The 139,874-nt window shown below is 41.9% G+C and overlaps 2 protein-coding genes across 2 annotated transcripts; both read right to left on the minus strand.

The window, feature by feature from the left end:
- Window positions 1–675: 675 nt before the first annotated feature.
- LOC139173851 (fatty acid-binding protein, liver) lies at window positions 676–11,959 on the minus strand. The gene is made up of 4 exons (XM_070763697.1): window positions 11,831–11,959; window positions 9,128–9,300; window positions 7,736–7,825; window positions 676–1,970 (listed from the first exon to the last, which is right to left on the minus strand). Exons 1-4 carry the CDS (start codon window positions 11,895–11,897, stop codon window positions 1,920–1,922), a joined length of 381 nt encoding a protein of 126 aa, XP_070619798.1. The 5' UTR covers window positions 11,898–11,959; the 3' UTR covers window positions 676–1,919.
- Window positions 11,960–22,904: 10,945 nt separating this feature from the next.
- MYOM3 (myomesin 3) lies at window positions 22,905–90,827 on the minus strand. The gene is made up of 30 exons (XM_070763698.1): window positions 90,789–90,827; window positions 87,947–88,087; window positions 84,660–84,821; window positions 82,933–83,074; window positions 81,880–82,079; window positions 81,485–81,541; window positions 79,809–79,936; window positions 77,639–77,822; window positions 74,830–75,004; window positions 73,721–73,842; window positions 70,342–70,529; window positions 68,779–68,905; window positions 67,522–67,700; window positions 63,100–63,214; window positions 61,421–61,577; window positions 58,577–58,686; window positions 56,419–56,463; window positions 54,818–54,954; window positions 53,002–53,146; window positions 48,734–48,793; window positions 42,336–42,403; window positions 38,404–38,514; window positions 35,640–35,727; window positions 35,105–35,143; window positions 34,699–34,804; window positions 32,915–33,078; window positions 28,942–28,978; window positions 28,124–28,146; window positions 27,370–27,425; window positions 22,905–25,593 (listed from the first exon to the last, which is right to left on the minus strand). Exons 1-30 carry the CDS (start codon window positions 90,820–90,822, stop codon window positions 25,318–25,320), a joined length of 3,576 nt encoding a protein of 1,191 aa, XP_070619799.1. The 5' UTR covers window positions 90,823–90,827; the 3' UTR covers window positions 22,905–25,317.
- Between the last annotated feature and the right edge of the window lie 49,047 nt (window positions 90,828–139,874).

The following is a 139,874-nucleotide window of genomic DNA, read 5'->3' on the forward strand; positions in this document are numbered from 1 at the left end:
TTATTATTATTATTATTATTATTATTATTATATACAGTGATAAATGTATTAATAATTGTTCAACAACCAGTAATGCTTGTTGAAATTGTTATTGAAAAAAAAAAGACTTGAAATCCTAGGCTTAGAAAGCTTAGAACTATGTCGCCTTAAACACCACCAAAAAATCATCTGCTACAACGTCCTTCCTGTCAACGGATACTTCAGCTTCAACCACAACAGATACAAACTCAAAGTAAACCGCTCCAAACTTGACTGTAGAAAATATGACTTCAGCAACTGAGTTGTTAATGCCTAGAACTCTGTGGTATCATCATCAAACCCCCAAAACTTTACCCTTAGACTATCCACCCGATTCCTAAGAGGTCAATAAGGGGCGTGCATAAGTGCACCAGTGTGCCTACCGTCCCTGTCCTAAGTTTTTCTCTTATTAGAACCAATATCGTATATATAAACAGTGTTATTTCTTTGTATGCTACCAATACGTGCTTGACATAAATAAATAATAATGCTGCACCATTCAACAACCAGTAATGCTGCTCTGAGATACCTTAAACCTATTAAAGAAACACTCTGAATCTTATAAATCAACCAGGAAATAAAATGCTCGAAGCAACCTCTGGAGGGCTGTTGGAGAAAGGGTGAACATCACCAAAGATAAAAAAGGGACCATATTCAGGCCAACATTGATTGATGACTTATTTGTCCATTGCTACAGATTGGCATGAAATTATGCAGGTGGTCATCAGCCCTGCCACAGCTTGAACTCCTAAGTAGAAACGATCCTTGGCTTCATTTGTTGGGATAGCTATAGTTTTATTAGAACAGCGCTGGCTGGGGCATTCTGGGAGTTGAAGTCCAAATATCTTCAAGTTGCCAAGGTTGGGAAACACTATGTATTAGAAGACATGTGTGACTCAGGAATCATAGCCAGAATTGAGAATCCCTAAATTCCCTCACTTAGTTGCCCCCAACCATCAAGTTCAAGATGTTTTGAGCAGAGGTGGTTTCCTCTTGGTTTGGACCAGTTCTATTAGTAACTTGGTGGCCTGGGTCACTAGAACCGACAGTGACCCAGGCTGCCACAACCCCAAACTGGCTGTCTTGAGGAATACTTTGCTTCGGACACTGTTTTAATGTTTGATGCTATTTGGAACCCTGACAGTGTCAGGCTAAAGCCATTGTTGGTTGAAGACTTTGGACTGCCACATTTTATGCTTTAGAATGTATTCTTGCTGTGGGAACTTGGAAGGAGCTAGCGCATGAGTAGAGATGTCGCCATAACAAATTCCTTCTAGGTTCTCAAGGTCATCCTTTGTTCAGCACCTGCCCGGAAGCTGTTGGGACTGACAGACATGTTGGCAGAAGAAGACTAGTGAATGTGATAAACTTGTGGGCTTGGGAACAAGGGAATGAACTTTAAAACAGGTGGAGAAACCCTTGTAGCTTTAGCATATGTGCCAACATGGATTTGGCAATAAATTGGAACTTTGAGGAATGCTGTGGCTCAGACTCTGATTGAGTTTCAGATGCTATTTGGAACCCTGACAAGTTCTGGAGAACCAATAGCAGAAATTTTGAGTAGGATAATTTTGCTGGTATAATAATATGCAAAATTAAATATTGCCTAGGATAAATAAACATGCCTAGGATAAACATATATCCATCCTAAGATAAAATATAGGAAATAGCATAAGGGCAGGTCTTGTTCTGCCGTCAATCTTCTTTTTCTATGTGTATCCAAATGAATAAAAGGACATGGTTGGTCATTCTAAAACCTGTTGCTTTCGAAGAATAGGAAACACGAACTGATATGGACGAAACATGAACTGATATGGACGCTGGTTTTTTTTTTTCCGTTTTAATGTCTCATGTACAAAAGTACCTACAAAAATAATAATAAAGTCCTCTCCTTTTTTTGTTCAAATCTTCTTGCTCCTTCGGGTGAATGAGGCCGAGCCACAGGAAATAGTCTGTAGGAGAAAAGTGAAGATAGGAGCCTTAGAAAAAAGAAAGCCTTAAGAAATTAAAATGACTTAATTATCCAATGTAAAGCTTCTGTAAGCATGACAAAATATATTTCACCACAACTATAGCTCTTTAAAATTGCAGCAGACACGAACTAGGAAGGAAATGGCTATATCTTTGAATCAATGATATTTTAAAAGGTGAGGAACTGCCCTGGTTGATAAAACACAGGCATTTTATTTATTAAGAATTTAATTTACTTCTTATTTCTGTTTCTTAATTTCAGTAACAAGGTTTCTCCAGGGCCCTTCTTTTTACATCAATTATTATTATTATTATTATTATTATTATTATTATTATTATTATTATTATTTAGATTTGTATGCCGCCCTTCTCCGAAAACTCGGGGTGGCTCAGAAAATGCAAAAATAAGTGTAGATGCTAAAAATCTTTGCTTTTGTTTCTCTCTCTCTTTTTAGATTAGATTAGATTTATTGGATTTATATGCCGCCCCTCTCCGCAGACTATAGATATAACAGAATAACAGAGTTGGAGGGGACCTTAGAGGTCTTCTAGTCCAACCCAGAGGTGGTTTGCTCCTGGTTCGTACTCGTTCTATAGAACTGGTAGCAGAAATTTCACCCTGCCCGTCGAACTGGGAGCGTGAATCGTCTCTCTCTTGTTTTTGGCTTCTGTGCAGGAACAGAAGCTGTTTTTTAAAATTCCTGTGCATGCGCAGAAGCCGAGTTTTCAGCACTGCACATGTGTGTGTGCATGTGCACCCACACAATGCAGGAAGAAGCAAACCAGCAGTGACCTAAGCAAGAACCCACCAGCGATGGACTGATACTGGAACCGTTACGGTAGCGAGTTCCGGAATGCATGTGCAGTTGCTCGCACCCAAGGCATACATGTGCGCCCTCGCTTCTGCGCATGGGCAGCAAGCAAACTCTTGGGTGAAGACGCTCGTGTGAGTAAGATTTTGGCGATTTTTGCCAATATTTGTTTATGCGCAGGCGCAGAAGCAAAAATATTGGTGAAAATTGCCAAAATTATTATTATTATTTATTAGACTTATATGCCGCCCCTCTCCGAAGACTCGGGGCGGCTCACAGGACACAATACAGAAACAATATGTGTACAAATCTAATAATTAAAAACTATAAACTAAAATCCCATTACATTAAAAAGCAGTCAATAGCTCAATCACATCCACACATAACATTTAATGGTCAGAAAGGGGGGGGCATACTCTAACTGCCCCATGCCTGGCGACATAAACCCATCTTGAGGCTCTTGCGGAAGGCAAGGAGGGTGGGGGCAGTTCGAATCTCTGGAGGGAGCTGATTCCAGAGGGCCGGGGCTGCCACAGAGAAGGCTCTTCCCCTAGGTCCCGCCAGACGACATTGTCTGGTCGACAGGACCTGGGGAAGGCCAACTCTGTGGGACCTAATCGGCCGCTGCACAAGCATCTTCACACAAGATTTCACTTGCTGCGCATGCGCAGAAGTGAAATCTCACGCCGACGGGTGCCCACAACAGCCACAGAGGGCGCACTGGTAGCGCCAAAGATGGCAGGTCTTCCCTGAGTCCAACCCTGTTTAAATTATTACCCATTGCTTGGGTAACAATTCTTTCAGATTTCCAGTGAAGTCAACTTCCTTATTTTCTATGCTTAGGTTGAGTGTAGACAGCCATCAGACATATGGCTGTCCAACCTCTTTTTCAAAGCCTCCAGCGATAGTGCTCCCAACACTTCTGTTCCACTGATTAATAGTTAGGAAATTTCTTCTTATTTCTAGATTGCTTCTTTCCACTATTTTTTTTTTAATAGGTGGAAGTTACAATTTACAAGTACAGTGGTACCTCTACTTAAGAACTTAATTTGTTCCGTGACCAGGTTCTTGAGTAGAAGCAATTTTTCCCATAGGAATCAATGTAAAAGCAAATAATGCATGCAAACCCATTAGGAAAGAAATAAAAGCTCGGAATTTGGGTGGGAGAAGGAGGAGGAAGAAGAGGAGGAGGACAGTCGCTGCGGAAGGAAGGGGAATTTAAAAAATCCAAAACTTTAAGGCTTAAAAAAAAGGGGGGACTGTGAGCAGTGTTCCCTCTAATTTTTTGGGGGGGTGGGCAGAAAAGTATAGTGTCTGAGCAGCAGTCCCTTCGGGACTGGGCGGCACAGAAATAATAAATAAGTAAGTAAGTAAGTGAGTAAGTGAGTAAGTAAGTAAGTAAGTAAGTAAACAAACAAACAAACAAACAAACAAACAAATAAATAAAACCCCACCCTGTTTTGCCTCAGAGAATTTCAAAATAAAATACTGTACTCTGTGTCTATAACAGTGAGCTCATAATAGGGCAACTCTATCAATATCAAAATGCCACTTAAATAGTTGAGCTAGTTTCAAACTAGATTTTGATTTTCTTTCTCTCTTCCTTACTCCCATTCTTTTTCTTTCTCTTTTCCTGCCTCTCTTTTTTCTATCTGTTTCTCTCTCTTCCTCTCTTCCTCTCTCTCTCCTTCCCTCTCACTCTTTCCCTCTTGGCTTCTGGGCAGGTTTGGAAAACTCTGAGTTGATGATGATTTTTAAGTGAGCGATTGCTCACTGCTCAGCTTAGAGGGAACTATGACTGTGAGGCAGCACCCAGAGAAAGGAAAACGCTCTGTTCGCTCTCGACTGCCAAAGCCTCCTTAAGCGCCACCGAAAGGCTCCTCTGGCAGCCTAGAAAAGCCTGAGATGGCCGGGATTAAAGGGGGAAGGGCAGGAAACTGGTTGGGCCTTTGTGCCGCTCTCAAATTTCCTGGGAAATTTTTCCGGGCTCGGGTTCTTAAGTAGAAAATATTTCTTAAGAAGAGGCAAAAAAATCTTGAACACCTGGTTCTTATCTAGAAAAGTTCTTAAGTAGAGACGTTCTTAAGTAGAGGTACCACTGTATTGTAATGGTAGTTGTTTTATAGCTATGGTAGTGAACCCCTTTAAGTGAACCCCAATTCCTGATGTAGATGTGAATACACCGTGCAGCTTTCTTGGAGGCTTTGAGTGTAGTGAATAAGGAAGTTGACTTCGCTGGAAATCTGCAAAACTCATTACCTAAGCAAAAGCGAGGGGAACATTTCTAAATGCATAACAATGAGATGATGCCTGAAAGTGATTCTGGCAGATACTTCCCTGTTTCATTAAAATGAAAGAAGGCAGAGATAGAATGGACTTGTAAGGCCTCTGGGCGTTGGGGGAAGCTGTTTTTGCCCTTCCCAGGCATTGAATTATGGGTGTGGGCACTCACGCATGTGCGATAGTGCGCGCTCACGCTCTTTTGGGACCCGAGGAAAAAAAAGTTCACCATCACTGCCAGTGTTCCCTCTAATTTTTTTGGGGGGTGGGCGGAAAAGTATAGTGTCTGAGCGGCAGTCCCTTTGGGACTGGGTGGCACAGAAATAATAAATTAATGAATGAATAAATGAATAAACAAACAAACAAACAAACAAACAAACAAACAAACAAAAAAATAGAGAATTTCAAAATAAAATACTGTACTGTGTGTCTATCACAGTGAGCTCATAATAGGGCAACTCTATCAATATCAAAATGCCACTTAAATAGTTGAGCTAGTTTCAAACTAGATTTTGATTTTCTTTCTCTCTTCCTTACTCCCATTCTTTTTCTTTCTCTTTTCCTTCCTGTCTTTTTTCTGTCTGTTTCTCTCTCTTCCTCTCTTCCTCTCTCTCTCCTTCCCTCTCACTCTTTCCCTCTCGGCTTCTGGGCAGGTTTGGAAAACTCTGAGTTGATGATGATTTTTAAGCGAGCGATTGCTCACTGCTCAGCTTAGAGGGAACTATGATCACTGCTCTAAACCATTTGTGACAGATGGCAGTTCAGTCACTTCTTGAAAGCTTCCAATAATCAAGCTCTCACAACATCTGAAGGCAAGAAATGTCATTGGTTGATTGCTCTCACTGTCACTAAATTTCTCCTTATTCCCAGGTTGAGTCTCTCCTTGGTCAATTCCCATCCATTATACCTTGTCTGGTCTTCTGGTGCCTTGGAAAACTGACTCCCTCCTCTCTGTAGCAGCCCCTCAAATATTGGAACAATGCTATTGTGTCTCCCCTGGTCCTTCTTTCAGTCATGCCCAGTTCCTGTAACCATTCTCCATATGTTTTATTATTATTATTTTTATTATTTATTGGATTTGTATGCCGCCCCTCTCCGCAGACTCGGGGCGGCTAACAACCGTGGTAAAACAACATGAACAATCCAATTAATAAAAACAACTAAAAAACCCTTATTATAAAAAACCAAACATACACACAAACATACCATGCATAACTTGTAATGGCCTAGGGGGAAAGAGTAACTTAACTCCCCCATGCCTGGCAACAAAGGTGGGTCTTAAGTAGTTTGCGAAAGACAAGGAGGGTAGGGGCCCTTCTAATCTCTGGGGGGAGTTGGTTCCAGAGGGCCGGGGCCGCCACAGAGAAGGCTCTTCTCCTGGGGCCCGCCAAACGACATTGTTTGGTCGACGGGGCCTGGAGAAGGCCAACTCTGTGGGACCTTATCGGGCGCTGGGATTCGTGCGGTAGCAGGCGGTTCCGGATGTATTCTGTCCCAATGCCATGTAGGGCTTTAAAGGTCATTACCCACAGTCCCCAAATCATCTTTGTTGCTCTTCTCTGCACTCTTTCTAGAGCAGTGGTTCTCAACTTGGGGATCAGGACCCCTTTGGGGGTAAAACAACCATTTCACTGGAGTCGTCTAAGACCACGGGAAAAGACATAGCGTTAAGAACTAAAGATTCTATTCTGGAGCCTTGGAACATATTTTTACAATCCAACCAATCAGGCATTTACAGTGGGGGTGTTCCTCTGACCTTCCTGCCAATCAGCTTAAAGCTCTGTTGGGAGAATTGGCACTAGACTTATGGTTGGTGGTCACCACAGCATGAGGAACTGTATAAAGGGGTCGCGGCATTAGAAAGGGTGAGCACCACTGTTAGAGGCTCAATATCTTTTTTATAGTGTAGTAACCAAAACTAGATGATCATGATCACTAATGATTCTTTGACTTGTATTATGTATCTGTAACATCTAAGCCAGAGTTTCCAACCATTAAACCTAGTTTCATTAAGCCAAGTTTAATGAAAAGAAGGACCAGGGGAGACATAATAGCAATGGTCCAGGGTTGCCACAAAGAAGAGGGAGTCAAGCTATTCTACAAAGCACCTAAAGGTAGAACAAGAAGCAATGGGTGGAAACTAAACAAGGAGTGAAGTAACTTAGAACTAAGGAGAAATTTCCAGACAGTTAATACAATAAATCACTAGAACAGCTTGTTGTGAATACTCTAACACTGGAAGTTTTTAAGAAGATGTTGGATAATCATTTGTCTGAAATAGTAGGTCAGTTCCAACTCTGTTGTTGTTGTTGTTGTTATTATTATTATTATTATTATTATTATTATTATTATTATTATTATTATGCTTGATAAATATGGATCATGAAGTAGCAATCCCTGTATATTTTAATAATAACAACAACAGCAGCAATAACAATAATGGCAAATCTTAAGACCTGTGGTCTTCAACTCCCATAATTCTTAAGCCAGCATTTTCCCCAACTCCCAGTGGGCCCAAAAGGCTTGAAAATCAGCTGGCTGGTGCGTGCATGTGCCCCAGACCTGAGCTCGTGTGCCCATCGATATGTCTCTGCGTGTCACTTGTGGCACACGTGCCATAGGTTCGCCATCACGGAACTATAACCTTGACTTACCTCTACCATTTCATCGCCTTCAATTTGTTGCTCGTGGATAAATTTGTCTGCCTTGGCTATTAATTTTCCATCTGTGATATTTACTGTGCACTGTAAAACGATGAAACCATTACTGAACATGGATCAAACAGCGAGAAATACAGTAAGTAGATAGCTAACAACAACTAGGGCTAAAGCAACCAGAAACTGTAAAGATACTGATAGAAAAAGATCAATGTTTGGGGGATGGGGGGAAAGAAAATTAGTGCTGCAGTTGCAACCTTGAGTTAATAATAAATAAAAAAAATAAATAATAAAAAGGAAAAAAGCAAGGGAGTCTAAGTATTTTTAGGAAAAAGCCTTTGGGCCAACTATGACCTGGATGATTGAGAATCTCCATAGACGTTTCCTATAATCTGTGCAGAAAATTATAGAAAAATCTAAGATGGGCAGTTCCAGGATTGGAACTGCTTAACTAGCTTTAAGATTTTCAAGTCGAGGAGACCATTCATTCCTTCCTTCATTCCTTCATTCAATCCTTCATTCATTCCTTCATTCATTCATTCATTCATTCATTCATTCATTCATTCATTCATTCATTCATTCATTCATTCATTTATTTATTTATTAGAAACATAGAAACATAGAAGTCTGTCGGCAGAAAAAGACCTCATGGTCCATCTAGTCTGCCCTTATACTATTTTCTGTATTTTATCTTAGGATGGATATATGTTTATCCCAGGCATGTTTAAATTCAGTTACTGTGGATTTATCTACCACGTCTGCTGGAAGTTTGTTCCAAGAAACATAGAAACATAGAAGTCTGACGGCAGAAAAAGACCCCATGGTCCATCTAGTCTGCCCTTATACTATTTTCTGTATTTTATCTTAGGATGGATATATGTTTATCCCAGGCATGTTTAAATTCAGTTACTGTGGATTTATCTACCACGTCTGCTGGAAGTTTGTTCCAAGGATCTACTACTCTTTCAGTAAAATAATATTTTCTCATGTTGCTTTTGATCTTTCCCCCAACTAACCTCAGATTGTGTCCCCTTGTTCTTGTGTTCACTTTCCTATTAAAAACACTTCCCTCCTGGACCTTATTTAACCCTTTAATATATTTAAATGTTTCGATCATGTCCCCCCTTTTCCTTCTGTCCTCCAGACTATACAGATTGAGTTCTTTCCTTCTTCCTTCCTTCCCTCCCTCCCACCTTTTTATTCCTACCTTCCTTCCCTCCTTCCCTCCCTCCCTCCCATCTTTCTTTCTTTCTTTCTTTCTTTCTTTCTTTCTTTCTTTCTTTCTTTCTTTCTTTCATTGAACTTTTCATATTTTTGAACTGCCCATCTTTCTTAGGGACTCTTGGCAATGGTGCAATAAAATGTCAAATAGTTGGGTATATGACTCACCTTGACTTTTTTCCCATCCATGGTGGTCATTTCTGCTTCTTTTCCCAACGTGAAGGTGTTTGTAACAGATTTGTTGGGGGTTTTCGAGGTGACCACAAAAGTATTCCCGGTCTGATGGATTTCAGTGATGGGCTTGATGTCTTTGGCAGTTTTAATGATGTCATCTGATAGGGCTGAGGAAGAGGGGAGAGATGATAGAATCCAGAATTCCCCAGCCAGCTAAGTCTATACATCTTAAAATCGCCAAGGTTGAGAAACACTAGCTACAGGTAAGGATTGTTCCTTCTTCCTTGAGTTTGAGTAACTGCTCTGGAGGACTATTCTAAATAACTGTTTGCTCTTCATTGTAGGTTGCTTAGCTTTCCAGTTGTCCTCTTACCAGAGGTGGGCTGCTAAGGTGGAACGGTGACGTGTGCTTGTTCCCATGACTCTGAGTGCTAGCGGAGTCCAGCGCAATTATGCTACTGCACCTGGGCAGGTAGTGAAATCGCACCCAGACACCTGCCCAGGTGCAGTAGCATAATTGCACTGGACTCCGCTAGCACTCAGAGCAGTGGTGGACCCTAGCCTAAATGGTGGAGAATGCAATTCCGGTGGCGCCCATGTAGCGCATAGCCACCGATGCTTCCTCAGACCTACGCTTGCCCTGCCCTGCCGTGAGCGCAGCCTTCCCCAGCCATTCGCCCCTTGCTTGCCTCTCACCGGGTTTCACCACCGACCGTGCTGCCGCCGTTTAGCCCAAGAGTGAGAGGCGAGGTGGGGCAAACGGCGGCGAGCAGTGGCGAGCGGGCACTTACTTGTTTGTCCATTTCCAGGTTTTTTTCGCTTCTGCGCATGCAGAAATTGTGCACGTGAGATGGGGGGAGCAGGGGTGCGCTTCCAGCCCGTTCCGGTAGGGCCGGGAATGGTAGCCCGCTCCTGACTCAGAGCCACGGGGGAGGAGCACACGTCACCGTTCCACCTTAGCAGCCCACCTCTGTCTCTTACCCAGAGAACACTATGCTCAAGATGGAATAGCATGTCCAGTCAAAACTTCAGATTCTGCTTTAGAGATCCTATTCCTTTGATGGTGAACCTTTTTGGACCAGGAGTCATTGCTCACAATCGCTCATGCCCTCATCACCTCGAGGTTCGACTACTGCAATGCTCTCTACATGGGGCTACCTTTGAAAAGTGTTCGGAAACTTCAGATCGTGCAGAATGCGGCCGCGAGAGCCATTATGGGGCTTCCCAGATTCACCCATGTCTCTCCAACACTCTGTGGCCTCCATTGGCTGCCGATCAGTTTCCAGTCACAATTCAAAGTGTTGGTTATGACCTATAAAGCACTATATGGCATCGGACCAGAATACCTTTGAGACCGCCTTCTGCCACATGAATCCCAGCGTCTGATTAGGTCCCACAGAGTTGGCCTTCTCTGGGTCCCGTCGTCTAAACAATGTCATCTGGCGGGCTCCAGGGAAGAGCCTTCTCTGTGGTGGCCCCAGCCCTCTGGAATCAACTCCCCCCCAGATATTAGAACTGCCCTCACCCTCCCTGCCTTTCATAAATTGCTTAAGACCCGCCTATGTCGCCAGGTGTGGGGGAATTGAGATATCCCCACTCTGGGCTTATATAATTTATGTGAGGTAAGCTTGTGTTATATGGTTTTAATGATGGGTTTTAGATGTTTTTAAATACAGTGATACCTCATCTTACAAACGCCTCATCATACAAACTTTTCGAGATACAAACCCGGGGTTTAAGATTTTTTTGCCTCTTCTTACAAACTATTTTCACCTTACAAACCCACCACCGCCACTGGGATGCCCCGCCTCCGGACTTCCGTTGCCAGTGAAGCGCCCGTTTTTGTGCTGCTGGGATTGCCCTGAGGCTCCCCTCCATGGGAAACCCCACCTCCAGACTTCCGTTGCCTGCGAAGCGCTTGTTTTTGCGATGCTGGGATTCCCCTGCTGGGATTCCCCTGCAGCATCGCAAAAACACAGAAGTCCAGAGGTGGGGTTTCCCATGGAGGGGAACCTCAGGGGAATCCCAGCAGCGCAAAAACGGGCGCTTCGGCTAGCAAAAGGGGTGAGTTTTGGGCTTGCACGCATTAATTGCTTTTCCATTGATTCCTATGGGAAACATTGTTTCGTCTTACAGACTTTTCACCTTACAAACCTCGTCCCGGAACCAATTAAGTTTGTAAGACAAGGTATCACTGTATTAAATATATAATATATAAATATATTGTTATTATTGTTGCTGTGAGCCACCCTGAGTCTGCGGAGAGGGGCGGCATACAAACCTAATAAATCAAATTAAATCAAATTAATTCTTTCCTCAGGTACCAAACCATGTGTACATATGGTATCGTGCATGCCCAAGTGCCCGCACCCATAATTCAATGCCTGGGGATGGTGAAAATGGCTCCCCGCCTCTCCTGGAGGCACTCTGGAGGCGAGAAACAGCCCGTTTCCCACATTCTGGTGGGCCCAGTAGGCCCTTCCCCATCCACCCAGAGACTCTCCAGAAGCTGAAAATGCCCTCCCAGAGCCTCCAGGAAAGCTGAAAAACAGCTGGTTGGCACACACATGCACTGAGCTAGGGTAACGGCTCGTGTGCCAGCAGATATGGCTCCCCGTGCCACTTGTGGTACCCGTGCCATAGGTTCGCCATCACTGTCCTATTCGTTTTGGTCCAAAAAAAATGCCTGTAGCTTACCAATTGCTTTCAGGAAGTCTTCATATTTCTCTTGGCTGTAAACTTGCCAGGTACCATTAAACGCCATGTTGGGAATGCCACTGGATGCTTCCAATTGGGAAAGGCCAGTGGGGAATCTCCTGGCAATTGGCTTCCCTTTATACTGGAGGGAACCTTTTACCCTGCCCAAATCTGAGCTGTGTACTTTCGAGCCATCAATCATTAATCTTCCATTTGTACTTTGTGAGAATAACCTCTCGTTCATCATGCCTCAGCTGACTCCCTAGAACAATGTTTCCCAACCTTGGCAACTTGAAGATATTTGGACTTCAACTCCCAGAATACCCCAGCCAGCATTCGCTGGCTGGGGAATTCTGGGAGTTGAAGTCCAAATATCTTCAAGTTGCCAAGGTTGGGAAACACTGCCCTAGAAGAATATCATTTGCTAAATTCCATGTCCGGTTTCAGGGAATCATTGTAAGAACAAAACCCTCTTATTTCTGCTTCTACAATTTTATATCTGAAAACCATATCAGTCTACTTTTATATCTGACTGAGGCTTACCCATAGTTGTCTTCTGAAAAAGCAGCTCTTTGGCTTGTTTATTTTTTGAATTAATTAATTAATGGTTAGTCACACTGGCTAAATCCCATAGAATCACATTTATAAGGATTTTTTATTTTTTATTTTTTTTAATTGAATTTTCAAAAGGACAAACAAGGACATACAAGAGTAAACATTTAAGGAGCTACCATTGCTCCTCTTGTCGTAGAAGTCTAACTAATACAAAAATATAAAAAATCCTAACTATGATCAGATCAAAGCACAAATGTCATATGTGTAAGTTACATTCTTGTTAATTTTAACTATATTTTAGATATTAAACTTATTAATTAAACTTTTTTACGTTTTAAAATATTCTATGCTTATACAAACAGAAAAAAAGAGAAAAAAGTTATTAGTAATACTATTTAATATTTCATTCTATATTATAGTTAATTATTAATACCATTTTTAAAATTCCACCAATCATATACTCTATCCCATATTTTATAATATTCTGTTTCAGTTTGATTATTTAAACGGTTAGTCATCATATCTAGTTCTGCACATTATATAATTTTTTAAAATACTTCAGTATCTTTTGGTATTGTATTTTCTTTCCATTTCTGTGCGAATACTATTCGTGCCGCAACCAATATATGTATTATTAGATAATAAATTCCTTTTTTATACTTTCTATTTGAAATACCCAATAAAAACAATTCAGGAGATTTTTTAATCTTCTCCTTTGTTATTTCATTTATCCAATTCTCTACTTTGTTCCAAAATATTTTTGTCTCAGGACATGTCCACCACGCATGATAATATGTACCAATTTCTTTTTTACATTTCCAACAAATAGGCGATACAGACGGAAACATTTTAGAAATTCTATATGATGGAAGGTGCCATCTATAAAACATCTTAATTTGATTTTCTTTAAAGGAAATCGATTTTGTTATTTTCCAATTATACATCCATACTTTTTCCCATGTATCTAAATCTATCTCTTTGCCTAAATTTTTGCACCAACTAATCATATTGTCTTTCAATATCCAACCTATCGTTCTATAATTTAATAGGTATTTATACACATTTCCAATTGGTTTTGAATAATTTTGAAATAATAATTTACTCAGTACGTTATTTTCTTTTTTAAAAATATAAATCTTTACATCTGTTTGATATCTCGAACTAATCTGTATATATTGCCACCAGTCCAAGTCAATACCTAAGTCATATAATTCTTGTTTTGTTCTTAATTTAAATTTATCATCTAACAAATCCCTATATTTCCAACTCTTACCTTTTTCTTTAAGATTCGGGTGTGTAATAGCTTCAATGGGTGATACCCATTCTGGCATTACTAAAAAATGATTTTTCTTTATTTCATTCCATACTTCTATCAATGCTTTCCTAATAATATTATTTTTAAAATATGAATGTGTTTTAATTTATCATACCATATAAATGCATGCCAACCGACGATATAAGGATTTTTTTAAAATATCAAGAGTTATTTATTTATTATTTATTTATTTATTAATCAGATTTGTATGCCGCCCCTCTCCGCAGACTCGGGGCGGCTCACAGCAATCGCCATACAATGTAAACAAATCCAATATTTAAATTAATTTTAAAACACCACAAGTTAAAACCAATCATACACACTACCATACCATACATAAATTTTATAAGCCTAGGGGGGAAGGAACATGTCAATTCCCCCATGCCTGACGACAGAGGTGGGTTTTAAGGAGCTTACGAAAGGCTAGGAGGGTGGGGGCAACTCTGATATCTGGGGGGAGTTGATTCCAAAGGGTCGGGGCCGCCACAGAGAAGGCTCTTCCCCTGGGTCCCGCCAAACGACATTGTTTAGTTGACGGGACCCGGAGAAGGCCAACTCTGTGGGACCTAACTGGTCGCTGGGATTCGTGCGGCAGAAGGCGGTCCCGGAGATATTCTGGTCCGGTGCCATGAAGGGCTTTATAGGTCATAACCAACACTTTGAATTGTGACCGGAAACTGATCGGCAACCAATGCAGACTGCGGAGTGTTGGTGTGACATGGGCATATTTAGGAAAGCCCATGATTGCTCTCGCAGCTGCATTCTGCACGATCTGAAGTTTCCGAACACTTTTCAAAGGTAGCCCCATGTAGAGAGCGTTACAGTAGTCGAGCCTCGAGGTGATGAGGGCATGAGTGACTGTGAGCAGTGACTCCCGGTCCAAATATGGCCGCAACTGGTGCACCAGGCGAACCTGGGAAACAGCTGAAAGATGTTTCTCTAATGTGAGCTGTGGATCGAGGAGGACGCCCAAGTTGCGAACCCTCTCTGAGGGGGTTAGTGACTCCCCCCCCAGGGTGATGGACGGACAGATGGAATTGTCCTTGGGAGGCAAAACCCACAGCCACTCCGTCTTATCCGGGTTGAGTTTGAGTCTGTTGACACCCATCCAGATCCCAACAGCCTCCAGGCACCGGCACATCACTTCCACTGCTTCGCCGACTGGACACGGGGTGGAGATGTAAAGCTGGGTATCATCTGCATACTGATGATACCTCACCCCATGCCCTTGGATGATCTCACCCAGTGGTTTCATGTAGATATTAAATAGTAGGGGGGAGAGGACCGACCCCTGAGGCACCCCACAAGGGAGTAACCTAGAGGTCGACCTCTGACCCCCCACTAACACCGACTGCGACTGACCAGAGAGGTAGGAAGAGAACCACTGAAGGACAGTGCCTCCCACTCCCAACCCCTCCAGCCGGTGCAGAAGGATACCATGGTCGATGGTATCGAAAGCCGCTGAGAGGTCAAGAAGCACCAGGACAGAGGATAAACCCCTGTCCCGGGCCCGCCAGAGATCATCCATCAGCGAGACCAAAGCAGTTTCTGTGCTGTAGCCGGGCCTGAATCCTGACTGCTGAGGACCTAGATAATCGGCTTCTTCCAAGGACCGCTGGAGTTGGAGCGCCACCACCTTCTCAACAACCTTCCCCATAAAGGGAAGGTTGGAGACTGGTCGATAGTTGTTGAGAATGGCTGGGTCCAGGGAAGGCTTCTTGAGGAGGGGGCGCACAAGTGCCTCCTTGTAGGGATCCGGGAAGGACCCCCTCCCCAAAGAAGAGTTGACAATCTCCTGGACCCAGCTCCGTGTTACCTCCCTGCTGGCCGAAACCAGCCAGGAGGGACACGGATCCAGTAAACAGGTGGCGGAACTCACAGCTCCAATGGCCTTGTCCGCTTCATCAGGTGTCACCAGATCAAACTCTTCCCAGACAGGTGGACAAGTACGTGCCCCAGTCACCTCAACTGACTCGTTGTCAGTCGACTCTGTATTCCAATTGGAGTCGAGGTCCGCTCGGATCCGAGCGATTTTATCAGCGAAAAACGTGTTAAAATCCTCGGCACTGCTCTGCAAGGGCTCCCCAACTCCCCCCTGATTAAGAAGGGAGCGGGTCACCCTAAACAGAGCGGCCAGGTGGGATTCCTCTGATGCAATCAAGGCGGAATGATACGCGCATCTTGCCGCCTTGAGCGCCACTTTGTAAGTCTTAACATGTGCTCTTACAAGTGTTCGATCGGATTCGGACTTACTCTTCCTCCATCGCTTCTCTAGACGTCTCTTCTGGCGTTTCAACTCCCGGAGCTCCTCGTTGAACCATGGAGCTCTACGGGGTCTAGTGCCGCGGAGAGGTCGCAACGGCGCAATTCGGTCAAGAGCCTCCGCTGCAGCCTTGTTCCAAGCCTCAGCCAGAGACTCTGCCGAACTGTGTACGAGTGTATCTGGAATAACCCCAAGCGCCTTCTGAAAGTTCTCTGGATCCATCAGGCGTCTGGGGCGGAACAGCTTAATCGGTTCTGCCTCCCTGCGGGGAAGGATTGGAGCCAGGAAGTCAAGCCGCAGTAGAAAATCGACTTCAGAGTATAAACAGTCATGGGCTGCTGCCCACATGGGGTGGAACACAGTGGAGGTAGCAAAAATGGAGCTTACATATGTTGTGATTCAGCCTGAGGCTGCTCAGGGACCAGCTGTGTCTCTGCTGGCTCCATGCCCGGAGGAGGATGACAGCACAGAGGAGGGGGCTGAACAGTCGGATGGGGGAGAGGAAAATCAGGAATGGGATGAAGGAGAACAGCATGAGAGCCCCGGGGGGGGGGGGGCTCTCCCCAGCCAGTAGCTTGGAGTCATTAGGTGATGACGCACAAGCTGTCATTGACATGAGACAGTGACGTTCAGAGCAACGAAAGGAGCAGTTAAAGAGATATTTTCACCATTGAAGTAGAAACAGCTGGGTTTGGGTGTGGTCCTTATCAGCAGGGTTTAAAAGGCAGGCAAGCCCTTGAAGCCATGTGGAGTGTTATCAGTTTGGAGTTGCGTTATCCTGTCTTGTTTCTCGGCGTCTCTGTTCCTGGCTTGTGGCCCAGCAGCTTTGGAAGATCCGTGGGAGGTGTAGGTCTGCTATCTACAGCCTTGGCTTGGCAGCAAGAATTCTGTATTGCTGCATGGACTTTTGGCCTTCGTGAATATATCTGAAGATACAGCATTTTCCTGTTTGTAAGGACATTTTCTGTTACCTGTGTTTTTCTTGAATTTTATAAAACTGCCTTTGCCTTTTACCAGTGTGTCTGGCTTCTCTTTTTGGGTTGGTATTGGCTTCTGGAGTGACCCAGACAGAACAACATATAGTATATAATGTATATTTTTGAGTGCTTGTGTATAATATGCATGTACACATATGACATACAGTGTATATATATAGGATTAAAAAGTATATTTTGGATGTTCAGTAATAGTAAATTTCTTGTATCTCTTTGAGGAGAAGCCAGGCACCCTAACCCAAACCCTTGATGTGAGTGACATCAAGCTGGCCACCTTCAAGCCAGTCACATGGCCTTTAAGCCACCCCCAGTCACATGCCTATCAAGACACTCCCACCCGGTCACATGACCAGCAAGCCACACCCACAAAATAAGCCATGCCCACAATGTGGTAGTAAAAATTTTTGTGGCCCTTCACTGAGTATGAAGCGTATCAACTGGTGGAATCTGGATAAGATGTCAAGGTCAGGTTGAATTAAATGGACCATCAGGACTTTGAGGAACAAATGGGGACTAAATGTCTGACTGGGTCCATTTATAACGCTGAGCTTGCCAATAATCTAAACTTAAGCATTCATAGTGCTTATGTTTGGCTTATTGGATAAACCCCAGTTCACAGAGTTCATGAAAACTCCTCCCCTCCCCACCTGGGCTCTTTAAGCCCCCTATACTTTACCCTTAGATTATCCACGGTTGACCTATCCAGATTCCTAAGAGGTCAGTAAGGGACGAGTACAAGTGCACTAGAGTGCCTTCCGTCCCTTGTACTATTGCTCTCCTATATCTACTATACCTTTCTTCTATTCTTATATCTCTTCTTCTATTCTTTCATTGATATGTTTTATTCCTATATCTTCTCTTCTCTTCTTTCTTAGATATATTTTACTATGAGTATATCCTCTATAACTTTCATTACATATTTTACTATGTGTATACCCACTAAAACCCTCATTATGTATTGGACAAAATCAATCTATAAATAAATTAAATAAATAAATACAGAAAGCAATTGATGGAGCTAAGCAGCCACCATGAGAAAGAGCTGGCAAAACAGCTCAGTTCAAATTGGATCTGGTTAAGAAGGAGGCTCAACAGAAGCACCTCTCTGAGGACTAAGAACATAGCATTGGACCAGATTACCTCCAGAACCGCCTGCTACCGCACGAATCCCAGCGACCGATAAGGTCCCACAGAGTTAGCCTTCTCCGGGTCCCATCGACTAAACAATGTCGTTTGGCGGGCCCCAGGGGAAGAGCCTTCTCTGTGGCGGCCCTGGCCCTCTGGAACCAACTCCCCCCAGAGATTAGAATTGCCCCCACCCTCCCTGTCTTTCGTAAACTACTCAAGACTCATTTATACCGCCAGGCATGGGGGAGTTGAGATATTCCTTCCCCCTAGGCCATTACAAGTTATGCATGGTATGTTTGTGTGTATGTTTGGTTTTTTAATTAGGGTTTTTAGTTGTTTTATTATTGGATTGTCACATGCTGTTTTTATCATTGTTGTTAGCTGCCCCGAGTCTACGGAGAGGGGCGGCATACAAATCCAATCAAAAATAAATAAATAAATAAATAAATAAAGCAGAGGGAAGACCTGTGGGAGTGTAAGGCCAGGTATTGGCGCCTGGAGGCTCATAGGGCTAAGATGGTCAGTCAATTCCAGGCCATGATCCCACTTGCAAAAGGCTCTCTGGTCCTTTGCCACCAGCAACACTTCCCTCCAGCCTTCGCCCAAAGCCCTGCACCAGGAGACCGAAGCAGTCTGAATTTCTGCCCCCCTCTGATCTCCACAGCAAAACTAACGTTCGTTGTATGTATCTGACCCAGGGCTAGGAGTTTGAGGACCTGTGATTTAGTGCAATATAAAAAATGCAAATAATTTTTCTGCAGACCACCCAAATTTTCTTGGGTGACTGCTGGTCTAGGATATGAGTCCCCAACCCCCGTGAAACCACAACCCCTCTGGTCTGCAGAAAAACCTCTCCATGATGGAACCTATCTCTGGTTTAGGACCCAGAGCTTTATCTTCTAACAGAAGAACAAATTAGACGGAAGATCTCCTTCATCCATCAGGTCCAAAGAGCATTTTACCCTTGTTCAGTTGTACCTTTGTGGGAACTCTACCAAACTGGTATAGTATTTGTTGTGATTCCGTCTGAGGCCCCTCAGGGAACGGCTGATCCTCTGCCGGCTTCCTGCTCAGAGGGGGAGGATGAGGAACAGGAGGTTCAGGCAGACGGGGAGGAGGAATCTCAGGCTGAGGGAGAGGGAGGACAGCCAGAGTCCCCCTCGGGGGAGCTCTCCCCAGCAAGCAGCCTGGATTCCTTAGATGAAAATGCACAAGCAATCATAGATCTCCGGCAGAGAAGAGCAACACAACGAAGGGGACAATTAGCCAGGTACTTTCAGCACTAAAGAGGCAACAGCTGGGTTTGGGTGTGGTGCTCTCTGGAAAGGCTGAAAAGGCAGACCCACCCTTCCTGGCTTGTGGAGTATTATCTTTGGGAGTCCTGGGACCTGGCTGTGATCTTTGGCGACTTGGAATTCTGGTTTGTGACTTTGAATACTGAAACCTTGGGGGAAAAAGGTGTGGGTCTTATTCTCTACAGTGGTGGGTGTGCCAGCAAGAAGTCTGCTGTATTGTCTGGCCATCAGGACTCTGCTGTGAAGTCTCATAGCCTGCCTGTTGGGAAGAACAGGTTTTTCTCTGTGTTTATTTTTCAAACTATAAAGTGCTTTTGCTTTTACCAGCGTGTCTGGCTGCTGTTTCCAGTTGGTGTTGAAGTCTGGGGGCACCCAGACAGAACAAGTATTATTCTGGTACTTGAAGAGTACTGCGTTTTTCAGAGTACAGTGATACCTCGTCTTACAAACCCCTCGTCATACAAACTTTTCGAGATACAAACCCAGGGTTTAAGATTTTTTTGCCTCTTCTTCCAAACTATTTTCACCTTACAAACCCAAGCTGCCACCACTGGGATGCCCCACCTCCGGACTTCTGTTGCCAGTGAAGCACCCGTTTTTGCGCTGCTGGGATTACCCTGAGGCTCCCCTCCATAGGAAACACCACCTCCGGACTTCCGTGTTTTTGCGATGCTGCAGGGGAATCCCAGCAGCGCAAAAACGGGCGCTTCACTGGCAATGGAAGTCCGGAGATGGAGTTTCCCAGCGAGGGGAGCCTCCGCGAAATTGCAGCATCACAAAAACACGGAAGTCCTCGAAACCTCACCTCCGGACGTCCGTGTTTTTGTGATGCTGCGATTTCGCTGAGGCTCCCCTCGCTGGGAAACCCCACCTCCGGACTTCCGTTTATTTTATTTTGCTGTCAAATTATTGCAATTATTGGTAGATTTGTGCAAGGTGGAAAGAGAAAAAGCACCGGAGACCTGGCAGTAGGTGCTTAGGAATTCTGGCTTAGAGGCAAATCATAACGATGACTCATCAGCTAGACACAAATGTTGGTTAACCTTATCAGGATCAATACTCAGCAACCTTACTTGACAGTACTTTACTCAATCTGTACTTGGTCAGAGCTGAGCCACTTCAATCACCTTTCTAGATGTCCGTCATACTATTTCAAAATCAACCAATGTTCTTCCGATTTTCCATTTCTGTTCCAGGGGAATATTTAGAAAACAGTGAACAATGAAGACCCAACTTTTCTTAGGCTTTACCAATTTCTTTATAAAATCATCCTTTTGTAGGAACTGTTGTCTAAACCAGTGTTTCCCAACCTTGGCAACTTGAAGATATCTGGACTTCAACTCCCAGAATTCCCCAGCCACCATTCATTTCTGCGTGCATCAGAAACTGGAAGGACAGTTGTGCTTTGCTGGTCTTCGTGCAGCTTCAACCACAACAACCCCCCTGACTGATTTGTTTAACCAATCCCTGTTAACAGGAGATGTTCCTGAGGATTGGAGAATGGCCAGTGTTGTGCCTATCCACAAGAAGGACAGTAGAGAAGAAGCTGCTAACTACAGGCCAGTTAGCTTGACATCAGTTGTAGTTAAAATGATGGAGACTCTACTCAAAAAGAGGATAAATCAGCACCTAAAAAACAATAACTTATTGGACCCAAATCAGCATGGCTTTACTGAAGGCAAATCATGTCAGACTAATCTCATTGATTTCTTTGACTATGTCACAAAGGTGTTGGATGAAGGTGGTGCCGTGGATGTTGCCTCTCTGGACTTCAGCAAAGCCTTTGATACTGTTCCACATAAAGAGCTGATAGATAAATTAGTAAAGATTGGACTTAATCCCTGGATAGTTCAATGGATTTGCAGCTGGCTGAAGCGTAGACATCAGAGAGTTATTGTTAACGGCGAGTATTCTGAGCAGAGTCAGGTTACAAGCGGTGTGCCACAAGGGTCTGTTCTGGGTCCTATTCTTTTCAATATGTTTGTGAGTGACGTAGGGGAAGGTTTGGTAGGGAAGTTTTGCCTATTTGCCGATGACTCTAAAGTGTGCAATAGGGTTGATATTCCTGGAGGCGTCTGTAATATGGTAAATAATTTAGCTTTACTAGATAAATGGTCAAAGCAATGGAAACTGCAGTTTAATGTTTCCAAATGTAAAATAACGCACTTGGGGAAAAGGAATCCTCAATCTGAGTATTGAATTGGCAGTTCTGTATTAGCAAATACTTCAGAAGAAAAGGATTTAGGGGTAGTGATTTCTGACAGTCTCAAAATGGGTGAACAGTGCAGTCAGGCGGTAGGGAAAGCAAGTAGGATGCTTGGCTGCATAGCTAGAGGTATAACAAGCAGGAAGAGGGAGATTATGATCCCGCTATATAGAATGCTGGTGAGACCACATTTGGAATACTGTGTTCAGTTCTGGAGACCTCCTACAAAAAGATATTGACAAAATTGAACGGGTCCAAAGACAGGCTACAAGAATGGTGGAAGGTCTTAAGCATAAAACGTATCAGGAAAGACTTAATGAACTCAATCTGTATAGTCTGGAGGACAGAAGGAAAAGGGGGGACATGATTGAAATATTTAAATATGTTAACGGGTTAAATAAGGTTCAGGAGGAAAGTGTTTTTAATAGGAAAGTGAACACAAGAACAAGGGGATACAATCTGAAGTTAGTTGGGGGAAAGATCAAAAGCAACATGAGAAAATATTATTTTACTGAAAGAGTAGTAGATCCTTGGAACAAACTTCCAGCAGACGTGGTAGATAAATCCACAGTAACTGAATTTAAACATGCCTGGGATAAACTTATATCCATTGTAAGATAAAATACAGGAAATAGTATAAGGGCAGACTAGATGGACCATGAGGTCTTTTTCTGCCGTCAGACTTCTATGTTTCTATGCTTCTATGTTTAACAACACATGAGCACACAACAGATACAAGCTTAATATTAACCACAGGTGCAGCAGCAAAATTGCGCTGGTCCCGGAAGACCTTATGAGCCGCTGGGCGGAGCGCAATTCAGCATTTAATAAATAAATAAATAAAACCTGAGTGCAGACAGAATTGTAGTGTATAAACCCAGTTTTGTGACATGTCATGGGGGATCCTTTCTGGATGTTCCTTCCGTGATAGCAAATACTTTGGCTTGAGCTGCAATGGGGCGCATTGAATGGAAATGCCAAATAGTTCAGTGACTCCCAGCACCTTTTGCTCAATACCACCGTGTCTTCCTGTCCTGACCTTGGGAAGCTAAAATTTAAGCTAATCTCTTCAAAGACCTGCTGCATGCACAGAACAGGGGAAGAGAGGGCAAAAAAAAAAATGTTCTTGCAAAAAAATCAGGGTCTTGGGAGCCTCCCTACATCCAGCGGTCACTATTTGGATTGTCTCATAGAAAAATGCAAAAGTGCCACTGCAAAACGCCATCCTTATTTATTTCTGCTTTTTTGTAAGCTGCCCAGTGGCACAGTGTCGGATCTGAGCATGTTTCTTAAATAAATACAATCGTAATCACACTGTCCAAATCCAATATTTATTTAGCAAACAGTAGAGCAAGTCAGCAAAGATATAGTAGCTCCAGGAGATCCTTGAATCTAAGTCTGAAAAAATATCTGTGAATATTTGCAGTCTAGGCCTGAGTTGATTCCATTCACATTCGTCATTCTAAGCCTGTGTTGGCGAACCTATGGCATGTGTGTCGGAAGTGGCACACAGAACCATCTCTCCGGGCACGCCAGCCTTTGCCCATTGCTCTTCCGGGTTCCAGTCCACCGGCTAGCTGGTCTTTCTGTGCACATTTGCACCAGAAAAAGAAGACCAGGTGACCAGCACACATGCATACACCTAAAGTTATACTGACTAGACTTTCTTTCATAGACTTTCTGAACTTTTTCCCATAAAGATACAGTGGAACCTCGATTATTGAACGCCTGGGTTAGTAAACAATTCAGTTAGTGACCAAAATTTTTGCTAAAAATTTGCACCACCGAGTGAACAGTTGACGTCACCTTCACGCATCCCTGTATCTCAAACCAAGCATCATTCACGCTCAAGACAGAGTTATGTTTGGTCGGTTGTTATCTTTATCATGCTGCTTCCTTCTTTTTTAGTGATTTTAGTGCTTTATTTTAATAATATAGCCCTCAATCAGAATCTGGCTTCCCCCCACTGATTTCTCTTCTCAAAAGCCAGTGGGGAAAGCGGCAAATATCAATCACATGAGCCCGGGATGCTATAACTGTGATAAACATAGTATCTCAGTCTGCGACTGACTACGGTTCATTTAGTGACCATTCAAAGTTACAACGACACTGGAAAAAAGGACTTACGCAGTGATGGGCTGCTGTCCCCAAGGGGGTGGGGAGAGACGCAGTGATGGTACTAAGCTTATGCACTATTTCAGTGATGAAGCCACCCCGGTCACATGATTGTCAAGCCACTCCTACCAGTCACATGACCATCAAGCCATACCCACACAGTAAGCCACGCCCACAGCATGGTAGTAAATTTTTTTGCAGCCCTTCATTGGACTTATGGCCATTTTTCACATTTACAAGCCCCCCCTCATGGTCACGTGATCAAAATTTAGATGATTGGCAATTGATTCATATTTATGATGACTGCAACGAGTTACTTAAACAACTCTGGCAAAAAAAGTGGTAAAATGGGGCAAGCTCGCTTAACAAATGTTTCAGGTAGCAACATTAAATTTTGGGCTCAACTACGGTCGTAACTCAAGGACTACCTGTATCAGGTACTTAGGGCCTGAAATTTGATCAGGTGACAGGTGGGGATGCTGCCCTGGTTACACAGTCTCTGTTTTTCAGTGCCATTGTTACTTCAAACAGTTGCTAAATAAATGGCAGCTTGCTGACCCCTGGCTTAAGTGCTATTGCTATAGGGATATATAGTATATACCGCTCAAAAAAATAAAGGTAACACTTAAACCACACAACATAACTCCAAGTAAATCAAACGTCTGTGAAATCAAACTGTCCACTTAGGAAGCGACACTGATTGACAAAAAATTCACATGCTGTTGTGCACATTCAACTTTGTACAGAACAAACTATTCAGTGAGAATATTTCATTCTTTCAGATCTAGGATGTGTTCTTTGAGTGCTCCCTTTATTTTTTTTTGAGCAGTGAAAATCACCGAGGAGTGGCTAAGAGCCCCTGATGCTAATCCTCTTACGGGACTGGAGGTTAACTTTTATAAATACAGTGGTACCTCTACTTAAGAACTTAATTCGTTCCGTGACCAGGTTCTTAAATAGAAAAGTTTGTAAGTAAAAGCAATTTTTCCCATAGGAATCAATGTAAAAGCCAATAATGTGTGCAAACCCATTAGGAAAGAAATAAAAGCTTGGAATTTTGGTGGGAGGAGGAGGAGGAAGAAGAGGAGGAGGACAGTCGCTGCCCAGAGCGAAGGGAGCATTTCTTTTCTCTGGGCACTGACTTAGGTTTATTCCCTCTCCAAGTGCCCAGAGAAAGGAAAATGCTTCGTTCACTCTGGACTGCCAAAGCCTCCTTAAGCGCCACTGAAAGGCTCCTCTGGCAGCCCAGAAAAGCCCGAGATGGCCAGGATTAAAGGGGGTATGGCAGGAAACTGGCCGGGCCTTCGTGCTGCTCTCAAATTTCCTGGGAAATGTTTCCGAGCTCGGGTTCTTAAGTAGAAAATGGTTCTTAAGAAGAGGCAAAAAAATCTTGAACACCCGGTTCTTATCTAGAAATGTTCTTAAGTAGAGGCGTTCTTAGGTAGAGGTACCACTGTATCTACAAATATCATGAGCCTACGGGTCTACTCAGAAAGCAGCAAGGGTAGGGTAGGAGACGGGGAGGTGGGTCTTTCCTTGCAATGAAGAAGGACCATCCTCTTCTATAGGGCGATGCTCTCTGGACCAGACGCAGCCCTCCGAACTGACCCTGGGCTCAGGCAGAGGGGCTTCCCTCTTTCAGCTCCTTCGGTTCGTCCCCCTGCTTGTAGACGCTGACCGTCACCTTCCCAGTTTCGGAGCCCCACTTGTTCTTCACAAAGATGCTGAACCTGCCCGTGTCCTCACTGTTGACGTTCTCGATGGTTATCGTGATGACCGTCCCCTTCACTTCCATCTTGTACCGATCTTTGAAAGTAATGACCTTCTCGTTCTTGTACCAGGTGATTTCTGGGTAAGGGTCTCCAGAGATGATACAGGTCAAGCACAAAGTCTGTTTTGGAAATAAAGAAGGGATTCATTGTAGGGCTTCAGATGGGACAGTGAAAGGCAATGCAATGTCGGCCTTCTCCAGGTCCTGTCAACCAGGCAATGCCGTCTGGCGGGGCCTAGGGGAAGAGCCTTCTCTGTGGTGGCCCCGGCCCTTTGGAATCAACTCCTCCCGGAGATTCGTACTGCCTCCACCCTCCCAGTCTTTCGTAAGGCCTTAAAAATTTTAAGTCATTAAAATTTTAACATCCCTTTTTAACATTAACAATTTTAACATTAGCCCTTCATGGCATTGGACCAAAATACCTACGGGACCTCCTTCTGCCACACGAATCCCAGTGGCCGATTAGGTCCCACAGAGTTGGCCTTCTCTGGGTCCCGTCGACTAAGCAATGCCATCTGGCGGGACCCAGGGGAAGAGCCTTCTCTGTGGCGGCCCCGGCCCTCTGGAATCAACTCTCCCCGGAGATTTGAACTTCCCCCACCCTCCTCGCCTTCCGCAAGATGTTGAAGACTCATTTATGTCACCAGGCATGGGGGGACTAATCCTCCCCCTACTGACTTGTAGCATTTGAGTGTGTTCTGATTGTGTAGCATTTATTGTTTTTAGTAATAATGGGTTTTAACTTGTCATTTTTAACATTAGATTTGTATTATATTGTATTGTTATTATTGTTGTGAGCCGCCCCGAGTCTTTGGAGAGGGGCAGCGTACAAATCTAATAAATTATTATTATTATTATCTACCCCGGCCTCTCACTGAATGATAGGATGAATGTGGGTGATTGTTTTCTAAAAATATTGGGGTTTTAGGATTCAAGTTATGTTTTTAGTATTGAAGTTTTTAGTGTGTTTTAACATTAGATTTCTTACATGTTTCGTATTTACTTGTTGTGAGCCGCCCTGAGTCTCAGGAGAAGGGCGGCATAGAAATTTAATATAGGGAAAAAAACCGTGAAGTATTTTTTAATTAATATTTTTGAAAAACCGTGGTATAGACATTTGGCGAAGTTCGAACCCGCGAAAATCGAGGGAACACTGTACAATTTTATTGGCCAAGTGTGATTGGACACACAAGGAATTTTCCTTTGGTGCAGATGCTCTCAGTGTACATAAAAGAAAAAGAGACATTTGTCAAGAATCATGTCGTACAACACTTAATGATTGTCATAGGGGTCAAATAAGCAATGAAGAATCAATCAATATTAATAAAAAATCTTAAGGATACAAGCAACAAGTTACAGTCATAAGTGGGATAAGATGGGTGATAGGAATGATGAGGGGAAAAAAACCCCAGTAGTAATAACAGTGCAGAATTATGGCGTTCGGGAAAAACCTGCTCTTGTGTCTCATTGTCTTGGTGTGCAGTGCTCTGTAGTGATGTTTTGAGGGTAGGAGTTGAAACAGTTTGTTTCCAGGATGTGAGAGGTCAGTAAATATTTCTTTTTAGAAAGTTTACAATGCTACGAGATTGCCATGTTAGCATTCTTGCACGGGTTTTCATGGGTCTCACACCGGATCTTGTGGGAACCAGGGGGTGATTTTTAGAAACATTGAAGATCTTATACTTTGGGCAGAAAGAGGAGGGAAATTGGGAGTTGGGCAATGAATCTGGGGCCTGGAAGGATTGCACAAAATTACACACAAATGGAATGTCACAACCCCTGCCTTATCAGTTGCTAATATAAATGGTAATGCAAGAATCCTTTATATAATTCAGGGTCCCCACAGCAGTTATTCCCCACTTGCACATCTGGATACCGTCCAAGACAATTCATTACCTTACTTTCCATGATGGTTGCGACATCTGGAAGACCACGAACTACTTTGGCACGGACTGCACAGGGAGAGTAGACATCATGATTCAGTTTTTAATCCCACTTTTTCGCAAGTCCCTCCCTCCCTTCCTTCCTTCCTTCCTTCCTTCCTTCCTTCCTTCCTTCCTTCCTTCCTTCCTCCCTCCCTCCCTCCCTCCCTTCCCTCCCTCCCTCCTTCCTTCCTTCCTCATACATTTTCCTTCCTTCCTCCCTCCTTCCTTCCTTCCCTCCCTCCCTCCCTCCCTCCTTCCTTCCTTCCTCATACATTTTCCTTCCTTCCTCCCTCCTTCCTTCCTTCCCTCCCTCCCTCCTTCCTTCCTTCCTCATACATTTTCCTTCCTTCCTTCCTTCCTCCCTCCTTCCCTCCCTCCCTCCTTTCCCTTTCTCTCCCTCTCTTTTCTCTCTTTTCTTACCTTTATTATTTTCACATAAAGTTTACCCGATTGTTATGAAGTTGTTTTAAAATAAATAAGTCTTACCTGTCACTTATATATGTTAGCTATTTTAATATGTGTGGACCTTAGAGGTTCCCTATTTTATATTACGATGTTTTATTTTTTTAATAGATACGGCACTAGAAGAAGAATTTGTGTTTTTACAGTTGCTTAAAGTAGCTAAGAACGAGTCGGCAGCTATATACATTTTCTAAACAAACAAACAAATCTCCCAAGAATGCAGCAGACCAAACCCAGCAAAAGGCACATCTTTTTATACTCACGTTCCTCCACAATAGCTGCTTGCCTACAATGAAAACAAAACAAAAAGCATTTTTTATGTCTCATACAGTGTTTATCTAAATTTTACTGAAGAAACCACAGGGTTAAATGCAAGACCCTTCTCCCGACCCAGGAGTTAGGCCATTTAGGCCACACAACAATCCCAAGTACTGCATGTTTCAGCTTTCTTAGCCAAAGCTTCGATCCATCAGATCTTACATTAGAGGTCCCTAACACCTGAGCACCAGCCCCAGGAATGGGTTGCAGCTGCTACCACTGAGATCGGGGCTCCAGTGTCAGAAATTGAGATGTGCACACATCTCCGTGCTCTGATGCGTGCATGCTCAGATTTGGCTCTTGCGCGTGAGATTTCGCTGATGTTTGGTGGGTTTTTTTTGCTTTTGTGCATGCGGAAAATTGTGTGTGGAAAATAGACAAAATCTCACACACAAGAGCATCCTTATATGAGATTTCGCTTGCTGTGCACACGTAGAAGCCAAATTTTGCGCTGAAGAGCCTGTGCCCATCCACCGGTCACACATGCACACCAACAATCCCAGAGGGCCTACCGCGTACCAGTAGTGGCCGGTAAGTGGAACACCCACCTGCACAGCCCAGAACCAGTACCCAGTGGCCCATTCAGAACTGCTTGCTTAAGTGGAACCCGCCCTGCCATCGCCAACACTGGTCCACAAAGCCGGAAATACCGGCGACTGTTGTCTTAAACAACTGATTCTCCAAATGTGGCTTCCTTCCTTGTTCTGAATGGAATGTTTGTTCCGTTCAGAACAAACAATAACTACGGCCCCACCCTACTTACTTCAGCCTTTGATGTTCGGCGAGCGCATCGTCGAAAACTAGAGAAAGGAAGCAAGAAAGAGAAGGGTTGGCTCGAATAAAAGGGTAACTATGCAGGGTGGAAGGAGAGCCAATAAAATGTGCAGTTTTAAAAGGTCTTTGGTTCTTCTTTCACCCAGACGCTTCCATTTAAAAATCTATTCTTCTACATGAATGCGGTTGTAGGAATTGCCTTTACAACCTAGAATTATGCCTGAAAAATAAAATATAATGGACATATATGTATTTGCAGCGCAGCAGAGGTAGAAGAAGACTTGGCTGACTTGCTGTCTGATTGTTGTCTGTATAAAAGGGTGAGAGACAGGACAGCAGTGGTGGGATTCAAATAACATTGGTCAACACACAAAAATCACCAGCAAAGGTAACTGTCTCTTTAGCCCCCGAGTCTTTGGAGAAAGGGGCAGCATACAAATCTAATAAATAATAAATAATAAATAATAAATAATAAATAATAAATAATAAATAATAAATAATAAATAATAAATAATAAATAATAAATAATAAATAATAAATAATAAATAATAAATAATAAATAATAAATAATAAATTAAATAATAAATAATAAATAATAAATAATAAATAATAAATAATAAATAATAAATAATAAATAATAAATAATAAATAATAAATAATAAATAATAAATAATAAATAATAAATAATAAATAATAAATAATAAAGAATAAAGAATAAAGAATAAAGAATAAAGAATAAAGAATAAAGAATAAAGAATAAAGAATAAAGAATAAAGAATAAAGAATAAAGAATAAAGAATAATGAATAATGAATAATGAATAATAAAGAATAAAGAATAAAGAATAAAGAATAAAGAATAAAGAATAAAGAATAAAGAATAATGAATAATAAATAATAAATAATAAATAATAAATAATAAATAATAAATAATAAATAATAAATAATAAATAATAAATAATAAATAATAAATAATAAATAATAAATAATAAATAATAAATAATTATTATTATTTATGGAGTTTAATGTGCTGATTCCAAAAATATGCTTACCGTATTTTTCGGAGTATAAGATGCACCTTTTTCCTCCCTAAAAGAGGTTAATAATTTGGGTGTGTTTTATATTCTGAATGTAGCTCCCCCCCCAGCCCTAAAGAGCTGCTAATGACCTTCCCAGCTCTTACCTTGCAGGCTCTTTCATTGTTTCTCTCTGCAAAGAATGTTTTCCGAGCCCTAAGTCTTTGCAGGGTCTTTTCCATTGCTCCCACTTGCTCTGAGTAAGTTTCTTTCCAGCCCTAACCAGGTGCTAACAATATTCCCAGCTCTTACCGGCTTGCAAGCTCTTTCATTGTTACTCTCTGCAAAGAAGAATGTTTTCTATGCTCTAAGTCTTTGCAGGGTTTTTTGCATTGCTCTACTTGCTCCGAATGTTTCTTTCCAGGTGCTAATGATGTTCCTAGCTCTTACTCGCTTGCAAGCTCTTTCATTGTTACTCTCTCTGAATAAAGTTTTTTTAAAGCCCCAACCAGGGGTTAAAATAATATGCTGGCTAAGGACGCTAGCCAGATGAATACCTGGGAAGCAGATTCTTTTCCCTATTTTCCTCCCCAAAAACTAAGCTGTGTCTTACACTCTGAAAAATATGGTAGTTTTACTCTATCACATAACGTGTCTGATATAGAAGCATTTTTATTATTACGTTATTTCTGATATACAGATTACCGCTTTCTTAATGTCGCCAGTATATTTCTTATACCTTATAATAATAATGATGCTGCTCCATGGAAACTACGCCTGCTACCGAAAAACTATATACATTTTTGGAATCAGAACAAAAAAGTGATTCAGAAAAGTACAAGGTCAACTGCGATGATTACAACATTATTTTTTGTAGACCTGTGTAATTTAACAACTGGTTCGCACAGGGTCAGGTCGGCTGTTGTGGGAGATGTGGTCCATCCCCACCCTCCAGCTTTGCTGCACATGAGGGACAAGCCTCCCCGATGGCCAACCTGATCCTGGACGAACTGGTTGTTAAATCCCCCCCCCCCCCCCCATTATCAAAGTGGATACTGGGTGCTGTGCTGCAGTGGAGAAATGGGCAATGGAGCAGCCGACATAAGGGAAGGAGGAGGGTGGAACAGGGAGAAGAAAGAGGGAGAGCGGCCTTCTCTATCCCTTGTGTTGGCTACTGCCCGTCTCTCCACTGGAGCACGGCACTCAGGATCCACTTTGATAGCAGCGCTGGGCGGGTGTAATTTTACAACTGGTTTAACTGAACCAGTGTGAACCTGCTGAATCCCACCGCTAGGTTTCTTGGTTCATATACTCAATGAGTGACTCATTTGGAATCTCATGTTAAAACAACATGCCTTCTGTGTGGCCAGAATTTGAAACAATAGAATAGAATAGGATAGAATAGAGTATAGTATAGTATAGTATAGTATAGTATAGTATAGTATAGTATGGTATGGTATGGTATGGTATGGTATGGTATGGTATGGTAGGGTAGGGTAGGGTAGGGCAGGGCAGGGCAGGGTAGAATAGAGTAGTGTAGTGTAGTGTAGTTTAGTGTTGTGTAGGGTAGAACAGAACAAAATAGAACAGGGTAGGGTAGGACAGAATAGGAATAGAATAGAACAGAATAGAACAGAACAGAGTAGAGTAGGGTAGGGTAGGGTAGAATAGAACAGGGTAGAATAGAATAGAATAGAATAGAATAGAGTAGAGTAGAGTGGGGTAGGGTAGGGTAGAACAGAACAGGGTAGGGTAGAATAGGATAGAATAGAATAGAATAGAGTAGAGTAGGGTAGAGTAGAGTAGAGTAGGGTAGGGTAGGGTAGGGCCGGGCCGGGCCGGGCCGGGCCGGGCAGGGTAGGATAGAGTAGTGTAGTGTAGTGTAGTGTAGTGTAGTGTTGTGTTGTGTAGGGTAGAACAGAACAGAACAGAACAGAACAGAAGAGGGTAGGGTAGGACAGAATAGGAATAGAATAGAACAGAACAGAGTAGAGTAGGGTAGGGTAGGGTAGGGTAGGGTAGAACAGAACAGGGTAGGGTTGAATAGAATAGAATACACAGAACAAAATAGAATTCTTTATTGGCCAAGTGTGATTGGACACACAAGGAATGTCTTTGGTGCATATGCTCTCAGTTGACATAAAAGAAAAGAGAAATCGCCAAGAATCATGAAGTGCAACACTTAATATGCCACAGTACTTAAAAAAATGGTTTGGTTAAGATCAGCATATGTGGGGTAGATTGTAGGGGTGATACTGAAATATAATTTTATCTTCTTTTACTTATCTATATATTAAGTTGCTGTATTTCATTCCAATTTCATTTTTTAATGGTTTTTATAGGATTTTAGGAATGATTTGTGTTTGGAACTCTATATTTTGATATGGTCTATGGGGTAACCAATAAACAAAACTACAACCAATTGTGGGATTCAATTTTTTTTTACTATTAGTTTTTACTATTAGTGTGGCATGGTGGGCGTGGTAGGGGAAGGATTTATTTATTTATTTATTAGATTTGTATGCTGCCCCTCTCCCTAGACTCAGGGCGGCTCACAACAACAATAAAAAACAGTTCATAACAAATCTAATAATTTAACGATTAAAAAAGAAAACATTAAAATCCCCGTTATTAAAGCAGACATACCATACTTAAATTGTATAGGCCCCGGGGAGATGTTTCAATTCCCCCATGCCTGACGGCAAAGGTGGGTTTTAAGGAGTTTACAAAAGGCAGGGAATGGATATTGAAGATTACAGACAGCCAAGAAAAGAAACCAACGGAATCTAGAACAAACCAATCCTAAGTGGCACAAATATTTTGGATGTTGTTGTGTTCTCTTGAGAAGTCTATAATGTACAGTTCTTGTGTTTTCTCAGCTTTGTGGTTTTCTTAAAGCTCTTCCATTACCCTACTGGGTAACATCATCAGAAGGGAGTGGGGTTTACCTTTCCCAGATAGGTCAGTTGTCAATTTGCGCGTCTCTTTCCCATCCGTGAGGTCCAGGGTGTATTTGCCTCGGTCGGACTCCTTGGGATCAAGGATGTGCAACCAAACCTGGTCCACCGTTGTTCCTATTTTCAAGCGATCTCCTCCTTGTAGACACTTGTCACTGAAAGTACAGCAGGAGATTAAGTCCTCAGTTAATATATAGCCTCTAAAGCAGTGGTTCTCAACCTAGGGGTCGGGACCCCTTTGGGGGTCGAACGACCATTTCACAGGGGTCACTTAAGACCCTGGGAAAGGACAAATTCCCCACGGTGTTAGGAACTAAAGCTTCTATTCTGGCGCCTTGGAAAATATTTTTACAATCCGACCAATCAGGTGTTTACATTGGGGTGTCCCTCTCTGACCTTCCTGCCAATCAGCTTAAAGCTCTGTTGGGAGAATTGGCGCTAGACTTATGGTTGGGGGTCACCACAAGAAGAGGAACTGTATTAAGGGGTCGCGGCATTAGAAAGGTTGAGAACCACTGCTCTAAAGTTTAAGACCTGTGGATTTCATATCCCAGAATTCCCCAGCCATCCATGGTGGCTAGGGAATTCTGGGAGTTGAGGTCCACAAGTCTTAAGGTTGCCAAGACTGGATATTAAACAATATCTCTTTCATTTTCGTAGTTGTGCTGTAAACCTCTTAAGGAGGGTAGTTCTATAAAGCTGCCTACAAGCTGATTCCGGGTTGAAAGAATTAGCTGGTGACATCATTGTTGCCCATGGGATGCTTGAGGGGATTCCTTTCATGTCCCTGATTTCCCCACTGAAGTGGTACCTATTTATCTACTTGCAATTGCATGCTTTCAAACTGCTAGGTGGGCGGGAGCTAGAGTAAACCAACAGGAACTCATTCCATTATGGGGCTTGTTCTTGGGTTTTGAACTGCTGAGCTGTCAACCTCCAGTGGTCTTTTGACTCAGCTTCCTAACCACATGAGCCATCGCTTGTCCCAAGGCCAGCTACCATGAGCCACAAGCGGACTGTGGATATTTCACCTAAACTTGTCAGGAATCAGTTGAAACAGATAACATTGCAAGGGTGAAGGTTTCCTGGATGATCTACAGAATGTTGAGCAGGGAAAAGAGATCCCCCACAAAAGGGAGGGTCCTGGCAAGGTTGGATGGACATCCGCCTCCTTAAGCTTCACTTCTGTCTTTGCATCTTCTCTTGGGAATGGAACAACTTGCCACAGCTAAATTGCTGTGACCAATTCTCCATGGCCAACTCTCCATGGCCAACACATTATGGCCAACTCACTATGGACAACATACTATGGCCAACTGTCCATGGCCAACACACTATGGGCAACTCTCCATGGCCAACTCATCATGGCCAACTCTCCATGGCCAACTCTCCATAGCCAACTCACTATGGCCAATTCTCCATGGCCAACTCACTATGGCCAACCCTCCATGGCCAACTCACTATGGCCAACTCTCCATGGCCAACTCACTATGGCCAACTCTCCATGGCCAACTCATCATGGCCAACTCTCCATGGCCAACTCTCCACAGCCAGCTCACTATGGCCAACTCTCCATGGCCAACTCACTGGCCAACTCTTCATGGCCAAATTGCTGCAGCCAACTCACCATTGGATAAGTGGCCACAGCCACCTTCCCACAGGACAACTCACTGTGAGACAATTTAATAATTTTATTTCATTGCGAATTGACCCTCCTCTGCCCCATAACAACATCTTACCCTACAAATGTAGAGTCATAGGATAAAAGCACATACTTGTGGTGCCAGGTGGTCTTCAGGGCATCTGTGTAGTACTTTACTTCACTGTAGATCTTGATGCCTTCTACAGTTGGCTGCACTTTCAAAGGTGATGCGGAAAGCACTAATCAAGAGAGAGAGAGAGAGAGAGAGGGAGTGGAAGAGAGGGAGGGAGAAAATATGAATTAGGCCTGATAAAGTAAACTAATTCTACTTCTTTACAGTAAGGACAGGAACCCAAGGGCCCTCCAAATGTTTTGGATCTATCTCCCATGATCCTTTAAATTTCTGGGATCAATGAGAATGGAAGTCCAAATCCAAACCGAAGTCCAAAGGAGGACACTTTATGGAATGGGAATCCTATCTCCTGTGCTTTGAGTATAACCAATGCCACCAGAAAAGGGTCCGAAGGTCAGCAACTTACTACTGATTCTGGCCAGCTCCTTGAGGATGTCATTGAATGCTGTAAAACAGAATGCATCACATAATAGTAAAGAATAGCACCATATATTAAGGAAGCTGCTGTAGATAATGCTTAGTTGTGTCCTGGATAAACCTGGGTTTCGTTAGACTTTTATTAATGACTATTTGAATGACAGGGGAAGATTACATTTAGATCAGGAACAGGTAGCCTTCAGCCTGAAGTTATATGTGATCCCTGACCACAGAGGTCCTTCCAATCACAACTTCCACACCCCCCCCCCCAATATCATGGTTTTCTACTGTTCAGAAGCAGGACAATCAGACAAGTGCAGATCAGTCTCTAAATAAAAGAACCAAAAATAGTATTTTCATTCTACTCCACTACTGCAAATCTTTCTCAAATCCAGGTTTAAAAAAGCTAGTTCTCCCACATTCTATTCTATTCTATTCTATTCTACTCTAAGCACCAGATCTAGGAGGTCTGCTCTCTGAATGAACAAATAATATTTTGACCGCTAAGGAAAAAAGGATTGTACCTTCCTTTGTAAGATCAAGTTGGGTTATGTCTTGTCCACGGTCATCAGAAACCACAGCCTTGTAGATTCCTTTGTCTGCTATGGTAATCTAGCAAAATATAGAGATTATGTCTGGGTTTGCATAACACATTAAACCTTAAATCCAAGTTAGAAAAACTCAGTTGCAGCTGAGCATCCGTATTCCGCAATAACCAAATGAATGAACTACCGGTATGTGGTTGTTTAATGTGGTGGCCTAGCTCACACTATGTGTAAAAGACCAGCTGAGTTCCTGCATTACACACAAAACACAAAGAAAACAAGCCCTTTTTGGGTAGTGTAGCAAATCACCTTGGGGCAATTAGATCTTGTCCCTCCAGCCAATGAATGTTATATATGGCTGAGGTCTGAATGTGTATGATTGATTTTTAAAATATTGGTGATTTTAGATTAGTTATTTAGTTTAATTAATTAGATTTGCCATTGTACTTTATTAGTCTTCGGAGAGGGGTGGCATATAAACCCAATTAATAAAATAAATAAACAAACAAATAAACTGTCAAAATGCAGTAAGGTTTACTCTGGTAGAGGTCTACTCGAGAGTAGAACTGCAAGCTAATTGGCCACGCCCTTAAGGCCTAACAACGCTAAGGCTAATTGCAGAGAACAAGGCCCATCTTCATTTTTTACTTTTGAATCTTGCTTCATGTCTCCATGTTTCCAGTTTGTATTGTGACTTTTGAATATTGCATCATGAATCTAGTTCCAGTTTATTTCATGACTTCTGCATCTTGACCTAGGTTTTCCAGTTTGCATTGTCACTCCTGTCTCTTGGCTTAGGCAGTTCCACTTTGCAGCCCAGCCTTGATATTGTTTCTGGCATGGTGGTTTCTGGAAAAAAAATCCTTATTGGGATGTCAGAGAAATCCACTCTGTAATTCCGGAACAGGTCTTTGGAACTTGTACCGAACACAGTGAGACGTGCTATTAATTCTTGGACTTCTGGCCAGCTGATAAAAAAGGAATTAACAACTGGGAGTGTTGAACGGAGTGAATTCTGCCTGTCTTGTTTGCGTTATTAGGAGAAATTGCTTTGCTGATTAAAACAGACCATGTTTAAATGTTTATGTGTTGTGTAATTATTTGGGACTTCGGTGCTGGGACAGAACAGGTGATTTCTTTTTTTTAAAATTTTTTAAAATTAATTTTAAATGTTAAAACATACAAACGACATACATACAACATAAAAACAGTGTCCTGTGAAGGTGCACTCATCACCTGACAACATACATATACAGTGATACCTCGACATACGAGTTTAATTCGTGCCAGAGCTGAGCTCGTATGTCGATCAATTTGCATCTCGAATGAATGCCTTTAGACTTTGCTTTTCGCGCCGAGATAACTGGAAACATGGAATTCTTGCGCCACCTAGTGGACGTTCGGCTCGTATCCCGAATTTGAGCTCGGGTGTCGAACAGAAATTTTGCTCGTGTCTCGGCTCGTAACTTGGAATACTCGCATGTGGAGCAGCTCGTATCTAGAGGTACTACTGTATACCCCACCACAAATTGGAAGGTCTGTACTAACATGTTTAATATTCTTCTAAGCTGGAATCTGCGTTCTATTTACATATCAAAGAGTGATTCTAATTTATTCTTTATGGCTAGATCACAAATTCTACTTGTCATATAACCTCTCGCCATTTCCCATTGTTCCATCAGTTTTTTCAATTTATTTTCATTATACATATTTATCTTTACCTCCATAATTTCAAAGCAAATGTGGTCCACCATGTACCGATACCAATTCTGTATCGTCCATTTTGCTGCTTCTTTCCAACCCAATACAATTACTGCTTGGGCGCTTTCCAATGCTGCTACTTTTATTTCTTTAAAATCTCTTAAGTCTCCCCCTTTTTTTTTTTTACCAGTACTGCCATTTCTTTTGTAATTGTCCAATTAATATTTAACATCCTGTTCATTTCATCTTGCACTACTTTCCAAAATTTCTGTACTACTGAGCACTCCCAGAACATATGCATAAAAACTGCTCTCTCTTGGCATCCGTGCCAACAGATGCCTTTCCCCTTCTTCTGAAAATATGCAAGTTGTGTTGGTGTATAATACCACTTATGTAAAATTTTCCTTCTCGTTTCTCTAACTCTTGTATTCTTTGTTTTCTGTATATTTTCATCTATATCCTTCATGTCTCTTTCGTCTATTTGTACTTCATTTTGCCACCATCTAGTTAATCCTTTTATCACACTCTGTGATAACATTCGGTATATATTACAGGTGATTTCTAACTTACCTTGCTGTCACTTTGCTTCATCCTGTGCCACATATGCGCAGTAGCAAAAACTCCCACCCCCAAAAGCCGAAAGCAAGATGGTGACCGACCACATGCAAAGTGCCAGAAACTTGCACCTTACTCATTTTATATTTTTTAAAATATTTCTCTTAATGAAGAATTCTACAGAACTCAAAAGTCTGCACACTTTTCACTGCTATTTTGTTTGGTCCTAAGAAACATATTGCTCAGTTATGGAATGTTGACCTTGTAGCTTTTACAATATGTTTTAAAAGACCCCTGATGGGTAAAGAAGCCAGATCTTCTCCTAGTAATGGGGAAATGGAATTGTCGGTGGAATTTGAATTTGTAAACTGGCCCAAAACTGGAAAAAGCTACAACAAGAAACAAAACACCAACATTCCTTTTCTTTCCTACTTTGGTAGGTAATTTTACTAATTTAATCATTATCCATTACTCACGGTAAACCTACCCTTTTAATCCGTAGGATTCCAGCTCCTGTGTTTGGATTATATTGACCATCTGAGCGGGCTTTGTTATCAAAGAACCATTGAAAAGAAGTATCTTTCTTCATGTTTGATGCCTAATGAAAGGAATAAATGAATGAATGAAGGAAGGAAGGAAGGAAGGAAGGAATGAAGGAAGGAGGGAAGGAAGAATACTTTATTTTGATAAATACTTGCATACTAATTTTTTTGGGGCCCCCTGAATTTTAGAATAGAATAGAATATTGGAATGAGGAATATTTATTTATTTATTTATTTATTTATTTAGATTTGTATGCCGCCCCTCTCCGCAGACTCGGGGCGGCTCACAACAAAGTGAAAAACAATTTTTAACAAATCTAAATTTCTACTAATAAAATAAAACAGAACAGAATGGAATGAAATTAAGAAACAATGAATAGAATAGAATAGAATTTAGAATGGAACAGAACAGAACAGGACACACAATTTGGCAATTATAAATCTTATTTTTTTAAAAAATATAGTTTATTGGTTTTTTGAAAAAAGAAAAAAAGGGGGGGGGGAATAGAGATACAGAAAATAAGGGGGATACCAAGCAGTAGACATGTTTCAACATGAGATATATAACTTATCAATTTTAAACATTCAACTGTGCATTTTCATGTTATACTTAATAGTTAACATTTTATGGTTTCGTATCTATAGATTTACTTAAAGATATATTAGTATGGTTAAATAAAATAGGATGGGGTTTGGGTGAGAAAAGGGAAGGAGGTGGTACCTGCAGTATTGTTAAATTATAATGTTATGTTATGGCAGTGGGTGAGTATATTAAGAATAGTTGTATGTTAAATTGTTAGTACAGTGATCCCTCGATTTGCGCGTTCTCGATTAGCGCGAAACGCTGCAACGCGGTTTTTCAAAAAATATTAATTAAAAAATAAGTCCGCGTTTTTTTTTGCTATACCACGGTTTTTCCCACCCGATGACGTCATACGTCATCACCAAGAGTCACTTCTCTGTCTCTTTCTCTTTCTTTCCTGTCACTATGCTTCAATCATTTTCTCATTTCTCTTTTTTCTCCCCTTTTTTCTATCATTTCTCTCTCTCTTTCTTCCTCTCTCACACTCTCTTCCTCCCTTCTCTCCCCCCCCTCCACTTGCCCACGAGAAGAAAAAAAGCAACCTCTGCCGGGCAGCTCCCCTTGTGCCCCCGCTTTGTGCCTGCCTCTTTTGGGGATTTTTTTTTCTTTTCTTTTTTGCGCTGGTGGCGGGAGCTGTTGGGGAGGGCTCTGCCGGGAAGGCCTCTCAGCTGCAGAGCTGAATGGGGGCGGAGGCAACAGCGGAGCCCGGCGCTGGGGCCATGCGAGGCTGTTCATCCAGGGGGGCGTGGACTGGCAAGTCGCCCTCCTTTCTCTCTCTTTCTCAAGATCGCTTGCCGCTTGCCTATTGCAGCGAAGGAGGCGAAGCAAGGCTCCAAGCTGCAAAGCGGCAAGCGATCTTTCCCCTTTGCCTGGGCGGCGGGAAGACCAAGGGAAGGTTCCTTCAGCCGCCCAACACCTGATCCGCTCCGCAGCGCGGCAGCAGTGAGGAGCCGAAGATGGGGTTTCCCCTTTGCCTTTACCCCATCTTCGGCTCCTCGCTGCTTCCGCGCTGCGGAGCAGATCAGCTGTTGGGCGGCTGAAGGAATCTTCCCTTGGTCTTCCCCGCCGCCCACACGCAAACTCCACCATCTGCGCATGTGCGGCCATGAAAAAAATGGCGCACATGCGCAGATGGTGGTTTTTACTTCCGCATCCAGTATAACGCGGAAATCGGTTAGCGCGGGAGGTCTTGGAACGTAACCCCCACGCTAACCGAGAGATCACTGTAATTTGTAGATAGTAGTCAAGAGAATTGAACTCAGACAGAGCATCTAATTTGTATTTGTTCTATGTTTTTTTATTGTATTTGTTTTTCCTTTGGTGGGGAGTAAGGAATTTTTAGATGGTTTTTGTTTTATTGTTATTGGTGTTGGATAGCCATCTGTACCACTTCTCCCAGGCCTTGTAGAACTCAGTTTCATTCTTATTTTGTATCTTTATTGTCTTATTTTAAAAATGTGAATCACGTGAACACCCAGCAGATACCATTTGCAAAATGAAACCAGGTTTAGTTGCTCTGCATGAAGTCCGTTCCTGCCTCAAAGGAGGAAGTTTAGCCTTTTTCAATGACCTTCCCTTCTGCATTTTACCCTGGATGAGACATTGTGGAAGGGGCTCTCTAAGGCCAAAATAAATAAATAAATAAAAATTCCTGGGATGGGAAACTTGCCAGATCACACCCTATCAGTGGTTCTCAACCTAGAGGTCGTGATCCCTTTGGGGGTTGAACGACTGTTTCACAGGGGTTGCGTAAGACCATGGGAAAACAAATTTCCCACAGTGTTAGGAACTAAAGCTTCTACTCTGGCACCTTAGAACAGATTTTTACAATCTGACCAATCAGGTGTTTACACGGGGGGTGTCCCTTCCTGCCGATCAGCTTATTTATTTATTTATTAGATTTGTATGCCGCCCCTCTCCAGAGACTCGGAGCGGCTTAAAGCTCTGTTGGGAGAATTGGCGCTAGGTAGGGGGTCACCACAACATGGGGAACTGTATTAAGAGTCACAACATTAGAAAGGTTGAGAACCAATGATTATATCTGTTCTGTCTGGGTGCCCCCAGACTTCAACACCAACTGAAAAAAGCAGCCAGACACGCTGGTAAAAAGCAAAGTCACTTTATATCTTTGAAAACAAACACAGAGAACAAAAACTGTTCTTACAAACTGGAATGCTATGAGGCTTCACAGAAGAGTCACGACGGCCAGACAATACAACAGGCTTCTTGCTGGCACACACACCACTGTAGATAATAAAACCCACGCCTCCCCCAAGTTTTCAGCCTTCGAGGCCACAAACCAGAATCAGAGACGCCAAGGATCGAAGCAAGGTCACAGGACTCCCAAAAGATAACTCTCCACAATACAGGAAGGGCGGGCCTGCCTTTTCAACCTTTCTGAGGAGAACCACACCCAAACCCAGCTGTTGCCTATTAGGGATGGAAATACCTGGCTAATTGTCCCCTTCGTTGGGAGGCCCTTCTCTGCCTCATATCGATGATGGCTTGTGCGTTCTCATCTAAGGATTCCAGGCTACTCGCTGGGGAGAGCTCCCCCCCGGGGGTCTCAGGCTGTTCTCCCTCCTCCTCGTCCTGACATTCCTCTTCCCCGTCTGCCTGGTCCTCCTCCTCCTCCTGTTCCTCGTCCTCCCCCTCTGAGCATGGAGCCGGCAGAGTTCCAGCCGTTCCCTGAGGAGCCTCAGACTGAATCACAACAATATCTTGGAGAGAACAACATAAATTTGCCCTGTGGGCCATTTGCCCCATCGTGTCCATGACTCTGTCTCAATTCACCTCATCTCCAATTTGACCTGGGTGGAACTGATGTTGTAAAAATAGGAACTGCTAAAGGTAGTCCTCAAATTATGACCGATCACTAAGCAGCCATTCATTAGGGTGCTTGGTAGTGTCACATGACTGCACGTTATGAGAGTTTTGCCAAAATCCAGAATTTACTTCCAGTTTTTGGCAAAAACTGCACCCTTAACAAACCATTGGTTTGTTTAATGACCCCAGTGATTCGCTTAACGTCTGCTGAAAATCTTCTCGGTCAGATGTGGCCGAACAAATAAAATAAATAAATAAATAAATAAATAAATAAATTTAAGTCCATCACAGGTTATGGTTGTGATGGGAAGGTTCTATTAAAGTCAGGAATTCAAGGGCTGCTGTAACATCAGTCATGTAATTAAACTCCTATCCTTCCAGAATTCGATCGAATGGCGAAGACAGCTAAAATGGTAAAACATGGGTTTCTTCGGTGAGGGGTGCAACTATGGGGAAAGAACTATTTACCTTGCAAGTCAGCAGGACTTCACAATCCTCCGTGACCTTCCAGGCCAGTTGTTCAATAAAATGAGGACCTGTGAAAAGAGGAGAAAAAAGATACCTGTACCAACCTTTGGATGCTTTGGCTGTGTCTTAGAGTGCCACCTAGTGATCAATCTTATCCAAGCACCTTTGGGATGAACTTGTGGCAGTTCAGGAGACTTCAGACTTCTGCCACTTGACACCTACCACCTTCATTTATTTATTTTATTTATTTTATTTATTTTATTTATTTTATTTATTTTATTTATTTCATTTATTTTATTTATTTTATTTATTTTATTTATTTTATTTATTTTATTCTATTTATTCTATTTATTCTATTTATTCTATTTATTCTATTTATTCTATTTATTCTATTTATTTATTTACTTATTTATTTACTTACTTACTTACTTATTTATTTATTTATTTATTTATATTTCATTCATTCATTCATTCATTCATTCATTCATTCATTCATTCATTCATTCATTCATATCTCTTCAACAATTCTGCCGCACGAATCCCAGCGACCGATTAGGTCCCACAGAGTTGGCCTTCTCCAGGTCCCGTCAACTAAACAATGTCGGTTGGCGGGCCCCAGGGGAAGAGCCTTCTCTGTGGCGGCCCCGACTCTCTGGAACCAGCTCCCCCCAGAGATTAGAACTGCCCCTACCCTCCTTGCCTTTCGTAAACTCCTCAAAACCCACCTTTGTCGTCAGGCATGGGGGAACTGAGATATCTCACCCGGGCCTATATAATTTATGTATGGTATGTTTGTAGGTATGTCTGCTTAAAATGGGGTTTCTTAACTATTTTAAATTTTAAATTGTAAATTATTAGATCTGTCATGAACGGTTTTATTGTGTTGTGAGCCGCCCCGAGTCTATGGAAAGGGGCGGCATACAAATCTAATAAATAAATTCTTGGGTGTTGCAGTGAAGATGCTATAATAGTGATGGTGAATATTTTGGGGGTTGCGTGCCAAAAGGAGGGGAGTGCAGTAGGTGGGGGGGTGTCACCTGTGCATGTGCCCACAACATAATTCCATGTGATCCCTGCGCATGCATGTGCTCCTCCCCCTTCAGAGCCTTTCTAGGAGCCTAGAGAGAGTGAAAATGGCCTCCCCTACCTGCCTGGAGGTCCTCCAGAGGCCAATTTCCAGAAGTTGGCAAATTGGCCAATTCCAGCCTCCGGAGGGCCTCTGGGGGATGGCAAAAGCCTTTTCACCCTCCTCAGGCTTCTAGAAGGCTCGGAAGCCTGCGGAGAGCAAAAAACTAGGACTTGTTGGCAAATGGGCCATTTCCGCACTCCGGAGGACCTCTGGTAGGGTGGGGAAGGTCGTTTTTGCCCTTCTCAGGCTCCTAGAAAGGCTCTGGAGCTTGGGGAGAGCAAAAAATGGGCCTTCCCCACCCCTTCTGGAGACTGAAAACAGGCTGTTTCCTGACTCCCAGTGGGCCCAGAAGGCCTGGGAATCAGCCGACTGGCGCATGCATGCGTGCCGGACCTAAGCTTGTGTGCCCACCGATATGGCTCCGTGCCACTTGTGGTATGCTTGCCAAAGGTTTGCCATCACTGTGCTATAAGATTCTAATGTGGAAATAAATGGCTACATTTTCTGGAAGGACAGGTAGTCCTTGACTTGCGACTGCAACTGAGCCCAAAATTTCTATTACTAAGCAAGACAATTGTTAAATTATATTTGTCCCGTTTTGTGACCTTTTTTTGTCATTGCTGTTAATTGTATCACTGCAGATGATAAACTATTAACCTGGTCGTTAGGTGAAATTGGCTTCCCCATTGACTTTGCTTGTTAAAAAATCACAAAAGCTGCAACCGCCATAAATGCATGCCTGTTGCCAACAGTCTGAATTTTGATTATTTATTTATTTATTTATTTATTTATTCATTCATTCATTCATTCATTCATTCATTCATTCATTCATTCATTTATTTAGATTTGTATGCCGCCCCTCTCCGCAGACTCGGGGTGGCTCACAACAAAGTGAAACAATTTACAACAAATCTAAATTACAGTTTAAAAATATTTTAAAAACCCCATTTTCTAAACAAACATACATCATGTGACCATGGGGTGGGTTCTGGCTTATCTTCCTTCCAGTTTGCTTCTTGACACAGTGTGTGGGCGTGCGGGTGTTGTACACCATGTGGGGCTTTATGTACGTTAGGACTCTGTTGGGTTGGCAATATATTGGCTGCAGATGTTGCAGACTGCCACAAGAGGGAGCGAGAGTTTATAGTTTATTTCTCTGAGTCACCCTCTCTGTTTCTCTTTGTCTAAGCTACTTACTGTTAATGGGTACTCAATGTTAGGTATGCTCTGCCTTTCCTCTGCAATCGCTCTGTATTGTAGTTATATATTATAGCTAAAATGTGTCTAAGCTTGATATCTTTGTTTGCTGATTACGACAAAGACAACTGGTAAGAAAGACTATGTACTTGGTAATATTTGGATTGTTATTCTGACTTATTATGTTTGTCTGTCTATCTATCTATCTATCTATCTATCTATCTATCTATCTATCTATCTATCTATCTATCTATCTATCTATCTATCTATCTATTCAATTTTCATGCCGCCCTTCTCCTTAGACTCAGGGCGGCTTACAACATGTTAGCAATAGCCCTTTTTAACAAAGCCAGCATATTGCCCCCACAATCCGGGTCCTCATTTGACCCACCTCGGAAGACTTTATGACTTTAGACTGTTTATCTGAATATGTTATTTCTCAAAGTAAACTTTAATTCAAGTTAGTATGTTTGTGGGTGGCTGAGTAGTTATTCACAACTAATCTCAATCCAAACATTTTTGTGTATGCACAAAATTACCCTGCTCATACATTAACAGCGCACACATACGCACAGTGCTAAAAACCCAGCTTCTGTGCGTGCGCAAAAGCAAAAACAAAGATGGTGGCGCCTACGGCACCGCTGAGAAAGCCAGTTCAAGGGCATGGGAGGCCTGGGTTGCTGCTGGTTCTGGTGACCCAGTCTGCCAAATTACTACTACTAGAAACATAGAAGACTGACGGCAGAAAAAGACCTCAAGGTCCATCTAGTCTGTCCTTACACTATTTTCTGTATTTTATCTTAGGAGGGATATATGTTTATCCCAGGCATGTTTAAATTCAGTTCCTGTGGATTTACCAACCACGTCTGCTGGAAGTTTGTTCCAAGGATCTACTACTCTTTCAGTCAAATAATATTTTCTCACGTTGCTTTTGATCTTTCCCCCAACTAACCTCAGATTGTGTCCTCTTGTTCTTGTGTTCACTTTCCTATTAAAAACACTTCCCTCCTGGACCTTATTGAACCCTTTAACATATTTAAATGTTTCGATCATGTCCCCCCTTTTCCTTCTGTCCTCCAGACTATACAGATTGAGTTCATGAAGTCTTTCCTGGTAAGTTTTATGCTTAAGACATTCCACCATTCTTGTAGCCCTTCTTTGGACCCGTTCAATTTTGTCAATATCTTTTTGTAGGTGAGGTCTCCAGAACTGAACACAGGATTCTAAATGTGGTCTCACCAGTACTCTATATAGCGGGATCATAATCTCCCTCTTCCTGCTTGTTATACCTCTAGCTATGCAGCCAAGCATCCTACTTGCTTTCCCTACCGCCTGACTGCACTGTTCACCTATTTTGAGACTGTCAGAAATCACTACCCCTAAATCTTTCTTTTCTGAAGTTTTTGCTAACACAGAACTGCCAATACAATACTCAGATTGAGAATTCCTTTTCCCCAAGTGCATTATTTTACAGTTCTATAGAACCGGTTTGAACTGGCAAGAACCTACCTCTGATGGGGATGCTGGAAAGCTCGTACATGGGGAAAAGGATCATGCCACTTTTTTCAGTGCTTTGAACAGTCAATGAACAAGTTTCCGGTCACAATTCAAAGTGTTGGTTATGACCTATAAAGCCCTTCATGGCACCGGACCAGATTATCTCAGGGATCGTCTTCTGCCGCACGAATCCCAGCGACCAGTTAGGTCCTACAGAGTGGGTCTTCTCCGGGTCCCGTCAACTAAACAATGCCGCTTGGCGGGACCCAGGGGAAGATCCTTCTCTGTGGCGGCCCCGTCCCTCTGGAACCAACTCCCCCCAGAGATTAGAATTGCCCCCACCCTCCTTGCCTTTCGCAAGCTACTTAAAACCCACCTCTGCCGTCAGGCATGGGGGAATTAAGATTCCTTCTCCCCCTAGGCCTTTACAATTGTATGTATGGTATGTTTGTATGTATGTATGTTTGGTTTTTTTTTATATTAAGGGGTTTTTAATTCGCTTTTAGTATTGGATTATTACTGTATACTGTTTATGATTGCTGTTAGCTGCCCTGAGTTTTCGGAGAAGGGCGGCATATAAATCCAATAAAACTAAACTAAACTAAACTAAATGGATTAAGTAGAGGACTTTCTGCACCTTTGAAACTAGCTTTCCCAACGCCATGTTTATATGGTGTATCAGCCTGCTACCTGGTAAAGCTACAGATGTTCTTCTAATTTCATCAGTTGAGCAGGTAAAAACCAGTCTTCCTTGTTCTTGTGAAACTACTTTGCTTCCTGGTTGGGCTTGTCTAAGAAAATTCCCATGTTTCGTAATAAGCAAAGCAGGGGAAATCCCCACACTGTGTCGTGCGTAATTTAGTGGTTTCCTAATTGTTAGAAGTATCTTGCTTGAAATAAAAAGCCACCCTCTTTCTCCTCCCCCCCTCCCTTTTAGGCCATGTCTGAGGTTCTGCGTGTGGATTTTCCACACCCATAATTAAATATCATGCCCTTTAAAAAAAAAAAGAATCCTGAATATTTTGATTGAATTGCACTGGGCAAGTAAGGAGGATTTATTTATTTATTAAATTTATATGCCGCCCGTCTCATTCTAAAAAGGGACTCCGGGTGGTTTAGAGCAGTGTTTCCCAACCTTGGCCACTTGAAGATATCTGGAATTCAACTCCCAGAATTCCCCAGCCAGCATTTGCTGGCTGGGGAATTCTGGGAGTTGAAGTCCAGATATCTTCAAGTGGCCAAGGTTGGGAAACACTGGTTTAGAGTTTGAAAATCCTCTAATCTTTACAATAAATTGTCCAGGTAACTCTTTTTTACTGCAAAAAGTTAACGTGGCTAACCTCTTGGGACCAAATTAGAAAAACTGGGCTAGAACCAATTTAAATTGGGAAGCTGTGTTTTTCTTTGGTAACCTTTGACCCAGTTTAAGGAGGCTAAGTGTTGCCTAAAAAACGCTGAATTAATGGCTTGAATGAGCAGGACCTTCAATCGGGGCAACCAATGCAAAATTATTTGAAATGGTTTCCTTCCATTTTTGAGACCCTTGTCTCACTTCCTAAAAGCACTACGGTTCCCTTCCACTGTCAGTTCCATTTTGGGAGGTCGGAGAGCAGGTCGCGAAGGCAGTGCGAGGCTCTACCCACCTGCCCGGATGCCGCTATTACCCTCTGCGCATGCACAGAACAAATGGCGGCATCCTGGTGGGTGGGCGGAGCCTTGTTCTGCCTTCACGATTGGCTCTCCGACAACCGACAGGCACGAGAGAGAACCAGAAGCATTTCACCCCTGGTCTCATTTCGACTACAGGTTCGACTACTGTAATGCTCTCTACATGGGGCTACCTTTGAAAAGTATTCGGAAACTTCCGATCGTGCAGAATGCAGCTGCGAGAGCAGTCATGGACTTACCTAGGTATGCCCATGTTTCACCATCACTCCACAGTCTGCATTGGCTGCCGATCAATTTCTGGTCACAATTCAAAGTGTTGGTTATGACCTTTAAAGCCCTTCATGGCATCGGACCAGAATATCTCCGAGACCGCCTTCTGCCGCACGAATCCCAGCGACCGATTAGGTCCCACAGAGTGGGCCTCCTCCGGGTCCCGTCAACTAAACAATGTCGGTTGGCGGGCCCCAGGGTGAGAGCCTTCTCTGTGGCGGCACCGACTCTCTGGAACCAACTCCCCCCGGAGATCAGAACCGCCCCTACTCTTCCTGCCTTCCGCAAACTCCTCAAAACCCACCTTTGCCGTCAGGCATGGGGAAACTAAACATCTCCCCCTGGGCACATTTAATTTATACATGGTATGCTTGTGTGTGTGTCTGTTAGTATATGGGGTTTTTTAAATTTTTCAATATTTTAATTAATTAGATTATGTATTAGATTGCTTTTCACTTGTTGTGAGCCGCCCCGAGTCTTCGGAGAGGGGCGGCATACAAATCCAAATAATAAAATAAATAAAATAATAAATAAATAAATAATTGGTTCTTTCGCCTTTCTGTCTAAGGAAGACTTGTCCTAGTTTATATTCTTTGGGGAAGGGCGTGGGGTTTTTTAGGCTGAGACCATTCCTTACCGTGTCTTCTTTTCCAGTCTTTCTTTTTGGCATCAGCCTCTGCTTTAAGTTTATCGAAATCTGGAAGGAGAAGGGGAAGGGGAAAGGGGAAATGGAAAAGAGACGAGGGAGGAGGAGGAGGAGGAAAAATTGAATGGGAAGGAGGAGGAAAAAGGGAAGAAGTGGAAGGAGAATGGGAAGAGATGGAAGGGGAAAGAGAAAGAGAAGAAGAAAGGGAAGGAGGAGGAAAAGAGAAGAAAAAATGGAAGGGGAAAGAGAAAGAGAAGGAGGAAGGGAAGGAGGAGGAGAAGAAATGGAAGGAGAAGGAGAAAGAAAAGAAGAAGGAGAAAAAATGGAAGGGGAAAGAAAAAGAGAGGGAGAAAGGGAAGAAGAAGGAGAAGAAATAGCGGGAGAAGAAATGGAAGGGGAAGGAGAAAGAAGGAAAAAGGGAAGGAGAAGGATAAGAAAAAAATATTGGATGAGCCATTACTGTAAATTCTTGCGTGGTTAGACAGTTGAAGAACATTTTACCTTCTAGCTACAGGTACAGCTTATTCAAATGAGGGAAAGGATTTCCTGGAAGTGACAACCTCTTCGCTTCCTTTGAAAGGGCTGGAAAGACACAGGAAGTGACCACTTCCTGGTCTACAATTATACAGAGCCACAGGAATGTCCCTTGCTCCAGAGGAGCAGACGAATTAACCTAAACTGTCTGAACATGCTTCCCTAACTAGCATCGCCCCCAAATACTTCATCGCCTAAAGCAGAACAGAAAACACTTTCACATCAGCCAGGATTCACAACATCCAATTATTATGTCAACGGAGGCAGAAAATGCTTGCAAGATCATATCATGGGCTCTCCTAGTAACAATGCCTAAAAGACACAGATATTTGCTCTATTAAATAGAGTCTATTTGGTGGTAGGCCCAGTGGTGGGATTCGGACGGTTCGGGCGAACTAGTAGTAGAGACTGTCCATCTGCCTGGGTGCAATTCCATCCTATATTGCTGTGTTTTTGATGCCCCACACGCACGAGTGAGAGAATTGCCGTGTTGTTTGATGTCGCATGCATGCAAGCAAATAGAATGGAATACAGTGTTCCCTCGATTTTCACGGGGGATGCGTTCCGAGACTGGCCGCGAAAGTCGAAATTTCCGCGACGTAGAGATGCGGAAGTAAATACACTATTTTTGGCTATGAACAGTATCACAAGCCTTCCCTTAACACTTTAAACCCCTAAATTGCAATTTCCCATTCCCTTAGCAACCATTTAGGTTATTACTCACCATATTTATTTATTAAAGTTTATTAAAAAAAATATTTATTAAAGGCAGATGAAAGTTTGGCGATGACATATGATGTCATCAGGCGGGAAAAACTGTAGTATAGGGAAAAAAAACACATGAAGTATTTTTTAATTAATATTTTTGAAAAACCGTGGTATAGACTTTTCGCGAAGTTCAAATCCGCGAAAATCGAGGGAACACTGTACAATTTTATTGGCCAAGTGTGATTGGACACACAAGGAATTTGCCTTTGGTGCAGATGCTCTCAGTGTACATAAAAGAAAAAGAGACATTTGTCAAGAATCATGTCGTACAACACTTAATGATTGTCATAGGGGTCAAATAAGCAATGAAGAATCAATCAATATTAATAAAAATCTTAAGGATACAGGCAACAAGTTACAGTCATAAGTGGGATAAGATGGGTGATAGGAATGATGAGAGGAAAAAAACCCCAGTAGTAATAACAGTGCAGAATTATGGTGTTCGGGAAAAACCTGCTCTTGTGTCTCATTGTCTTGGTGTGCAGTGCTCCGTAGTGACGTTTTGAGGGTAGGAGTTGAAACAGTTGGTGTCCAGGATGTGAGGGGTCAGTAAATATTGGTATGTTCTTTGATGTCACATGCATGTGTGGATGGCACACGAGCGTCTGAAGCGAGCATGTTCATACATGCTCAGATTTCTAGTGCTGGGCGAACCAGTTTTTACAGTGTGTGAATCCCATTTCTGGATAGGCCGAGATAATCTTTTTGCAATAGGAGTAGCTTTGCCAAATGGTAGGGCAGACAGACAGAAACCTAACGTAATTTCCCTTCTTCTCTGCGTCTCCACCCAGATGATCCTCATTACCATGTTAATTTTTTCATTAACCTGCTTTGCATGAAGAGTGATGCTAAATCAGATTATAACAAAAAGGAATCGATAAAATTAATACAAGATTATGAAAGTTTAAAATGATAAAGTAGATGAAGGAATACAACATAGAAATCAGGGCAAGTAGAAAGATAGCAGTGGCAATACTGTGTTTTCCCGAAAATAAGGCCCTGTCTTGTTGTGGTTAGCTCTGGCCCAGCTCCTGCCCCAAGGAATGTGGAGGTGGATGTGGGGGAGGCATCCGCATGCCACAGGTCTGTTTTGCTCCCAGTAGAATCTGACCAAGGAAGCGTGAGTGACAGGGAAGAGGGGAGTTTGGCAGACAGCCCAGGAGGAGATCAGTCATCTGTATCATCCCTGGATTCTGAACAAGAATTAATGACACATCCACGCATGCGTAGAGTGATGCATAGGAGACAACAACTGAAGGATTATTACAAGAGAAAATGAGGCCACCGTGGTTGGGTGGGGCTGCTGTAATTAGTGCTACAGATAAAAGTGCAGCCTTGTGTTTTAGCTTCGTGGCAGTTTATCTGATTCATTGTTTCGTCAAGATCGTGGTTTTTGCTCTTCAGGATTGTGTGTGTGGACTCTCTGGACTGTAGAATTGGACTCAATTTCCCAGTTATTGGGTGAGCAATTGGACTGCATTTAACCTGTGCCTTATGTTTACCAGAAAATCCCTTTGACATTTAAAAAGGGAGCTGTTTCTGTTTTTCTGTTTATAAAAACCTTTGGGTTTTCCTTTTATCGTGTGGTGTGTGTGTTTCTGGACTAATTACCCTGTAATTACGGGTGGTTGAGACACACTGGCAGAACATGTCTTATATTTTTTTTGAACCCTGAAATAAGTGCTTGGCCTTATTGCCATGCACTCAAAAGCCCGATTGGGCTTATTATCAAGGAGAGTCATATTTTGGCTGAGACAAAGACTTATATACTGCTTCACAATGCTTTACAGCCCTCTCCAAGAAGTTTACAGAGTTAGAATATTGTCCACAATAATCTGGGTCCTCATTTTACCAACCTCGGAAGGATGGAAGGCTCTAGTCAACCTTGAGCCAATGGGAATTGAACTGCTGGCAGTCAGCAGAATTAGTCTGCAATGCTGCATTGTAGCCACTGCATTGCCATAGCTCTTTAAATCATTCTAAAAAATAATCTTAACTGGACACAGAAGAAATTCCATAACCAAGATGTTGAGAATAGCCTTCATGTACTGAATGTCTGGCATTTTCAAGATGGCGGCCTCATTAGTTAATTAGTTATAATTGTTAAGGAAGAACATGATAGGTAAGACGACAACAGCAATAGCATTTAGACTTATATCCCGCTTCATAATGCTTTTACAGCCCTCTCTAAGCAGTTTACAGAATCAGCATGTTCATGGCACCGGACCAGGGTATCTACGAGACCGCCTTCTGCCGCACGAATCCCAGCGACCGGTTAGGTCCCACAGAGTGGGCCTTCTCCGGGTCCCGTCAACAAAACAATGTCACTTGGTGGGGCCCAGGGGAAAAGCCTTCTCTGTGGCGGCCCCGACCCTCTGGAATCAACTCCCCCCAGAGATTAGAATTGCCCCCACCCTCCTTGCCTTTCGTAAGCTCCTTAAAACCCACCTCTGTCGTCAGGCATGGGGGAATTGAGACATTCTTTCCCCCTAAGCCTTTATAATTTATGCATGGTATGTTTGTTATATGGATGTTCAGTTTTATAATAAGGGTATTTTAGTTGTTTTTAGTATTGGATTTGCATGATGTTTTTTATTACTGTTGTTAGCCGCCCCGAGTCTACGGAGAGGGATGGCATACAAATCCAATAAATAATAATAATAATAATAATAATAATAATAATAATAATAATAATAATGTTGCCCCCAACAAACAGGATCCGCATTTTATCCACCTCGGAAGGATGGAAGGCTGAGTCAACCTTCAGCTGGTGGTGAGATTTGAACTGCTGAACTACAACTTAGCAGTTAGCTGAGGAAGCCTGCAGTGCTACACTCTAAACACTGCGCCACCCCGGCTCTACAATAAGTATAGACCATGAGGAGTGACCCTCGTCTGGCCCTCTGGGGCTAATGGAAAAGGAACTAATGAAGATGTAGATTTTGCCTTCTACATACCATCCCCAACGAGAGCCAAAGTAAATTTGTTTTCCGCTTTGCCGTCTTTTACATGGGCGGTGTAGGTCCCCTTGTCGTCCTCGCAGAAGTCCTGGATGACCAGTTCCACAAGGCCTTTAGCTCTGTCAAAGTTGATCTTATGCGTCTGACGGAAAAAACCCAAATAGTCATAAACAAAGAGAAAGAAGTGTATGTCAACCAAGGCAGCGTCTCTTCCCTCCGACTCTCAAGGCTAATCTTATGTTTGGTATTTGTTGGCATGGGTGCCAAGATAAAGGAGTGTTTATGCATATGTTTTGGGAATGCCCAGTAGTGCAGAATTTTTGGCAAAAAGTGCAAGAGGATATTAATAGGATGTTAAATATACGATGGATAATTACTAAGGAAATGGCAGTATTAGTTAATAGAATAGAATAGAATTTTTATTGGCCAAGTGTGATTGGACACACAAGGAATTTGTCTTGGTGCAGATGCTCTCAACGTACATAAAATAAAATATACATTTGTCAAGAATCATGTGGTACAACACTTAATGATTGTCATAGGGGTCAAATAAGCAATGAAGAAGCAATGCGATGGGAGAATTTAGAGAAATAAAACAAGCAGCGATAGAAAGCGCTCAGGCGGTAATAGTCTTGGGTTGGAAGGATGCGACAAAATGGACAATGCAAAATTGGTACCGGTACATGGTGGACCACATTCAATTTGAGATTATGGATAAAAGGATGAATTTGGTTAATGAAACTGATTTGAGACAAGTGATAGGACGATGGGACAAGGTAAGACGATATATGGTGAGTAGAATCCGAGACCAAGCCATAAGAAACAAGTTGGAATCACTTTATAGTATGTAAACAGATACTTTGCTCTTGGGTTAAAATGGTTTATACAAGAAACACCCCCGATTTGGTGGTGGGGTATGAATGTTTGTCTGGTGGTGGCCACAATTCACAAAGCACTTGTTTTATGTTGTGTGTGTGTTTATATTGTAAAAATCAATTAAAATATTTTTAAAAAGGCTGTTTTTATGTTTCATTACAGTTTGTGAATAGAAGGATGGGGGGGGGGGAGAGAATCTACAGAGGAGATGTCACCATGTTTGCATTACACAGTCCTGAAGTTTCATTTCATTTCATTTCATTTATTAGATTTGCATGCCGCCCCTCTCCGCAGACTCAGGGCGGCTCGCAGCAATAATAAAAAACACAATATACAATGGCAAATCTAATAATTAAAATATCTAAAAACCCTTATTTAAAACAATACATCCATAGAAACATACCATGTATAAACTATATAGGCCAAGTATATAGGCCTGAACCGCCTACTACTGCACGAATCCCAGTGGCCGATAAGGTCCCACAGAGTTGGCCTTCTCCGGGTCCCGTCGACTAAACAATGTCATTTGGCGGGCCCCAGGGGAAGAGCCTTCTCTGTGGTGGCCCCGGCCCTCTGGAATCAACTTCCCCGGAGATTAGAACTGCCCCCACCCTCCTTGTCTTTCGTAAATTACTCAAGACTCACTTATACCGCCAGGCATGGGGGAATTGAGACACCTTTCCCCCAGGTTCTTTATATTTTGTTTCATGTTTGGTATGAATGTGCTGTTTGGTTTTTAAATATACGATAGGGTTTTATATGCTTCTTTTAATATTAGATTTGTTTTGTTATAACAGTAAGCTATAAGTCTTCGGAGAGGGGCGGCATACAAACCTAATAAATAATAATAATAATAATAATAATAATAATAATAATAATAATAATAACAACAACAACAACAACAACAACAACAATAAAGCAAGTCAGGAGAACTCACTGGGGTGCTTGAGAGCTCTTTCTCATTGAAGATTAAATGAAGCTCAGCCTCCGGAGAGAGTTTCTCAACTTCTAGCCAAAGGCGTACTTCCCCTTTCTCCAGAACGTCAATGTTCCATCCAGATATCAGCTCAATTACTGAAAAGAATGAAAATAATGGAATGCTAATAACTGGCTTAGCAGTGGAGAAACACACACAAATAAAAAAGCCACCCTTTCTTGCAAAAATCAGCTGCTAATTAATCTTCATTAGCAGGTGACATAAGTTCAGCAAAGTCTTAACTCAAAGTAATGAGATTAGTTCTTGCTTTTTCACGTAGTGTCCAAGGGCTTGGCAAAATGCCCAGGAGTCTTCCTTGATAAGCAATCCAACCCAAGGAGGAAAAACAGAGTTTTTCGCAAGACAATCATGACAGATACAGGAGTTTAAACCGTTATTTCCTGCAGCGTTTCAGCTGCCTCTGCTGCCCTTAACTAGACTAGGGTAGTGGCCAATTAGCCCCCAGTCTTACTCTCGAGGAGACCTCCTCTGGAGTAACCATTCCTGTCTCTTAGTAGCTCTGCGGGTTCTTGCATCAAGAAAAGGAGAAGCCACTACTATGAGGTACTGAAGGTACTGAAGGCCCTGGTTGAACCTCTGCATCTGGCACTGAGTCCTCCCCATCCTCCCCCCTGTTTGACTTGGGTGCCAGCTGCACAGGCTGCTGGCCTATCACCAAGACGGTCTCCTCTTGAACGGGATCTGCTATCAGCTGCACAGGCTGCTGGTGGGTCACAACAGGAAACGCCAAACTGTGCAGTCAAGTTCAACCAGTGTTTCCCATGGACCAATGACATCTGATGAATTACAGATAGTCCTTGACTTCCTATCACTCAAAGTAACAGCGGCACTGAATGAAGTGATTTATGACCTGTCCTGATACCTACAACTGTTGCAGAATTCCTACAATCACAGGACCAAAATAGGGGCATACTGGCATATATTTATGTCAGTTGAAGGGTCTGCCATTTTTGCAACTTTCTAAGCCAGCTTAATTTGCTTAATGACCCCATCAGTCACTTATCAATGGCAGTGATTTACTTAATCCTCACACGGCCAGTTTTGGTAAGTGCAGGGCTCATGTGGAAGCTCAGGAGGGCAAAAAACAGGCCTACTGGAAGTTCAGGAAGACTGGAAATTGGACTGTTTTCAGCCTCCGGAGGGCCTCCAGAGCCTGTGGAGGCTGTTTTTGCCCACCTGGAGGCTTGAGGAAAGTCTCCAGAGACTGGGAAGGACAAAATGCCCCTCCTCACCATGGTGCAAGAGGCAGACTAGGCCATGCCCACCACAGCCACGCCCACCCAGCAACTGGGCAGAGAACCCCTTGCTAAAATTTTTGAAGCCCACCCCAATCCCTTCACTGAAAAAAAGGTGGTTTGGGCTTGATGTAAGCCATGATAGTCTAATGTAATAAACCAGTCGGCAACCTCTGCAGTTTCGATATCTCCAAAGATCTGGAAGGCATAACGGATTACGAAGGGCTGGTTTATAGCAACAGTGATTGTGCATAGTGTCACTGGTAATAATAATAATTAGTGGTTTTTAATCCATTGGCAACTTACAGGGGTTTCGAATCTCATGGCTGATCATTCGTAGCCGGTCCAGTTCTAAGAAATGAAAAAAGCAAGAACACATTTGAGAGACAGAACCAAGATTATGTTTCAGCTTTCATGATGTCCAAAACCAGTTCTTTCTTTCTGTTGCCCAGCCTGTGTTTCTCTTTTTTTTTTTAAAAAAAATATATATATTTTATTAATTTTCAAAAACAAACACGACAAACATAACATACGACATTTAGTGGAGCTACAGTCGCTCCGCTCAAATTGGAAGTCGTCATTATAATTTACAAAGAGAAAAAAAGAAGTATTTTGTTATTTAACATCTATAGAATATGTAAAATTATCAATTTTAAAATAGTAAAAATCAACGTATATAAAAGTTTATAAGAATCTGTATAAAAATTTTTAAGAGAAGAAAGAAGAGGTTACATTTATATTATAGATAATCACCAACTAATGCAATTTAACTACTAAATTCAAACATTCAAAATAATACAACATCCCATTTATTTATTTTTCTTTGTTTCCCACCAAATATATACCTTCTGCCAAATGTCATAAAATTCTGATTCTTCTTGGTTATTTAGGGTTATGTGTTTCTCAATCTTGACAAATTTAAAATACATGGACTTCAATTCCCAGAATTGAATCCCATGAGAGTTAAAGTTTTTCTTTTATGTATACTGAGAGCATCTGCACCAACGACAAATTCCTTGTGTGTCCAATCACACTTGGTCAATAAAGAATTCTATTCTATTCTATTCTATTCTATTCTATTCTAGTCTAGTCTAGTCTAGTCTAGTCTACTCTAGTCCACGTACCTTGAAGTTGCCAAGGTGGAGAAACACTACAGTAGCTACATAAATACCAAAGTGAGGAAAAGGTTGAGGGGTGTTCCAGAGCCTCGGTGGCGCAGTGGTTAGAGTGCAGTACTGTGAGCGACTTCTGCTGATCACCGACCGCCAGCAGTTTGGCAGATCGAATCTCAGTAGACTCAAAGTTGACTCGGCCTTCCATCCTTCCAAGGTGGGTAACTTGAGGACCCAGATTGTTGAGGGCAATATGCTTACTCTCTGTAAAGCACTGTGAAGCGGTATATAAGTCTAAATGCTATTGCTATTGTTATAATTATCATGATCTCACAGTGGGCTACAAAGTGAGGATGAAACCCATACAATCATATTTTAAAACAATCATTTACCGAACCATAAGTTGGCCAAGCTGGATGATGAATATGTTCTTCCATCATGTGGAGTAGCCAATTTCTTGCATAAGGTAGGACATTGCAACCTGTTTATTCCGTGGAACGCAAAGAGATGTTGTCTTGGCAATAAATCACAAACCGAAAGCCACGATTACACAAATTGGCATAGCTTTTAAAAGCTTTTGGAAAGCAGAACCTCATGATCATTAGCAAGCAATAGGCGACAAGCAAAAGAGTACTTACACACACAATACTTGGGCCTCCCAGAAGCAGAGATTCTTTCTAAAACGTTACAGCCCTGGCATTTTGGCCCAGGGGAAGAGCCTTCTCTGTGGTGGCCCCGGCCCTCTGGAACCAACTCCCCCCAGAGATCAGAATTTCCCCCACCCTCCTCGCCTTTCGTAAGCTCCTTAAAACCCACCTCTGTCGTCAGGCATGGGGAAATTGAGATATACGTTTCCCTTAGGCCTATACAATTTATGCATTGTATGTTTGTGTGTATGTTTGGTTTTTAATAAGGGTTTTTAGTAATTTAAATATTAGATTTGTTATATGCTGTTTTTATTATTGTTAGCCGCCCTGAGTCTACAGAGAGGGGCGGCATACAAATCTAATAAGTAAGTAAGTAAGTAAGTAAGTAAGTAAGTAAGTAAGTAAGTAAGTAAGTAAGTAAGTAAGTAAGTAAGTAAGCAAGCAAGCAAGCAAGCAAGCAAGCAAGCAAGCAAGCAAGCAAACAAACAAATAATTTTCTGTCTCTAAGTGAAGAGGTATGCAAAACCTTCTAGCTAATTTATGTGCAACAGAAATGGAGAAATTAACCCCCTAACAGCAATAGCAATAGGATTTAGATTTATATACCACTTCACAGTGCTTCACAGCCCTCTGTAAGTGGTTTATAGAGTCAGCATATTGCCCTCAACAGTCTAAAAAAAAATTGTGTCATTTTCTGTAATTTACCTTCCTTTGTTAAAACATGGCTGGCAGAAATGTCTTCATCGGTATCAGTTACTTCTACTGAATATGTTCCCAGGTCCCGTTCTGTAGCATATTTCAGAATGACCTTGGACCTGAAAGGAAAGGAAAGAAAATGCAAGCGTACAATCTACGCTTCAAATATGTTTGTATCCTGTAATTGTGGTAGGTACCCAGATTAATAATCAGTTGGTGCACCGCAGTAATCTTGCCCCTTCGATGAATAACAGAATAAATTGTGCAAAAAAATGCAACAAAAGGACAACAAAATACAGTAAACTCGGGAGAATAAATCTGGCAGAGACTGAAAATATAGAAACATAGAAACATAGAAGACTGACGGCAGAAAAAGACCCCATGGTCCATCTAGTCTGCCCTTATACTATTTCCTGTATTTTATCTTAGAATGGATATATGTTTATCCCAGGCATGTTTAAATTCAGTTACTGTGGATTTACCAACCACGTCTGCTGGAAGTTTGTTCCAAGGATCTACTACTCTTTCAGTGAAATAATATTTTCTCACGTTGCTTTTGATCTTTCCCCCAACTAACTTCAGATTGTGTCCCCTTGTTCTTGTGTTCACTTTCCTATTAAAAACACTTCCCTCCTGGACCTTATTTAACCCTTTAACATATTTAAATGTTTCGATCAAGTCCCCCCTTTTCCTTCTGTCCTCCAGACTATACAGATTGAGTTCATTAAGTCTTTCCTGATACATTTTATGATTAAGACCTTCCACCATTCTTGTAGCCCATCTTTGGACCCATTCAATTTGATCAATATCTTTTTGTAGGTGAGGTCTCCAGAACTCAACACAGTACTCCAAATGTGGTCTCACCAGCGCTCTATATAAGGGGATCACAATCTCCCCCTTCCTGCTTGTTATACCTCTAGCTATGCAGCCAAGCATCCTACTTGCTTTTCCTACTGCCCGACCACACTGCTCACCCATTTTGAGACTGTCATATATCTGATTTTTGCATGTAAGGGAAGGGTTGAAAGGGATCTCTGTGCATACAATGCAAAGATAACAGGCTGAGAGGTGCACCTGTGTTCTCAAAATTGATTACACAAATGAGAATACAGGTCAGCATTGAAATGACATGTTGAAACGGTTGCATCTGAGTCAGTGGTGAAATCCATTTTTTTTTACTGCCGGTTCTTGGGTGTGGCTTGGTGGGTGTGGCAGGGGAAGGATCCTGCAAAATCTCCCTCCCCTCCCCACTCTGGGGCCAGCCAAAGGTGGCATTTGGCAGTTCTCTTCACTACTCAAAATTTCTGCTTCTGGTTCTCCAGAACCTGTCAGAACCTGCTGGATGTGAGTGGCAGAGGCCATTGAATCAAAAAGCAAGTACAGTGATACCTTGTCTTACAAACTTAATTGGTTCCGGGACGAGGTTCTTAAGGTGAAAAGTTTGTAAGACGAAACAATGTTTCCCATAGGAATCAATGGAAAAGCGATTAATGCATGCAAGCCCAAAACTCACCCCTTTTGCCAGCCGAAGCACCCGTTTTTGCACTGCTGGGATTCCCCTGAGGCTCCCCTCCATGGGAAACTCCACCTCCGGACCTCTGTGTTTTTGCAATGCTGCGATTTCACTGAGGCTCCCCTTGCTGGGAAACCCCACCTCTGGACTTCCGTTGCCAGCGAAGTGCCCGTTTTTGTGCTGCTGGGATTCCCCTGCTGGGATTCCCTTGCAGCATCACAAAAACACGAAGTCCGGAGGTGGGGTTTCCCATGGAAGGGAGCCTCTGGGGAATCCCAGCAGCGCAAAAACGGGTGCTTCGCTGGCAATGGAAGTCTGGAGGCGGGGCATCCCAGCGGCGGCGGTGGGTTTGTAAGGTGAAAATAGTTTGTAAGAAGAGGCAAAAAAATCTTTAACCCCGGGTTTGTATCTCGAAAAGTTTGTATGATGAGGTGTTTGTAAGATGAGTTATCACTGTATTAAGTGATCCAGCCTCCTGTTGAAGGACTCTGCTTCATTAGGGGGCAATTTTTTATTTCTTCTTTTGTTTCAAAGATCGCTTGCTATGAATTTGGCAGCATTCTAGAGGAAATTGAGAAAACGTCCCAGAAAAGGACAAGAACAACAACAATAGTAATAACAACAGAGTTGGAAGGGATCTTGGAGGTCTTCCAATCCAACCCACTGCTTAGGAAATTCTACACTACTTCGGACAAATGGTTATCCAACATCTTCTTAAAAACTTCCAGTGTTGGAGCCTTCACAGCTTCTGGGGGCAAGCTGTTCCACTGATTAATTGTTCTTAAAGTCAGGAAATTTCTCCTTAGTTCTAAGTTACTTCTCTTCTTGTTTCGTTTCCGCCCATTGCTTCTTGTTCTACCCTCAGGTGCTTTGGAGAATAGCCTGACTCCTTCTTTGTGGCAGCCCCTGAGGTATTGGAACACTGCTATCATGTCTCCCCTGGTCCTTCTTTTCATTGAACTAGACACACCCAGTTCCTGCAAGCATTCTTCATCTGTTTTAGCCTCCAGTCCCCTAATCATCTTTGTCGCTCTTCTCTGCACTCTTTCTAGAGTCTCAACATCTTTTTTGCATCGTGGAAACCAAAACTGAATGCAGTATTCCAAGTGTGGCCTTAACCAAGGCCTTATAAAGTGGCATTAATTTAATCTTGATTCTATCCCTCTGTTACTATAGCCTAGAACTGTGTTGGCTTTTTTTGGCAGCTGCTAAACCTCTGATGGTCACTGGTGTGGAAAGAAATTCTCTTAATTTTCTACAAGTTCAGCTACTCCTGAGGGCACAGAAACGAATAGTTAGGAGCAACTCTAGCTTTCCTCCAAGTTCTCACGAGAACTTACTTGTCTTCTTTGTCTACAATTTCAACTCGGTCAGGATTTGGAGGTCCTGCATAGTCTTTGGACCAAATAAACTCTGAAGTATCAACCATTTCAGGAGCCTCAAATGCCAAGTAGATGAAGCCTTCTTCATCTACCCCAACTTCAATTTCTTTGGTGTCTGCAAAACAGAGGGAGAAAGAAAGAGGAAACAAAATACTGGACATAGGAACTAAATGAAGAACTTCATTTATCTTCTCCTAAGGAGAGAAATAAGGTCAATACCCCAAAGTGGGTGGCTTTTGTTGACAAAGATTAGCAGAGAAAGAGGGGAAAACAGGAGAAGCAACAAAAAGAGCACCTTTGAAAAGGGAAAATACAGATGATAATAATAGTAATAATGGTAATGGATGGATGCATACATAAGAACATAAGAAGAGCCATGCTGAATCAGGCCAAAGCCCATCGAGTCCAGCATTCTGTGTCACCCAGTGGCCCACCAATTGTCCATAGGGATCTTGAGCACAAAGAAAAGGCAAAACTCTCCCTTTCCCTTGACCCCCAACAAATGGTACCCAAGGAATCCTGCCTGCCTCAACCAACATAGAGGCGGCACATGGACATCCATTTCAATAACCACCGATACACTTGGCATCCATGAATCTGTCTAATCCTGCCTTGAAACTATCCAGGCTGACAGCTGTCACGGCCTCTTCTGGAAGTGAATTTCATAAACCAATGACCCTCTGGGTGAAGAAATATTTCCCTTTATTTGTCCTCACTTTCTTACCTATGAGCTTTAGGGAGTTCCCCCTCGTCCTAGTATTGTGTGACAGAGAAAATAATTTTTCTCTATCCACCTTTTCTACCCCCTGCATGATTTTATACACTTCAATCAAGTCACCCCTTAAACGCGTATGGATGTGTTGTGATTCAGCCTGAGGCTGCTCAGGGACCAGCTGTGTCTCTGCTGGCTCCATGCCCGGAGGAGGATGACAGCGCAGAGGAGGGGGCTGAACAGTCGGACGGGGGAGAGGAAAATCAGGAATGGGATGAAGGTGAACAGCATGAGAGCCCCGGGGGGGGGGGCTCTCCCCAGCCAGTAGCTTGGAGTCATTAGGTGATGATGCACAAGCTGTCATTGACATGAGACAGCGACGTTCAGAGCAACGAAAGGAGCAGTTAAAGAGATATTTCCACCATTGAAGTAGAAACACCTGGGTTTGGGTGTGGTACTCATCAGCAGGGTTTAAAAGGCAGGCAAGCCCTTGAAGCCATGTGGAGTGTTATCAGTTTGGAGTTGCGTTATCCTGTCTTGTTTCTCGGCGTCTCTGTTCCTGGCTTGTGGCCCAGCAGCTTTGGAAGATCCGTGGGAGGAATAGGTCTGCTATCTACAGCCTTGGCTTGGCAGCAAGAATTCTGTATTGCTGCATGGACTTTTGCCTTCGTGGATATATCTGAAGATACAGCATTTTCCTGTTTGTAAGGACATTTTCTGTTACCTGTGTTTTTCTTGAATTTTATAAAACTGCCTTTGCCTTTTACCAGTGTGTCTGGATTCTCTTTTTGGGTTGGTATTGGCTTCTGGAGTGACCCAGACAGAACAGGATGGGTGCATGGATGGATGATACATGGATGGATACATGGATGAATGCATGCACAGACAGACAGACAGACAGACGAAAAGTTTAAAAAAATTATACCTGGTTTGGTTTTCACTATCACAGGATCTGATGGCAGTGATGGTGGGCCAACACCTGCTTTGTTCTCAGCTCGTACTCGGAAAATATAACATTTCCCAGTTTCCAGGTCACTCAGCTGATGGGGAACATAATATAGAGAAGGAATAGGTTTAACAACAGATTGTTGTGTGTTGTCTAGAGCAGTGTTTTTCAACCAGTGTGCCATGGCACACTAGTGTGCTGTGAGACATGGTCAGGTGTGCCGCGAAGCTCAGAGAGAGAAAGAAAACAAGAGAGAGAGAAAGAAAGAAAGAGAGAAAGAGAGAGAGAGAGAAAGAAAGAAAGAGCAAGAGAGAGAGAAAGCAAGCAAGCAAGAGAGAGAGAGAAAGAAAGAAAGAGAGAGAGAGAAAGCAAGAAAGAGAAAAAGAAAGAGAACGGGAGAGAGAGAAAGAAAGCGAGAGAGAGAGAGAGAGAACAAGAGAGAGAAAGAAAGCAAGAGAGAGAACAAAAGAGAGAGAGAAAGAAAAAGAAAGAAAGAAAGAAAGAGAGAGAGAGAGAAAGAAGGAGGGAAGGTGGGAGAGAAAGACAGAGGGAGGGAGAGAGAAAGAGAGCAAAAAAGAAGAAGGAAGGAAGAGAGAAAGAAAGAGGGATGGAGAGAGAGAGAAAAAAGAGAAAGGGAGAGAAAGAGGGATGGAAAGGGAAATAGAGCGAAAGGAAGGAAGAGAGAGAGAGAGAATTTTTTTGTCCAAACTTTTTTAGCCCCCCCCCCTCAATGTGCCCCATGGTTTTGTAAATGTAAATAATGTGCCGCGGCTCAAAAAAGGTTGAAAATCACTGGTCTAGAGCAGTGTTTCCCAATCTTGGCAACTTGAAGATAGCTGGACTTCAACTCCCAGAATTCCACAGCCAGCGAATGCTGGCTGGGGAATTCTGGGAGTTGAAGTCCAGATATCTTCAAGTTGCCAAGGTTGGGAAACACTGCTCTAAAGTCCACGCGATGAATGGGCATATACATTTGAGAAATAAATAGAGAAGGAGACGTCCAAAAGTGATAGCAATAAATTAACTAGTCCAGCCTTCCCTAATTTGATACCCCCTGAATACTGATCAATATTAATTGATTTATAATTTTACATACTGTTTTTATATTTTTAATATTTTATTTGCAAGTTATCCATATAGTTTCTCTGTGAGGTAGTTCCTCACTATGATAAATAAATAAAATATATTTATTATTGTCTTAATTCTTCCAGAAACTTACATTCTTTGGATTATAAAGATAATTTCTCCTTCCAGTTCCAGAATTCCCAAACCATATCTTCATTAGCCATACAGGCTGGAAAGTTTCAAAATTGCAGACAGTACCAATATATTTCTAACAGACTATTTGCAATCTGATCAGTTTTCAGGAGTTGTTTTGGAAAACTACTAGCTCAAATTCATCAGTTATTTATGAAATAACCACCTCCTTGCCGTCCAAACAGGAGCTCTTACAAAACACAAGTTTCTGCCCTAAAGGATTGAAAAATATTATGGGCTAGAATGTAAAACTCATCCAGTTGCTGAAATGTTGTAATTTTGTTTTTCTCTCTTTCAATGAACCTTGTGGAGAAAGACTCTGAGAGACAAACTTGCTTTTGTTGAATTAACTGCCATAGACAACATCTATTGGTTGCCGATCAATTTCCGGTCACAATTGAAAGTGTTGGTTATGATCTATAAAGCCCTTCATGGCATCGGACCAGAATATCTCCAAGACCGCCTTCTGCTGCACGAATCCCAGCGACCGATTAGGTCCCACAGAGTTGGCCTTCTCCGGGTCCCGTCGACTAAACAATGTCATTTGGCGGGACCCAGGGGAAGACCCTTCTCTGTGGCGGCCCCGACTCTCTGGAACCAGCTCCCCCCAGAGATTAGAACTGCCCCTACCCTCCTTGCCTTTCGTAAACTTCTCAAAACCCACCTTTGTCGTCAGGCATGGGGGAACTGAGATATCTCCCCCGGGCCTATATAATTTATGTATGGTATGTTTGTATGTATGTCTGCTTAAAAATGGGTTTTTTAAAATATTTTAAATTGTAAATTGTAAATTATTAGATTTGTCATGAACTGTTTTATTGTGTTGTGAGCTGTCCCGAGTCTACGGAGAGGGGCGGCAAACAAATCTAATCAATCAATCAATCAATCAATCAATCAATCAAACAATAAATAAAACAATAAAAACAATAAAACAATAAAATAATAAAACAATAAAACAACCAATCAATCAATCTGTGGTCTCAATAAATAAATAAATAAAACAAATAAATAAATAAATAAAACAATAAAAACAATAAAACAATAAAATAATAAAACAATAAAACAACCAATCAATCTGTGGTCTCAAGCTGGGAGAATATACAAATACTGGTGCTCATAAATTCTGGTTATTCTCTTTCCATAAATGGTCAGATGACCTCTGCTTATAAGGCTTTATGAATCTCTCTGCTCAAAAAATAATATGAATAGGTTTGACTTAAGAGAGCCGGTGAGATCTTGGGGTAGTTCTGTTGCTGATCAAATCTCTTTTGTGAGATTTTTTTAAAAATAACCAAAACAAACACTTTTAAAATATGTCTGTGTCTGATATGTTCATAGTTGCATCCCTCCCACCTTTTTTTTTTTTTTTGCTGTATGCTGTTCAGAGTCACTTCGTGTGAGATGGACAATAAATTTGATAAATAAATAGATATTTATTTATTAGATTTCTATGCTGCCCATCTTCACAGACTCAGGGCAGCTTACAACAGGAACAATACAAAATATACAGTATAAGAAATCTAGTAATTAAAAATGATCTAAATTTATCTAAAACCGCAATAATCCAATTTATCTAAAATCCCAGTTATCTAAATTTATCTAAAACCCCTATTATAAACACAATCAATCAGATTCCTTCTACTTACACTCATGGACAGAACAGAGTATTCATGCTCAATGACCCCAAGCTGCCGGCAGAGATAAGTTTTCAAAGATTTACAAAAGGCCAGGAGGGTGGGGGCGGTGCGAATCTCAGGGGGGGGGGAGCTGATTCCAAAGGGCCGGGGCTGCCACAGAGAAGGCTCTACCCCTACGTCCTGCCAGGTAACATTGCCTAGCTGATGGGACCTGGAGTATGCCAACTCTGAGGGACTTAACTAGTCAATGGAATTTATGAGGCAGTAAGTAATTTGGTCCTAAGCCATATAGGGCTTTATAGGTCATGACCAACACTTTAAATAAAGGTCTTGAACAGCACTGACAGACGGCATCTATCTAAAATAGCTTCAAATTTATGCCAATTAAATCAGTACCTGTGGAAAAGTGGTTTTGGAGACAGTAATGTACCTCCAAAGCACTTGAAGACAGGACAAAAAGCAATGGATGGAAACTAATTGAGAAGAGAACCAACTGAGAACGAAGGAGGAATTTCCTGACAGTTAGAACAATCAATCAGTGGAACGACTTGCCTCCAGAAGTTGTAGGTTGCTCCATTACTGGAGATTTTAAAGAAGAGATGGGACAACCATTTCAACTGGGTTTCCTGCTTGAGCAGGGGCTGGACTCAGAAGACCTCCAAAGTGCCTTCCAACTCCGTTATCCTTATCTTCTGTTAATATGTATATTATCTTCTGTTAATATGTATATTCATGAGATATAGTTTGGTGTAGTGGTGATGGCATCATGCTAGAAACCAGGAAACTGTGAATTGTAGCCCTGCTTCAGGCATAAAACTGTTAGGGTGATTGGGTTGAGCGAAAAATTGTATTATAGGATTTCATGGTTTATAATTTTAATGTGTTTAATTTTAATATTGACTTCTTCCTATTATTTATTTATTTATTTTATTTATTTATTTATTTGTCAAACAGTTATAGGGTGATAATTTGTACATATAAAACATTAGATAAGTAATGATAAAAAGTAGACAATAGGACAGGGACGGTAGGCACAATGGTGCGCTTATGCACGCCCCTTATAATATATTGTATTGTTTTATATTGTTGTAAACCACCCTGAGTCCTACCGGATTGGATGGCATAGAAGTCAGATAGATAGATAGATAGATAGATAGATAGATAGATAGATAGATAGATAGGTAGGTAGGTAGGTAGGTAAGTGACTTTGAGCCAGTCACTTTCTCTCAGCCCAAGGACAGAAGCAATGACAAACCACTTCTGAAAACCTTGCTAAGAAAACTGCAGGGACTTCTCCACGCCATCTCCAATTAATCAAACACAACCGAGTGGAAGAAAAAATAATAATAATGTAGTTGTTTGTTTATTTAGCATATGTCAATGGACTTGGTGGCCCATTAATCACCATCCACATCTTATGGCTGACCAAGGGTTTAAACATTGCTGCCATTAATTTTTTGTAGACTTTAATCACAAATGGAGCATGAATATCAAATGCAACCCAAACCTTCATGTGTGTGTTGAATATCGGCTGTTTATTCAGTTGTTCCCAAATGTCGGATCCTTCCTCGCAGGCCTCCACGTAATAACCACGGACTGGTCCCGCTCCAGTGTACAGAGGCGGCTCCCAGTGGAGCATCAGGGAGGTGTCTCTTACGTCCGTACATCTGACATCGTAAGGAGGTCCTGTTTTGGAAGGAAGAGTGGATTTCAAAGCATGTACAGTGATCCCTCGTTTTTCGCAGAGGATGCGTTCCAAGACCACCCGTGAAAAACGAATTTCCATAAAGTAGAGGAAAGATATTTTTTTTAGGTACAATATTTAACAAGTATTTGGACTTTTAAAACCCACCCTTTGCATTAAACAGTCATTCTATAATGTTTATCAGCTGGAACTACATGTGATATCCTACCAGTTTCTTTAATAGAGTACAGTAGTGCATGTTTTGCGCACACATTTCCTTTCTTGGAAATGACCCTCTGTGCATGCACAGATTTTTTTTGTAATGCGCAGCAACCAGAGGACCAGTTCGGGAGCATGGATCACCGGTCATCGCTGCCGCTTTGATGAATGGCACCAAATTTCTGCTACCGGTTCTAAAAACCAGTCTGAACCGGCAGCAACACACCTCTGGTTTGGTGGATTACAAAAAGAATCATGTACATATAATATTGGAAGCTTATTATTGAACTCAACTCCTTCAATTTTGGAGGATACAGGTGACCAAAGCTATGCAGCAATGATGGCAAGTCTGTGGCACATGTGCCATAGGTGGCACATGGAGCCATATCGGAGGGCATGCAAGGCCTTGCCCTGTATCAGCTCCAACACACTGGCCATCTGATTTTCAGCCTTCTTATCTCCCATTTTCACTCTTCCTAGGGTTCAGAAAAGCCTCCTGAACTCTGGGATGGTGAAAAAGAGCCCAATGGCCCCACTGTAGGTTTATTTCCGAACTTCCAGTTGCCCTATTGGGCCATTTTTCGCTCTCCCCAAGCTTCAGGAGGTTTCCCTGAACCCTGGGGATGGAGAAAAACTGCCCAGCGGGCCTACCGAGAGTCTGGAAGCTTTAGTGAGGCCTGTGTGCATGTGTGGGAGAGGGGAAACAGCGCATGGGGTGTTGTGCGCATGCATAAGTGGGAGGGCATTGCATTATGGGTGTGAGCACACACCATGCGCACTGCACCCTTTTGGCACCTGACTCAAAAAATTTCCCATCTTATTAGTAATGTGGTTTGGATCTGTCCAAGATTAGATCTTTACCTGGTTCTGGCATTGTCCATTCCTCACATTTGAAAATACAACTGGGCTCCGATACCTTCCCGACACCAACTATGTTCATGGCATAACCACGGAACTGATAAAATTGTCCTTCGTCCAGGTTGGTGACCTATAGAATGACCAGAGATATCGAGCGTTTTCCAAAGCCTTGCCTTGAAAAGAAGGCATAGCATTGACAGAGACAGGTCTTTGTATTCCCACTAACCCAGCCTTCCAAACTGGATGCCCATATCCTAGAGATGTAAAATTCAACGCCCCAAATTTCCAGCCAACACATTTAAAGAATTCTTGGAGAGAAAGAGAGAACTTGGAAAGCTTAAAGTATGAATTATCTGAAGCACATCAAGGTGTGGAAATCAAAACGTCGCTACAGAGCACTGCACACCAAGACAACTAGACACAAGAACCATTTTTCCCTGAATGCCATCACTCTACTAAACAAATAATTCCCTCAACACTGTCAAACTTTTTACTAAATCTGCACTTCTATTTCTACTAGTGTTTTGCTCATCATTCCTATCATCCTTTTCCTCCCACTTAGGACTGTGTGACTGTAACTTGTTGCTTGTATCCTATTTTTATTAACATTGATTGTTTCTTCTTTGCTTATTTGACTCTTATGACAATCATTAAGTGTTGTACCATATGATTCTTGACAAATGTATCTATTTTAATGTACACTGAGAGCATCTGCACCAAAGACAAATTCCTTGTATGTCCAATCACACTTGGCCAATAAAGAATTCTATTCTATTCTATTCTATTCTATTCTATTCTATTCTTGGAGGAATTGAACTGCAACAACATTGCCAAAAAGGCTTTAAGAGTTGTTAACCTAATCCTTCGCAGTTTCTTCTCTGGTAATTTTGAACTGCTAACAAGAGCTTACAAAACATTTGTCAGACCAATCCTAGAATACAGCTCGCCTGTATGGAACCTACATTGCATATCTGACATCAACACAATTGAGAGAGTCCAGAAATATTTCACAAGAAGAGTCCTTCATTCCTCTTCTCACAACAAAATACCTTACTCCACCAGACTTGAAATTCTTGGTTTAGACAACTTAAACTCCGCCATCTCCGTCCCGACTTAATTATAGTTCATAAAATCATGTACCAAAATGTCCTACCTGTTAATGACTACTTCACCTTCAATCGCAACAACACAAGAGCACGAAATCGATTTAAACTAAATGTCAACCACTCCAAACTTGATTGCAAAAAATACAACTTCAGCAACAAAGTAATCAACGCCTGGAATGCACTACCTGATTCTGTGGTTTCTACTCCTAACCCCAAAACCTTTAACCTTAGACTATCTACAATTGACCTCTCCCTCTTTCTAAGAGGTCTGTAAGGGGCGTGCATAAGCGCACCATTGTGCCTACCGTCCCTGTCCTATTGTCTACTTTTTATCGTTACTTATCTAATGTTTTATATGTACAAATTACCACCCTATAATTGTTTGACAAATAAATAAATAAAAATAAATAAAATAAAATAAAATTCCTGCCCAAGTCCAAATATGGCACAGATACCATACCGTATAAACGCGTTCAGCAATGGGCTTGATGTTGGTCTCGTGCCAGTCGGCCTGTGATGTATCAAGCTGATCCAAGAAATAGCCCAGAATCTTTGAACCCCCTTTGCGTTTCGGAGGCTTCCAGCTGAGGGTCATGGTGTCCTTTCCACAGTTCAGCAGGGCAAAATCTCGCGGGGCGGAGGGGAGAGCTGCAAGGGAGGGAAAAACACCAAAATATCCTGGAAGATGGACATCTCATCGGCATGCTATTTCCCTGCTTAAAATCCCGAGGTAAATGTAGCCTCGCTATTTCCATTTTTGCCCCAAACTGTTGAAAAATGGCAGTGATCCTCTGCTGTTTTTAGACTGGAAATGTCAAAACAAAGATTTCATCATTTCCAAAGCTGAAGAAAAACAGAGAATCTTGGTCACATCCCCCAAAATTGTCTCATCTCGTCTCGTCTTAGAAACATAGAAACATAGAAGTCTGACGGCAGAAAAAGACCTCATGGTCCATCTAGTCTGCCCTTATACTATTTTCTGTATTTTATCTTAGGATGGATATATGTTTATCCCAGGCATGTTTAAATTCAGTTACTGTGGATTTATCTACCACATCTGCAGGAAGTTTGTTCCAAGGATCTACTACTCTTTCAGTAAAATAATATTTTCTCATGTTGCTTTTGATCTTTCCCCCAACTAACTTCAGATTGTGTCCCCTTGTTCTTGTGTTCACTTTCCTATTAAAAACACTTCCCTCCTGGACCTTATTTAACCCTTTAATATATTTAAATGTTTCGATCATGTCCCCCCTTTTCCTTCTGTCCTCCAGACTATACAGATTGAGTTCATTAAGTCTTTCCTGATACGTTTTATGCTTAAGACCGTCCACCATTCTTGTAGCCTGTCTTTGGACCCGTTCAATTTTGTCAATATCTTTTTGTAGGTGAGGTCTCCAGAACTGAACACAGTATTCCAAATGTGGTCTCGCCAGCGCTCTATATAAGGGGATCACAATCTCCCTCTTCCTGCTTGTTATACCTCTAGCTATGCAGCCAAGCATCCTACTTGCTTTCCCTACCGCCTGACTGCACTGTTCACCCATTTTGAGACTGTCAGAAATCACTACCCCTAAATCCTTTTCTTTTGAAGTATTTGCCAACACTGAACTGTCAATACAATACTCAGATTGAGGATTCCTTTTCCCCAAGTGCATTATTTTACATTTGGAAACATTAAACTGCAGTTTCCATTGCTTAGACCATTTATCTAGTAAAGCTAAATCATTTACCATATTACAGACGCCTCCAGTCTTATCTTGTCTCCTCCACTTACCTGTTCTTGCTTTCCTCCTAGATTTCAAGGTAACACATAGTGACCTAAAGTTTCCTTCACCCTACACATTTCATCCTTCTGAAACTTTCTTTTATTTTATATTTATTTAATTTTTATTTATTCATTTATTTGTTTTTGTTAAGTCTGTATTGGTAGTATACATAGATATTATTTGTTTGTTTGTTTGTTTGTTTGTTTGTTTGTTTATTTGATTTGATTTGATTTGTATGCCGCCCCTCTCCGCAGACTCGGGGCAGCTCACAGCAATAGTAAAAAACAATGTAAAACACAAATCTAATATTTAAAAAACATTCACACAACATACCATGCATAAACTATATAGGCCTGGGGAAGATGTCTCAATTCCCTCATGCCTGACGGCAGAGATGGGTCTTAAGAAGTTTACGAAAGGCAAGGAGGGTGGGGGCAATCCTAATCTCCGGGGGGGAGCTGGTTCCAGAGTGTCGGGGCCGCCACAGAGAAGACTCTTCCCCTGGGTCCTGCCAGATGACATTGTTTAGTCGACGGGACCCGGAGAAGGTCAACTCTGTGGGACGTAACTGGTCGTTGGGAAGGCGGTCCCGGAGATATACAGTAATGCTATTTATATACATGAGATGGGTACTAATAAGAGGGAAACATTAGGACAGGAATGGTAGGCATGCTGGTGCACTTATGCACACCCCTTATTGACCTCTAAGGAATTGGATGAGGTCAACAGTGGAGAGTCTAAGGGTAAAGTTTTTGGGGTTTGGTGATAAAACCACAGAGTCAGGTAGTGAGTTCCATGCATTAACAACTTGGTTGCTGAAGTCGCATTTTCTACAGTTGAGTTTGGAGCGGTTTGCTTTAAATTTGTATCTATTGTGTGCTCGTGTATTGTTGTGGTTGAAGCTGAAGTAGTCATTGACAGGAAGGACGTTGTAGCAGATGATTTTATGAACTATGCTTAGGTTGTGTCGAAGGTGACATACAGTGGTACCTCTACTTAAGAACGCCTCTACTTAAGAACTTTTCTAGATAAGAACCGGGTGTTCAAGATTTTTTTGCCTCTTCTTAAGAACCATTTTCTACTTAAGAACTCGAACCGGGAAAATTTTCCCATGAAATTTGAGAGCGGCACGAAGGCCCGGCCAGTTTCCGGCCATTTCCCCTTTAATCCAGGCCATTTTGGGCTTTTGTGGGCTGCCAGAGGAGCCTTTCAGTGGCGCTTAAGGAGGCTTTGGCAGCCCAGAGCGAACGAAGCATTTTCCTTTCTCTGGGCACTTGGAGAGGGAATAATAAATAAATAATAAGCCTTAAAGTTTTGGATTTTTTTGATTCCCCTCACCTCACCTTCTTCGTTCGGCAGCGACTGTCCTCCTCCTCTTCTTCCTCCTCCTCCCACCCAAATTCTGAGCTTTTATTTCTTTCCTTTTTTAAAAATATTTTTATTAATTTTCTTTAAAATAGACAGACACACAAACAAACATTGAACACAAAATGGGGATACATTTTCCCCGCTTATCTTGAAAGTATAAGTTCAAATACAGAAAAAGAATACATAATTAGATATATATTGAATGTTAAAAAATTTACTAAATTTGAGTTAAGGTTTTTCACATTGTTACTAATATATATATAAAACCAAAATTCTTACTATATTACTTATATTACTTATATATAAACTAATTCTTATATATAAACTAATTCTACCTTAGTCATTAAACAATAAATGTAAACTAATATTAGTATTATTATTACCCAAGTAAAAACAAGTATATTATTTCTTTCCTAATGGGTTTGCATGCATTATTTGCTTTTACATCGATCCCTATGGGAAAAATTGCTTCTATTTAAGAACGTTTCTACTTAAGAACCTGGTCACGGAACGAATTAAGTTCTTAAGTAGAGGTACCACTGTAGTTCTAAGCTTCTATAGATGTATTGGATTACACTTCTCATCACCCCCAGCCGTGGAGGCCGGCTAAGGTGAAAGTTATGATTTGGCTGCACCAGGTTGAAGGATGGTACTCTGGATCAGATGCAGGTAGAAGGATTGCACAGTCTCGCAATAGGTACTTACAGATTGCCTGTCTGACAACGATGGGATCAGAATCTGGGGAGCTTTCTCCTACACCAGCTTCATTTACACATTTGACGCAGAAGACATATTGTTTGCCAGTTTTGAGTCCTGGAACAGTAAATCTAGTAAGGAATAAAACAGAAAGTCACCCATCCATTCTTTGTACTGGTTTATCACAGTGGAGCAGTGTTTCGGAATTTTAATAACTTTAAGGTGTGTAGACTTCAACCCCTGGAATAGGGAATCTGGGGGATTCTGGGAGTTGAAATCCACCCACTTTAAAGTTGCCTAAGATTGAGAAACACTACACTAGAGATTCTAAGTATAAAAAAGTGGAAGCTTTCAGTCATCTAGGCTCTTTTGACACAAAGCAGTGAATTTGGTTACCAAACTAGACTACTCCGAGTCTACAGAGAGGGGCGGCATAGAAATCTAATAAAATAAATAAATAAATAAATAAATAAATAAATAAATAAATATTTTATGGGTATGTATCATAAAAAACCAATACAGCTTAGATTCACAGACCCTGCTAAACTAATATAATAATAATAATAATAATAATAATAATAATAATTATTATTATTATTATTATTATTATTATTATTTATTAGATTTGTATTCCGCCCCTCTCCGAAGACTCGGGGCGGCTCACAACAATAATAAACAGTATACAGTAAACAAATCTAATATTTAAAAGAAAGAGATATCTAAAAGCCCATTATATAAAACCATACAACACAAGCATATCATACATAAAACTATATAAGCCTGGGGGAAATGTTTCAATTCCCCCATGCCGGGCAGTATAAGTGGGTCTTAAGCAATGTACGAAAGACAAGGAGGGTGGGGGCAGTTCTAATCTCTGGGGGGAGTTGATTCCAGAGGGCTGGGGCCGCCACAGAGAAGGCTCTTCCCCTGGGGCCCGCCAGACGACATTGTTTAGTCGACGGGACCCAGAGAAGACCAACTCTGTGGGACTTTATCGGCCGCTGGGATTTGTGCGGCAGAAGAAGGTCTCGGAGGCATTCTGGTCTGATGCCATGTAGGGCTTTATAGGTCATTACCAACACTTTGAATTGTGACCGGAATGAACTCAATGAACTCACTCGTGGCCAGTGACAGGTTTATTGTTCACTGTCTGCCATTCGTCTGTCCCAACTTCCCGGCAATAGATGTAATAGCCCAACGGTTCCTCTCCTTTTCTTGGCTTGCTCCACTGCACGACCACAGATGTCTTGGTATCTCTGAAAGTCAGGACCTGAGACGGAGGTGGAAGTGGAGCTACCAAAAACAAAAACCAAGATGGGAAAAAACCAAAAAACTTATAAGCAGCAACTACTTTTTAATATAATAAATGTTTTTTTTTATAATAATAACACATACACACTACATAAAACACAGTGCACAGTGATACGTGCTCCCTCCACCCAACACCACTCAAACCCCTCCACTAAAATGCGGGTGTTCCTCATTTATAGCATTTTAAACCAAGAACATTACAATATTTTATTTATTTATTTATTTATTTTTATTTATTTATTTTGTCCAATACACAATGAGGGTTTTAGTGGGTATATATCTATATACACATAGTAAAATACATGATGCAGGTTATAGAGGAGATACTCATAGTAAAATATATCTAAGAAAGAATAGAAGATAAGATAAAGTCATAGAACATATCAATGAAAGAATAGAAGAAGAGATATAGGAATAGAAGAAAGGAATAGGAAATATAGGAGAGTAATAGGACGGGACGGAAGGCACTCTAGTGCACTTGTACTCGCCCCTTAACATTTACATATATATCTATACAGTGGTACCTCGAGATACGAGTTTAATTCGTTCCGGACCTGGGCTCTTAAGTCGAGCAGCTCTTATCTCGAACGACTTTTCCCCATAGGAATTAATGTAAATAATTTTAATTGGTTCCAGCCCTCAAAAAACTCACAAAGTTAGTCTAAATTATGCAGAAAGACATGTTTTTAATGAAGAAATGTACATGTACATATAAATGAATAATGAAGTTTCTTTCACTTAACTTGTAAACTTTCTTAAACTTTTAAATTTACATATGTTCAACTTCTCTGCCACCCAATCCTGTAGGACAGAGGTCCCCAACCCTTTTTGCACCAGGGACCGGCTTTAAGCGATCAAGAGAGGAATGGGTGAATGAATGGACGGAGGGTGGGAAGAAAGGAAGGAAAGAGGGAAGGGACAGGAACAGAGGAAGGAAGCAAGGAAACTTATGAAAGGGGAGAGTAAGAGAGGAATGAGTGAAGGGAGGGAGGGAGGGAAGAAGGTGGGAAGGAGAAAGAAAAGAAGAAATAGAGGAAGGGAAGGTAAAAGAGAGAAAGAAAAAGAGCAAGAAAGCAAGCAAGCAAGCAAGCAAGCAAGCAAGCAAGAAAGAAAGAAAGAAAGAAAGAAAGAAAGAAAGGGGGAAGGGACAGGAACAGAGGAAGGAAGCAAGGAAACTTATGAAAGGGGAGAGTAAGAGAGGAATGAGTGAAGGGAGGGAGGGAGGGAAGAAGGTGGGAAGGAGAAAGAAAAGAAGAAATAGAGGAAGGGAAGGTAAAAGAGAGAAAGAAAAAGAGCAAGAAAGAAAGCTGCAAGCACCCCCCCGAGCCCCCCAGGCCGGCTGCAACCTTTTAAAACACGCGCGCCGCTTCGCAGCTGTCTCCTGAAGCCGAACGCGGAAGTTAGCGTTTGGCTTCAGGAGACAGCTCCTTGGCGCTTGTATCTCGAATTTGGGCTTGTAAGTAGAACAAAAATATCTCTCCCCTCCCAGCTCTTATCTCGAGTTGCTCTTAAGTAGAGCAGCTCTTATGTCGGGGTTCCACTGTATTTACAAAATATATTTACAAAATATAGAGTGATTCCAGTTTATTCTTTATACCTAGGTCTCGAATTCTACTAACCATATAACCTCTAACCCTGTCCCATCAGTTCCTGCACTTTATTTTCATCAGTCATAGTTATCTTTATATCCATAATATCAAACTGAATGTGTTCCACCATGTACCGGTATCAATTTTGTATTGTCCATTTTGTTGTATCCTTCCAACCTAAAACTATTACCGCTTGGACACTTTCTATAGCTGCTTCTTTAATTTCTCTGAATTCTTTCATATCACTCCTTATTACTAATACTGCCGTCTCCTTTGTAATCACCCATTTTATATTTAACATCCTATTAACTTCCTCTTGCACCTCTTTCCAGAATTTCAACTACTACTAGCAACTACGTTGTGCTTCCTTCCAACTCTTCTCCAATCTCTATCAGCTACGTCGCCTAAAACACGATCTAAGTATTGCCCACAAGTTCATATGCTGCAACGTTCTACCTGTCAATGACAACTTCAGCTTCAACCGCAACAACACAAGAGCACACAACAGATTTAAACTTAATATTAACCGCTCCAAACTTGACTGTAAAAAATATGACTTCAGCAACTGAGTTGTCGAAGCGTGGAACTCATTACCTGACTCAGTAGTGTCAATCCCTAACCCCCAACATTTCTCCCTTAGACTCTCCACGATTGACCTCTCCAGGTTCCTTAGAGGTCAGTAAGGGGCGTGCATAAGTGCACCAGTGTGCCTTCCGTCCCCTGTCCAATTGTCTCTCCTTATCTCATTTATCTTTTCTTCCTTACAAATATGTTCACCTATACTTTTATATCTTTTCTTCTATTCTTTTCTTTACTTATATTATTACATATCTTTCTCTTCAATGTGTGTTATGTATTGGACAAAACAAACAAACAAACAAACAAACAAACAAACAAACAAACTGATACACTAATAAACTCAACCTCAGCAACTCTAAGACATCTGGATGTCAATTCCCAGAATTCTCCAGCCAACAGCAGAATTTATTCGATTTTATTTAGTGAAAGAAAAAGAATGAGAGATTACCAATCTTTTTCCCCAGAGAGATGGGGTCACTGGGCAAAGAAGGATCACTCACTCCATACTTGTTCACCGATCGTACTCGGAAACAGTAGGACTTTGCCTTCTCCAGACCAAAGACAGGGAACGTGGTGGAACCGACGGGAATATCCAGATTAACCAATTGCCATTTATCACTCCCTGCGACTGACTAAAAAGACAGAAAGAAGCCTACCATTATTTGTCATAAAATGGGCTTATATCAGCCTGGGGCAGTGATGGCAAGCCGCCCCGAGTCTTCGGAGAGGGGCGGCATACAAATCTAATAAATTGAATTGAATTGAATTTTTTTTCTCAGGTACTGAAAGAGCATGTGTGAGCACTATCGCGTATGTCCGAGTGCCCACACCCATAATTCAATGCCTGGGGAGGGTGAAAAAAGCTTTCTCCACTCCCAGGAGGCCGTCTGGAGGCCGTCTGGAGGCCAGAAATGGCCTACTTCCAACTTCTGGTGGGACCAGTAGGCTTGTATTTTGCCCTCCCCGGGCTCCAAAAGTTTCCATGGAGCCATGGGAGAGTAAAAATGCCCTCCCCCAACCCCTGGAGACTCTCTGGAAGCCAAAAATGCTCTCCCCCAACCCCTGGAGGCTCTCTGGAAGCCAAAAATGCCCTCTCTCAACCCCTGGAGGCTCTCTGGAAGCCAAAAATGTCCTCCCAGATCCTCTGTGTGAGCCAAAAGTCAGCTGGCCGGCACACACATGCATGTTGGAGCTGAGCTAGGTCCATGTCTCGTGTGCCAGCAGATATGGCTCCGCATGCCGCCTGTGGCACCCATGCCATAGGTTTGCCATCACTGGACTGGAGTAACAAGTTTTCTGCCAGGAAAAAAGAATGACCTACCCTGCATTTTCATGTCCAGTGACCCAATGTGGAAAAACACAGGAGTTGACTTAATAAGGCTCAAATTATAGATTTTAGAAGAAATTATCGATCATTGCATAACTTAGGATGTAGAAATTAAGAGTGTTGCCTACTGACTATGGTTCTCCTCTGTTCTGTCGGGCTCTCTGGTAGACTCCTCCCAAAAATTCACAGGTACAAATTTCAGACACACACACGTTTGAAAATTCAAAACAATGTTCTTTATAATGAAAATTCACTTAAACCAAGCCCTCTTTTGGTATAGCAAAGAGCACTCGTCTCCAAACAAACTGGTAATTGGTACAAGTCCCTTATCAGTTCTGAGATACTTAGCTTGCAGCTGTGAGGCAATTCACAGTCCTTCTTCTTTCACAAAGTGAAACACACTTTGCTCTGGTTTAGTTTCAAAGCGGGGGAAAATCAGCACACAAAAGGTCAAAGTCAGTAAAGCAGTCACGAAACACAACGATCAGATAATCCTCCACAATGGCCAAACCCACAGGCTGCTATTTATAGCAGCCTCACTAATGACCACAGCCCCACCCAACCACAGGTGGCCTCATTTTCTTTGATAATAATCTCTCAGTTGTTGTTGCCTATGCATCATGCGTGGCTGTATCATTAACTCTTGTTCTGAATCCAAGGAGGAGCTAGAGAATTGATCTCCTTCTGAGCTGTCTGCCACACTCTCCTCCTCCCTGTCACTCCTGTCTTCTTGGTCGGAGGAGCCTTCATCAGCAGATTCCACCAGGGGCAAAACAGGCCTGCAGCATGTGGATGTCTCCCCCACAACCACAGTCCTTGGGGCAGGAGCTGGGCCAGAGCTAACCACAACATCTTCCATATGTTGGTCTACCATAAAATGTAAAAATAGCAATGTGCATATTATTATTTTACCATCCCGCAACCTCTTTTTTCAGGCCTGTCCCCCTGATAAGGAGCATGCATAAGCGCACCATTGTGACTACCGTCCCTGTCCTATTGTCTACTTTTTATCATTACTTATCTAATGTTTAATATGTACAAATTATCGCCCTATAATTGTTTGACAAATAAATAAATAAAATAAATAAATAAATAAATAAAATATTGCCCTTATCTCAATCCTGATTAAGGTTTGAGGATTGGTGGGCGGTTAGTCTGAGTCCTCAAATTTGTTTGAGAAAGAATTTGGTTTGGAAGAACCGGAATGAAGTTCAGGCTAAACTAAAGGTAGTTTTAGATTACTGATCTACTGATCGATTTGCAGTATCTTGCAAGTGTGCTGTCTCGTTACCTTTTCGATGAAGTAATTCAGTGGCTCTTTGCCTCTGGGGTCTGGCTCATCCCAGGAGAGGACCACATAATCTTCTCTGGTCTCACTGGCATGGACATTGGTGGGAGGCAACGGGATCTTAACCTCAGCTATAGGAAAGGAGGGTTAAAAAAACCATCACGCACTCTAGTGATACCAGATTTGCAAAATGGAAATAATAGCTAGGTTGGTAATATCGTATTCTCCAGTAAAGTTGGACTTCACTAACCATACTTTTTAACCCAAGTCCAACCTACCTGGAGAGCATGACTGCTATGATAGAATCAAGGAATGTGTCTATAAAGGAACAATAGAGCTGAATATCAACATTTTGTCCACAGAAGCTCTTTGCTTAGTTCTTGGTATCTCATAGAAACATAGAAGACTGATGATAGAAAAAGACCTCATGGTCCATCTAGTCTGCCCTTATACTATTTTTTGTATTTTATCTTAGGGTGGAAATATGTTTATCCCAGGCATGTTTAAATTCAGTTATTGTGGATTTACCAACCACGTTTGCTGGAAGTTTGTTTCAAGGATCTACTACTCTTTCAGTAAAATAATATTTTCTCATGTTGCTTTTGATCTTTCCCCCAACTAACTTCAGATTGTGTCCCCTTGTTCTTGTGTTCACTTTCCTATTAAGAACACTTTCCTCCTGAACCTTATTTAACCCTTTGACATATTTAAATGTTTCGATCATGTCCCCCCTTTTCCTTCTGTCCTCCAGACTATACAGATTGAGTTCATGAAGTCTTTCCTGATACGTTTGATGCTTAAGACCTTCCACCATTCTTGTAGCCCATCTTTGGACCCGTTCAATTTTGTCAATATCTTTTTGTAGGTGAGGTCTCCAGAACTGAACACAGTATTCCAAATGTGGTCTCACCAGCGCTCTATATAGCGGGATCACAATCTCCCTCTTCCTGCTTGTTATACCTCTAGCTATGCAGCCAAGCATCCTACTTGCTTTTCCTACCGCCCGACCACACTGATCACCCATTTTGAGACTGTCAGAAATCACTACCCCTAAATCCTTCTCTTCTGAGAGAATGTACTTTTTAGACCCTGAGAATCACTGGCAGTTGAGTAGAAAATACTCAACTAGATTAAGTTCTAGGGCAAGTACAGTTTTTCCTGAATTCCATCACTCTGCTATTCACCACTGTCAAACTAATCATTAAGGCTGCATTACTATTACTATCAGTCTTCTCATCGCTTCTATCACCCATCTCCGTCCACTCATGACTGTATGACTGTAACTTGTTGCTTGTATCATTATGATTTATATTAATATTATTGTTTCCTGATTGCTTATTTGTACCCTATGACAATCATTAAATTTTGTATCTCATGATTTTTGACAAATGTCTCTTTTCTTTTATGTACTCTGAGAGCATCTGCACCAATGACAAATTCCTTGGGTGTCCAATCACACTTGGCCAATAAAGAATTCTATTCTATTCTATTCTAACTTAAGGCAGCTTCCCTGATAACTTTTTTGTTTTGTTTTGTTTTTTGTAGCGGACAGGACAAATTCTAGAATTGCTATTCCTCAAAATGTATAAATACTCTAATTCAATGTAACACGAAAACACCTTTGGAATAGAGTACTTATTGCAGGAGTACTTAAGGAAATAAGTTGCCTATGAACTTACGTTCCAGTTCATCTTTTGAAACCATAATTGTCCTCATCCCATCATCATAAGGAATGTCTAATTAAAGAAAAAGAAAATTAATGAGTTGGAAGCTATATGTTTTGATTTATAGGTATATAAATTAAAGTTCAGTTGAATTGTCAAACTAAACCAACCATTGGATTGCTTCAGTTTGATTAATTTGATTAATTCAACTAAAGGGAATATTTGAACCGTCCTAGGACAAAAATAACCACTTGATCAACTTTTTTTTTGCTCCTTGGATGCATTGGTATAGGATAATCCTTCTTTCAACCACAACTCTTTTACTTGAGGTTATTGGTGGCCCGCATTGTATTAAAGACTTCCTTCAATTATTGTGAACCCTCACATGGTCTAAACCAGGAATGACGTACTTAGCAATCTCTTGGCCTCATTAGGGTCAATCATTGTCACAGGGCTGCTGGCCTTCGAAGGATTACTGATTCCTGCACAATTGACAGCCTTCACTCGGAACTGGTAAGTCTTTCCTTCTGTGAGACCCAAAACTGGGGACCTGCAAGTTTTCACCAGTTGGTCATTGTAAGGAACCCATTCATCTGAGCCCATTTCACAGCTGAAAGGCAAAAATAAAACTTTTGTACAATTGATTATGATCTCATAGATAGATAGATAGATAGATAGATAGATAGATAGATAGATAGATAGAGAGATGTTAGATAGATAGATAGATAGATAGATAGATGTTATATAGATAGATAGATAGATAGATAGATAGATGTTATATAGATAGATAGATAGATAGATAGATAGATAGATGTTAGATAGATAGATAGATAGATAGATAGATGTTATATAGATAGATAGATAGATGTTAGATAGATAGATAGATAGATGTTAGATAGATAGATAGATGTTATAGATAGATAGATAGATAGATAGATAGATAGATAGATAGATAGATGTTAGATAGATAGATAGATAGATGTTAGATAGATTGATAGATAGATAGATAGATAGATAGATAGATAGATGTTAGATAGATGTTAGATAGATAGATAGATAGATGTTAGATAGATAGATAGATAGATGTTAGATAGATAGATAGATAGATAGATGTTAGATAGATGTTAGATAGATAGATAGATGTTAGATAGATAGATAGATAGATAGATAGATAGATGTTAGATAGATAGATAGATAGATAGATGTTAGATAGATAGATAGATAGATAGATGTTAGATAGATAGATGTTAGATAGATAGATAGATAGATAGATGTTAGATAGATAGATAGATAGATAGATAGATAGATGTTAGATAGATAGATAGATAGATAGATAGATAGATGTTAGATAGATAGATGTTAGATAGATGTTAGATAGATAGATAGATAGATAGATAGATAGATAGATAGATAGATAGATAGATAGAGGGGGGGAGAAGATTGGACAACTATAGAGTGTAAACCTTTCAATGTAATAACCGATGATGGGGCTTCCACCATTATCACTGGGAGGTATCCATGAAAGTATGAGGTTGTTTTTGTTGACATCATGACATTGTACAAGGAGAGGAGATCCGGGAGCACCAGCTGTTGCAGCTGCAGCATCTGAGAAGGACAGGAAGCTACGGTGAGATTGTTGAATCAAGACAAAGGACCTCTCACTTTTATCTGCTATACCCTGAAATCATTGTTGGTGACAGGAAGCATTCACTATCATAAGTAAAGTACTCATGGTATTGGCTAGACCAGTGTTTCTCAACCTTGGCAACTTGAAGATATTTGGACTTCAACTCCCAGAATTCCCCAGCCAGCAAATGCTGGCTGGGGAATTCTGGGAGTTGAAGTCCAGATATCTTCAAGTTGGCAAGGTTGCGAAACACTGGGCTTGGCAACAGAGGCAAGGTTTATCCGAGTAACTTTGGGAAAGTCATTTTCACAACCTTGAGAAAGGCCATTTATTGTATACATGGCATCGTGAGTTTATGAAGGAAATTAGAGATATAACTCCTAATCTGTTTTTATTTTTCACTGGCTTTCTCTTGCCTTTCAACCAACCACCCTTCTCCAACTCGATGGGCTCTAGAGGTCTTGGTCTGCCACCCATCAATTTTTGCTAGGAGCAATCGTGATTGGGAGGACTATATTCTCCATACAGATAATCCTCAACTTAAAATGACAATTGGGGCTGTAAGTCAAGATCTATAACCCCCACATATAGTATAGGAACCACAGTCACCTACATCTAAATATCACCAGGCTGAGGGAAACTGCTCAAGTGTAGGGTTTCTCAAACTCTGCTCCACAGCGGGGCTCTCCAACCTTGGCAACTTTAAGACTTGTGGACATCAACTTCCAAAAGCTAGTTGAGGAATTCTGGGAGTTGAAGTCCACAAGTCTTAAAGTTGCCAAGGTTGGAGACTCCTGATCCACAGGACCTGGAGGTTCCATGAGAACCTGTGAGAGACTCAGGCAGTGAAGGGCTGCAAAAATTTTTACTAGCACACTGTGGCTTATTGTGTGGGTGCGGTTTGATGGTCATGTGACCAGGCAGGAGTGGCTTAAAGGTCATGTGACTGGGTGGGACTGACTTACCAACCAAGATAAGTTTTCAAATAAGTGCTTGGACTTTTTCAGTTGATTAAGTCGCATTATTCTAATAGCCACAAAAAGGACAAATGATAGACAGCATGATTTGTTGAAGAGCACAGTCACATTTTAAAGTTCTGTACTGAACCCACAAGGTTCAGTATGATAACAGATTAGGCAAGTAGCTTAATTTTCTTTAATTGCTGTAAAAGTTCCGTTCTAGATAATGATTAAAATGATTAAAGCGTTTATGGGTAGAAACATACTATTTAATTATTTCCTATTTTAAAAGTAATTAGGGATCATACTAAGATACTAGAGAAGGAAGGACAATAAAAAACCTATTAAGTATTCAATAAATAGTGCATAAACTTACTACCTCCACTGCGTCCACTTACTACCTCCACTGTGGGGGCAGCAGAACATTAATGCTGATGCCCCTTCTAAACTCATATACTTTCTATATCATATCTATACATATAGCTTGTAAGAGCAACATCCTAGCTCAACTGCAATCTATTAGTTGGAAAAGTTGGTTGAAACCTCATAGGCTTTTGAAATAGTATTTAACATTAAATTGTCAGATCAATAATGGTGAACATACCCCTTACAAACACATAAGCTTTCTGTTCATTGTAACCGTATTGCGTTGGGATGCGGATGCTGTAGAAGCCTTCATCTTCCTTGTAAGCACAGGATACTTGCAGGGTTGCCTCCCGGTCCGCACATTTTGTTTGCCGGCGGTCAGAATCTTTCAGCAACTCACCTACCATAGAGGACATAAGCATCACTTTGTTTTATCTGGTCAGTGCAGAGAACAGCAACAAAGATGATTAGGGGACTGGAGGCTAAAACATATGAATGACAGTTGAATAGTGATGGGCGAACCCAACAGTGTTTGGGTTCGGCAAGTTCGGCTGAATTTTACCCAAAATTCGGCCGAACCTGAACCGAACCCGAACTCGAACCCGAACGGGGAATCCCTCCCATGAAGAGATTCTGGGGCGAAGCTTTGATATCACCGGAAGGTTGCTAAGGACGCCAAGGTGATCACTTCCTGGTTTCCATGGAATCCAGGAAGTGATCACCTTGGTGTCCTTAGCAACCTGCCGGTGACGTCAAAGCGCCGAACGCTGAACACGACCCCGAACTTTAGAAAAACTTTGTGTTCGTGTTCGGCATACCGAACACCGCAAAATTCGGTAGGACCCGAATTATGCGGGTTCAGTTCGCCCATCACTACAGTTGAAGGAACTGGGTATGTCTACTTTAATGAAAAGAAGGACCAGGGGGGATATGACAGCAGTCTTCCAATATCTCAGCCATTGCCACAAAGAAGAGGGAGTCAAGCTATTCTCCAAAGCATCTTAGGGTAGGACAAGAATACAGATATATAGATACAAACTAAATTTAAATCGCTCCAAAATAGACTGCAGAAAATACGATTTCAGCAATAGAGTGGTCAACGCCTGGAATTCACTACCAGACTCTGTTGTTTCCTCCCCCATCCCAAAACTTCCAACCTTACATTATCTACCATAGACCTCTCCCCTTTTCTAAGAGGTCTATAAGGGGCGTGCATAAGTGCACCTTCGTGCCTACCATCCCTATCCTAATGTCTTTTTGTCTTTTCTATCTCTAGTTTATACTTATGTTAAACATACTACAATACTAAATTTGTATGACAAACAAACAAACAAACAAACAAACAAACAAACAAACAAACAATTAATTAATAAACTTGGGAGCCAGGACAAAAAAGAAGACGAAGAAGAAGCAATGGATGAAAACTAATCAAGGAGACAAGCAACTTAGAATTAAGAAGAAATTTCCTGACAGAAGAATTCATCAGTGGAACAGTTTTTAAGCAGATGTTGGAGAACCATTTGTCTGAAGTAGTGTAGGGTTTCCTGCCTAATCAGGGAGTTGGACTAGAAGATTTTCAAGGTCCCTTCAAACTTATATTTCTGCTTCCGAAGCCAGTTGATCAGGAGCAGCAGATTGAATTGCCGCTCGGCAGCTGTTTTTCCTTGCTTCTTGGCTACTTTGCAATGCAGAAGTTCCATTTCCTCTGAACTATGCATGTGAGCGCATCAAAGCTCCACTCGAAACAAAACTAGACTTACAATCCTGGGTCTTGAAAGCTTAGAACTACGACGCCTTAAACATGATCAAAGTATTGCCCACAAGATCATATGCTGCAACCTGTCAGCGACTACTTCAGCTTCAACCACAACAACACAAGAGCACACGACAGATTCAAGCTTAATATTAACCGCTCCAAACTTGACTGTAAAAAATATGACTTCAGTAATCGGGTTGTTGAAGCGTGGAATTCATTACCGGACTCTGTAGTATCATTCCCTAACCCCCAACATTTTACCCTTAGACTATCCACGGTTGACCTCTCCAGATTCCTAAGAGGTCAGTAAGGGGCATACATACCGTGTTTCCACGAAAGTAAGACAGTGTCTTACTTTCTTTTTACCCCCAAAAGCCCCACTACGTCTTACTTTCGTCGTATGTCTTACATTGGAGGCGAGGGGCGCGCGGGGAGCTGCCGGAAAGGAGGCGGACGAAGGAGGGCGCAGCTCCGGCCGCTCGCCTCGGAACCGGTCGGCCTCGCTGGCCGCTTGCAGCCGAGCCTCGGCAGGGGAAGAGGCGGTGGCGCCGTGGCAAGGCGAAGGCGAGGGGCGCGTGGGGAGCTTGGAAGTGACGTCATCGGGCTCCCCCCCCCCCCGGCAATACCCCCATTTCCCCGAAAGTAAGACATATGTCTTACTTTCGGGGTACGGCTTATATTAGCCGACCCCCCTGAAACCCCCGATACGTCTTACAATCGGGGGTGTCTTACTATCGGGGAAACAGGGTAAGTGCACCAGTGTGCCTTCCGTCCCCTGTCCTATAGTCTCTCCTATATCTCGTTTTTCTTCTCTACTATATCCAACATAACCTTCATTGTGTATTATTGTGTATTGGACAAAATAAATAAATTTAAAAAATTAAAAAGCGTGCAGCAAAGCATGCCCTTAGCAAACGGGTTGTAAAGCCGCTAGCAACCCACCACTAGTGAGGGCTCATTGTATTATGCAAACTACTGAAATGAGCTAATTCAGTAACCAAGTAAAGAGTGTTTTGTTTTGTAAAAGCACCATCATATGATTGGCATCCAAAGATGGAAAACAAAAGGCTGCTAAACTTGATGCAGCCTATCTGGAAGCTTTCTCATGCAGCATTGTGGCTAGGTACAGTGTGGTCGGGCAGTAGGAAAAGCAAGTAGGATGCTTGGCTGCATAGCTAGAGGTATAACAAGCAGGAAGAGGGAGATTGTGATCCCCTTATATAGAGTGCTGGTGAGACCCCATTTGGAATACTGTGTTCAGTTCTGGAGACCTCACCTACAAAAAGATATGGATAAAATTGAACGGGTCCAAAGACGGGCTACAAGAATGGTGGAAGGTCTTAAGCATAAAACGTATCAGGAAAGACTTAATGAACTCAATCTGTATAGTCTGGAGGACAGAAGGAAAAGGGGGGACATGATCGAAACATTTAAATATGTTAAAAGGTTAAATAAGGTTCAGGAGGGAAGTGTTTTTAATAGGAAAGTGAACACAAGAACAAGGGGACACAATATGAAGTTAGCTGGGGGAAAGATCAAAAGCAACGTGAGAAAATATTATTTCACTGAAAGAGTAGTAGATCCTTGGAACAAACTTCCAGCAGATGTGGTAGATAAATCCACAGTAACTGAATTTAAACATGCCTGGGATAAACATATATCCATCCTAAGATAAAATACAGAAAATAGTATAAGGGCAGACTAGATGGACCATGAGGTCTTTTTCTGCCGTCAGTCTTCTATGTTTCTATGTTTCTAGGTATACAAACCATCACGGAACCAGGAAATGTTTCGTTGGTATTCCTGAAGGTCCGCAGTGAAAGTGCAGAAAAGGGTAAACGGCTCCTTCTCTCTAGCAAAGATGGGCTTCAACGTGCTGGCAAAGTCAGCTTCTATGTCCCTGAGTCTTTCTAAGAAGGAAACAGATGTTGGGTTAGAAAGAAGGTTGAACATTGAGGATCAAAAAAGAACAATAGTCCTCTTCTGTTTGGGGCATTCCTGCCCCATTCCCCCCCCCCCCCAATGCACCCAGAGCAGTTTAAATCTTTTTTTTAATAAAATATTTTAATTGATATTTTACAATATAGAATAGAATAGAATTTTATTGGCCAAGTGTGATTGGACACACAAGGAATTTGTCTTGGTGCATATGCTCTCAGCGTACATAAAATAAAATATACATAGACTCACACAACATAAAACAAGTGTTTTGTGAATTGTGCCCACCACCCGACAAACATTCATACCCCACCACCAAATCGGGGGTGTTTCTTGTATAAACCATTTTAACCCAAGAGCAAAGTATCTGTTTACATATTATAAAGTGATTCCAACTTGTTTCTTGTAGCTTGGTCTCGGATTCTACTTGCCATATATCGTCTTACCTTGTCCCATCATCCCATCAGTTGTCGCAAGTCAGTTTCATTAACCCAATTCATCCTTTTATCCACAATCTCAAATTGAATGTGGTCCACCAAGTTTAAATCTGGTCTTCAGCTATGCCAATCTTAATGCAGAGATCACCCAGGGGTGAAATCCTACTGGTTCAGCCTGGTTTGGACATACCAGTAGTGGCCGCCGCCACTGGTTTGGAGAAGTGATAATGGCTACGGCGCAAGGCTCCCCCCCACCCGCCTGGACATTGCCATTTTCTTTTTTCAAAATCCTCTGCACATGTGCAAAGCCTTCTGAGCATGCACAGAGGGTGAAAATGTGTGTGTGACAGTTCCGTCGCAAAGCGCATGCTTCCAAACCAGTAGGGTTGGTAAGTAGATTTCACCATTGAGATCACCATTGAGAGAGAAAGACAGCAGGAGAAAAGAGGTCCATGTTACCACTTACCAAAATGTGTCTTTTCATGTATGTATGTATGTATGTATGTATGTATGTATGTATGTATGCTTTGATATACATATACTCTGTTTCAAATACAGTACAGTAGTACCTCTACTTAAGAACGCCTCTACTTAAGAACTTTTCAAGATAAGAACCGGGTGTTCAATATTTTTTTTTGCCTCTACTTGTTGTACATACTCTTGATCAGTTGGAGGATGATGAAGATATTGAGGACTCAGATTCAGATAGTGTTTATGAAGTAGTGCGGGGCCCGGGGTTACAGGTAATAGAACAGGTGGGAGGCCAGCCACAGTATGGGGCTATGAGTTCAGGATCTAGTGAGGGAGAATCAGATGCTCGTTGGGTTAATCCTAAATTCAGAAGGATTCAGAAACGTAGAGAGCAAAGGTCTGGAAGAAGATATTAAGGAGAGGAATGGGTTAAATATTGTAGTGAGGTAATTGGCACGTCAGGGGGTTAGTGGAGAAGAAGGGTGGAGTTTCAACGTTGCCGAATAGAAATATGGAGGGGTTTTTTCGCCACGCTAACGTAAGCCAAAGAATTTTGTATTGTATTTAGTCAGAGTGGCTGTTTTTTTATAGCTATGTAGTTAGGAAATAAATCTTGTCTAAGTTAAGCAGGAAAAAGAATGTGAGGAATGCGGCTAAAAGAGAGATAACGGACCGATTGATGTCGGAAATGTGTTGAAGTACAAGAGAGCAGAGAAATAAATGGAATTGCTTTATTCATGAAATGATGCATTTAATGAGAGTTATTTGTAATTACTAAACTTCTACCAGAAACCAGAACACTACTTAAGAACCATTTTCTACTTAAGAATCCGAGCCCGGAAAAATTTCCCAGGAAATTTGAGAGCGGCACAAAGGCCCAGCCAGTTTCCTGCCATTCTCCCTTTAATCCCGGCCATCTCCGGCTTTTCTGAGCTGCCAGGGGTCGCTCATGTCGCCTTCTTCCTTAAGCAGCGACTGTCCTCCTCCTCTTCTTCCTCCTCCTCCTCCCCTCCCAAATTCCAAGCTTTTATTTCTTTCCTAATGGGTTTGCATGCATTATTTGCTTTTACATTGATTCCTATGGGAAAAATGGCTTCTACTTAAGAACGTTTCTACTTAGGAACCTTCTTCACGGAACAAATTAAGTTCTTAAGTAGAGGTACCACTGTATTTCTATCATCGGTTCTAGGCCCCATGTGGATTGCTGACAGCATTTGCGTAATGATTGCTGCAAAAAAGGTTATAGAAAAGATGTAACGGGGGTGGGGGGTGGGGAGTCCTGATATGTCACATGGCCGCAGTGACGATGTGAGTTGACACCCCTGCTCCAGTTCCTCCATCTGGTGGATTTTGGCTCCACCTACTGATGCCCCTACAGGCTGTGTCTGTAGAACATCCTTAATCAGGTCAAGTAAATATCTAACAGCTGCAATCACATAGCTCAGTCGGACTGGTTATTTTTAATCCTGGTCGTTTTGAAATTAAATCACTATATAAGCCCAGCCTGCTTAGTTAGCTCATGTTTTCACATATTGTACAAATCCTTATTAAGGGGCTTAATTCCGGCACTGCATTGAAGTGTGTTGCAGGAACGTATTTTATTGCTGCCATTGTTGCAACCCAAGTCTTTGCTTTTCTTTCCCCACCGGTTCATTTTAAACAATCTTTAAAACGGATCCACCAAACAGTTGCACTATGTATGTGCACGGTTTGATAAATCCCAAGGAAAGGCAACCGTTATAAAGGATCATAAGCTTCTACTCACTTTTATAGATTTCGGAGTCAAATCCAGATTCCATCCCGTAATATTCTACAAGAGATTAGAATTGAGTTGGTGGAGGAGTGGAGAGAGGAAGAGAGGGAGAAATACAGGCATTGATAAAGGCGCATTTCACTATTTAATTTGCAAATAATAATATACAGTTGGTCAGAAAAGCCTATATTGAAATCAGGAGGGGCGACTTTCCCAATAGCTAAGAATGTCAAACTTGATGGAAACCCAGTTCTAACCTCCATCAAGCTTTTTTTGCTTGTTTTATTTGAGACAAAAGCCAGATCGAGAACTCCGAGCGTGAAGAAACGCCCTTGGCGCCCTCGCCCCTCCTGATTTCAATATAGGCTTTTCTGACCAACTATATATTATTATTTGCAAATTAAATAGTGAAATGCCCTTGGCATTAAACTGATGGAAAACTGCAAAGGAGGGCCGAATTGGCAATCTTAGCCAGATGATTTCCAGTAATTGGGCTACCCTCCCTCTGACCACATCTAGATAGGGGAGTGCTGGGCATCCTTTGCCAACAAGCCTGAAAGGGGGAGGGGAATTGGCAATGTTTGGATTAATGGATGAGTAATGGGAATTGCTCAGAAAACAATTGGGAAGACTCCTCGGGAGTTGAAACAAGCATTGCTTGTATTGCAACAGTGCATCCAAGGTAGAAATAGGTTTCATGCAGAGAACATCTGACTTTGCAAGAATGTTTTTGCACTTGTCAAAGTCAAGTCGAGACTTACTCCTGACAAGTACGGTGGCAAATGAGTTGGCTTCTCCATAAGAGTTCTTCACCTCCACGCTGTATTCGGCAGAATCCTCCAAAGAGCATCTGCAAATAAAAGCAAATGATACTGTGGGATGCTCCAGGTGTTTCATATTTGACCAAAAGCACCGTTTCCCCAGCCAGAGCGTGCTGGCTGGGGAATTCTGGGAGTTTATTATTTATTTATTTATTTATTTATTGGATTTGTATGCCGCCCCTCTCCGCAGACTCGGGGCAGCTAACAACAGCAATAAAACAGCATATAATAATAATCCAATACTAAAACAGTTAAAAACCCTTATTATAAAACCAAACATACGTACAGACATACCATGCATAAAATTGTAAAGGCCTAGGGGGAAAGAGTATCCCAATTGCCCCATGCCTGGCGGCAGAGGTGGGTTTTAAGCAGCAGTTGAAGTCCATTCATCCTAAACTTGCTACCGCTGGGAAACACTGACATATATGTTAAAAGCAACTGATGTGGTGACTTTCTATCTCTATCTTAACTTCATTACACAATTTGTGGATTTTGAAAATTGTATCTTTTCTTTTATGTACACTGACAAATATGGACCAAAGACAAATCCCTTGTGTGTCCAATCACACTTGCTCAATAATTGTGATTCTGATGTCTTAACCTTTGCTGATAGAATTCATTTTCAATTCATGGTGACTGGCTGTAAGTCGAAGACATATACTGGTCCAATATCTGATTTTTTAAAATATAAATGATGCTGCATATTTCAGTGCTTAGATGGCTTGGTCAATGGTATTTGAACATAGATCTTTTTCCCCACTTATATTTTATTATGTTTTACTAATGTTAATATACGGTATATTCCTAGTCCATGTATGATATGTCATACACTAGATCAGTGATGGTGAAACATTTCTGGTTCATGTGCTAAAAGGATGTGCCCACACCCATGCCCCCCCTGTGCACAACCCCCCCTGCACAAATGCACCCCCTTGCACTGCCCTCTGCACATGCTCAGAGGCCTTACAATGGAGTCCTGAAACCGAAGGAAGCAAATAATGACCAAATGGGTGAACCAGAAGTTCAGAAATTAACTTCTGGTTTGTTTGTTTGTTTGTTTGTTTGTTTGTTTGTTTGTTTATTTATTTATTTATTCATTCATTTATTTATTTATTTATTTGGATTTGTACGCCGCCCCTCTCCGTAGACTCGGGGCGGCTAACAACAATAATAAAAACAGCATGTAAATACAATAATACAACAACTAAAAAACCTTTATTTAAAAACCAATCATACCTACAAGCAAACGTACCATGCATAAATTGTAAAGGCCTAGGGGGAAAGAGTATCTCAGTTCCCCCATGCCTGATGGCAGAGGTGGATTTTAAGGAGCTTACGAAAGGCGAGGAGGGTGGGGGCAATTCTAATCTCCGGGGGGAGTTGGTTCCAGAGAGCCGGGGCTGCCACAAAGAAGGCTCTTCCCCTGATTGGGCCATTTTTCACCATCCCCCGGCTTTAGGAGGCTTTACGGAAGCCTGGAAAGAGTGAAAACAGCCAAAAAGAAGGCTGACAATCAGTTTTGCTGGAGCTGATATAGGGCAATGCCTTGTGTGCCCCCAGATATGACTCCGCATGCCACCTGTGGCATATGTGCCATAAGTTCACCATCACGGCACTAGATAATATATTTTTTTCATACATGGAAGCATCAATTGATTCAGATGGCTTGTGTACAAAAACTATCCAGGTTTAGAACTAACCAAGGTCAAAGGTAGTCACGCTTAGCAACTTACAAAAGTGCAGTTGATTATTTGTTAGTGAGCTGTGTAAATGTGGGACGTAATCACAACCTTTGTTTCCTGTTGCTTTCTTAACTTTGTGGCATCCCATTCTTTGTGACTTCTTACAATCATCCTAAAAATTAATCCCATTTAAATTCATCAGCTACCTCCTGATATCCAAGGTAATCATTCCAAATTCATTCTTCATTTTATACTTCCCTGCTGGAGCAACACGAGGGTCAATTCGCACGCCGTTTTTAAACCTGGTCAGGTGCAAAGGGAAGGAAAAAGAAGGTTGTTAAGAGATGTTTTTGAAAATGTTTAAAGTCCACCAAGATTTATCACATAGGGTTATTCACTTTGAACTGTGGGACGACTACAGAAATTGAATGAATGAACAGATGAACACATTGAAAACTATTTGAAATAAGAGTTTCCAATTTCATTTCACTGCTTTGTTAAACTTTTCTCAGGCTTTGCAGAGTGGTGCTGTTCCAATTTGGAAGGCATCAGCCGGAAGAAAGATGCATTCATTCATTCATTCATTCATTCATTCATTCATTCGTTTGTTCATTCGTTCATTCGTTCATTCGTTTGTTCATTCGTTTGAATTTGTATGCTGCCCCTCTCTGGGGACTGGGGTGGCTCACAGCATATACAAGAAACAATAATAAACAATCCAATTAATAATACCTTAACAAACAATCCTAAAAATTCTACTTTAAAAATCTTCCATTAACCATTCATTCGACAATCATACTAAAAAACATTCATTCATTCACTCATTCATTCATATCAGTCATAGTGAGCAGAAAAGGTTATAAAAAATCAGTACAGAACTCTTATCCATCAATTTATGGGCTCCTTGGTGCTCCCTTGTTTTTCTTGCAGACATTTCATTATCTAAGTAGGCAACAACATCAGTCGTCATTCTCCTCCTTCACCTTCTTCGCCTCTTCTGCCTCATTAATTTTTCTTTCTTTCTTTCTTTCTTTCTTTCTTTCTTTCTTTCTTTCTTTCTTTCTTTCTCTCTTTCTTTCTTTCATCCAATACACAATAATACACAATGAAGGTTATAGAGGATATAGTAGAGAAGAAATATGAGATATAGGAGAGACTATAGGACAGGGGATGGAAGGCACTCTAGTGCGCTTATGCCCACCCCTTACTGACCTCTTAGGAATCTGGAGAGGTCAACCATGGATAGTCTAAGGGTAAAATGTTGGGGATGATACTAAAGAGTCCGGTAATGAGTTCCACGCTTCGACAACCCGATTACTAAAGTCATATATTTTACAGTCAAGTTTGGAGCGGTTAATATTAAGCTTGAATCTATTGTGTGCACTTGTGTTGTTGTGGTTGAAGCTGAAGTAGTCTTTGACAGGCAGGACATTGCAGCATATGATCTTGTGGACAATACTTAGATCATGTTTAAGGTGTTGTAATTCTAAGCTTTCAAGACCCAGGATTGTAAGTCTAGTTTCGTAGGGTATTCTGTTTCGAGTGGAGGAACGAAGGGCTCTTCTTGTGAAGTATCTTTGAAGATTTTCAAGGGTGTTAATGTCTGAGATGCGATATAGTTTTGGCATTTGTAAAAAACCTTCCACTACCATTAAAAAAAAAAAGACCAACTGAAGGGGAATGCGATGTTGTGAGGCAAGTGAAAATAGTTTGGTGGTTTTGCAAAAAGGGAAGTGCTTGTAAGATCAACCACAGATTTCCAGAGAGAATAAGTATTGAGATAAATCAAGATTGAACCCCTGGTTGGATGTTTTTGAGCAGATGCATTCTTTAAATTAAAACATCCTTCTGGAATTTGGGCAATGCATTTAACGTTTTCCCAACTGTACACCTTTCCACCTGCGAGGGAGAAAGCTACGTTAATTTCATTCGCAATGTCGTTGCTTAAAAGAAAGCGAGCAAACAAAACAGCGGATCAGCTGGAATGTAATCAGTTCTTCCCATGTCTGCAACAAGGCGTAACATGTCCTACTAATTGAAAGGAATGAGCCCTTTAAATGCTCCATTGGGAAAAACAAATCCTCACCTGCATAAACGGTCTCCTTCTTGCTATTTTTCTATGAACAAGATCATTTTTCTAAGCCCAAAGGGTACAAACCATGAAAAATCTGCAATTTGCAGATGAGGTCAAGTGACTTTTTTCAGAACATGAGAATAACTGAGTTGGAAGGGCATAGAGGCCTTCTAGTCTAACCCTCTGCTCAAGCAGGAGATATACCCTTTCGGGCAAATGGCTATTCAATAAAGGAGAGTATTTGTAGCTCAAATGAAACTGCAACTCAACAAGACCGACACAGACTTCAGAGGAGAATCAGGACTGCAGAAAAAACAATCGCTACCAACTTGCCTTCCATTGAGGACTTGTATATTTCACGAGTCAAAAAGAGGGCGGTGAAATATTTACAGACATCTCACATCCTGGACACAAACTGCTTCAACTCCTACCTTTAAAATGATGCTATAGAGCACTGCCCACCAAAACAACTGGACACAAGAACAGTTTTTTTCTTGAAGGCCATCAATCTGCTAAGAAACAATTCCCTCGCCACTGTCAAACTATTCACTAAGGTTGCATTACTATTACTAGAGACCAATCAGATCACAAGGAGTTGGCCTCCTCCAGGTCCTGTCAACTAAACAATGCAAGTTGACGGGCCCACGGGGGAGAGCCTTCTCTGTGGCTGCCCCAACATTATGGACCCAACTACCCCCACCCCCGCGATGTCTGTACTGCTTCTGTTAAATCACGACTCCGGAGGTTGGTCAAACAGTGGTTTTATTGGAACATCAAGACAGGAAACAATCACCAAACAAGTATCGTCCGAATGAGGGCAACGGCTAATCCGTTGCCCTATTTATACTCTTAAAAATGGCGGGCTTTTCTCAACAGACGCTTATTTAACTTTCGTGGCTATTTTCGAAATAGCCGCGTCTTAACCAATCACTGAATTTCTTACATTATTTTTAAAAGGACACAACAGCTTCCACCTTGCTATCCTTCCGAAAGGCTGTGAAGACCTGGCTTTGCTGGCAGGCCTAGGGACCACGAATGTAATCACGTCCGATTTGCAACTATTTCTGTATATATGGGAATTTAGGGTTTATTATGGGTTTTTCTGTTCCCGTTACTAATTATTTGACTTGCTTATTGTATGTACTATTTATTGGTGTAAGCCGCCCTGAGTCCCAGCATAGAAGTAATTAAATTAAATTAAATTAAATTAAATTAAATTAAATTAAATTAAATTAAATTAAATTAAATTAAATTAAATTAAATTAAATTAAATTAAATTAAATTAAATTAAATTAAATTAAATTAAATTAAATTAAATTAAATTAAATTAAATTAAATTAAATTAAATTAAATTAAATTAAATTAAATTAAATTAAATTAAATTAAATTAAATTAAATTAAATTAAATTAAATTAAATTAAATTAAATTAAATTAAATTAAATTAAATTAAATTAAATTAAATTAAATTAAATTAAATTAAATTAAATTAAATTAAATTAAATTAAATTAAATTAAATTAAATTAAATTAAATTAAATTAAATTAAATTAAATTAAATTAAATTAAATTAAATTAAATTAAATTAAATTAAATTAAATTAAATTAAATTAAATTAAATTAAATTAAATTAAATTAAATTAAATTAAATTAAATTAAATTAAATTAAATTAAATTAAATTAAATTAAATTAAATTAAATTAAATTAAATTAAATTAAATTAAATTAAATTAAATTAAATTAAATTAAATTAAATTAAATTAAATTAAATTAAATTAAATTAAATTAAATTAAATTAAATTAAATTAAATTAAATTAAATTAAATTAAATTAAATTAAATTAAATTAAATTAAATTAAATTAAATTAAATTAAATTAAATTAAATTAAATTAAATTAAATTAAATTAAATTAAATTAAATTAAATTAAATTAAATTAAATTAAATTACTATTAGTCTTCTCATCATTTCTATCACCCATCTCCTCCCACTTATGTCTGTAACTTGTTGCTTAAGATTTAGATGAATATTGATTATTTCCTCATTGCTTACTTGTACCCTATGGCAATCATTAAATGTTGTATCTCATGATTTTTGAAGAATGTATCTTTTATTTTATTTAGATTGAGAGCATCTGCACCAAAGACAAATTCCTTGTGTATGTCCAATCACACCTGGCCAATAAAGAATTCCATTCTATTCTATTCTGATTATGGTTAAATCTGTCTATATCTTTTCACAACATACAGACAGATTTAATCATAGTTTCAGTTGGGAAAACATGTGACCATCCTAGTCTAAGCCAAGTCCAACAATGCCCAGGGAATTTTTAGAAGCCTGGCAATCTGGCAAATTAGCCATCAATAGACACATAGATATTAAAACAGCAGCATGGATTAACTCCAAAGTTAACATCAGACCAACAATCAATATCCCAATCAAGAAACCTCCGGAGAAGCCAACAGTAAATAGTCTAACCAAAGAACCTTTAAAGCTACTCCCACCAACACTGACAGGCAAGCCACAAACTGACAACAAATTGCACTCCTTACCAGTGATGGGCTACCAAAATGTTTACTACCACACTGTGGGCGGGGCTTATGCAATTTGTTTCAACAACTTTCAGTGCAAATTGGGGGCTCTGGGGTGGAGCTCCATTTTTGCTACCCCACTGCGTTCCCCCATGTCCGGGCAGTAGCCCACCCCTGATTGTCTACTATATTAAGTGTATGTACACACATACACGTGCAGCTCTTCTAAAATTATACACGTTCAACCACATTTACTGTGATAGGAAAAACATATGATTTAGCCTTGTATTAATATAAAACATATATTGTATGTAAATGTGTATATATTTGTAATAACTTTTTTTAAAAAAATTTTTTTTAAAAAAAGGAAAAACATACCCAGATCCCAAAAGGGGGGGGGGGAATCAAAATTTTGCTAGCGATACTGTATACCTGACTGTACCCATAGGAGCTGTTCTGTCGGGCTCTCTGGTAGAATCCTCCCAAAAATTCACAGGTACAAATTTCAGACACACACACACGTTTGAAAATTCAAAACAATGTTCTTTATAATGAAAATTCACTTAACCTAAACCCTCTTTTAGTTTAACAAAGAGCACTGGTCTCCAAACCAACTGGTAATTGGTACAAGTCCCTTATCAGTTCTGTGATACTCAGCTTGCAGCTGTGAGGCAATTCACAGTCCTTCTTCTTTCACAAAGTGAAACACACTTTGCTCTGGTTTAGTTTCAAAGCGGGGAAAAATCAGCACACAAAAGGTCAAAGTCAGTAAAGGAGTCACGAAACACAACGATCAGATAATCCTCCACAATGGCCAAACTCACAGGCTGCTATTTATAGCAGCCTCACTAATGACCACAGCCCCAGCCAACCACAGGTGGCCTCATTTTCTTTGATAATAATCTCTCAGTTGTTGCTGCCTATGCATCGCTCTCCGCATGCGTGGCTGTATCATTAACTCTTGTTCTGAATCCAAGGAGGAGCTAGATAATTGATCTCCTTCTGAGCTGTCTGCCCCACTCTCCTCCTCCCTGTCACTCATGTCTTCTTGGTCAGAGGAGCCTTCATCAGCAGATTCCACCAGGGGCAAAACAGACCTGCAGCATGTGGATGTCTCCCCCACATCCACAGTCCTTGGGGCAGGAGCAGGGCCAGAGCTAACCACAATAGGAGCCCACCACTGCTACTTACTAGCACTGAGATGATGTGACCCAGTTTGGATAATGAAATGTTTGCAAGAAACAAGCGAGGTCACACAGCCCCAAGGACCCTCTTCAAATAGCCATTCAACCTCTTCTTAAAAATGTCCAGCAGTGAAAGGCCCATCTATCCGAGGGACAATGAGTCCTTCTTTCAAAGTTTCAGCGAGACAATGCCAACGTTTTCTCCCAACCCACTTACCAGGTGACCTTGGGCTGAGGGTTAGCCAGAACAGTACACTCCAAGGTGACACTCATCCTCTCCCAGACCGTGTGAGCCCGTAGGGGGATCCAGAACATGGGTGCCCGGCAGGACAAGAGCTCCATCACTTCCTTTTCCAGCAGTGCCTTCGCTTCAGCCTTGGACGAGAATGCAGATGGTTTTATAACTTTTTATCTTACCGTTCTATAAATACCTCTGCCGACACGGGACAGGGCACTATTAGCACGCTCGGGGTGTGCAATGTTAAAATGACACTTTCCTTTGGATGCATTAAATTGCACAGTTCCGTTTATTTTTCATCTAACAATGTGGAATTGTAGGAACTGGGTATGTCTAGTTTAATGAAAAGAAGGACCAGGGGAGACAGGATAGCAGGGTTCCAATATCTCAGGGCTTGCCACAAAGAAGTCAACCTATTCTCCAAAGAACCTGAGGGTTAAAGCAATGGGTGGAAACTAAGCAAAGAGAGAAGCAACCAGAACTAAGGAGAAATTTCCTGACAGTTAGAACAATTAACCCATGGAACAGCTTGCCCCCAGAAGTTGTAAAAGCTCCAACACTGTTTTAAAGAAGATGTTGGATAATTATTTGTCTGAAGCGGTGTAGGATTTCCTGCCTAAGCAGGGGGTTGGACTAGAAGACCTCCAAGGTCCCTTCCGTTATTATTATTATTGAAGAGTGCCATCAAAACAAATAAACTGGTGCCTTCTTTCCCCGATACAACTTTTCCAAAGAAAGAAAAATAAAAAAAGGAAGGCTATTGAATGTCACATGTCATTCAGTGTCATATGTTATGACAGCAGTTTTCTAATATCTGAAGGTCAATGATGGGCTCCTATGGGCATGGTCAATTATGCATAACCGATAGAAACATTTTGAATTTTTTACTTTTTTTTCCCTTCGGGGCTCTGGGTATGTTTTTCCTATCGCAGTAAATAAAGTTGAATGTGTATAATTTTAAAAGAGCTGTACATGTGTGTGTGTTTATATAGTAGATAATGTATATTTTTGTGTGCTTGTGTGTAATATGTATGTACACATATGGCACATATACATAGAATTAAATAGTATATTTTGGATGTTCAGTAATAGTAAATAGGGAAATTGTATCTCTTTGAGGCGAGGCAAGACCAGGCACCCTAACCCTAACCCAAACCCTTGACGTGAATGACGTCAAGTTGGCCACCTTTAAGACAGTCACATGACCTTCAAGCCACTCCCAGTCGCATGATTGTCAAGCCACTCCCAACTGGTCACACGGCTGGCAAGCCTACAAATAAGCCAGGCCCAGAGTGTGGTAGTAAAAAAATTTGTAGCCCTTCGCTGTATACAAGATAGCAGTTATTAGTATCAACATAAACATAAGAGTTGGCCTTCTACGGGTCCCATCGACTAAACAATGTCGTTTGGCGGGCCCCAGGGGAAGAGCCTTCTCTGTGGTGGCCCCATCCCTCTGGAATCAACTCCCCCTGGAGATTAGAACTGCCCCCACCCTCCTTGTCTTTCGTAAACTACTCAAGACCCATCTATACCACCAGGCATGGGGGAGTTGAGACACCTTTCCCCCGGGCTCTTTATATTTTATGTTTGGTATGTATGTGTTGTTTGGTCTTTAAATATGATAGGGTTTTATATGCTTCTTTTTTAATATTAGATTTGTTTCGCTATAATATTGTTTTTATTATTGTTGTGAGACGCCCTGAGTCTTCGGAGAAGGGCGGCATACAAATCTAATAAATAATAATAATAATAATAATAATAATAATAATAATAATAATAGTTGTTGTTGTTGTTATTATTATTATTATTATTATTATTATTATTATTATAATAAACAAAGTAAATTGCGAGAGCAATCATGGGCTTTTCCAAATATGCCCATGTCACACCAACACTCCGCAGTCTGCATTGGTTGCCGATCAGTTTCTGGTCACCATTCAAAGTGTTGGTTATGACCTATAAAGCCCTTCATGGCACCAGACCAGATTATCTCCGGGACCGCCTTCTGCTGCACAAATCCCAACAACCAATTAGGTCCCACAGATTGGGTCTTCTCCGGGTCCCGTCAACTAAACAATGCCACTTGGCGGGACCCAGCGGAAAAGCCTTCTCTGTGACGGCCCCGGCCCTCTGGAACCAACTCCCCCCAGAGATAAGAATTGCCCCCACCCTCCTTGCCTTTCGTAAGCTACTTAAAACCCACCTCTGCCCCCAGGTATGGGGGAACTGAGATACTCTTTCCCCCTAGGCCTTCACAATTTTATGCATGGTATGTCTGTATGTATGTTTGGTTTTTATAATAATGGCTTTTTAACTGTTTTTAGTATTGGATTATTATTATATGCTGTCTTATTATTGCTGTTAGCCGCCCCGAGTCTTCGGAGAGGGGCGGCATACAAATCCAATAAATAAATAAATAAATAAATAAATGCAGGTGCCCTTCAAAACCCGCATGTCTTACCTTCCTCCGAAGGGCCATCCTGTCCGCCTTCACCCGCAAGAACCGGCAGTGTCTGATGACGTCCTTCTCTAGCTTTTCCATGTCATTCCCAAAACGAATGAGCTTCTTCCCCCTCTCCTCCAGCTTCAGTACAGCAGCCTCCCGCCTCATCCTGCTTTCCCTGAGGAAGATAATCATGAATTGCAAAGCCCACTTGTTCAGGTAGGGCAATAGACCTCGCGCTAACCCTGAATCTCCTTGTTGGCTTTCTTTTTATTCTGGCTCCAGAAACAAGTGAATAATCAAATCTCACCCACGCACATCTGTATTTTTATGAGGCATTTATCTACCAGTAATTTATGGTTTTCGCTTACTATAATTGCACTGTGTGACATATGAAGATAAATAGAAACGGCTAATATGGAAATAGTATACATGCTAGTATCACAGATACATGTCGGTGTGTATTTGTACACAAATATTAAGGCAATTGCCTTGTTATTATTATTTATTAGATTTGTATGCCGCCCCTCCCCGTTAGATGTCTATTTACTTGTACATGTGTTTCCCTGAAATTAAGACCCTGTCTTATATTTTTTTTTGACCCCTGAAATAAGCGCTTGGTCTTATTGCCATGTACTCAAAAACCCGGGGATGTCTTATTTTGGGGAAAACAGGGTGCCCTGTTGTAAGCCGCCATAAGCAAGCAAGCAAGCAAGCAAGCAAGCAAGCAAGCAAGCAAGCAAGCAAGCAAGCAAGCAAGCAAGCAAGCAAGCAAGCAAGCAAGCAAGCAAGCAAGCAAGCAAGCAAGCAAGCAAGCAAGCAAGCAAGCAAGCAAGCAAGCAAGCAAGCAAGCAAGCAAGCAAGCAAGCAAGCAAGCAAGCAAGCAAGCAAGCAAGCAAGCAAGCAAGCAAATACCCATGTCTTCCCACTTACGACTTTAACCATGTTGCTTGAATCTTTCAATTATATTGTTTTTATTTGTTTCCTAGTATGATTTGATAGCTTATTAGTAACCTTGACTACTATCACTGTGTTGTATCTTTTTATTCTCGATGAATGTATTTTATTCTCCTTATGTACACTGAAAGCATATACACCAAAGACAAATTCCTTGGGTGTCCAATCACACTTGGCCAATAAAGAATTCTATTCTGTTCTGTTCTGCTCTGTTCTGCTCTTATTCCATATTCTGTTCTGATTGGTTTGGTTTGGTTTGGTTTGGTTTGGTTCCATTCCGTTCCATTCCATTCCATTATATTCTGCTCTTATTGCAGATTCTATTCTATTCTGTTCTATTCTATTTATTCTATTTTCTTATTCTATTCTATTCTATTCTGCTCTTATTCCATATTCTATTCTAATTGGTTTGGTTTGGTTTGGTTTGGTTTGGTTCGGTTCCATTCCATTCCATTCCATTATATTCTGCTTTTATTGCAGATTCTATTCTATTCTGTTCTATTCTATTCTATTTATTCTATATTCCTATTCTATTCTGTTCTATTCTGCTCTTATTCCATATTCTGTTCTACTCTACTCTACTCTACTCTACTCTACTCAACTCTATTCTATTCTGTTCCATTCCATTCCAATTCATTCTATTCTGCTCTTATTCCATATTGTATTCTGTTCAGTTCTGTTCCGTTCCATTCCACTCCACTCCACTCTATTTATTGCTATTCCATTCCATTCCATTCCACTCTATTCTATTCTTTTCTTCCTCCATTGAATTTGCTTATCAGAAGGCCACAAAAACAAATCACATGGCTTTGTCATAAATACATGCCAGTTGCCAAGTAGCTGAATTTTGATCACATGACCATGAGACTGCTGTAATGGTCATAGGTATGAATAGCCGTCATAGGTCGTTTTTTCCAGTGCAATGCTGCTGTAACTATGAACATTCACTAAAGGAATGGTTTTAAATTGGGGACTATCTGCATAAACTTTTCCTCTGTCTGTGGACATGGCCTTCAGAGAAACCCAAATATTGTCATCAAAATATTTAATATAACAGAAGATGAAAAGAAGTCCATTGCTGCAAAACACGATGTTAACTATACCGGTATTTATCGAGCAGGCTTGACACAGGATAAAATAATTCCTCCCAGTAAATCATTGGACATACCAAGATACTTCAGTTGTCAGCGCAAGAGCAGATGCGATGGTTCTATCTAGAGAGGTGAAGCCTTCTTCTTCTTCACTGTTCCAAGAAAGTTGAGATGGCAGAGAGAGAGAGAGAAAAATGAATATTTGGAAACATAAATGTTTGGATGAAAGAAAAGTGCAATGCTAAAAATGTTTCATAAATAAAATATTCTGTCTGGAGAGCTTGTGTGTAAATAACGGAGACTATTATTAAGATGTGCTACTGTGTTTCCCCAAAAATAAGCCCTTCCCTCAAAATAAACCCTTCCCCAAAAATAAACCCTCCCCCCAAAATAAGCCCTCCCCAAAAAATTTTAAACACACGCACAGCTGGTCCTCGCCATTTATTTATTTATTATTATTTATTTATTGGATTTGTATGCCGCCCCTCTCCATAGACTCCTCCGGTTAGGGTTAAGCAGATAGAGCTGGAAATATTTAAATGTTTGTTTAACAAGATTTGCATGTCCCTCAACTCCAGTGGACTTTGGGTGGCAACAACATATATAAAAAAATATAAAATTACAACATTAAATGCAATATAAAAAAATATAAAATTACAACATTAAATGCAACATAAAAAAATATAAAATTACAACATTAAATGCAATATAAAAAAATATAAAATTACAACATTAAATGCAATATAAAAAAACAATTATAACATTCAAACATTCAGTCATTCATGGTCCCAGGATCGCCGGAAAAGCCAGGTCTTAATGGTTTTTTAGAAGGCCGGGAGGGCAGGAATAGTGTGAATCTCAGTTGATTCCAAAGGGTTGGAGTTGCCACAGAGGAGGCCCTTCCCCACAGTCCCACAAACTGACATTGTTTGGCAGATGGGCCCCGGAGAAGGTCAACTCTGTGGGCCCTTATTGGTTGCAGGGAAATGTGAGGTAGAAGGCAGCCCCGTAAATAGTCTGGACCTAAGCCAGGTAGGGCTTTAAAGGTGATAACCAACACCTTGAATTGTGACTGGAGACCAACCAGTATAGCTTGCGGAGAGTTGGAGTTATATGGGTGTACAGTGGTACCTCTACTTAAGAACGCGTTTACTTAAGAAATTTTCTAGATAAGAACCGGGTGTTCAAGATTTTTTTTGCCTCTTCTTAAGAACCATTTTCTACTTAAGAACCCAAGGCTGGAAAAATTTCCCAGGAAATTTGAGAGCGGCACAAAGACCCTGTCAGTTTCCTGCCCTTTTCCCTTTAATCCCGGCCATCTCAGGCTTTTCTGGGCTGCCAGAGGAGCCTTTCGGTTGTGCTTAAGGAGACTTTGGCAGTCCAGACGAACAAAGCATTTTTCTTTCTCTGGGCCCTTGGAGAGGGAATAAACCTCTGCCAGCGCCCAGAGAAAAGAAACGCTCCCTTCGCTCTGGGCAGCGACTCTCCCCCTCCTCTTCTTCCTCCTCCTCTTCTTCCTCCTCTTCTTCTTCCTCCTCTTCTTCTTCCTCCTCTTCTTCTTCCTCCTCCTCCTCCTCCCACCCAAATTCCAAGCTTTTATTTCTTTCCTAATGGGTTTGCACACATTATTTGCTTTTGCATTGATTCCTATGGGAAAAATTGCTTCTACTTACAAACTTTTCTACTTAAGAACCTGGTCACGGAACGAATTACCGGTAAGTTCTTTAGTAGAGGTACCACTGTACCTTGAGAACCCTACTATGACTTGCGCAGCAATGTAAGATGTCAAGAGGAACCCCGTCTTGCTCCATGCACCCCAAAATAATAAGACCTCCCCCAAAATAAGGCCAAGCACTTATTTCAGGCTTCAAAAAAATATAAGACAAGTGTTGTGTTCGCCAGTGACCTGGCAGCAGAGTTGGACAATGAGGAAGCTGGAGAAGGCTTGGTGCCAGAGGCAGGGATTCTGCCAGGGCCTCCAGAAGTGAAGAAAAAGAAGAGGAGAAGGAGCCCGTTCTCAATGCGTGAGTGCGCAGAGCTGCCAAAAGGGAGGAATGGTTCCTGAGGAGGAGTACTAGTCAAGAGTAAGGCTTGGGGATAATTGACCACTTTGATAGCCTATTCTGGCCTTCCAAAAGGCTGTGAAAACATGGCTTTTCTGGCAGGCCTGGAGGCCATAGAATAACTAGCCCCAGAAAGATGAATGTTATTGAATGAATGTTGTATTTGGGGGTTTTACCAGTTTATATTTATCTTTGAATTCAAAACTTCTGTTCTGCTCCCATTTTAAATTGTATAAAGTTTCCAGCACATTGTTCCTTGGGCATTTTGCCAAAGCAGTAGAATTCATGTGTGTTATCTGCTACATGAAAGATTCTTGGTTAGACTTGTGTTCTTTTGCTTGGACGATTGCCGACTGTTAAGGAGACTAGTAATAGCAATAGCATTTAGACTTATATATCGCTTCACAGTGCTTTACGGCCCTGTCTAAGCGGTTTACAGAGTGAGCATATTTGCCCCCAACAATCTGGGCCCTCATTTACCGATCTTGGAAGGATGGAAGGCTGAGTCAATCTTGAACCTACTGAGATTCGATCTGCCAAATTGCTGGCAGACGGTGATCAGCAGAAGTAGCTTGCAGTACTGCACTCTAACCACTACACCACCGAAACTAATTAATAGCCATTGCACAGAAAAGACTGGTTTATATTTGACTTTAGGAAGACTACTAAGTAAGAGAATTGGTAGACATTATTATTAAAAGAAGGTTTGTATATGGACGCTGTGCTGTGTCCCTTTATCAGGAAGCTGGGTCAGAACAACAGGGTGTTATTTTCGGGGAAACATGGTAGATGCATTTGCATAATACTGTAAGTTGAGTTTGATGATGATTAAGTATGGTAGCTTCCCGTGTTACGGAAACGCAACCCATTTTCAGTGTATTGTAAGTTACAGCCTAACCCGTTCAAAGTAGCGGAGTTCACATAATAGGCAAGCTTTCACAGAAACTAACCAAACAGGTTGAGCGGGTTGTGAGAATACAGACATTACATTTTAATTGGGTCATGCAAGGTATGTCTCAGACCCCTTCTCTCGACCTGGATTCTGTGGCTTTCTTATTTCCTAAACTCACCTGGTCCTGAACTTGGACTTTCTTGTCTGTGAAGTCATTTGCAAATCACGGTGACTCTCTGCCTTCTGTTCCTCTTCTCTGTGCTGGTAAAAGGTGTGGGTAGCCATGACGGAGATCCGAGGTTTCCTGTCTTCCAGAAAACGTCAAGAGTCCAGATTTACCTTATAGGGGAGAATGGGGGGGGCATAGATATTAATTATGACAACCATTAAGTGTTGTACCGCATGATTCTTGACAAATCTGTATTTTCTCTTATCTATACTGAGAGCATATGCACCAAGACAAATTCCTTGTGTGCTCAATCACACTTGGCCAATAAAAAATTCTATTCTATTCTATTCTATTCTAATTACATAAATAAATAAATTGCTCAATAAAACTGAAAAAGAAGCGAAGAGGAGGAAGAAAAAAAGGAATAAAACCCCCACACACACTTTCACAATCCTGTTATCCCTTTTATTGGACTGGAGTTGGGGCAACTGAATGGAGTCGAGTGTTTACTGGCCAGATGCCCTTCCTAACGCCTAAGTGGAGTTTGCAGCAGAAGACTCGGGGCTGCTCACAACAGCAATAATAATAATAATAATAATAATAATAATAATAATGATGATGACGATGATGATGATGATGATTTCTTTTTCTCCACAATCAGGATGTCTGGTGTGTTATGCTTCAGAATTCGGTCAGTCGGAAGTCGGAAGTCCCACAGTAGTTTTGCTTGCTCATTTTCGACCACTTTTTCGGGCTTATGATTCCACCAGTTCTTTGCCAATGGTAAATGCCACCAGTGGAACATCAACCTCGCAATCCCAGAGGACAGCAGAATTGAGGAGAAGCAGATAGAGAAATTAGTGAAATATGAAGATCTGAAAATCGAGCTGCAACGACTCTGGCATAAGCCAGTGAAAGTGGTCCCAGTGGTACTTGGCATGCTGGGCGCAGTGCCAAAGGATCTCAGCGGATATTTGAAAACCATTGGAATTGACAAAACCTCCACCTGTCAATTGCAAAAGGCCACTTTACTGGGATCGGCAGACATAATTTGCCGCTACATCATGCAATCCTAGGTGCTTGGGAAGCGCCCGACTGATGATGAAGTACGAAATCCAGCAGAGTGATGTCGTTTGCTGCATCGTATTGACAACAACAACAACAACAACAATCTCTAGACTTGGGAAAGAAATGGTTAACGAGTGCTTATTTGCAAGCTCTCAGCAGCTTGACTGGGAGGTGTACAAAAATGGGATTAGATCGGTTGCTTCCTTAAAGATAGAAAGAGGGAGAGAAACAATGCAGCTGCCCTTGGCCGAGGTCCATTTTCGCGCTGTTGGCTGCCAAAGACAAGCTACAATACCCTCCACTCCACCAGCCCTCCCCCTGGGATCAGGCTTCATTTAGACACAGCTGAAATGCTTGGGGGATTCAATGCATGTGGCCTTCTGAAGCACGTCCATCCACCCTGCCAAAGAATTTCAGGAACCGGCTCACTATGGCTGGGGACAAATGGAGCCTTCAAACACAGGGCAAAGTTAGGTGACCATCTCAGGTGGCAAATGCCAGGGTGGGGGAAGGGAAGGGAAGGGCAGTTCCCTGCCTCATGAACACCCTGGCTGTTGGGAGACAGCTGAAGAGGTCACATCACCGGCCCTGGGTCTCCCAATTCAGCCTGGGGTTTGAGAACTAGACAAGGAGACCATTCACACCTCCTCTCCTGGACTCTCTCTAGAACTAAGGAGTTAGTTAGTTAGTTAGTTAGTTAGTTAGTTATTCATTCATTCATTCATTCATTCATTCATTCATTCATTCATTCATTTATTGGATTTGTATGCCGCCCCTCTCCGTAGACTCGGGGCGGCTAACAACAATGATAAAAACAGCATGTAACAATCCAATAATAAAACAACTAAAAACCCTTATTATAAAATCAAACATACACACAAACATACCATGCATAACTTGTAATGGCCTAGGGGGAAGGAATATCTCAACTCCCCCATGCCTGGTGGTATAAATGAGTCTTGAGTAGTTTACGAAAGACAAGGAGGGTGGGGGCAGATCTAATCTCTGGGGGGAGTTGGTTCCAGAGGGCCGGGACCACCGCAGAGAAGGCTCTTCCCTTGGGGCCCGCCAAATGACATTGTTTAGTCAACGGGACCCAGAGAAGGCCAACTCTGTGGGACCTTATCGGTCACTAGGATTCCTGCGGTAGCAGGCGGTTCTGGAGGTAATCTGGTCCAATGCCATGTAGGGCTTTAAAGGCCATGACCAACACTTTGAATTGTGACCGGAAACTGATCGGCAGCCAATGCAAGCCACGGAGTGTTGAAGAAACGTGGGCGAATCTTGGAAGCCCCACGATGGCTCTAGCGGCTGCGTTCTGCACGATCTGAAGTTTCCGAACACTTTTGAAAGGTAGCCCCATGTAGAGAGCGTTGCAGTAGTCGAACTTTGAGGTGATGAGGGCATGAGTGACTGTGAGCAATGACTCCCTTTCCAAATAGGGCTGCAACTGGTGCACCAGTTATTTCCTGACAACAATTAATCAGAGGAACGTCTTGCCTTCAGAAATTGTGGGTGCTCCATCATCACTGGAGGTTTTCAAGAAGAAGAAATTGGACAGCTATTTCAGAGGTGAGTTTCTGCAAGTTCTGACCAGTTCTGGAGAACCAGGAATGAAACATTTGAGTAGCTCAGAGAACTGGTAGTGGAAATTTTGAGTAGTTCGGAGAACCAGTAAATACCACCTTTGACTGGCCCTGCTGCCATCTATTCTCTACCTCCTGAGTCATAGCTGATTGGGAGGATGTGGGGATTTTGCCATAACCTTCCCCTGGAGTGGGGCAGGAATGGAGATTTTATACTATCATTTCCTTGCCATGCCTATCAAGCCACAACCACCAAGCCACACCCACAGAACCAGCAGTAAAAAATATTGAAACCTACCACTGAGCCATTTGTCTGAAATGATATATATATATATGATTTCCTGGTTGGACTAGAACAGGGGTAGGCAAAGTCGGCTCTTCTATGACATGTGGACTTCAACTCCCAGAATTCCTGATTGGCTCAGGAATTCTGGGAGTTGAAGTCCACAAGTCATAGAAGGGTCGACTTTTCCTACCTCTGGACTAGAAGATTTCAAGTTCAAGTTTCAAGTTTTATTGGATTTATATGCCGCCCCTCTCCGAAAACTCGGGGCGGCTAACAGCAATCATAGACAGTATACAATAATAATCCAATACTAAAAGCAAATTAAAACCCCTTAATATACAAAACCAAACACACATACAAACGTACCATGCATACAATTGTAACGGCCTAGGGGGAGAAGAAATCTTAATTCCCCCATGCCTGGCGGCAGAGGTGGGTTTTAAGTAGCTTACGAAAGGCAAGGAGGGTGGGGGCAATTCTAATATCTGGGGGGAGTTGGTTCCAGAGGGCCGGGGCTGCCACAGAGAAGGCTCTTCCGCTGGGTCCCGCCAAGCGGCATTGTTTAGTTGACGGGACCCGGAGAAGACCCACTCTGTGGGACCTAACTGGTCGCTGGGATTTGTGCAGCAGAAGGCGGTCGGGGCGGCTCACAGCAGTGATAAAACAAGGTCCCTTCCAACTCTATTACTCTGTTATTCTCTGCACTGCTCCAAAGGAGATATAACAAGTAGTGGGTTGCTACTGGTATGGATAAGGACGCCGTACCGGTAGCGAAGGTTGCCCTGCACATGCAGCTTTGCTTCTCCCGTGCATGTTCACGCATGTGCCAGAGTGTTTTTGCTTCTGTGCATGCGCAGGAAGCAAATTCTCGTGTGGGGACATGCGCATGAGAGAGATTTTGATTATTTTTTTGTTTCTGTGCATGCGTGGAAACAAAACAAATCACCAAAATTTAATGTGCACATCCCCTTGCGAGATTTTGCTTCCTGTGCATGCTTAGGAGCAAAATCTCACTGGGACACGGACGCGTGCACACTGGAGAAACGAAGTTGCGCATGCAGCGCACTGGTAGCGGCATGAGTGGCAGCCCCCGCCTGGGTATAACTCACTGTTTGGGAAACCCTGCCCTATATGTTTTATTAAAAAGCATAAACTATAGGGCAGGGTTTCCTAAACTGTGAGGTGTACACCACCCTCCTTGCCTTTCGTAAGCTGCTTAAAACCCACCTCTGCCGCCAGGCATGGGGGAATTGAGATACTGTTTCCCCCTAGGCCTTTACAATTTTATGCATGGTATGTCTGTATGTATGTTTGGTTTTTTATATTAATGGGTTTTTAACTGTTTTTAGTATTGGATTATTGTAATATGCTGTTTCATGTTGCTGTTAGCCGCCCCGAGTCTCTGGAGAGGGACGGCATACAAATCCAATAAGTAAGTAAGTAAGTAAGTAAGTAAGTAAGTAAGTAAGTAAGTAAGTAAGTAAGTAAGTAAAGTAAGTAAGTAAAGTAAGTAAGTAAGTAAGTAAATAAATAAATAAATAAATAAATAAACAAATGTTTAAATCCATAGACTGTTTTCATTGTTTGTTTCTTCTATGTTCATTGCTAAAGTGACCAGGCGTCCCGATTTCCGCGGGACAGTCATGCTTTTTCATAATCTGTCCCGCGTCCCACACCATTTCAAAAATGTCCCGATTTTATTATTTTTTATTATTTATTATTTATTAGATTTGTATGCTGCCCCTCTCTGCAGACTTGGGGCGGTTCACAGCAGTGATAAAACGATATACAGTAACAAATCTAATATTAAAAGTCTAAAATAACAAATCTAACATTAAAAGTCTAAAACCCCCATTATTTAAAAATCATGCACACAAACATATCATACATAAAACTACATAGGCAAGAGGAGATGTCTCAGTCCCCTCATGCCTGACGGCAGAGGTGGGTTTTAAGGAGTTTACAAAAGGCAAGGAGGGTGGGGGCAATCCTAATCTCTGGGGGGAGCTGGTTCCAGTGGGTTGGGGCCGCCACAGAGAAGGCTCTTCCCCTGGGTTTAGTCGACGGGACCCAGAGACATTGTTTAGTCGACGGGACCCAGAGAAGTCCAACTCTGTGGGACCTAACTGGCCACTGGAATTCATGCAGCAGAAGGAGGTCTCGAAGATATATTCTGGTCCGGTGCCATGAAGGGCTTTATAGATTTTCTTCCTCCCTCCCTCTCTCTCTCCTCTCTGATGATGGCGGAAGGAAATGGCAAAGCATCTTGGGGTCATCCTGGGCGGGTTGTACTTCCGGTGTCTCCCAGCTCATGGTAGGCCTTGTGCTCCCCGATGAGCTTCCTGAAGAATTTTTCGGAACCGAGTGAAGAGATCCAGCTGCAGCAACCCGTTACTGAGGCCATGATTGCAAGACATGGCCTGGGCACTGGTAGCCTGTACATTGCTGAGAGGTGAGGGCATGAGAGAAAAAACCAAAAAGATTTTTTTTTGCCCCCCTCCCCGCCCCCCGCCAATGGTGCTCCACTTTAGCAATGTTTAGGAACCTCTGATACGGGGAAACCCTCTCCTCTCAGCCTGTTGGCCTTTTGGCATCTACAGTCTGGCAACAACAGATTTGAAGGAGACAAAAAAATTTCCAGCTGTTCAACAGACATCAGAAATTCTTTTTCTGAACCCTGCCACCCCTTAGCTTAGAAATAACACTTTGGGAGAGCTGGCAAGAAGGGTACAACATTGAAGTCCAGGAAGATTCTTTCATAGTGGAGCATCTGGATGGGAACGGACAGACATTGATCCATGGTTGGTGCTGCGGCTACATCTGTGTGAAACAGAGCCAGATGCTGAGAGCAAGCAGGTAGGAATTGGGACTGAAGTAGGAGGTCTTCTGGACCACACAAGGCAGTCAGCATCCCTGTATCCCCAGAAACAGCACCATTGTGGCTTTTGCCCCAAGTAGCACAAGAGCACACAACAGATTCAAACTTAATATTAACCGCTCCAAACTTGACTGTAAAAAATATGACTTCAGTAACCGAGTTGTCGAAGCGTGGAACTCATTACAGGACTCCATAGTGTCATCCCCAAACCCCCAACACTTTACCCTTAGATTATCTATGGTTGACCTATCCAGATTCCTAAGAGGTCAGTAAGGGGCGAGTACAAGTGCACTAGAGTGCCTTCCGTCCCCTGTCCTATTGCTTTCCTACATCTCCTATACCTTTCTTCTATTCCTATATCTCTTCTATTCTTTCATTGATATGTTCTATTACTATATCTTCTTTTCTATTATTTCTTAGCTATATTTTACTATGAGTATCTCCTCTATAACCATCATCATGTATTTTACTATGTGTATATAGATATATACCCATTAAAACCCTCATTGTGTATTGGACAAAATAAATAAATAAATAAGTAAATAAATAAGTACCGGTAAGTAAGTAAGTAAGTGAATGAATGAATGAATGAATGAGTGAGTGAGTAAGTAAGTAAGTAAGTAAGTAAGTAAGCAAGCAAGCAAGTAAGTAAGTAAATAAGTAAATAAATAAATAAATAAATAAATAAATAAAATATTTTCGACCACACCGTTGGCAGCCAGATCTTCAGAAAGCCAGGAATAGAAATAGAAAAACATCTTGAAACTTGATGTCTGGTCTAGTAGAAGGAAGGAATCTGGTCAAATATATACATTTTAAAAAAATCTCTGAAAGCTCTCTTTTAATATCATGTTCTATACATATGTTAATTTTTGCTGTGCCCAACTGTTTCCCCCCCTCTTTCTGCAAATATTTGGTAAAAGATACGGATCAAGATATGAATCAATGTTCTCTAGTAATCGGATTCAGGTTCATACGTGAAAATCCTCGGCTTCATAGGGGATGAGGGATTTTACTTCACTCCCTGTCGAGAAACCTTGGCCGGATTCACATATTATGCAAAGCCATCACGCACTTTCTTCGACTTCACTTTGGCATGTTGTGTGAATCCAGCTAACGCAGGAAATAAATCAGCATTTCTGGTTACATGAAATTACATCTGGTTACATTTCTGGTTTACGGAATGTACAGTAAGAAAATGAGGGCTTGATGCAATGCGTGAATTGGATCATAATGGAATTTATTCTCTATTTATTTTTCCTTGATTAGCTACAAGCAAGAACAATAATGAAAGAGGTGTTACGAAAACATAGGATAATTATGATCAACAATACAGTCCGGTCCCTGAACAAAATTTTAAGAAAAGGCAGGGGAAGAGAGAATAACACTGACAATTTCAAAAATAGGTTAAAAACCCTTCCCCATATTTATATATTCCTTATATTTAAGGAGACCCTTGTTTCAAATTGGTTTTATGGCATAACACATGCTGAACCTGAAAACATTTTTAAAAAGTTTAATCAGAACATATCAGGCTCAGACTTTTAATAAACTGTTTATGTCTGAACACAACTGACAGGTTTTAAAATAGCCCATGTGTTACAGAGAAGAAACAAATAAAAATAATACTCAGCACATATGTCTCTATCACTCTTACATTGGTGAAATTCAGGACAAGAAGACCAGCTTCAGGAATCCAGTGGATGGATGAACAACTGTTTTCTTAAATTCAAAATGTTTTTGACAGGTTGAGGAAGAACTAAGGAAAGAGAACTATTGCTAAGTGGACTGAGGAAGTCTGGCTGGATGAAGCAATAAACATCTGTATCAAGGAAGCTTGTCTGGACTAGGAACTTCAGAGACAGGTGGACACATGGACATCTCAGGAACTTTTGGGTTAGGTGACTGTGCTGTCTTCTGTTTGGTGAAGATGGTTGGCCAATTTCAGTTAACACGGAACGGAACAACCATGATCGCAGTCTGCCCTAACTAGAGACACATCACACTTATTCTTAAGCCAGTTGTGCAGTTTGCCCAATGACTTCTAAGACTATCTCAAGGTATAGATCAGAAGTGGGTTTCAGCAGGTTCTGACCAGTTCTGGAGAACAGGTAGCAGAAATTTTGAGTAGTGCGGAGAACCGGTAAATATTGACTCTGAATGGCCCCGTCTCCATCTATTCTCTGCCTCCCTAGTTCTAACTGATCCAGGAGGGAATGTAGATTTTACAATATCCTTCTCCTACCACACCTACCAAGCCATGCCCACCAAGTCACAGAACTGGGAGTAAAAAAAATTAAATCCCACCACTGTTATATATGTGTTGAGCTTAGGATCAAAATGATTTGGATGATTAGATTTTGTTGGTAAACCCTGGCATATCGCTCTCTACATGGGGCTACTTTTGAAAAGTGTTTGGAAACTTCAGAGAGCAATCATGGGCTTCCCTAGGTATGCCCATGTGACACCAACACTCCGCAGTCTGCACTGGTTGCCGATCAATTTCCGGTCACAATTCAAAGTGTTGTTTATGACCTATAAAGTCCTTCATGGCATCGGACCAGAATATCTCCGGGACCGCCTCCTGCCGTATGAATCCCAGCGACCGATTAGGTCCCACAGAGTTGGCCTTCTCCGGGTCCCATCGACTAAACAATGTTGTTTGGCGGGTCCCAGGGGAAGAGCCTTCTCTGTGGTGGCCCCGACCCTCTGGAACCAGCTCCTCTCTGAGATTAGAATTACCCCCACCCTCCTTGTCTTTCATAAACTCCTTAAAACCCACCTCTGCCGTCAGGCAATTGAGACACCTCCCCCAGGCCTATACAATTCATGTATGGTATGTTTGTGTGTATGTCTGCTTTAATTACGGGGTTTTTTTGTAATGTTTTTAAATTATTAGATTTGTCTTGAATTGTCCTATTGTTGTTGTGAGCCGCCCCGAGTCTACGGAGAGGGGCGGCATACAAATCTAATGAATAAATAAATAAATAAAATAAATAAATAAATATCCATCGAATCTGCAAACATGATCTTATTTGTGGTGCAACTAATGAATAATGGCTGAGTTTCAACTACCCAAGTAAGATGCTCTTGATGTGACTAGCTAAGTTGGTGAGCTTTTTGCCATTAGAACAATATCAGAATACATTTTACATGTGTTTGCTTCTGACTGAAGTAGAAGATTTGATCATATTATTTTAATACTGTGTTGGCTGCATGATGATCGTATTGTAGCAAAGTGTTTTATGACAATTAGATGAAGAGCAGTATGCAAATAAATATTATTATTGATGTTGCTGTTTTCATGATCTGCAAGAGGAAGACTGTAATGGATTCGAGGGCATGTGAGAAGAGTTCTCTTGGCAAAATGCCATGAATGAAATGTTGTCTTTGAACTTCCTGTTCTAAAATCCTTTACGCTTCTTCCACAGCAGGGGTATCAAACTCAAGGCTTGATGGCCGGATCTGGCCTGCAGATCAGGCCCATGATCCTGGAAACAGCAAAGGACCAGCCAACAGTGCCTCTGCCAGTGAAAACAGAGCTTGGGAGGGCCTCCTGGACTCTGTTTCAGCCATGACAGCCTCCTGCAGCCCTTTGCCAGGGAAAACAGAGCTCAGAAGGACCACATACAGACCGCCTGGGCTCTGTTTCCAGCCATGACAGCCTCCTGCAGCCCTCTACTGGGGAAAATGGAACTTGGGAGGGCCACACGCAGACTCCTGGGCTTGGTTTCCAGCCACGGCGGCCTCTTGCAGCCATCTGCTGGGAAATGCCACCCCTCTCTGAGGACTTGGGGCAGCTCACAACATATTATTATTATTATTATTATTATTATTATTATTATTATTATTATTATTATTATTATTATTTATTAGATCTGTATGCCGCCCCTCTCCGTAGACTTGGGGCGGCTCACAACAGTGATAAAAAACAATACATGGTAACAAATCTAATATTTGAAATCTAAAAATAACAATTTTACATTAAAAAGTCTAAAAAACCCCAATATATAAAAACATACACACAATCATATCATACACAAAAACTACATGGGCAAGGGGGAGATGTCTCAGTTCCCTCATGCCTGGAGGCAGAGGTGGGTTTTAAGGAGTTTATGAAAGGCAAAGAGGGTGGGGGCAATCCTAATCTCTAGGGGGAACTGGTTCCAGAGGGTCGGAGCCATCACAGAGAATGCTCTGTATATACTATACAGTATACAATATCTTGAATCCAATTAATTAATTAAAAATCAAAAGCATAAAAAACAATCATTCCATTCACTCAACATTATAAATCTTTAAATATTTTAATTAATTGGATTATTTATGATTTGTTTTCACTTGTTGTGAGGCGCCCCGAGTCTTCGGAGAGGGGCGGCATACAAATCCAAATAATAAATAAATAAATAAAAATAAATTATCTCAACACATTCATCGGCCAGGGGAAAGGATATAATGTCCCTAGGCCTGGCGGCATAAATGAGTCTTCAGACTCTTACGGAAGGCGAGGAGGGTGGGGGCAGTACAAATCTCCAGGAGGAGCAGATTCCAGAGGGCTGGGCCCCCCACAGAGAAGGCTCTCCCCCTAGGTCCCACCAAACGAAATTGTCTAGTTGACGGAACCTGGAGAAGGCCGACTCTGTGCCATCTGACCGGTTGCTGGGATTCATGATGGCCTCCTGCAGCCCTTTGCCAGGAAAAATGGAGCTCAGAAGGGCCACACACAGACCTCCTAGGCTCCATTTCCAGCCATGAGGGCCTGCTGCAGTTCTCTTCCAGGGAAAACGGAGCTCAGGAGGGCCACATACAGGCCTCCTGGGCTCTGTTTCCAGCCATAATGGCCTCCCACAGCCCTTCCAAAATGGAGGCCATATTGGCTGGAAACAGAGCCTCAATGAGTGACATCAAGCTGGCCACACCCACCCTGGCCATGCCCCCCTCAGGCCTCCGAGTTCAAACACAACCCTGATGCGGCCCTCAATGAAATCCAGTTTGACACTTATGTTCCACAGCTATCTTATCTATGTAAGATAACCGAGATGTAGCTCATTTAAGATCTTTTTGCTGTAAAAGTAATTTAATTCCTTTCATTGGGCCAAAACAGAAAAAAAAAGGAAAAGCAACAGGTTTGGCCTTGAATGAAGCCCTGCCTGTCTCTCTTTCCTGCCTGAACTGGTGCTTGCCAAGAAAAGGTTCTGCACCCAGGATGCTTGACAGGTACAAACACATATTTTGAACAGGTGGCTGATTTGAATGAGTGGAAGGCAGATTCTGCAGGATTTTGCAAACACCGATTGAATCACAAAGGATGAAAAGAATTATGGTCATTCCTCCCAAACCTGCACCGAAGGGGTCCCTGAAATAGTTGTGCGAGGGGAGTGAAAAGAAAGGTAAGACGGCAGTTGTGTCTCGCACAAGGGAGGGCTGCTGGGGGTTCGCAAGGGTTTGGGAGAACCTCAGCTAAGATTCTGTTCTCAGAACCTCCAAATCCCACTCCTGATTCAATTCAATTCAATTTATTAGATTTGTATGCCGCCCCTCTCCGAAGACTCGGGGCGGCTCACAACAATAATAAAAACAATATTCCAGCGAAAACAAATCTAATATTAAAAAGCACATAAAACCCTATCATATTTAAAAAAGCACATAAAACCCTATCATATTTGGTTGGCGAATGGGATTTGGAGGTTCAACAATTAAAAGACTGTATTTATTTATTTATTGAATTTATATGCCGTCCCTCTTCGAGGACTCAGGGCGGCTCACAACATATAAAAGAGCAATACGATACAAATCTGCATTGGCTACCGATCTGTTTCCGGCCACGATTCAAAGCGTTGGTTATGACCTATAAAGCCCTACATGGCATAGGACCAAATTATCTCCGAGACCGCCTTCTGCCGCACGAATCCCAGCAACCAGTGAGGTTCCACAGAGTTGGTCTCCTTAGGGTCCTGTCGGCCAAACAATGTCGGCTGGTGGGTCCTAGGGGAAGAGCCTTCTCTGTGGGGGCCCCGGCCCTCTGGAATCAGCTCCCCCCAGAGATTCACACTGCCCCCACCCTCCTTGCCTTTCGAAAGAGCTTAAAAACTCATGTTTGTCACCAGTACTGGGGTTACTAGATCTTCCCCCTGACCCATGAATGTTTTTAGTATGAGTTAGAATTTTTAAAGATTATTTTTATACTGTATATATTAATTGGATTACTGTCTTTGTATGTGCTGTGAGCTGCCCTGAGTCCTTGGAGAGGGTTTGCATACAAATACAAATACAAACAAACAAACAAACAAACAAATGAACAATAAACCCAAACCCAATTAAAATGAAACCACTAATCTAAACTAAAATCCCCATTATTAAAAATCAGTCATACCCGCTCAACAGCAACCTAGATGTCATTTCTTCGGCCAGGGTGCTAGAGTCTAATGGCCCCAAGCCTGGCAGCATATGTGAGTGTTTAGATTCTTACAGAAGGCGAGGAGGGTGGGTGCAGTACAAATCTCTGGGGGAAGCTGATTCCAAAGGCCGGGGCCCCCACAGGGAAGGCTCTTCCCCTAGGTCCTGCCAAGTTACATTGTCTAGTTGACGGGACCATCGTAAATTGAGGAATACAGTTGCAACTGGCTGGGGAATTCAGGGAGCTGAAGTCCACCAGCCTTAAAGTTGCCATGGTTGAAGACACCGGGCTTAAATTATATTCCAAGATCAGAGGATACCATTATGAATACAATTATGCAAGTGTACTTCTGTAATCCAAGGTGTGACGACAATACATGACTCACCCCTTTGTCAGGTCTCCTGTTTCCTGTTAACTTGAGAAGTATTACAAGTTTAAAGTTTACAGAGGACTGAAAATAGCCAACAGTCTTCTGAGACAATAAAAGAAAACAGGTCGATTTTTACATGAAATCTGGCCAATAAAAACCTTCTGCCAGAAGAAGAAACATAGAAACATAGAAACATAGAAGACTGACGGCAGAAAAAGACCTCATAGTCCATCTAGTCTGCCCTTATACTATTTCCTGTATTTTATCTTACAATGGATATATGTTTATCCAAGGCATGTTTAAATTCAGTTACTGTGGATTTACCAACCACGTCTGCTGGAAGTTTGTTCCAAGGATCTACTACTCTTTCAGTAAAATAATATTTTCTCATGTTGCCTTTGATCTTTCCCCCAACTAACTTCAGATTGTGTCCCCTTGTTCTTGTGTTCACTTTCCTATTAAAAACACTTCCCTCCTGAACCTTATTTAACCCTTTAACATATTTAAATGTTTCGACCATGTCCCCCCTTTTCCTTCTGTCCTCCAGACTATACAGATTGAGTTCATTAAGTCTTTCCTGATACGTTTTATGCTTAAGACCTTCCACCATTCTTGTAACCCGTCTTTGGACCCGTTCAATTTTGTCAATATCTTTTTGTAGGTGAGGTCTCCACAACTGAATACAGTACTCCAAATGTGGTCTCACCAGTGCTCTATATAAGAGGATCACAATCTCTCTCTTCCTGCTTGTTATACCTCTAGCTATGCAGCCAAGCATCCTACTTGCTTTTCCTACCGCCCGACCACACTGCTCACCCATTTTGAGACTGTCAGAAATCACTTTTTGCTAACACAGAACTGCCAATGCAATACTCAGATTGAGGATTCCTTTTCCCCAAGTGCATTATTTTATATTTGGAAACATTAAACTTCAGTTTCCATTGCTTTGACCATTTATCTAGTAAAGCTAAATCATTTACCATATTACAGACCCCTCCAGGAATATCAACCCTATTGCACACTTTAGAGTCATCAAAGAACCTTTGCTTGCACATGAGATTTTGTCCCTGGTTTGAGCGTTAGGCTTAGATTCCATCAATATCTGTTTGAATGCTCTGCTGACATTGTCAGAAGTTCACAGGCTCAAAGGATCTGCTGTACTCTGCTTCACATTGCAAGATGATTTAGCTGTGAAAACGGAGTCCAAAGGCTGAGGACATTCTGTCTGTTCCTCCAGGTTGGAGGAATTCGCTCATGGAGAAACTCATGGTCACCTACAAATCCTGAACTGCCATTCTTCATCTCAGAGCGAAAACATAGAAACATAGAAATCATAGAAACATAGAAACATAGAAGTCTGACGTCAGAAAAAGACCTCATGGTCCATCTAGTCTGCCCTTATACTATTTTCTGTATTTTATCTTAGGATGGATATATGTTTATCCCAGGCATGTTTAAATTCAGTTACTGTGGATTTATCTACCACGAAAAGACTCTGAGAGCTAGAAAAAAAGTTTCTTTGTCATTACTTCATCTCAAAGAAAGCGGTTTCCCGACTCTTTCCTCCCCAACGCTGGAGAGGTGCACGCTCGGTCTCTTCTCCAACCCTCCAATCTCTCTCTCTCTCTCTCGCTGTTGGGCATGCGCAAAACAACCCGTATCCGATAGCGCCAGAGTTTTGGGCCATTTTGCTCTGTGCGCTGCAGCTCAGTTTGCCCGTTTTCGCAGCTTCCAAGTTTAATTGTCATAAAGCTCAGTTTCCATGATGGAAATATTGCATTGTCACTAAGCTCTTTTAGAAACATAGAAGACTGACGGCAGAAAAAGACCTCATGGTCCATCTAGTCTGCCCTTATACTATTTCCTGTATTTTATCTTACAATGGATATATGTTTATCCCAGGCATGTTTAAATTCAGTTACTGTGGATTTACCAACCACGTCTGCTGGAAGTTTGTTCCAAGGATCTACTACTCTTTCAGTAAAATAATATTTTCTCATGTTGCCTTTGATCTTTTCCCCAACTAACTTCAGATTGTGTCCCCTTGTTCTTGTGTTCACTTTCCTATTAAAAACACTTCCCTCCTGAACCTTATTTAACCCTTTAACATATTTAAATGTTTCGATCATGTCCCCCCTTTTCCTTCTGTCCTCCAGACTAGACAGATTGAGTTCATGAAGTCTTTCCTGATAGGTTTTATGCTTAAGACCTTCCACCATTCTTGTAGCCCGTCTTTGGACCTGTTCAATTTTGTCAATATCTTTTTGTAGGTGAGGGCTCCAGAACTGAACACAGTACTCCATATGTAGTCTCACCAGCGCTCTATATATTTTATTCATAAAGAAACGCAACCCACATTAGTAAATAATTGTATTGGCAGTTCTGTGTTAGCAAAAACTTCAGAAGAGAAGGATTTAAGGGTAGTGATTTCTGACAGTCTCAAAATGGGTGAACAGTGCAGTCAGGCGGTAGGGAAAGCAAGTAGAATGCTTGACTGCATAGCTAGAGGTATAACAAGCAGGAAGAGGGAGATTGTGATCCCACTATATAGAGTGCTGGTGAGACCACGTTTGGAATACTATGTTCAGTTCTGGAGACCTTACCTACAAAAAGATATTGACAAAATTGAACGGGTTCAAAGACGGGCTACAAGAATGGTGGAAGGTCTTAGGCATAAAACGTATCAGGAAAGACTCAATGAACTCAATCTGTATAGTCTGGAGGACAGAAGGAAAAGGGGGGACATGATCGAAACATTTAAATATGTTAAAGGGTTAAATAAGGTTCAGGAGGGAAGTGTTTTTAATAGGAAAGTGAACACAAGAACAAGGGGGCACAATCTGAGGTTAGTTGGAGAAAGATCAGAAGCAACTTGAGAAAATATTGTTTGACTGAAGGAATAGTAGATGCTTGGAACAAACGTCCAGCAGATGTGGTTGGTAAATCCACAGTAACTGAATTTAAACATGCCTGGGATAAACATATATTCATCCTAAGATAAAATACAGGAAATAGTATAAGGGCCATGAGGTCTTTTTCTGCCATCAATCTTCTATGTTTCTATGTTTCTAAATAATAAACAAAAGTAATTTTAAAAAGGATACACAATTTGGGGGATAATATAAAATAATAGGTCGTTTGTTTTTAATTGTATTCCTCTTTGTAATATCATAAAGTAGAGGAAAGAACAGAACAAAACGTTCTTGTACAAAGTACAAAGCTGGTGTTAGAGGAATCAAATCATTATTTTTTGCAAAATAAAATCGAAGAATCTCAAACAACCTTTTGAAGCAAGTTACATATTTGAGAGGGGAGAATATTACATACCTTGAGGATGAAAGATATTTCCCCAATGTTTAGGATCCCCGTGGAGTAGAGGAAAGCCCCAGCGGAGTTGGTGAAGGTCTCAGTTTTGAAGAAGAATAGAACCCACGTAAGTGATGTCCGTCCTTGGCTTGATGGCATTAAGCATGACTATCTCCACAAGAATGCGTCTAAGGATAAACTGCCCACCCCTGCCGCCTTAAATATAGAATTATCTCATGTCACTTCAATGACAATGGAGCAAACCATCCAGGATTTATGATCTCTCTCTGTATTGAGAAATCCGGATTATTTTTCTGGCTCGAGAGTATTCGTGTCCATTGTCGGACCAGAGCTAGCAAGAATAACTGGAATGTGGAGACTCGCTCATAATGCTGTGTGGAACAGATGTCTGTCTGGTGCATGATGGGTTTCTTGACTTCTTTTGAGGACTATTCAGATGGCCTGAGAAACTGCCCCCTCTGCCACGTCTCTCTGAAGAATTGGTAAGGTCTGTCTCCTGGAAACAGGATCTATTCATATTTTATTAACATTGATTGTTTCCTGATTGCTTATTTGTAACCTATGGCGATCATTAAGTGTTGTTCCTTGTGATTCTTGACAAATGTATCTTGTCTTTTTTTGTACACTGAGAGCGTATGCACCATGACACATCTCTTGTGTGTCCAATCACACTCGGCCAATAAAGAATTCTATTTCATTATATTCCATTCCATTCCATTCCATCCCATTCCATATTCCATTCCAGTGTAATTCTTTATTTATTTATTTTATTTATTTATTTATTAGATTTGTATGCCGCCCCTCTCCGTAGACTCGAGGCGGCTCACAACAATAACAAAGACAATGTAAGAACAAATCTTATAATTTAAAAAACACTAAAAAACCCATTATTAAAAGCAAGCATACACACAAACATACCATGCATAAACTGTATAGGCCCGGGGGAGATGTCTCAGTTCCCCCATGCCTGACGGCAGAGATGGGTCTTAAGAACTTTACGAAAGGCAAGGAGGGTAGGGGCACTTCTGATCTCCGGGGGGAGCTGGTTCCAGAGGGTCGGGGCCGCCACAGAGAAGACTCTTCTCCTGAGTCCCGCCAAACAACATTGTTTAGTCGACGGGACCCAGAGAAGGCCAACTCTGTGGGACATAACCAGTCGCTAGGATTCGTGCGGCAGAAGGCAGTCTCGGAGATATTCTGGTCCGATGCCATGAAGGGCTTTATAGGTCATAACCAACACTTTGAATTGTGACTGGAAATTGATCTGCAACCAATGCAGACTGCGGAGTGTTGGTGTAACATGGGCATACCTAGGGAAGCCTATGATTGCTCTCGCAGCTGCATTCTGCACGATCTGAAGTTTCCGAACACTTTTCAAAGGTAGCCCCATGTACAGAGCATTATAGTAGTCAAACCTCGAGGTGAAGAGGGCATGAGTGACTGTGAGCAGTGAGTCCCTGTCAAGATAGGGCTGCAACTGGTGCACCATTTCTTGTTGAGACATAGCATGTTTAAATATCTGTTTCTGCCCCTCACCAAAAGAGTCACTTTGAGGTCAGTGTGTATTATCTCCACCTTTCCTGCCTCCTGTCCCTATTTAAATCCAACATAATCATATATCATCAAACTCCCCAAATGCCTTTTTGATAAAATTTGATTGTTGGAAAGGGGCTACTTGGCTGCTTCTGGTTTTTGATCAAAACAATGAAAGCATGATTAAAAACAAAGAATGTGTTCATGGACCAGATTCGCGAGCCTAAGATTGTGTAAAATAAACATACAGAAACACTCCAAAGCATACAAAAACATTACAACCCGAGGGCTCAAGGCAACCTTCACTTCAGCTAGACCAAAGTTCCGGCGACAGATTGAATGACAGCCCTGTTTCAGCCTAGAGTGTTATACAATCCTACTGTCTCTCTGCTGCTGTGTTTAGTGTACTTATTAAATGCAATTATGCAATTACCTCAATTTGCTACGCCCGATTAGTGACATTCAAGTAGGATAAAACCTAAGCAGCCCTCGTGTGCATCTGAAAAAAAGCAAACTCCCGACTCAGTGCAAACTTTTCAGCAAGTGACAAAACCGGAGATATTGGTGGAAGATTTCACTCTGTTTGATTTTGTTTTGAAAAGTTTCCCCCCCCCCAATCTCCATGTACTCCTCCATACATGTATCATAAGTCATATCAAAACATAAATAATTAGACATTTTTATCCAATATATCATAAATTAAAATCATAGTTTTGCACCTATTTATACGTCTTTCCCCCTCATTTCAGAACATAAGAACATAGGAAGAGCCAAAGCCCATCGAGTCCAGCATTCTGTGTCACCCAGTGGCCCACTAATTGTACAGGGGATCTTGAGCGGAAAGAGAAGGCAAGACCCTCCCTTTCCCTTCACTCCCACAAATGGTACTCAAGGGAATCCTGCCTGCCTCAACCAACATAGAGGCGGCACTTGGACATCCGTTTCAATAACCACCGATACACTTGGCATCCATGAATCTGTCTAATCCTGCCTTGAAGCTATCCAGGCTGGCAGCGGTCACAACCTCTTCTGGAAGTGAATTCCATAAACCAAGGACCCTCTGGATGAAAAAACATTTCCCTTTATTTGTCCTCATTTTCTTACCTATGAGCTTTAAGGAGGGCCCCCTTGTCCTAGTATTGTGTGATAGAGAAGAGAATTTTTCTCTATCCACCTTTTCTGTCCCATGCATGATTTTATACACTTCAATCAAGTCACCCCTTAAACACCATCTTTCAAGGCTGAAGAGACCAAGGCATTGCAACCTGGTTTCATAAGGGAGGGGCTCCATTTCCTTGATCCATTTCATTTCATCATACACCCCTCCTTCTATCTCTGTCTCCTCCTTCTACCTTCTTTCTCTTTCTGTCCCCCTTCCTACTTCCCTTCTCTCCTTTGCCTCCCTTCCTTTCTTACACCCTCTTTCTCCCTCTTAATCATAGTTCACCTTATGTTTAACAGACTGATCCCTACATCTTTTAATTGCTGGTGCCCCTTCTAAACTCATATACATTCTATATCATGTCTTCCAGTTTATTTGTTAGGTGGTTGTTCACACTACGGAGGACAAAACCGCCTTCCCCACGGCTGAAAATCAATTGGCCAGTGCTGGAGCTGACATAGGGCAATGCCTCACGTGCCCTCCAATATGGCTCTGTGTTCCATAGGTTCACCATAGGTCAGTGATGGTGAACTTATGGCACAGGTGCCACAGGTGGCACGCGGAGCCACATCTGCTGGCACGTGAGCTGTTGCCGTAGCTTGCTTGCTTTTTGTTTGTTTGTTTGTTTATTATTTACTTACTTACTTACTTACTTACTTACTTACTTACTTACTTACTTACTTACTTACTTATTGGATTTGTATGCTGCCCCTCTCCGTGGACTCGGGGCGGCTAACAACAGTGATAAAAAACAGCATGTAACAATCCAATACTAAAACAACTAAAAAACCCTTATTATAAAACCAAACATACATACAAAAATACCATGCATAAATTGTAGAAGCCTAGGGGGAAAGAATATCTCAGTTCCCCCATGCCTGACGGCAGAGGTGGGTTTTAAGGAGCTTACGAAAGGCAAGGAGGGTGGGGGCTATTCTAATCTCTGGGGGGAGTTGGTTCCAGAGGGCCGGGGCTGCCACAGAGAAGGCTCTTCCCCTGGGTCCCGCCAAACGACATTGTTTAGTTGACGGGACTCGGTGAAGGCCAAATCTGTGGGACCTAACTGGTCGCTGGGATTCGTGCGGCAAAAGGTGGTCCCGGAGAAAATCTGGTCCGGTGCTATGAAGGGCTTTATAGGTCATAACCAACACTTTGAATTGTTTAGCGTAGCTCCACCTTGCATGTGTGTGCTGGCCAGCTGATTTTTGGCTCATGTAGAAGTTCTGGGAGGGCGTTTTTGGCTTCCAAAGCACCTCCAGGAAGATGAGGGAGGGCGTTTTTACTCTCTCCAGGCTCCAGGGAAGCCTTTGAGCCTGGGGAGGGCGAAACACGAGCCTATTGGTCCCACTAGAAGTTAGGAGACAGGCTGTTTCCTGCCTCCAGAGGGCCCCTAGGAGGCAGGGGTTTTGCCCTCCCCAGGCATTGAATTATGGATATGGGCACTCATGCATACATGATAGTGCATGCACCTGCTCTTTCAGCCCCCAAGGAAAAAAAGGTTCTCCATCACTGGGCTGCCCCATGGGAGTCTGACAGCCAATCAGAGTGCATTTCTTGCACAGGAGCAGGCAGCCTATAAGAGGGCATAAAACCAAGCATCTCGCCCCTTTTTCTCTTCAACATTTTTGAGGCATGTGATCCCCTGGTGATGTGTGCATCAGTGTGAGAGAAAGAAAAAAAAGAGAGAAAGAAAAGGAAGGCTGGGTTACACTCTAAGCAGGTTAGATATAAACCTAGTTTACTACTTTTAAACATGTTTTTTACCTCTTAGACATGGTTATCCCTTACGTTGGCTAGATTGTGTGTGTGTATGTGTGTATGATTGTGTTGTATGCATCCTGCTTGTTTTGTTATAGTTTAAGCCATTTTTTGTTCAACCTTACCATTTTTTAAAGATTTAAGTTGTTAAGACCCAGGGGAAGAGCCTTCTCTGTGGCAGCCCCAACCCTCTGGAACCAACTCCCCCCTCCTTGCCTTTCGTAAGCTCCTTAAAACCCATTTCTGTCGTCAGGCATGAGGGAATTGAGATATTCCCTTCCGCCTAGGCTTATAAAATTTATGCATGGTATGTCTGTTTGTATGATTGGTCTCTTAAATTGGGGTTTTTAAAATTACTTTTTATATTAGATTTGTTGTATTTGTCTTTTTTTACTGCTGTTAGCTGCCCTGAGTCTGCGGAGAGGGGCGGCATACAAATCTAATAGATAGATAGATAGATAGATAGATAGATAGATAGATAGATAGACAGACAGACAGACAGACAGACAGACAGACAGACAGACAGACAGACAGACAGACAAATAAATAAATAGATAAATAAATAGATAGATAGACAGACAGACAGACAGACAGACAAATAAATAAATAAATAAATAGACAGACAGACAGACAGACAGACAGATAAATAAATAAATAAGTGAATCACTGCAGCTCTTAAGTTAGTGACACCGTTGTTAAGTGAATTTGGCTTCCCTATTGGTATGGCTTTTTGGTAAATGTGATCACATGACCCTGGGACAGGACAGCCTCAACCATCATAAGTATGAGTCATTTGCCAAGCAGTTGAATTTTGAACATGTGACCGTGAGGATACTGTAAGTGTGAAAAATGGTCTCAAGTCACCTTTTTCAGTCTCGTCATAACTTTGAATGGTCATTAAACATTCAATCGAGATTCAGTAAATCAAGGATTCTCTGTACTGCTGGTAAGAGACTAGGGGGAGCTATTATTTTAACAGAAAGAAGCAACTCTGAGTAAACCTAGTTGCATGTTTGCTGTCCTTAGCAGTGGAATTGGAGCAAAGTGCATTGATTTCACAACCTATTTTTAAGTATGTTCAGCGATAAACATTTTTTCCCCCTGCTGAACTTCATTCCATGATTGACAGAAATGATACCTCAAAGCCAGTGGAAGAATTTTCTTGACTGGTTAAAAGCACAGGCGAGTCAAATTCAGCACTTCGTGTCATTGGAATAAACAGTTTTATGATATCTTTTGATTTCCTAATCTCCAAATTTATCTTATCGTTAAAAATATATCGGAAGGGTTGCCCCACTGTTGAGTTTTCTGCAATTACTTTTGCTTTTTGAACCCCTGCAGACCCCCCGCAGCCCACCCCTGTTTATGGCTATTTGCAGTGACCTGTGGTTAATGTGACTGCGATTTATTTTATTTATTTATTTATTTATTTATTTATTCTTTGTCCAATACACAATATATATGGAAGAGAATAGACATTGGGTAGTATATATAAAGATAATATGTAATATAGAAGAGAAAGTATATGAGAGGAAGAAAATATATATATGACATAAAGGAAAGACATTTGGACAGGGGACGTTAGGCACTTATGTACGCCCCTTACTGGCCTCTTAGGAACTTGGAGAGGTCAGTCATGGATAGCCTAAGGGAGAAATGTTGGGGGTTAGGGGTTGACACTATTGAGTCCGGTAAAGAGTTCCACGCTTCGACAACTCGATTGTTAAAGTCATGTTTTTTACAGTCAAGTTTAGAGCGGTTAATATTAAGTTTGAATCTGTTGCGTGCTCTTGTGTTGTTGCAGTTGAAGCTGAAGTAGTCGTTGACCGGAAGGACGTTGCAGCATATGATCTTGTGGGCAATACTTAAATCGTGTTTTAGGCACCGTAGTTCTAAGCTTTCTAGACCCAGGATTGTTAGTCTATTTTCGTAGGGTATTCTGTTTCGAGTGGAGGAGTGAAGGGCTCTTCTGGTGAAATAACATAAGAAAGAACTTATAGACTTTCTGGAGAATTTCAGGGAAACCTCTGTAATAATTGTCATTTTTCCCCCCTTGGAAGCACCACCACTGATTGCCATCCAAGAACATTTCAAAGTTCACAATAGCTCACAGTTTAAAACAGTTTTTTTACAGTCAAGTTTGGAGCGGTTAATATGAAAGTTTGAATCTATTGTGTGCTCTTGTGTTGTTGTGGTTGAAGCTGAAGTAGTCGTTGACCGGGAGGGCAGTACTTAGATCTTGTTTCAGGCGTCGTAGTTTTAAGCTTTTGAGATTCAGGATTGTAAGTCTACAATCCTGGAGAGGGGAGCTAGTCTACTTGCAACATGAATTTAACAGAGAAAATGATTATTGTTTTGTGGAAAACTTTACTATATTTACAAGTAGGGCTGGGAATGGAGGCTGTGTTGCCTAGTTATCCAACAACCTTGGCAGCATGCTCTTGGGTTGTTGCGGTTGAAGCCGAAGTAGTCATTGACCGGTAGGACGTTGCAGCATATGATCTTGTGGGCAACACTTAAATCGTGTTTTAGGCACTGTAGTTCTAAACTTTCTAGACCCAGGATAGTCTATTTTCGTAGGGTATTTTGTTGACAATATTTTTGCCAGAAGCTGATATTCTGGTTTCCATCAAAAATGGACTCATAGCAGACATTCCCCCTGCTTAACAACTGCGGCCTACACATTAAGCACAGTGTTAGCTTAATGACCACCACCAAAAAAGCTCACCTGTACCAGGTGTAGTTGCCACGGAGCAGCTTCTCTATTATAAGTATAGAAAATACACTGGCGACATTAAGAAAACAGTTATTACCATGTACATTGAAAATGTAGAACTAAGGTAATAACAAAAACGCTCCTATATCAGAAACTTTATGTGATAGAGAAAAACTAAGCATATTTTTTGAATCAGCACATCAAACTCCATAAAAGAGACATATTACCTTTGCTGATGGCTTTTTGTGTGTTGACCAGTGCAGTAGAAGGGAGCCAAAAATTTAAAAAATGGGTGGAAGACCTGAAAATGTGGGTAGAAAGGGCGTGATAAGGTTACTCAGAGGTCCCACAGAGTGGGCCTTCTCCGGGTCCCGTCAACTAAACAATGTCGATTGGCGGGCCCCAGGGGAAGAGCCTTCTCTGTGGCGGCCCCGGCCCTCTGGAACCAACTCCCCCCGGAGATTAGAACTGCCCCTACTCTCCCTGCCTTCCGTAAAGCTCTTAAAACCCACCTTTGTCGTCAGGCATGGGGGAACTGAAACACCTCCCCCGGCCACGTACAATTTATGTATGGTATGTTTGTGTGTGTGCTTGTTAATATAGTGGGGTTCTTTTTAAAACTATTTTAAATACTTAAATTTATTGAATTTATTTGGATTTGTACGATTGTTTATATTTTTTGTTGTGAGCTGCCCCGAGTTCGCGGAGAGGGGCGGCATACAAATCTAAATAATAAATAATAAATAAATAAATAATAAATACTCCCTATGTCTATACAGCCCTTATAATGTAGGAGGTAGAATATGCCGGGTGTTACTTTCTCAGACTGAGGCAAATAGGTTTCAGTCAGGACCTCCATTTTGGAGGGAAAATACTGACTTCTGATTGGCTAGACTGTCTGGCAGGTCGCTATAAAAGGGCTGGTTGTGAGAACAGAGCCCTCACTGGATTGTAAATAGTTGCTCAATAAAGAGCTGTTGTTTTGAAGCCACTTCTGCCTGCCTCTTCCATTCACCCTATCTAACACCAGTTGTTGTGAGTATATAAGAGGCGTACATAAGTACACCAGAGTGCCTACCGTCCCCTATCCTATAGAAACTGTTGTGGTCAGCTCTGGTCCAGCTCCTGCCCCTACAGCCACGCATGCGGAGAGTGATGCATAGGCAGCAACAACTGAGAGATTATTATCAATGAAAATGAGGCCACCTGTGGTTGGGTGGGGCTGTGGTCATTAGTGAGGCTGCTATAAATAGCAGCCTGTGGGTTTGGCCATTGTGGAGGATTATCTGATCGTTATGTTTCATGACTGCTTTCCTGACTTTGACTTTTTGTGTGCTGATTTTTCCCTGCTTTGAACCTAAACAAGAGCAAAGTATGTTTCACTTTGTGAAATAAGGACTTTGAATTGCCTCACAGCTGCAAGCTAAGTATCACAGGACTGATAAGGGACTTGTATAAATTACCAGTTTGTTTGGAGACAAGGGCTCTTTGCTATAACAAAAGAGGGCTTGGTTTAAGTGAATTTTCATTATAAAGAACATTGTTTTGAATTTTCAAACGTGCGTGTGTCTGAAATTTGTACCTGTGAATTTTGGGGAGGATTCTACCAGAGAGCCCGACAGAACAGAAACATAGAAGTCTGACGGCAGAAAAAGACCTCATGGTCCATCTAGTCTGCCCTTATACTATTTTCTGTACTTTATCTTAGGATGGATGGATGTTTATCCCAGGCATGTTTAAATTCAGTTACTGTGGATTTATCTGCTGGACGTTTGTTCCAAGCATCTACTACTCTTTCAGTAAAATAATATTTTCTCATGTTGCTTTTGATCTTTCCCCCAACTAACTTCAGATTGTGTCCCCTTGTTTTTGTGTTCACTTTCCTGTTAAAAACACTTCCCTCCTGGACCTTATTTAACCCTTTAACATATTTAAATGTTTGGATCATGTCCCCCCTTTTCCTTCTGTCCTCCAGACTATACAGATTGAGTTCATTAAGTCTTTTCTGATACGTTTTATGCTTAAGACCTTCCACCATTCTTGTAGCCCGTCTTTGGACCCGTTCAATTTTGTCAATATCTTTTTGTAGGTGAGGTCTCCAGAACTGAACACAGTATTCCAAATGGGGTCTCACCAGCGCTCTATATAGCGGGATCATAATCTCCCTCTTCCTGCTTGTTATACCTGTATCTATGCTATAGTCTCTCCTATATCTCCTATATCTTCTCTTCTATCTCTTCTATCCATTATATCGCTTCTATCTCTTCTAACTCTTCTATCTTTTCTGCTATTCTCTCTAGTTACATTTTACTCCTATATTTTCTGTTCTATACTCTCTTTGATACAATCTACTCCTATATATCCTCTATAACCTTCATTGTGTATTATTGTGTATTGTACAAAACAAAGAAACAAACAAACAAATAAATGTAGGACTGCTGTGTGTAGAATTTTTCACAAAAGTAGGTTCAAGGTTAAAGCTGATATGATGGAGAAAGGTACTCAACTACATACAAAAAGCAGCAAGTGGCACAGTTGGCTCCTCTGGAGAGAATGGCTATACCAGGGGTAGGCAAAGTTGGCTCTTCTACTTCTTGTAGACTTCAACTCCCAGAATTCCTGAGCCAATCATGCTAGTTCAGGAATTCTGGGAGTTGAAGTCCACATGTCACAGAAGAGCCAACTTTGCCTACCCCTGGGCTATACCAACAAGACATATAGAAAAAGATGACAAGGCAAAAAAACACCAGGCAGACCCAGAAGGTGAAGAGATGACATCAAAGGCACAATACAACAGCATCAAATAACAATTTGTTGAGGCGCCCAGAAGTGCAAGAACCAAAATGTTGTATCACCCAGGAAAATTCAAGGGGTAAAAGAGGAAGAGAAGGAGAAGAAGGGGAGGGGGAGGAAGGAGCAGCAGCAAAAGAGGAAGAGGAGGAGAAGAAGAGAAGAAAAGGAAGATGAAGAGGAGAAGAAGAAGGAAAGAAAGAGAAGGAGGAGAGAGAGAGAGGAGAAAGGAGAAGGAGCAAAAGAGGAAGAGGAGGAGGAGAAGAAAAAAAGAAAAAGATGAAGAGAAGAAGAAGGGAAGGAGAAGTGGAGGAGGAGGAAGAAGAAGAGGAGGAGGAGGAAGAAGAGGAGGGGGAGGAAAAAGAAGAAGGGGAAGAAGAGGAAGGAGGAGAAGGAGAAAAAGAAAGCCACCTGTTTTGCAAATTGAAACATACCTTTGGGTTTTAGGTGAGCTAATGCAAAGGAGAATTATCAGATTATATAATCCATTTTGGGAGTTGGGATTTTAATACAATACTAGCTGTTGATCTCTATTTACGTCTGACCTACTTGGCCATCCCTGGATCCAATCTTTCCTTCCGTGACCTGTAGACAATTTCTGTTGACCAGTCATTGCAGTGGAGAAACATGTTCTTATCCTCTTTTTCACAGGATCTAAGGAAACCCCTTTTGCCAGTTATGGGGCACTTGAAACTTTATCTTGAAAGAGCCACCAGATACCCTAAGACAGAGGTCTTCAAGCTTGGCAACTTTAAGACTTGTGGACTTCAATTCCCAGAATTCTCCAGCCAGCTGGAGAATTCTGGGATTTGAAGTCCACACGTAGTGATGGGCGAACCGAACTCGCACAATTCAGGTCCGTACCGAATTTTGCGGTGTTTGGTATGCCGAACACGACCCCGAATTTTTTTCAAACTTCGGGTAAAGTTCGGGGTCGCGTTCGGCATTCGGAGCTTTGACGTCACCGGCAGGTTGCTAAGGACGCCAAGGTGATCACTTCCTGGATTCCATGGAAGTGATCATCTTGGCGTCCTTAGCAACCTGCCAGTGACATCAAAGCTCCGCCCCTGGAATCTCTTTGTGGGAGGGATTCCCCAGCTCCTTCAAAGGGAGGTCTTCACGTAAAAATAAACATTGTTATTTTTACGAAAAAGGACACCGCAGCGGCGCTGCAAGCAAAGGGAAGTCCCTTCACGTAAAAATAAAAATGTTTATTTTTACATGAAAGGACCGCCCTTTGCTTGCAGTGCATCTGCGGCGTCCTTTTTCATAAAAATAACAATGTTTATTTTTACGTGAAAGGACGCCGCAGCGGCGTTGCAAGTGGGAGGGATTCCCCGTTCGGGTTCAGTTTGGGTTCGGCCAAATTTTGCGTAAAGTTCTTCCGAACTTGCCGATCCTGAACCCGAACACTGCTGGGTTCGCCCATCACTATCCACAAGTCTTAAAGTTGCCAAGTTTGGAGAGCCAAGGTTGGAGATTGTACAATCCCAGGATTCACTTGAAATGAGCCACCCTGCCTCCATAAATTACATGAGTTGGTTGCCAGAAACTTGCTAATGCCAGCAAGTTGTTATGATCACAAATCTTTAATGGCATGTGGGAATAATCTTTGGAGATAGGAGGAAGTGCTGCAGATTAGGCAATGATCAGATCAGAGATAGCCGAGCCCTTAGAAGGAATGAGGGCATGGCAAACATGTCATAAGAGACCCTCCCTAGTTTCTTGGATTGTAAAGGTGAGGGGAGGGGGAGAGTGTGATAGAATGTAGTCTGGATTCCCAGGAAGTAGGGGCTGCGTTCCAGAGGAGTGAAACACAGCCAAGTTTAGATAGCTTCCGTGGAAGAAAGAGAGTTAAGATAACGAATAGTTCCCAGTGCATATTTATTTATTTATTTATTTCTTTGTTTGTTTGTTTGTTTGTTTGTTTGTTCGTTCGTTCGTTCGTTCGTTCGTTCGTTTATTTATTTATTTATTTATTTATTTATTTATTACTTAGATTTGTATGCCCCCCCTCTCCGAAGACTCGGGGCGGCATATGTTTCATGGTGCGAGTCATCTGCTTCGACTTGCCAACATTTCTGTTTGGGGCTGAGGAACAAAAAAGGAGGCTGTTTGGAAGAACCTCCATTTTATCTATCTTGGCCAGCGGTCCCCAAACTACGGCCCGCGGGCTGCATGCGGCCCACTGAGGCTATTTATCCGGCCCTCGGGTGAGTGACAGGAGCACATCTAATTTCCCATGAATAGAAACATAGAAGACTGACGGCAGAAAAAGACCTCATGGTCCATCTAGTCTGCTCTTATACTATTTCCTGTATTTTATCTTACAATGGATCTATGTTTATCCCAGGCATGTTTAAATTCAGTTACTGTGGATTTACCAACCACGTCTGCTGGAAGTTTGTTCCAAGGATCTACTACTCTTTCAGTGAAATAATATTTTCTCATGTTGCTTTTGATCTTACCCCCAACTAACTTCAGATTGTGTCCCCTTGTTCTTGTGTTCACTTTCCTATTAAAAACACTTCCCTCTTGGACCTTATTTAACCCTTTAACATATTTAAATGTTTCGATCATGTCCCCCCTTTTCCTTCTGTCCTCCAGACTATACAGATTGAGTTCATGAAGTCTTTCCTGATACGTTTTATGCTTAAGACCTTCCACCATTCTTGTAGCCCGTCTTTGGACCCGTTCAATTTTGTCAATATCTTTTTGTAGGTGAGGTCTCCAGAACTGAACACAGTCTTCCAAATGTGGTCTCACCAGCATTCTATATAAGGAGATCACAATCTCCCTCTTCGAATACCGAATAAAATGCGGTATTTTGTTAGTAATTAATATCAATCATCAAAAAAGTTGCAAATGTTTTTTTTCTAATTTTGTCATCCAGTTAATTAAATTCCCTCCTCAAAAAAGTACACCACCAATTATATTTCTAACTTATTACCCATTATGCCAAAGTGCTTCCTTCTTTCTTTATACATTTTTCTATAAGCCAAGAAAACCTTGTATAGCCAATCAGATGTTAACAAAAGAAAATTAAAAACAAAACATAAACATATATGAATTTCAGACTTCTTTCCCCCCCCCTCTCTAAATAGTACATTCCCATTTTGTTTTTTACTTTAAAATAAGGTATGTGCAGTGTGCATAGGGGTTTGTTCATAGGGTTTTTTTAAATAGTCTGGCCCTCCAACAGTCCATGGGACAGTGAACTGGTCCCCTGTGTAAAAAGTTTGGGGACCCCTGATCTTGGCTTTTACAACCTGACAAGAGAGAGGTGTCCCTTCTGTCTTACAAGATTCTGTTAATGCAGTCTACAATAAAGTAAGATTTATAAGGCCACGCTTGGGATACTGCACCCAGTTTTGGTCACCACGATGTAAAAAAGATGTTGAGACACTAGAAAGAGTGCAGAGAAGAGCAACAAAGATAATTTAGGGGACTAGAGGCTAAAACCTATGGAGAACAGTTGCAGGAACTGGGTAGGTCTAGTTTAATGAAGAGAAGGAGTAGGAGTGATGTGATAGAGGTGCCCCCAATATTTCAGGGGCCGCCACAAACGAGGTATCTAAGTTATTCTCCAAAGCACCTGAGGGTAGAATGAGAAGCAATGGGTGGAAACTAATCAAGGAGAGAAGTAACTTAGAACTAAGGAGAAATTTCCTGACAGTTAGAACAATTAATCAGTGGAACAGCTTGTCTCCAGAAGTTGTGAATGCTCCAACTCTGGAAGTTTTTAAGAAGATGTTGGATAATCATTTCTCTGAAGTAGTGCAGGGTTTCCTGTCTAAGCAGGGGGTTGGACTAGAAGATCTCCAAGGGACCTTCATTCTATTCTGTTCTGTTCTCTTCTGTTCTGTTCTCTTCTGTTGTTCTGTTCTGTTCTATTCTATTCTACCCAACTCTACCCAACTCTACCCTATCCTACCCTATCTACTCTACTCTGTTCTAGTCTACTCTGTTCTAGTCTACTCTACTCCACTCCACTCCTCTCCTCTCCACTCCACTCCACTCCTCTCCTCTCCTCTCCACTCCACTCCTCTGCTCTCCTCTCCTCTCCACTCCACTCCTCTCCTCTCCTCTCCTCTCCTCTCCACTCCACTCCTTCCTCTCCACTCCACTCCACTCCTCACCTCACCACTCCACTCCACTCCTCTCCTCTCCTCCCCTCCCCTCTCATCTCCACTCCTCTCCTCTCCACTCCACTCCTCTCCTCTCCACTCCACTCCTCTCCACTCCTCTCCTCTCCACTCCTCTCCATTCCTCTCCTCTCCTCTCCTCTCCACGCCACTCCTCTCCTCTCCTCTCCACTCCTCTCCTCTCCACTCCACTCCACTCCACTCCTTCCACTCCACCACTCCACTCCACTCCACTCTCCACTCCAACTCCACTCCACTCCACTCCACTCCACTCCACTCCACACCCACTCCACCCACTCCACTCCACTCCACTCCTCCCTCTCCTCTCCACTCCACTCCTCTCCTCTCCTCTCCACTCCACTCCTTTCCTCTCCTCTCCTCTTCACGCCACTCCTCTCCTCTCCTCTCCACTCCTCTCCTCTCCACTCCACTCCACACCACTCCTTCCTCTCCACTCCACTCCACTCCACTCCTCTCCACTCCTTCCTCACCACTCCACTCCACTCCTCTCCTCTCCACTCCTCTCCTCTCCTCTCCACTCCACTCCTCTGCTCTCCTCTCCTCTCCACTCCACCCTCTCCTCACCTCTCCACTCCACTCCACACCTTCCACTCCACTCCACTCCACTCCTCTCCACTCCACACCACTCCTCTCCTCTCCACTCCTCCCCTCCCCTCTCATCTTCACTCCTCTCCTCTCCACTCCACACCTCTCCTCTCCACTCCACTCCTCTCCACTCCTCTCCTCTCCACTCCTCTCCATTCCTCTCCTCTCCTCTCCTCTCCACGCCACTCCTCTCCTCTCCTCTCCTCTCCACTCCTCTCCATTCCTCTCCTCTCCTCTCCTCTCCACGCCACTCCTCTCCTCTCCTCTCCACTCCTCTCCTCTCCACTCCACTCCACTCCACTCCTTCCTCTCCACTCCACTCCACTCCTCACCCACTCCTTCCTCTCCACTCCACTCCACTCCTCCCTCTCCACTCCACTCCACTCCTCTCCTCTCCACTCCACTCCTCTCCTCCTCTCCTCTCCACTCCACTCCTCTCCTCTCCTCTCCACTCCACTCCACTCCTCTCCACTCCACTCCACTCCTCTCCTCTCCACTCCACTCCTCTCCTCTCCACTCCTCCCCTCCCCTCTCATCTCCACTCCACTCCTCTCCACTCCTCCATTCCTCTCCACTCCTCTCCTCTCCACTCCACTCCACTCCACTCCACTCCTTTCCTCTCCACTCCACTCCTCTCCTCTCCACTCCTTTCCTCTCCACTCCACTCCACTCCTCTCCTCTCCACTCCACTCCACTCCTCTCCTCTCCTCTCCACTCCACTCCTCTGCTCTCCTCTCCTCTCCTCTCCACTCCACTCCTCTCCTCTCCTCTCCTCTCCTCTCCACTCCACTCCTTTCCTCTCCACTCCACTCCACTCCTCTCCACTCCACTCCTCTCCTCTCCACTCCTCCCCTCCCCTCTCATCTCCACTCCTCTCCTCTCCACTCCACTCCTCTCCTCTCCACTCCACTCCTCTCCACTCCTCTCCTCTCCACTCCTCTCCATTCCTCTCCTCTCCTCTCCTCTCCACGCCACTCCTCTCCTCTCCTCTCCACTCCTCTCCTCTCCACTCCACTCCTCTCCTCTCCTCTCCACTCCACTCCACTCCTCTCCTCTCCTCTCCACTCCACTCCTCTCCACTCCTCTCCTCTCCACTCCTCTCCTCTCCTCTCCACTCCACTCCTCTCCACTCCACTCCTCTCCTCTCCACTCCTCTCCTCTCCTCTCCACTCCACTCCTCTCCTCTCCTCTCCTCTCCTCTCCTCTCCTCTCCACTCCACTCCTCTCCACTCCTCTCCTCCCCTCTCCTCTCCACTCCACTCCTCTCCTCTCCACTCCTCTCCTCTCCTCTCCTCTCCACTCCACTCCTCTCCACTCCACTCCACTCCTCTCCTCTCCACTCCACTCCACTCCACTCCACTCCACTCCACTCCACTCCTCTCCTCTCCTCTCCTCTCCACTCCACTCCACTCCACTCCACTCCATTCCATATTCTACTCCAAAGAGCTAGTCCTTCCGGCTATGCCTTTCATCTATATTTCTTTCCATGGCCGACCACCTTTTGCAACCTTCTGACAAGCCAAGTCAATGGGGAAGCTAGATTCATTTAGCAACCGGGTTAGTAACTGATCGACGGCAGTCATTCACTTAACAACCGAAGCAAAAAAGGCAGGGGGGGAAAGGCTCCCGTTTCACTCATGCTTGTCAGTCATTGGAGAGCCAGTCGCGAAGGTAGCGTGAGGCTCCGCTCATCTGCCGGATGCTGCCATTTGGGTTCTTTTACTCTCTGTACATGCGCAAAGTGTCTGTGCCATGTGCAGAGGGTAAAAGAGCCCAGGTGCCAGCAACCCAAGTGGGCAGAGCCTCACGCTGCCTTCGCGAGCGGCTCTAAGTCAAGGACTACCTATCACCCACCGACACCATTATTTCTGCAGCCCTGGAGCTCCCAAGATTGCACTGCTAAAACCAGATGCCCTAATTCTTAAAAGATGGAGTAATAGAAACAAAATGAAGCTGAAATAAAGCTTAGAGACAGTCCTCTCCAGTAGCACCAACTTATTCCTGACATATTTCCTGCGGTCTTTAGAGCAGTGCTTCCCAACCTTGGCAACTTGAAGATATTTGGACTTCAACTCCCAGAATTCCCCAGCCAGCGAATGCTGGCTGGGGAATTCTGGGAGTTGAAGTCCAAATTTCTTCAAGTTGCCAAGTTTGGGAAACACTGCTTTAGAGGATTTTAGATTAGATTAGATTTATTGGATTTATATGCCCCCCTGTCTGCAGACTCGGGGCGGCTCACAACAATGGCAAAAACAGTACTTTTTTACCAATATTTACCAATCTAATTACAGTTTTAGGTTAAAAAAAAATTCATAAAAGCAACCCTAATATA

This window comes from Erythrolamprus reginae, chromosome 11 (assembly GCF_031021105.1).
Source record: "Erythrolamprus reginae isolate rEryReg1 chromosome 11, rEryReg1.hap1, whole genome shotgun sequence".
Taxonomy (NCBI): Eukaryota; Metazoa; Chordata; class Lepidosauria; order Squamata; family Dipsadidae; genus Erythrolamprus; species Erythrolamprus reginae.

What these genes read in the sequence shown, in the direction of transcription:
- LOC139173851 (XM_070763697.1), bottom strand. Translation starts at nt 11,897, where the DNA reads ATGGCGTTTAATGGTACCTGGCAAGTTTACAGCCAAGAGAAATATGAA. An exon ending in AGACTTCCTGAAAGCAATTG is followed by an intron (nt 9,301 to 11,830) that starts GTAAGCTACAGG and finishes CCTCTTCCTCAG; the next exon opens with CCCTATCAGATGACATCATT. An exon ending in TGGATGGGAAAAAAGTCAAG is followed by an intron (nt 7,826 to 9,127) that starts GTGAGTCATATA and finishes ATCGTTTTACAG; the next exon opens with TGCACAGTAAATATCACAGA.
- MYOM3 (XM_070763698.1), bottom strand. Translation starts at nt 90,822, where the DNA reads ATGGAATCTGGATTTGACTCCGAAATCTATAAAA. An exon ending in CCATGTTTTAACAAAGGAAG is followed by an intron (nt 56,464 to 58,576) that starts GTAAATTACAGA and finishes TTCATTTCTTAG; the next exon opens with AACTGGACCGGCTACGAATG. An exon ending in GAATCCTACGGATTAAAAGG is followed by an intron (nt 35,728 to 38,403) that starts GTAGGTTTACCG and finishes ATATTTTGCTAG; the next exon opens with ATTACCATAGCAGACAAAGG.